The sequence below is a fragment of the Phoenix dactylifera genome, chromosome 4, assembly GCF_009389715.1.
Source record: "Phoenix dactylifera cultivar Barhee BC4 chromosome 4, palm_55x_up_171113_PBpolish2nd_filt_p, whole genome shotgun sequence".
NCBI lineage: Eukaryota > Viridiplantae > Streptophyta > Magnoliopsida > Arecales > Arecaceae > Phoenix > Phoenix dactylifera.
In genome coordinates this window covers 2142789-2286967 of record NC_052395.1, presented here as the reverse complement: position 1 = coordinate 2286967, position 144179 = coordinate 2142789, and the positions used below count along the sequence as shown (strand labels likewise).

At 39.9% G+C, this 144179-nt stretch overlaps 8 protein-coding genes across 29 annotated transcripts; 2 read left to right on the top strand and 6 right to left on the bottom strand.

Annotated features, from left to right (window-relative positions):
• The first annotated feature begins 2109 nt into the window (after positions 1–2109).
• On the top strand, positions 2110–10343 carry LOC108511770. 14 transcript variants are annotated; one of them, XR_005511351.1, is made up of 6 exons: positions 2110–2387; positions 3355–3427; positions 5310–5443; positions 5784–5892; positions 6308–9801; positions 9970–10343. XR_005511351.1 is itself a non-coding variant. In XM_039125288.1 (4 exons), exons 2-4 carry the CDS (start codon positions 5432–5434, stop codon positions 10092–10094), a joined length of 246 nt encoding a protein of 81 aa, XP_038981216.1. In that variant the 5' UTR covers positions 2110–2387; positions 5310–5431; the 3' UTR covers positions 10095–10343. The 14 variants fall into 14 exon arrangements, 2 of the variants coding, with proteins under 2 accessions (XP_038981216.1, XP_026665605.2); XR_005511352.1 differs by having other exon boundaries at positions 5784–6543; positions 7640–9801; XR_005511350.1 differs by having other exon boundaries at positions 5784–8768; positions 8871–9801.
• A 6344-nt stretch (positions 10344–16687) lies between these two features.
• On the bottom strand, positions 16688–18011 carry LOC103720575. Its single transcript, XM_008810340.4, has 2 exons — positions 17587–18011; positions 16688–17194 (listed from the first exon to the last, which is right to left on the bottom strand). The coding sequence occupies exons 1-2, from the start codon at positions 17923–17925 to the stop codon at positions 16976–16978; spliced, it is 558 nt and encodes a 185-aa protein (XP_008808562.1). The 5' UTR covers positions 17926–18011; the 3' UTR covers positions 16688–16975.
• Positions 18012–21581: 3570 nt separating this feature from the next.
• LOC103696456 (ABC transporter A family member 7-like) lies at positions 21582–44098 on the bottom strand. Its single transcript, XM_039125287.1, is given in 19 exon segments — positions 21582–22124; positions 22289–22377; positions 22708–22726; positions 22728–22814; positions 22916–23044; positions 23904–23988; positions 24153–24262; positions 24633–24833; positions 38902–39266; positions 39402–39485; positions 39597–39722; positions 39801–39963; positions 40311–40469; positions 41458–41582; positions 41708–41827; positions 42603–42747; positions 42855–42937; positions 43037–43418; positions 43713–44098. Coding segments are annotated over 19 exon segments (2850 nt in total). The 5' UTR covers positions 43791–44098; the 3' UTR covers positions 21582–21824.
• Positions 44099–51396: 7298 nt separating this feature from the next.
• LOC103696451 (pentatricopeptide repeat-containing protein At1g08070, chloroplastic-like) lies at positions 51397–54009 on the bottom strand. The gene has a single exon (XM_008778084.3). The coding sequence runs from the start codon at positions 53719–53721 to the stop codon at positions 51853–51855; it is 1869 nt and encodes a 622-aa protein (XP_008776306.1). The 5' UTR covers positions 53722–54009; the 3' UTR covers positions 51397–51852.
• Positions 54010–57889: 3880 nt separating this feature from the next.
• On the top strand, positions 57890–66392 carry LOC103696452 (ABC transporter A family member 2-like). The gene is made up of 16 exons (XM_008778085.4): positions 57890–58258; positions 59148–59379; positions 59578–59747; positions 59851–60036; positions 60203–60298; positions 60433–60633; positions 60725–60884; positions 60978–61204; positions 61292–61409; positions 61508–61584; positions 61700–61789; positions 62032–62175; positions 64438–64743; positions 64828–64908; positions 64999–65175; positions 65949–66392. Exons 1-16 carry the CDS (start codon positions 57890–57892, stop codon positions 66204–66206), a joined length of 2892 nt encoding a protein of 963 aa, XP_008776307.1. The 3' UTR covers positions 66207–66392.
• A 6469-nt stretch (positions 66393–72861) lies between these two features.
• On the bottom strand, positions 72862–82333 carry LOC103696453 (protein IQ-DOMAIN 31-like). Of its 7 annotated transcripts, none has more exons than XR_003383339.2 (8): positions 81783–82333; positions 80951–81088; positions 79416–79712; positions 78735–78959; positions 77239–77298; positions 75961–76966; positions 74877–74950; positions 72862–73215 (listed from the first exon to the last, which is right to left on the bottom strand). XR_003383339.2 is itself a non-coding variant. In XM_026800901.2 (8 exons), the coding sequence occupies exons 2-8, from the start codon at positions 81038–81040 to the stop codon at positions 73184–73186; spliced, it is 1641 nt and encodes a 546-aa protein (XP_026656702.1). In that variant the 5' UTR covers positions 81041–81088; positions 81783–82328; the 3' UTR covers positions 72862–73183. The 7 variants fall into 7 exon arrangements, 6 of the variants coding, with proteins under 6 accessions (XP_026656702.1, XP_026656703.1, XP_008776308.1 ...); XM_026800901.2 differs by lacking the exon at positions 74877–74950 and having other exon boundaries at positions 79416–79582; positions 79652–79712; positions 81783–82328; XM_026800902.2 differs by lacking the exon at positions 74877–74950 and having other exon boundaries at positions 79416–79582; positions 79652–79706; positions 81783–82328.
• Positions 82334–90886: 8553 nt separating this feature from the next.
• Positions 90887–98424, bottom strand: LOC103696455 (ubiquitin-conjugating enzyme E2 2-like). 3 transcript variants are annotated; one of them, XM_008778093.4, is made up of 7 exons: positions 98194–98424; positions 97216–97349; positions 97092–97117; positions 96129–96218; positions 94452–94540; positions 91421–91571; positions 90887–91217 (listed from the first exon to the last, which is right to left on the bottom strand). In XM_008778093.4, the coding sequence occupies exons 2-6, from the start codon at positions 97338–97340 to the stop codon at positions 91443–91445; spliced, it is 459 nt and encodes a 152-aa protein (XP_008776315.1). In that variant the 5' UTR covers positions 97341–97349; positions 98194–98424; the 3' UTR covers positions 90887–91217; positions 91421–91442. The 3 variants fall into 3 exon arrangements, with proteins under 3 accessions (XP_008776315.1, XP_008776316.1, XP_008776314.1); XM_008778094.4 differs by lacking the exon at positions 90887–91217 and having other exon boundaries at positions 91221–91571; positions 97216–97345; XM_008778092.4 differs by lacking the exon at positions 90887–91217 and having other exon boundaries at positions 91221–91571; positions 98194–98423.
• A 1437-nt stretch (positions 98425–99861) lies between these two features.
• LOC120110420 (MRN complex-interacting protein) lies at positions 99862–103136 on the bottom strand. The gene is made up of 4 exons (XM_039125285.1): positions 103063–103136; positions 102701–102995; positions 102289–102432; positions 99862–101193 (listed from the first exon to the last, which is right to left on the bottom strand). Exons 1-4 carry the CDS (start codon positions 103111–103113, stop codon positions 100991–100993), a joined length of 693 nt encoding a protein of 230 aa, XP_038981213.1. The 5' UTR covers positions 103114–103136; the 3' UTR covers positions 99862–100990.
• Between the last annotated feature and the right edge of the window lie 41043 nt (positions 103137–144179).

Below are 144179 nucleotides of genomic sequence, written 5' to 3'. Positions count from 1 at the left end.
AAATATAGAAGACTATGTAGAAGACTTTGAAGACGAACCTACAGAATTAGACTTTGTCCAAAATGATTTCCAAAGGGAGACTATTGATCTAAGTACAACCAAGCCACTTCACATCACTACTGTCGAAGAGGTAGTGAAAGATATTGAGAGCCAGTCACCTGAGTTGGCACTTGTAGCTAAAGATACCCATGCAGAGTCTAACCTTGAACATTCCTCGGTAGTAGTTTTCCTTCTAGAGGAGTTTCATGATGTAGTCCTTAATGATCTTCCGGATGCACTTTCTCCAATGCATGATATCCAATGCGCAATTGATCTAGTTCCCGGAGCATCTCTATCCAACCTTCCACATCATAGGCTCAAACCGAATGCATATGCTAGGACCTGGAATTTAATGTTACCGACAGTTGAGTTTGCATGTAATAGTTCGGTTAACAAGTCCATAGGTATGAGTCCATTCGAAGTGGTGCATAATTACAAACCTAGGCAACCCATAGACCTGTTTTTCATGTCTCATCAGTATAGAGTCTTTGAGTCTGTACAATCATTTGCATCACATCCACATTCATTGCATCAAGAAATCAACAATTGTAGTCATTTTAATAACTTAAAATATAAATGTCTTGCTGATTACACAGACGTTATAAAGAGTTAAGTGAAAGAGATTATGTCATGATAAGAATTAGACTTAAACGACTTTCTTCGGAAATGTTTCCGAAATTGCAAACTTGTAGTGCGGAACCGTTCAAAATTTTAAAGAAAATCAGATCGAATGCATTTGTTGTGGATCTTCCTGATGACTATGGGATTAGTGCGACATTTAATATTGAAGATTTAGTCCCATACAAAAAGACAATATTCGTGCCTTCTGACCCCTTTATTGATATACCTACCCATGTTGGACACCCTGACCTATTACCTACTGTTGAGCCACCACCTTCCAAATTTCATGCACGCAGAGAATAAATAGAACATATATTGGATGAGCAAGTTATATCAACCAGGAATGGTGGTTGCCAACATTATCTTATTTGGTGGAAAGGTCGACCAAAGTCTGACGTGACGTGGATTTCCAGAGTCTAGTTGCAGCGCCTTGACCCCGATCTTCTGGAGCAGTACGATAGCCGGCCAGACTTGTACTCGACGGGTCGAGTTTTTTTAACCCGGAAGAAGTTGATGGGGATATCAGAGCCCCTCGTCCAGATGATCCTAAGCCTCCGGATTGAGTCAGACTCGGATTGGGTCCATTTGAGTCCGAGTTATTTTCTTTTATTGCATTATTTGTTTTTGTTTTAGTCAAGTCAATTTGGTCCGTTATTTTGTTATTAGACTGGTCAATTGGTTTTATGTAATTGGGTCAATATGTAAGGTCCATATAAACACCACCCCTCTCATGTATGAGGCAATTGATAATTGAATGGAAAAATCCGAGCCTCTTTCTTGTTCTTCTTCTTCCTCCTTCTCCTCTTCTCTTCTTCCTCCGTCTCTATAACCTCTTCTTCTTTTTCCTTCCCTTGTTTTTGTTTTTCCTCCGTCTTCTCTTTCCCTGCAGTTGTGCTACATCACAAACATTTTCAATTTTAAAACAAAATAACATTATTATGAAATTTAGATTTTACTTTAGGCAGAAATAGTTCATATTTAGTGGAAAACACTTATTACTAAATTCATAGCTCCATCACCATAAATTTGCCGTAGATCAAAAATATAATTTTGTAGAATGATAATAATGAAAATAATAAAAATATAATTTTATTTTTCCTTGCTTTATTTATTTTAAATGAAAGTGACACTGTTATAACGTTATTCAACATGGTAAGTGGTATTGTAATGATATATAATCAATATATTAAAGGTCTAGGCGAACTATGCAGGAAAACCCTATACAGTCAATATTACATTCTAAGGTTCTAGGTTACTGAGCCCTCATTCGTAAATACTTCATTTCTTAGGGACTTATGTTTAATATGTTCATCGGCAGAGGACATTAGTTCACCTTTGGCCTAAGCAATTATGCAGTTAAGTCCTTAGCGTAAATATTACGGTCAAGATCCTAAGATTTTTGTTATATAAAAAGCCAGGCCGAGGGCACTTTGGGGATCCTCTATTCCTCTCTCTCCCTCCCGCCCGGCCCGGCCCGGCCCGGCCCTCCCTTCAATGCTTCCAAGATCGCTCTCCTGAGCGTCCTCTCTCCTGTCCAATGGCCTCCTACAAACCCTTCCTCTCCTCTCTACTCCCTCGACTCGATCGCTTAATGTTCTCTTCTTCTCTGACCTCTCCCGGAAACCCCAACCCTTCTTCTCAAGAAGAGGAATCCCATGAGTATCTCCAAGATTCCCGTCCCACGGCGTCTACCTCGATCGATCGCTCTGGCTTGTACAATCAACCGGGTATCACTCGTAGACCTACTTGTCGTTTTTATTTTTCCTTGATTTTTCCGCTGGAATTATGTGAGGAATTTCTTACTTTGTTCTCTCTCCGTGTTTCTTGTGACCTGTGACTTTGAAGGGCACTTCTACCATCCTTCTTCGGATTCGAGCACGTTAGGCATCTCAAGAGTTGTTTTCTCATGCTTTCTTGACTGTTCGATTATAAATATCCGTTTTTTCCTGTCTTTGTGTTTCCTCGTTTGCTAGAATTTTGTTATCTTGGTGTTGGTCGCGTTGCTTGATGTTTCAATATGGATTTTTTGTTTTGCAAGTGTATAAATTTTTGGGACGTAAGATATGAGATATTTGCAATATATAGAGCACGGCATTTCATGTAATGAATAGATTGTGTTCGATAATCGGTAGGGATCTGCAAGAATTAGCGCACAAGCATGGCCATGTGGTGCTTAGGCAGTCTATAAGGCGGACGGAGAGGGAAAATAGCAAAAGAAAGAAAGAAAAGCTAGGTTATGAGGGACCTCGAGGGTGACGTAAGTAATTATTTGCTCTTGGTAGATCGTTATACAGAAGATGACACCAAAGAAGTTCTCTAAGTTTAAAGTGTTTGGCTTTTTCCCCCATTCTATTTCCCTCCTTGATTTTTCATTCATCATTTTTAGCCCTAGATATTTCTGCTGTTTAGCCACTTTTTTAAAGTTAATATTGATATTAAAAAAATTGTGTTTGATAACTTTTTATAAGTTCAATAAATTGTCGGGTGTGAATTATTTTAAACTATCGCATATACATGTTGCATATACCTTGTTACAGTTGCAGTAAAATTACATGACAGCAAAGACTAAACTATTAGAGATGTCTCTTCAGAGCAATCAACTTCTAAGTACTGGATCTGATTAATGCTTGCTGAGTTACATATCTGAATAGGATATTTCTTTTTGTTGTTTCTTGTTACCTGCTCGTGTGGCAGCATTTAGGTTGTCAGATGCTCACTTGGTGTAGTCCTGCCTAGATGGCTGTTACTGGGAGCCCAACGTTAAAAGGTGTGTGGTAAATGATTTTGATGGCCTTTATTAATTTTTTTTGGATTTTTTTTTTGCATGTTTAGTTATGGTATAGGGGTAGATTGTATGGAATATAATGAATGAATGGCGGCTACTAGTCAGCTCTTGAGTTGGTATGGTGATTCCAACTTTCCATCATGTTGGGAGAAGATTTATAAGAAAATATTCTTTTGATTTACCAGACATTCAAAGGGTTCTGTAATTGTTATATGAATAAGCCACATTAATAGAGACTTGCTTTTATTGCTTTCAAAATCAAGGTCGAGTGTCTTGTCAGATTGATACTTTGTTTGAATCTAGAGTCATAATGATGCACCTTATAGTAATAATGGCTAGAGATGCTTTCTTTTTAATTTCTAGGACTGTTACAAAGATATCATGCAATGGACATATGCTGTCCCAAAATGAGATCACTACATGTAATATTTGTTCTTTCAAGGAATTCACCTATGATATAAATCTTTCCTGTCACTTTTCGTACTTCAGCTATAATGGACCATGGGTTAATTATGCAGTTTAGGATTTAAGCTTGTATGGATGAGGAATTTTCCTAGAAATGTGAGCTTGATCTAGCACACTCTATTCCTTGCCTTTTCTTTCTTTCTGGGCAAGCATGGCAACCTTTTAGGACAGGGACGACATTCTTGGCTGAAAACTATGTGGGAGAGAGGCTAAAGATTGTATCTTATGGAGGACAGGAGTGTCGTAATTCACTTGTAAACAGTAATAGCAACTTTTGTATTTTTTTTAAAAATAGTTTCTTTTAGCTTCATTTTCTTTATTTGTTCACATTAAAAAATTTATATAACTCTGTATGTGACACATGTATGGTGTGCCATCATGACTAGATTTTAATATGTCCTATGTTAACTTATTTTGCCACTTGTTCTTGCCCACTACCAAAGGGTTAAGAAAATACTCAAGATATTATATTTTGCCCAAGCTGCTGCAGCTGCTGCTGCTGCATTTTGTTTCTTTGCTTTTGTTTTTGTTTTTGTCCTTTTTTTGTTGTTTCAGGTTCCCCTTCCTGTCTCTTCTTGTCAACATGCCAAGTCACTTCAAGTTAGAGGATTGAGAAAATACTCAAGAGATCATACGGTTTGAAGGTTATGAAGCACTGGGTGCACTCACTAAAACTGTCAATGATCCAAGAACCTCTATTGATTGTGATTGTCAATACCGATGCAGCAGATTATCTGAAGCTTTTTATTAAAGCATTATAATAACTAATTGGAAATTGTTTATTTAGTTTGTATGTGAGTTAGTTATCCTGGCCGAGACATTTTGGGCACCTTTGTTATTAAAGAAACTAAAAATCAGAGCAAATTTTGTGCAAGGTTCCATCATTTGGTTCCAGTTCCCTAAGAGATTGTTTGAGTGATGCTAATTTTTTTCTACTGTACGTTCATTAAGGAATGTGCATAGTAATTTTTGCAGTATATATAAACCAAAGATGTACTGACGAGATTTTTAGACAGCATAAATTTCATCAAACATAAATATTCCCCAACTATGGTCTATGGTTGCACCAAGGAGCTTACACAGATTGATTTTTGTGGATTGAAGTATTGCTTACCCCCCCCCCCCCCCCCTCTCTATGTGTGTGTGTGTGTGTGTCTTGTGCTCAGCCCCCAACCTCTGCTCCCTGGCTGCAAAAAAGATCTTTTATAATTTTCCACATAATACTCTGTAGAATTCTTCTTATCAAGCATAAGAACAATTTGTTAGCAGTCTGTTACAATTTTACATTTCGCAATGGTTCCATCTTCCAATTATGCTGAGATTCTTTTTCTATTATGACTTTATTTTCCAGTTTAGCTTTACTAATGATTTTTCTTTTAATTGCTTGATTGTTCAATAGTTCTGTGTTCCGTTGCTGAATACATGGAAGAAGTTTTGACAAATCCTCATTCAGTTTTCTACGTCAATCAACATGTATTCAGTGCTGGGGGTGATTTTATTACCTCCCCAAAAGTGAACTAGATGTTTGGAGAGGTAATTCAGCATTTGGTTATTTGTTCCTTTACTGCTCATTTCTAAATTATGAATGTGCAAAAATACCATAGAACTCTGCGTAGTAGTGGATGCTAATCTTACAAAGGCCTAATTTTGCAGCAATGAAATGTAATGAGTGGATTTTTTTCTCCTTAGAAGGAAGTTTTGCTAGATCTACGTTTCTGGCTTAATTTAGTCTTGGTGTTGGAAATGTATGGATCCATGCCATCAGCCATCAACTTTTAAAAACTTTGTTGAAGTTAAAGAAAAGAATATTTTCTTTTCTTTTTTTTATGCATGCTAGAAACTAGTATAATTTAATCCAATGCTGTTATTTCAGATGATTGGTGTTTCGACTGTGCCTCTAGGAGTAGATTGGACAGCTAGGAAACATGAATTTAATTGAACTTGGTCCAGGACGTGGGAACCTTATGGCTGATCTTATTCGTGTAAGGCATCTTGTTCCCTCGTTGAAATTCTGGTTTAGTTTTAGTAAGGCTGCAAATGGGTCGGGTTGACCCGTGACCTAACCCGGTTAGATCCGATCCGACCCGTTTTAGAAGACCCGTGGGTCCAGGTCGGGTTCTAAAATTGGACCCATTCCATTATTAGGGTCGGGTCTAGGTTTACTGAATCTCAACCCGACTCGGATCCAACCGTTGTTTTTTGGGTCAATTTTGGATCATTTACCCAATGACCTGACCCGATTCCAGAATACCTATTTGGGTCTGCAGGCCCACAGGTCATAGCCGCAGCAGGGGAATCCGGGTTACTGGGCCACTGGGCCACTCGTCGCTCACTCGCTCGCTCACTGGGCCACTAGCTACTTTAAGCCTTTAACACTTTAAGGTTTCACCGTTTCAGGTTTTCACTCTTTCAACCGGGGCTCGAGGCTCATTTGACTTTTCCTTTTCAGACTTTCGGTTTCCATTGCTGCCTCTCTCTCGATCTCCCGATTCTCCCCTAAGGCTAAGGCTAAGGCCAAGGAACGTTTGGAGCTCTTCCTTTCTGGATTGATCTCTCCCTTCGTGCTCGTGCATCGAATCAACGAGTCTCTTCGGCGTTCGGCGACTTTGGCGTGCTTTGTCCCAACTCCCAAGGTATCTTCCTCCATCCTCCCTTCTTCGATTCTTCCTCAGTTCCTCCTCTAGATATTCCTCCCTCCTTCGGTTCTTCAAAACCCTAGGTCTTCCTCCTCGAGATATTGCTCCGGGTGGTAGCATATCCTCCCTTCTTCGGTCTAGTGCTGATTCAATGTTTAACCCAGCAGCACTTAACATTATCGTAAGCTAAAGCAAGCATATGCTACCAGCCTACCACAAAAGTCCTTCAAAATTTTATTTTTGGGGTATACGTGGCGGTATACATACTTAAGTGTGTTTTACTTTTTTTTTTTAGCTTTATTTTCAGTTTTCTTAGTCACACTTCGATGATTTGGTGATTTTTGAGTCATTCTGGTGCTGGTAGAAGGACTCTTTTTGATTTTATAAGTAACTTTTAAGTTCTAAAATACTTGGGCCTGCTGGTTAAACTCTCATATTAATCCTGTTTCAAATCTTATGGTGAATGGATATGAGATCCCCATTTCAGTAGAATGCATGTGTGTGCTTGTGCATGCATGCAACTGGGATTTGAAGTGATTCAAGTATTACCCGTTGAAAATAGAGAGACTCAACATCTTAAGTATTACCTGGGATGCGAAGTGGTATTTGAAACTTCCATCTCTGTATTTTTTTCTTATTTGCAGGAAAATTACCTTGGATCTGCCCATGTGAGGCAATTTATCTGTTTTGTGTTAACAGTTCATGTTCTTGGTGTGATAGGTTCTTCTTCATCTCCTAACTTGTGCCATTCTTCTGTTCATTCTGTCTTGCCCCGGTCTCGAGGTTATACCTGTCATTTTTCTGATAATAGCCAAGCCAGTTTGTACCTGTAATGAAATCCTAGCAATAGGTTTTAGAAGAAGGTATTGACACCTCAAAGAGAACCTAGACAGAAAGCATCTTTGGCCAATGTCTGATAGGTTGATGGACCATCCTTTTAGGCCATTAGCTGGCACTGGAATTTAGGTGGTTAAGTTAAATCCAATATCTGACTTATACATTGTTATGAAACTGTTTTTTTTTTGTTTTTTGTTTTCATCATATTAGTTGCATGTCATGCTTATACATCTTTATGGAATTCTATGCAAAATAGGTTAATGTCTATGATGGAAAGCAATGAAAACACAGCTGAAGTTTCAAGTGCACGTCGTGGCAGTACTTCTCAAGCTACAGAGCCCTAAAATACAGATAGCTCCAAAGCGACAAAAAAGGGAGGTCGGAGATACAGAATCATTATAGTGAGGTAGAAAACGAAAAAGATAAGGCTAAATGCAATTATTGCCATTTTATTTTTTCAGCCGATCCTAAAAATGGGACAAGTCATCTTCACAACATACAAAGAATTGTAAGACAAAAAAATATCTTGATAGGAGACAAAAACAATTAATAGGCACAGTGACTTAAAAAGATGGTGTTGCATTGAATGATTTTCTCTATTCATTTGATCAAGAAAGAAGCCGTGAGGACCTTGCAAGAATGATAATTCTACAAGAGTTGCCATTTACAACAGTTGAACATCCAGCTCTTCAGATGTTTATTAATATGCTTTTTAAGTTTTCAATCATTAGTGATGTAATGTGCAGTGAGACACATGTATCCCAATGTCTGATTTGATGTCCACATGTCAGATGTTAAGCTGATTCTTCCATAGTTTGTCATGAACAAATCTTCAAGTCTTCATTTTTTTCTTTTCATATATTTTAAAGCAATTAGAACCAATGTTGTCGTTGAAACAATATGAAATTCTGGTCTAAGATTCCTAACAAACATCTGAAAAGCTGGATGTTCAACTGTTGTAAATGGCAACTCTTGTAGAATTACCATTCTTGTGAAGTCCTTACGGCTTATTTCTTGATCAAATGAATAGGGAGTTAACTCATTCAATGCAACACCATCTTTTGAAGTCACAATGCCTATTAATTATTTCTATCTCCTATCTAGATTTTTTTTGTCTAACAGTTCTTTGTATGTTTGTGAAGATGACTTGTCCCATTTTTAGAATCGGCTGAAAAAATAAAATGGCAATAATTGCATTTAGCCTTGTCTTTTTGGTTTTCTACCTCACTATAATAATTTCATATCTCCGACCTCCTTTTTTTTTTTGTTTGCTTTAGAGCTATCCGTATTATAGGGCTCATCAATTTTTTTATACTTTCATCGCAGAAATCTTCGCATGGTTGTTGTGAGAACATGATATATATGTATATGTCAGAAGATTCTTTGTAAGTGTTCAACAATCTATTTTACCAGTCGAATGATTTTCATGTTATCCATTATAACTTGGATATCAGATGGTAATATAATCTTATTTTTTATTTTTTTAGTAATTTTTGCTTTGTTTTATCTCCAATGCCTTCTCCTGCAACTCTGCTATATTTGAGGAAGCATTGTCAGTGGGCTTCTGCTGAGGAGGTACCGAAGCTTGACCATATTGAGGTATGTCCCAAAGCAATGGAGCTGACTCACCAAATTGCAAAGAGAAGTTCAGATGTTCGTCAGGTTATAATAATTGTTTATGGGGAAAATGGGATTTTTTCAGGCAGTCTACAGATTAGTATTTTCTTTGATGAGGTTTATAATGTCCAAACACTCCTGGTCCTTCCTACTAATACTTGGTCCTCAGCTGAGGTAGATGAGTTTAGTTTTTGTAGAGGAATGCGGCCTGTCTTTAATTAGTCTTTGGTAATTGTGCATCAACCCACCCGCCCTGAATATTACTCGGCACCATAAATTTTTAGTTTCTACCTAATATTGAGGTTGCTTTAAGCTTATCTTAAATAGATTGAAGAAATTTGTTCACCATCTTTATGTTTTCTTGGATGGTTTTTCACTATTATCATCACTCCTGCTTCTTACGGACCTGGTCACCTTCGGCCTAGCAGCAGCTCTTCTTTACACTTAGCAATACTATATGAGGTATGCCACTAGCATAGGGTGTCATTTTAAAAGCTCAACTTGTTCTTGGATGAAATTTTGGCAATTCAACAGTTTTTGCATCTTTTGGAATTATTGGATTCATATTTCTTGTTTTATGACTTTTGTTTTTCTTTTCGCCCCCTCACTTCTTTCTTATCTTTTGCTTATGAGATTTATCTTTCATGTCTGGAGAGAATCATCTGTTTCACATCTTGATTTCACATCTGTAGGCTTTTCGGAAGCATGAATTTCTGAACATACCATACAGTCCTGGTTTAGCTGATCCAAGTGCGTATGTTGATTTTGCTTCTATCAGGCATTCTGCTGAAGAAGTTTCAGGTACTTGTTTGACAATATCTAGTTGCCTTTACTGATTTGTCAAAAGCTTTATTAATTACTTAACAAAGTAAAAATGTTTTATTTACTTGCATCTGCATATCTGTAGTTCTGTATGAGAAACGTACGTATCTTCATATATTCCAGCTCTAATAATATGACCTTTTACAGAACATATATCAGTTTACGATCCAATTACTCAATCCTGGTTCTTGGGTTTTCGTCGTATAAACTTCGGTGTAGAAGCCCTATTACAGGAAGAGAAAGTGGAGGCCCAAAAGACAGGCTATTGCTGACTGGTCAGGGATGGCGAGGCTCCATTTTGGGAGGGATCTGATGAGCAGAAACCTATATTGGTGCGGGTGATTGAAAGGATTTTTTGCATAGATATCCTTCTAAATATCAGATTTTGCGTGAATACCCTTTGAAAATTGGTATTTGCATGTATACCCTTATAAAATTTTGTTATTGTACAAATATTTTTTGTTCTAATGGTGTTAAAAATTATATTTTATTAATTAAAAATAAAATGAAAATATATTTTTATTAATACCCTCCGGGAAGAAAGTGAGGGAACACTGAATGAAATATGGGTCGTGTCAGAAAAATTGGATTTTGGAAGAAGGTCTGGGATTTTTTTGGTCCTCGTGAGAGGGGAGCTGGGAGACGCCAGGTTCCGTCCAATCAGTCATATGGATAAAAAATAGTGTGATATGAAATTTGGGACTGAAGGTCAATTGCAAGTCTTTCAAGTCATGGGTCACCCAGCACCTCATATTAGTGCTCCCCCTCGTCCACCTGCACCCGGCTCCCCCTCCTCCCCCCGCGCGCCCGTCTTCCCCACCCCTCGCGCCCGGCCTCCCCCACCACCAAGACGGGCGCGGGGGGTGGGGGAGAGGAGCAAGGATAATAACGTCATTTCATATTTTTATTTTATTTTTAATTAATAAAAATATGATTTTTTTTTAACACCATTAGAACAACCGTTATATGAGAGATATTTGTACAATAACAAAGTTTTACGAGGGTATCCATGCAAATACCAATTTTCAAAGGGTATTCACACAAAATCTGACATTTAGAAGGATATCTATGCAAAAAAATCCGTAATTGAAATTTGGCAATGGCAAGTATGAACAAGAAGCAAGTTGTTCTAATTCCAATTGAATGGAAGGTGAGAATGTCTTCATTTGTAGCACAACTCGTTAATTACATAAAAGAATATCTTTCCTTATCAGAAATAATTCAACAGTACATGCAAATTAGCTTCCGAGGTCGAGCGGTCTTAGTTTTACTACTGGCTTTGCGAATGAATGCTACAGGTGTGTAAAATCAAAGAAGCTGTCCATGTTATTATTTCTAGTCTCTGTAACTCATTTTTTTTTAAAAAAATATTTTTACTTTTCTAATTATTTTTCTAATTATTTTTTAGAGTTCTTTATAAATGGGTCCAAAAAAATAAGGTCGTTTTCGGAAAGGACCAAAAAGAACTTTTGTTTCCATTCTCCAAATTATTAAAAAACAATTTTTTTTTTCCTTTTTTTTTTCCTTTCACTCATCTCTCCGGGCCTTACAATAGATTACGGCTATCTTTAGTCTGATCGATCACCTTGCCAAAAGTCAAAAATAGAAACGGCCCCAAATCTTATTTTTCCTTTCCCTGCTGAAGATTACATTATCATCATATGAGCTTGGATAAAGGTAGGCTTGTACTGGCATCCGTGTCCTCCACCATGAAGCGCATCCTGTGAACTCAGTGTTGTATGCGGCTACTGGCACCAACTCCGACATGTTCCTTGCCTCGTGGTCGAGTTGTCGAAGTCCTTTATTTGACGAATTTGGTCCCATTTTCTCAAACCTTGAATCTTTGGAGGAAATTTTTTTATTGGATGGATTCTGGAAGGTTTCTTTGGGGAGGGAAATATAGAGGACGGCATCATTGTAGAGCTTGACGAGGTTGGGGGAAGCGGAAGAGGGCATCGTGGGTAACAATGGTGTGGAAGGCAATGAGAATGCCATTGATCTTGGTAGTGATTGCATGGACGGTGAGGTTGCAGGTGGCGGTGAAGTGATGGGCAAAGTTAAGAGGTTCAAAGAGGAGAAATACCGAGAGGGATGAGGCTTAGATCTCTTAAGCTCTCCAACCTCACTTGCCACTTCACCACCGCCCACAACCTTATCGTCCATGCCATCTCTGTCCATATTGTTGACATCGTCATCACCTTTCATACCCGCATCGCTTATGGCACCAGCCTCGCTTACCCCATAACCTTGGCATTTATTTCACCCCTCTCCAATGTGAAGCCGTTCTCCATATCTCCCTCCCAAAAGTGACCTCTCAAAACCTATCCAAGAAAACATCTTTCCTCCCAGGACATGGGGTCAAATTTGTTGAATAATAGGCTCAAGTGGGCTGATCACTAGGGGTGGCAAAATACGATCCGCTCCGCCAATTCGATCCGTGTTCGACCCGCCATAAATATGTTCGGGTTTGGCCTAAACAGATTCGGATCGTAAACAGGTTGACCTGTTTAACCTGTTTATTAATTGGGTCGGATACAGGTTTTAGTTGTTGGACCTATTTAACCTATAAATATTAAATAATTTTCTAATCCGTATCCGGTATTCCTTACAAATCACGGCCACAGGATTCGGAAAACTATTTTCCCCTTTCGAGTTTCGGCCTTTCCTCTGTTCATCATCACCTGCAAACCGGTCTCCCCCCGCACGAGAATTATTTTTTTATCATCGAATAGTCGATCGAAAGTCGGAACCCCTCACGGCGCCCGATCGTCGCTCTCGTCGTCGTCGCTCGAATCTCTTCGGATTTCTTCTCTTCCTCGTCGACGAGATAGGATTTGGAGAATCCGGAAAATATAGAATTTTTCCGGCATGAGGTTGGATGGATGAAGGATGCTGGAGCTTCGTAGCGGAGTGCGGAAGGGGCGAGCACAGGCAAACCCAATAGCCTAGGCCAAGAGGCCGACCGCCGCCAGGAGGAGGAGGGCTCAGCGGTGGCGGCTTGGTGCGGCGCTGCAACGGCGGCACAGCAGCGGTCGTGGCAGATCTCGAGGCGGTGGTTCGACTGGTGAAGCTCCGGCGGCGACGCGGCAAGACGGAGGCCGCGGGCGGTGCGGGGTGGCGGCTCGGGCGCAGCCGTGGCGAGGGAGGCCGATCGGAGAAGAAGATGAGCAGGATTTTTTTTCTCCTTTATGGCTTCACCCTCTCTCTCTCTCTCTCTCTCTCTCTCTCTCTCGTCTTTTTCCCTCCCATCTCTCCGGCCCTGCCTTTTTCTTTCCTTAAACAGGTCGAGTCAGGTGACCTATTTATTAAATAGGTCGGGTTTAGATTTATAATTTTCTGACCCGATTTGTATCTGATCCGACCCAATTGCCACCCCTCGATAAGGCGAGGACCATGCCGGAGTTAGTGCCGATGGCAGCATACATTGCTGGTTCATGGGGTGTTCGCGGAGTCCATGGTAGAGGCCTGTGAGGATGGCGGTCCAGATTTGCCTCTACTCAGGCTTGTACAATAAAATATGCGCAGATCTGGCCATCTCTTATACATGGGGGCAAAAGTGTCCAGTGATATTAAGGGTGGATTGCCATGTAAAAAAGGAAATCCTACCTTTTTCTTGCAAAATCGATGTTTTGAGTGAATTTTGCAAAATTATCTTTCATTATTATAATTATATCAATATTATGATTGAAGAGAGAGGGTGGTGATGGTAGCACTTTAAGGCTGCAACTAGCGCTTGCATCTTGGGATGCAGCCATTTTTGGGTGCATTGCATCTCCAGATGCAGCAATAGAACCTAAGGTGCATCCGGGTACTAGTTGCAATAACCAAACACCTGCCTTTCTCTGCCTACAACTGGAATGCGGCATCGGAAGCCCAAATGCAGGTAACCAAACAGTCCCAAAGTGTTCCTTTGATGAAAAACTACACCACGACTAATGAAATGTGGCAACTGTCTTGTCTGTTGCTTCCATCTGGACTATTGGCAATGAGATGGACCATAAAGTTGCTATACCTAATGGCAGAGTAGCTGAAGCCATTCCCGGGGGGTTCAGTGGAATGTAAATGAAACTAATGCAGTGCAGCTACTCCAATCATCTGTAACCGTATGTTAGAACAGAATGATATACTGTGTTTTCTAGTTTCCTTGGCTCCGATCAAATTTGCTAGCGATACATAGATAACATGATTTCTTCATGTAACGGGCAGGCAACTGCTGAAGCATTTTATGCAACCTAGTTATCTTTTGCGTTTTCTGTAGGAACAAAAGTTGACCGACCAAGGCATTGCTTGATCTTAGCTGCAGTGGCCTGCTATCAGCTTCCTGGATGCTGTGAGCGAACAGGAAGGCAATCTGAGGCTGGAGGGCGTTTATATGCCTGTTGGTCCTTAAATCCATGCTGGGGTGTATCCGTGTATATAAATTTCAGGAAGGATAAGAAGGTTGCATGCAGTGTTTGTGTGATATTTTCTGTATTGTATGTTGCATTGGCTGAAGAGAATTGAAGAGAATAACCAGAAGCTTTCCATGACTGATGGAGAAAAAGAGAAGATTCTGGAGGGTTATTTACCTTGCAATCCTAAAATTTCGCAGGATATTGCAAATCATCTTTCATATGTTTCATTTCTCATTGTGGCTGGATAGTTCAACTCCAATTCAGATGCATGGTTGACTATGATCAAATAGGTCACCGTGATGGGATTCAGCCTGATTGTTTGTTGAAATATTCTCTCTTTCATGTGTCATTTATCCGTGGGCTAGTTTAAAATCTCAGTTCTCAACCAATGAATTCATATTTCTAAATTTTTATGTAGATGTAAACCAACTTTCTCGTGGAATCTATTAACCTAAAACCTCCACGCCAGAGCCTTATCGTATAACTTCTTGTTCTTGGCAGCCCATTACTCCACCCATATGCTCTGACTGGAATTGTCGCTGCCAAAGATTCTGAACAAATGAGAAAATTAAAAAATTTAAAGGTTTTTTCTTTTTTGTAAATTAATCTCTAAAATCTTATTAATTTGTCCTTCCTTATTTATATTTTATTTCTTACATTGGTCCTCTAGCAATCAAGTCTTGTGTAAGAAATTAATAGCGAGCAAGAAGAGGCAAGTCTTGATCCTCATTTGCTGTTAAAAAAAATTGTTTTTTTTTTCTTTTGCAATTCTGGTTAACTTTAACTGGGTTCAGTCAAATGAAGAGCTCTGTAAGAATTTTTACAGAAATATGAAAAAAGAAAGGGATTAACATGCAAATATGAAAGATGCCAAGGATTAATCATAAAATACTCAAAATTAAATTATGAGATGACGCGTGAATTTATGCAAGGTGATCAAATATTATGCATGCTAAGGCCAAGCTCATCAATTAGTTGGCCAAGAACTCAGCTGTGGGAAAATAGGGGAGTACATACAACTAGCCTTCTGTAATGCATGTGAGAGGAGGTACAAAATAGCCATGTCTGACTGCCCAATCCTCATTTAGTAAATGCAACGCAACTATCAATGCACTTTTCTTGTTGCTCTGTCCTCAAGTAGGAGTAAGATAGTTAATAGAAAATGCCCGTTATCAACACGTAATGTGATTTACCATCAGTCTTCTATTGTCTGTAACCCATCAGTGAATAGGATTTGGGACATCTTATGATGGGAGTTCTTTCCATGTTTGATTTAAAATTTATGTTTAATACATGCATCGCACAGAAAGAATACGTGCAAACCTAATCTAGTAATTTCATTGTAGAAATAACGGAAGATGAAGAAGTTTTACCGTATATGGAAAACAGATGATACCACAGTTTAACTGAAGCTTAAAAATATGTAACTCTAATTTATTATGTTGAAGACTTCAAAAAGAAAAGACCACCTGAAATTCTAGGGACAATTGTCATTATCCAAATTTGACTTTTTCTTTGAAAATAACTATATAAGAAAAAACCAATATGATATACAAGAATTGGCTCTTCATATGGAGATGCTTAATGAACCCTGAAACTGCAAGAACAATCAAATTATAGTTCATCGCCTATAGTTTACAGTTTCTAGGCAGTGAGAAATTCATGTGCTAGCTTTGAAACTCTACAGGTTTCAGTACTGAACTTGTATTAGAGCTTTTGAATAGATCATCTCCTCTGTTCGTAAGCACAAGCATTGCACGAGACACCATTTTGACATTTCCAGAAACAAATAGGTCATGCCAATTGTCTATTTAATTTTCTCCAACTAGATCCATATGTCATAGTTAACAGAAAATACAAACCAATCATCCAGTACTCATGTCAAAGCTTAATGATTCAGCCAACATGATAAGAGGATGCATAGGTTGAATATGATCAGGCAGAAATCTTTATGGATGACAAAAAGGGTCATGAGTAGATATCCAATGGGATCATCAAGACTGAGACACACCGTGCTTTATTGGTTAAGACAAATGTGTATCTATGTTTCAACTAAGAAGATAAGTTGTCAATTGTTGTACCATGCACTGGCAGGTATAATCTAGAAATAAAGGGTATTCTGTGATTAGATGACAATGCCTTCGCAATCATACCAAGAAGCTTGGTACTCTGAATCAGTTCACAAGTAAATAAGTTCAACCATTTTTCGGTGTAAGTCAGAATTTTATTGAACTACAATGCCATTAGAGATGCTGAAAATGAAATGTGCAAGCTACAAGCATGAGTTTTGGCCGAGTCAACCTTAAAAGTTGGCTTCATTGAGATTGTAAGAGGGGTATAATTCAGTAATCATCCCATAAACTGTAGAAATTTGTTGTTGCATGACCATTGGAGCAACCATGTGCTTTCCATGTTGTCTCAAGTGATTTGATCAAGAGACATGAAGAAGAAAAATAGCAATGGACTTAAACTGTTAAATAACAAAAAATATTGCTGAGATATACTGGCATAGGTTCATCAAACATGAATGCAAAATCATCCTAAAGCACCAGCAAATTTTTCCAAACACTTTTTGTAGCGATTGGTTACATTGAATTCTTTTACACCATACAAATCAAATCCAAGGTAAACTCCGACGAGTGGTATCCTAAGGCTCTTCAAACCAAGTAAACTCGAGAACACAATCTAATCAACCAAGAATTAAACAATGCAAGAGAGTTCTGTAAGCTTCTGCAAAACAATTACCTTGGATCATATAATCACCATCCGAACTTCTTCAATACATCCTTAGTTCTCTTCCTCAGCCGAGTGAAAACTATAACCACGCACGCAAGGATCCATGGTGGGAAGGATCCACCAGAGAATCTCGATGTCAATGTCTGAAACCATTCTGGAGTTTCTTTCAAGAACACGGCTATAAGAAGAGTCAACACTGCCGTCCCGATCAGAATCTTTGTAACAGGTTTTACCAATGAATCCTGCGAACGAGAACCAGTCAATTAAAGAAGAAAAATCTTTAAGAAGACCGGATTAATTGTGCTGAATTAATCTTTATGTAAGGCCAGATTAATTGTGCTGAATTAAAGAAATTGGAGGATTGGAGGAATGGAACTCCAGAAAGAAAGAATATGGGCCCCGTTATGCTGTAAATTAAAAACCTTTTACGTGTTAATAAGAACTCTCAAAGGCCAACGACTCTGATTTCGAAATCAAAGTCTGGCGCAATACATCTGGCGGAAAAGAAAACGATAATTGAATAGAAAAAGGCGATCAATTGGAAAAATTGAAGCAAAATATTCCACCAGGAAATGAAACCGTAGATTAAAAACAAAAAAAGAAACGAAGCCATGGACTGGGGAAAACAAAAGACCTTGGGCTCTCCGTCGATGCAGACGACGGATCCGTCGGAGTAGGAGAGAAGGGAGCGGCCGTTCCGAGGGCTGAAGCGGATGGGAACGCCCCGCCCGGAGGAGGGATTGAAGGCGAATAGGGATTTGAGTCCATACTTGTCGAGTATGTCCTGGACCTCGAGGCGGTCCTGATCCCACCCGCCCAGCTTCGATCGGAAGACGTCGATCGGCCCTCGCCCTTGCCGGAAGAGGTGGACCTCCACCTCCGGGACCTTGGTCTCGACTGATCTAGGGTTAGGGTTTGGCGAAGATTCTTCGCAGGGCACGATCGATTCTCCCCTCTCGCCTTCGTCGGCCATCTCGTTTTCTTCGTCGTCGTTTCTAGGTATCAGTACAGTCCATCCGATCTCCCTCTTTAAGAGTCGCAAATCCAAATATAGAATTTGCCGACTTCTGTTCGAAGTTAGTTAGTTAGTTAAACTCGGCCACGTGGTTGCAGAAACTATTGAAAGGGCTAAGCGTCTCCGCTAAACGGCTTCTTTGATGCCATCGGATGGATAATTCGTTTCTTGATGAATGTTTTTTTGCTCGTCTCATAAAATAAAGCACAAAATGATGCGAACCACAAGCTGGGTATTTAGCAGATCCAGCCTACAAGAACACTTGGAGTTTGCAATACTTTAAAAAAGATGAGATCTAACAAAAAGTAACATGTGCCCTGGGTTGTATCTTTCGAGCGATGGAAGGATTGGATTCGTCTTCTTCGTGCAAATCCACCATCGGATCGTGCAAGAAAAGTTCAAAGCGCTTTGAGATTTATGCAAGATGCGATCTAGTAGTCAACATCATGAAAGAAGATTAATCATTCTTCTGCATAAAAGATACAACCTGAACCCCACGTGCCTGTCGGAGAACACTATCATGAACCACAAGTAAATCCCTCTTAATTTAGGCCCTGCATTAAGTTCATGCAATTGTTTTAGAGGGCCATGCTACAAATGTTGAAACTTTGATGTGCATGATTTTTTGTAGAATGTAAACTAATTATGTATGTGGGACAGGAGGTGATGGATGCTATATTGCAGTTTTTTTAGTACAGCTACGATGTCGAGGGACTGGCAGAGGACATTTATCACATTGATATCGAAACGGCAGGATGCTATTGAGCCGGGACATTTCGGCCAATTAGCCTGTGCTCGACTTTGTACAAGGCTACGACGAAGATACTTCCTGTCAGATTGAGGGATATCCTCCTCAGATTGATTAGTCCGGAGCAGGGAGCTTTCTTGGGAGGGCGGAGTATTACAGGCAGTGTGTTTATTGCCCAGGAGTTTATGTTTATTCTTCGTAGGGCTCTGATGAGGAGGAGCCTGATGGGGACCAAGCTTGACATGGAGCGGGCTTATGATAGGATGAGATGGGACTTTATGCAGCAGTCTTTGTAGGAGTTTGGATTTCTCGAGATATGGATTATTTGGGTGATGGTTTGTGTGTGGTGTCCCTCTTTCGCCATCTTGGTGAATGGTACTCCATCTCGTTTCTTTGAGTCTACTGTCTACTGGAGGTTTGCGCCAGGGTTGCCCTTTCTCTCCTTTGCTCTTCATTATTTGTGCAGATGCGCTTTCTAGATCTCTTAGACATGCCATGTCCACACAGGAGTTAGACGCTTATAGGCCGGCGGAGGGGGTTGTGCCGATCTCTCATATGCTTTTCGCTGATGATTGTTTATTGTTGCCCCGGTCGACTCGACAGGCCGCATAGATCATCTGTAGGATTCTACGGGATTACTGTGCAGTATCGGGGCAGTGTGTCAATTTGTCCAAATCAGCGATATGTTTAAGTCCGAAGACGAGGTTGCCAGCGAAGAATTCTATTTTGGAGATTCTGGGGGTGAAGAAGCAGGTGGGCACATTGACATACTTAGAGATTCCGCTCTCGGGTCAGCGGCTTCGCAGTAGGGACTGTACCTTTCTGGAGCATAGTATTAGACATAGACTGGAGGGTTGGCAGAGGCACACACTATTGATGATGAGGAAGATCACTTTGGTCCGGTCAGTACCCTCGGCGATTCCGACTTACTTCCTCTCCAACTCTCTTATCCCAGTGGAGGTTCAAAGAACTATTGAGCAGCTCTTCAGAAACTTCATCTGGGGGGAGTAGTGGCAGAGGCGGTATCCACTTGGTGGCATGGAAGGTGGTGTACCAGCTGACCAGGGTTGGAGGATTGGGAGTGCAGTCCTTGGTGGTGAGGCGGAAGGTTCTAGCAGCACGTCATGTAGCTAGATTTATACTAGAGCTTGACAACTTGTGGTCCTCATTGATGAGGGCCAAGTATGGGGCCTTGGCTCCAGGGATACGGGCATGATGGCATCACTCGCCGGTCTAGAGGGAGATGTGTGCCAGGGCTTTGTAGGTGCTTCCGGAGATTACATGGTCTATTGGGGATGGACGGTCGATCGATGTTTTGGCGGACAGTTGGGTGACTGAACAGCCGATCAGCAGTTTGCCGACCCTGGTGGATTCGGCGAGACTGGACGAATACAGAGTCTGTAATTTATTTGACCCTGCTGGGGATCAGTGGAGGGAGGGACTGATTCAGGAGGCATTCGGAGAGCAGTTGGCAGAGTTGATTCTGGCACTACCGGTTCCTTTTCGGGAGGAGTCGGACAGGCTAGTGTGGAGGCTGTCGGGACGGACATGGGTATGAGCTAGGGATCTTCTTCCCATGTTCAGTAGGGAGTCAGGATGACAGATAGAGGGAGGATGAATTTGGAGGATGCGGATTCACCCACATGTGGCGCTCTTCATCTGGAAGGTGGCATGGGGATGCCTACCTACCAAAAGTTTGCTAGTCCGGCGAGGAGTGCGAGTCACGCAGTGCTGCATAGTATGCACGAAGGTAGAGGAGACTATTGATCATGTTCTTGTGCAGTGCCTGAGGGCGAGAGAGATTTGGAGTAGATCACCGGTTCCCTTGCCCTAGTCGGTGGAGTCGGCTCAGGCCCTGATTCTTTTATTGAGAGTATCCATGCAGAGCCCCAGATCTTGGGAGGAGGGCATCTTCAGAGCATATCTAGATTACCATATTTGTTAGACAAGAATGTTGGCATTTTTGAGGGTAGGAGGATGTCACCGAGAATGGTGGTTGATAGAGTTATATTACAGTCCAGAGAGGTTATTGCAGCCTCTACGTTATTCACTAGTGAGATGGCCAGGGACATCCTGGGCACTTTATCCGCTGTCACAGTGCCCAGGTCCGCCCTCATTTTTTGGGTGCCCCCACCCATTGGTCATCTCAAAGTGAATTTCGACGGGAGCATGTCGGTGGATGGTGTATCTGGAGGGGTTGAATTTGTGATAAGAGACTCCTGGGGCAGATTGGTGGTAGCAGGGGGTCAGCGCACGATGGGATTTACAGTTGTTGGGGCAGAGCTTCGAGCTGCATGGAAGGGGTTGTCATTTGCGAGGAGAGTCCTCGGTGCCGAGTGGGTGCTTCTTGAGGGGAATTCCTCTGTGGTGATTGACTGGATTTGAGGTATGGATAGATATGGGGATGGCCATCCCTTCATTAGAGAGACTCGGAGATTGACTCAGGAGTTGAGTGGCTTCCAGGCAGCCCACGTATTTCGGGAGGCGAACAGGGCAGCAGACTGGGTCGCCTCTTTCGTCGCCGGCACTCCGGAGAGTTCCTTTGGACATCTATAAGAGATATGCCTTCCACTTTATACTCTTTACTTTCTCGTGATCTGACAGGATGTACTCATTTTAGAGCTATATAATATGCCGTTTTGATAAAAAAAATAAATAAAATAAACTAATTATGTTCAATTATATCACAAAACACAACTCAGCAATTGCTCCCCTATATAATCAACTCTAAGAATGATCATTTTCCTAGGTAGCCAATCCCCAAATGCATAAAATTTCTAACCTGAGGATAAAGATACTGAAGGAATTTTAAGGTTCTGATGACAATCCTTGAGGAAAAATTACAAAAAACGAAAATGGATAACAGTTTCACTAGAAAAGAGATTTTACTAAAACAAAATTAAAGATCAAAGTTGCAAACAACCACAAAATTATTTCAGCATCCAGGAATTTAGTTACTATAATACATTATGCATTCAATAAACCATATCTGAAGTTGCAAGAGCAACAGCAGCAGGACGGACAAGTTTCTATGGGAACTATTTGAGACATCCGCAAACAAAAACATCAAAAGAGAGTAATATACACAGCAGCATGATTTTATTAACAATCATGAGAGCAGATTAAATGATTGTGCTCCTCTGGCAACTTTGATGAAGACATCCTCCAAAGTGGTATCAGCCAACCCCCATGCATGTATGGTGAATTTCTTCTTTGCATTTTCTACTGCTTGAAAAACATCGGCAATTCTAACCTCGTGCTTTGGCAATTCAAACTTTTGGGTTCCAGATATATAATATATCTTATTTGCATTTGGAGAGAGTTGTCGAACCAAGCTTTCTACCTCTTCCTCTTCATTTGAAGATGTTGTCATGGTAAAGACGTAAGATCCTCCATAACGAGCCTTTAGCTGTCATCAGACACCATTAAAGAATATTTATTCCCACTAAAGAATCTAGGTTTAATTCAAATTTTCAAGCCGCATATGGTAATGATTGTGAGATGAAAATTCAATACTTTTGGTTCTAAGCCATCATCCAGAAAGCAAGGTTATATAATATATAATATACTTACCTCCTTAGGATTTCCTATGCACTGCCAACTTCCATCCACAAAGATACCTAGTCTATCACATAGGTACTCTGCCTCCTCCATTGAATGTGCTGAAATAATCAAGAAAGCTTCATTTATGATGCAATTCAAAAAAAGACCTGTGTTAACATTAAATCCCTTAATAGCAATGACTGCTGGACGAGGAATAAATAAAGGGGAAAAGGCATGAGGGTTACATTCACAGTAATATTTAAACAAATTCTACTGTGCACCAAGCTAAAATACAATTATATGTGCCCTTGCCCACCAAAAAAAAAAAAAAAAAAGAGGAACTTAAACTTCCGTAGACAAGTTTAGGTAACATTACAGGCCCTGCTCTTTCTGAATTTGAATGATTAGATGTACTAGTTCTAACATAGAAATGAGAAAATGAAACATACTAGTGAGAATAATTGCCCCGATTTCTTTTTGCATGCTTCACAACATTCCATAAGTTCTTTCTTGATGCTGGATCCAACCCAGTACTTGGTTCATCCATATAGACAACCTAACAAAGCATTTCATCAAGTGACATGTTATCCAATTAAACTTCCATAAACCGATAATAGTCACTTTCAAGGACTTAAATGAGATATCAAAGATTTATACTTTTGGATCACCAATCAGTGCAATGGCGACGCTAAGTCTCCTCTTCATACCACCACTGTATTTCCCAGCTTGTTTGTCACCAACGCCACTGTAGAAAAGATTCACACTCTTCAAGGATTCCTCAACTGCCTGGAAATAAAAGGACAAGAGAAGATAGTAATCCAAAAAAAAAATGACTTTTATATGTGCTTTGGCAGTAAAACAAAATTTTAGACCTCATCATTTAGCTACTCTGTTAACAGCTCTCTTATAGGCACAATAGATTCACAACATAAGCCCTTAAATGTTAATATAAAAGGGAATCATTCTGCTAATGCGAGGTCTGGGGAGGTCAACCGTACACAGCCTTACCCCTGCATGCAGAGAGATTGTTTCTGTGTTTCGGACCTATGACACCAATAGAGCAGCCTTATCATTGTGCCAAGACACCATCTCTTAAATCTAATATCCCTTTGACGTATATAAAGGACTATAAGTTCAGCTTTGGCAGTGAAACAACATGGCATGCAAGCATGTACATTTTGCATTATTACTAATATGTTCTCACAAAAAAAAATCCTCTATATAATTTTTAACATAGCAAGGAATAAGATACTGTCTGCAACCAAAAAATGCAGTTTACTAGTTTTGATGTTTAATGTAGTTTAAAAACATATTTAGAAATGATATTAGCATTCAGAAATTCTCAATTCCATTTATAAGCATTGTAAAAAGTACATATATCCAGTTACATTGCTATTTGATTATTTCAGGAATAATAAATCAACTTGATTTTCCCAAAGGTGCACTAGAAAATAGCATCCTTGGTTGCATAAACTAGGTTACACATGCTCTTACTTAAATATCTATTTACTACCAATTCTGCTTATTATACACTAAATAAAATATCTTGACTTAATAAATTTTGAATTTCTCATATAAAACAAAAGCCAAATCAAATCTCATGTCAGATTTAAAAAGGGCATGTATGCTAATAACTATGCAATACCTGCATTAATGCAGCACCCTTGAGATTCTTCAATCGACCATAAAACAATAAATGCTCTCTGCCCGTTAATGTTTCCCAAAGCAAGCTGTATTTAAGAATGACAAACAACAGGCACAAGAATAATACTGATTGAAAATAATAACATAAATCTCCTAGTGTCTAATATAAATGAATCAATTTGTTTTGATATATGCCATATTCATCACAAACATTCTTTTTAGTCACAAGGATAAAATTCAAGGTTCATACTCATGCTGTGGGCATACACCCATGCTTGTGTATATTTCATCCATATCAATCCTTATGTCCAATCCATGAACATATGCAGTGCCGGAGGTTGGTGTAGTAAGCCCAGTCATCTGTCAACAGATGAAGATCTTCATATTATGTAAAAACTGGAATTTGCATGTAAAATGATTATGTTAGGACCACATGAATCAAAAAAGGAAGAGGTTTGCTGATTCAAATAATGTTTCATATACGTTGAGATGAACTGAAATTTATTTTTTTTTAGATTTTCTTTGAAATAAATGAAGGGATAGAAAATAGGACATAACATGAGCTTCTTAATTAAAAAATGTCATAAGAAAAATCAGAAAAAATAATTAATCATTGAAATGATATTACACTTGAACTTAGTCAATGCAATTAGAAACTAGACCAAGTTTTCTAGATATCCCCATATTGACTCATAATTCAAGGGTTAACAGTGACAGCGTTATCACTAACCATATTGATAAATGAAGTTTTTCCAGCACCATTAGGACCAAGCATGCCAAAACATTCCCCATGAGGCACAGCTAGAGATAAACCCCGAACTGCAAACTTCTCTGGATTTCCATCTCTTCTTGGGTAAACCTTCTTAATGTTATCAGAGATGATTGCATAACTAGTGCTCTGTTCTAATAGTAGCTGCTCAACTACCTCTCTCTGAAAAGAAGTAAAAAACAAACAATTATCGAAATAGACTAATTATAGTTCCTGGACAGTATAAACCAACTAAAACTATCAGATAAATATCAGTATTTTGCAAGCTAACGAAAGAACCAGTTAAGATAAATTATAATACATATTTCTATAACTAGTTGGCACAACTCGAAATCAATTTATCAAAATTAATTCTAAGCACTTTTGCATATCTACAATGCTAATTTATGTGATCGCACCTATATTTTACAACATTTTCATCCACACGACGTTGTATTTTTTGAGATATATCCACACAGCTATGTAGGTTTAACTATTGCTCTTGTAAAATTTTCCAAAAGATCTCAGGGGCTGTTGGGTACACAAGTTTTACTAAAATGAGTGCAAAATCCATCATACCAAATGTTTGTCTGGCTGGTTTCATAGAACTGTTTTGTGAAAACTTACAAGTCATAAAACCTGAAAAATGAGTTTAATGAAAAACAGGTCTTCCACTGTTATTTGTAAAGCCTGAGTTTACTGAGTTTTATGTTCATTTGTTTTGAAAAAAATCATAAGCAACCAAAAAGCCCAAAGGCATGTAAATTCTCACAACAATTCAGAAGATTCCTCCTTTATTAGTGTGGAAAAAGCATTTGTGATGTATAAAGGTGTGGAGTGATTGATTATAACCCTATTTGATTTTGATGAGCTCAAAGCATTTGAGTATATCTTATGTTATACTAATAAATTCAATCTAGTGTTTCAGTCAAATATTTGTAAATTTATGGTTAAGTGTCTCTAGCTTTGGTTCAATACACTTTAGATAAGTAAGGAATTCAATTTGAACCAAAGTCTGAGTCTCGAGTCGACTCCGGAAGATTACGAGTCGACTCCAAGCGTATCAGAAGCACTGGCACAAGCTCGAGTCGACTCCTACACATTACGAGTCGACTCCGACTGAGAACAGACAGCCGGACAGAAAGATTCATCTCAGAACCTGTCAACGAGTCGACTCCTGAAGAATTCGAGTCGACTCCGATGCTTGCCGAGTCGACTCCAGCGTAGTACGAGTCGACTCCAGGGAGTAACAGACAGAAAGACAGAGAAGCATTTTTGGACTCTGAGAGCCGAGTCGACTCCCGAAGAACTCGAGTCGACTCCGATGGTTGGCAGGTCGACTCCTAAGGAAGCAAGAGTCGACTCTCAGAGAAATGCAAGGCTAGAAGTCAGAGAGCCAATTTCGGACACTGAGAGCCGAGTCGACTCCCGCAAAGTCCGAGTCGACTCCAAGGCAGCGCAACCCCAAAGACAGAAGACTGTATTTTTCGTCTCTGAGAGCCGAGTCGACTCCGAGACAGTTCGAGTCGACTCCAAGGCAGCGCAACCCCAAAGACAGAAGACTGTATTTTTCGTCTCTGAGAGCCGAGTCGACTCCGAGACAGTTCGAGTCGACTCCAAGGCAGCGCAACCCCAAAACAGAAGACTGTATTTTCGTCTCTGAGAGTCGAGTCGACTCCGAGACAGCACATGTCAACAGACAGAAGATCGGAATTTCGGGCTCTGAGTGCCGAGTCGACTCCCAGAATATCCGAGTCGACTCGAGTGAGCAAACTTGAAAGAAAGATCTCTGGATTCCTTAGAACGGGTCGTCTCCAAAAGTGCCGGGTCAGCTCCAGACATTGGGGAGTCGACTCCAGGTTCAGTCGAGTCGACTCCAAGTCAAGACAGCACTTTAATTCAAATCCAGAACAGTTGCCGAGCCGTCTCCAGAAAAGCATGAGTCAACTCCTGCAACAGTCGAGTCGACTCCAGATCGCGCGAGTCGACTCCGATCCCAACGGAAACATTGTCAGGAGTTGCAGAATGTGCAGAACGGCTAGAAATATGTGTCTAACGGCTATTTTTCTTTGGGAATAGCTTAAATAGCCTGAGAGAACAGTAATAGAGTAAGAAAGAGAGACTCCATTGAAAGCTTAAGGGATTTTCCACCAACCAAAAGCTCTCTAGAGTGATTATACGAAAAAGAAGAAAGAAGTGCATTGAAGTCGACTCTCCAACTCTCTTCCTCACATTCAAGGCTCTCCTCCTGACAGCAAGTCTACATCAAATTCAAGAGGAGTCAAAGAGTTTGAAAAGCCCCTTCCTCCATCTCCAAAATCAGTTTGAGGGCTTCTTACTCTTCCTTGCTTAAATTGTTTAAAATATGCTTTTGAGAAGCTTTCTTTTTCTGTTTGTTTCAAACTATTTGTTTCTTACTTGATTCAATCAGGGGATTGAATCAAGGGTGTTAAGGTTTGTTGGTAAGCCAAGGTTAAAACCAACGGTGTAAGGGTTTGATTGTGATCCCGGAAAAACAATCGGATGGTTCTAGTCGGTGAGCCTGTGAAAACCGACCGAGTTCGTTGTGATCTCGTAAAACAACAAGTTGGGTTGTGAACTTGTAAAACAACCGGCTGTAATCCGAGGGATTATAGTGAATTCCAAAGTGAGGCTTGGGGAGTGGACGTAGGACCAAAGGTTAGCTCCGAACCACTATAAAATTGCTTGTGTTTGTGATTGCTCCATTGTCTCTTACTTTCCCTTCATCCACTGCATATAACAACTAATTAATCCACTAGCAAAAAGTTTTAATTAGTTACTCACAAAGCTTTTAATTGCAATAATTATTTTAAAACCCAATTCACCACCCCTCTTGGGTTGTCTATCTGGGCAACAAGTGGTATCAGAGCCGGAACTCCTTTACCAAAAGAGTAAAAGATCAAAATGACAACCCCATTTGGATCTTCTCATATTGAGGGCCAGTCCACCCATAGACCTCCATTCTTCAATGGATCCGACTACTCATATTGGAAGGCTAGGATGCGAATATTTATCCAAGCACAAGACTATGAGATGTGGACCACCATACTGAATGGACCATACATCCCATCAATTTTTGTAGAGGGTGTTACTATACCCAAACTTGAAAAGGATTGGGATGACAATGACATAAGGAAGGCACAACTAAATGCCAAAGCAATGAATGTGCTTTATTGTGCTTTAGACCGAAATGAATTCAATAGAGTCTCTACTTGCAATTCTGCAAAAGAGATTTGGGATAGACTTGAAGTGACCCACGAGGGCACAAATCAAGTAAAAGAATCTAAAATAAATATATTAGTTCATAAGTATGAATTATTTAAGATGGATTCCAATGAAACTATCACTTGCATGTTTACTAGATTTACTGACATTGTCAATGGCCTAAAAAGCCTTGGCAAAAATTATACTAACAGTGACCTTGTCAGGAAGATTCTTCGTTGTTTGCCAAGGTCATGGGAGGCCAAGGTGACGGCAATCCAAGAAGCCAAGGACTTAAACAAGCTGCCACTCGAGGAGCTTCTTGGATCCCTCATGACGCATGAGCTAACAATAAAACAACACAGTGAAGAAGAGTCTTCTCACAAGAAAAAGGTAATAGCCCTCAAATCTGTTTCTACTAATAAAGATTTATCTTGCAGCAGCAGCAGTGAAGAGGAAGACAATGAGGGAGAGGATGAAGAGGCTCTTCTTGTAAGAAAATTCCGAAGATTCATCAACCGGAAGAAGTCCATACATCAGAAGAGAGGTTCAACAAATTTTCACAATAAAGATAAAGGTAAGGAAAGGGAGAGTGAAGGAATCGGATGTTATGAGTGTAAGAAGCCGGGGCATTTCAGAGTTGATTGTCCTCTGCTGAAGAAGGGCAGCAGATACAAGAAAAAGAAAGTACTTGTTTCTACTCTGACGGACTCCGATGCATCATCATCATCATTAGATAAAGAACAAGAGGACAAGGCCAACTTCTGTTTTATGGCAAACGACAATGAGGTAACATCTGAAACACATTTAGACTTTACCTTCGATGAATTATATGATGCTTTCAATGAATTAATGGACGAATATAAGACAATAAACCTTAAAAACAAAGAATTGAAACTAACTAACTAATCTCACTTCCGTAAGTACGATACATTAGTTAAGGATAAAGATGTTATCATTAAAGAAAATTCAGAACTTAAGACATGCAACCAAATGTTAATTCAAAAAACTAATACCTTAATTAAAGATAACGAAAAACTGACCAAAGAAATATCAGAACTTAAAAACGATAAACAAATCATAAAAGAGAGTCTCACAAAAGACTTAAATGCACTAAAAACAGAAAAACAAAAGTTGGCACCAGAACTTGAAAAGTACAAACCTTTTGTAGAAAAGTTTACATATAGCTCTGAAAAATTGGAAATGATACTTAATAGTCAACGAGCTGTGTTCAATAGAGCTGGTTTAGGGTATAAACTAAAAATAAGCAAAAGCTCCTTAGTAATTTCTTTGTAAAAGCAGGAAAAAGCAAAACTAAGAAAATAACCTGTTTTTGCTGTGGAACAATAGGACATAAAGCTAATGTGTGTGATCATAGAAAAGAAAAAGCTAAAGAAAAAATTAAAAGGGTTTGGGTTCCAAAAGGAACCAACATTACTAACCATGAAGGACCCAAGAAAACTTGGGTACCTAAAGTTGTATGATTTCCTTGTGTAGGAGTGTCTTGCAGCCAAGGTCGACAAAAACTGTTGGTACTTGGATAGTGGCTGCTCAAGACACATGACGGATGACAAAGACCAATTCTTCACCCTTGAGCCTAAGAAGGGAGGTGCTGTGACATTTGGAGACAATAACCAAGGTCACATCATTGGTATAGGTAAAGTACAAATCACCCCTTCAACCTTTATTGATAATGTTCGATATGTTGATGGTCTTAAGCATAACCTACTTAGCATTAGTCAATTGTGTGATAGAGGTTTTGATGTTCTGTTCAAACGATCTTTATGCATCATAACCAACTCAATTGACAACAGTTTAGCATTTAAAGGAATAAGACGTGGCAATGTGTACGTAGTAGATCTTGAGGATCTTGCCAAACATAACCCCTGTTTAGTTGTTAATGATACTAAGGATAATAATGCAAGCTGGTTATTGCACCGTAAGTTAGGTCATGCAAGTATGGATACAATATCAAAACTAGTTAAAAGAGATTCCGTGATAGGTTTGCCAAAACTAAAATTTGAGAAAAATAAAATCTGTGAAGTTTGTCAATATGGCAAACAATCAAAAAACTCCTTTAAATCCATAAATTGTGTCTCTACCTCCAGACCCCTTGAACTACTACACATGGATCTATTTGGACCAACTAGAACCACAAGTCTAGGTGGAAACAAATATGGTCTTCTTATTGTAGATGATTTTTCTAGATATACTTGGGTCATATTTTTAGCTCATAAAGATCAAGCATTTTCAGTATTTAAGAAATTTCATAAGGAAGTAACTAATGCTAGAGATGCTTCAGTCATAGCTATTAGAAGTGACCATGGAACGAAATTTGAAAATCATCTATTTGATGAATTTTGTTGTAAAAAGGGGATAACTCATAATTTTTCTGCACCTAGGACACCACAACAAAATGGAGTTGTAGAAAGAAAGAATAGAACCCTAGAGGAAATGGCTAGAACCATGCTATGTGAAAGTAACCTCCCTAAGTATTTTTGGGGAGAAGCCATTAATACATCATGTCATATATTAAATAGAGTTTTATTGAGACCCATTATAAAGAAAACACCTTATGAACTTTGAAAAAATAGAAAGCCCAAAGTAAACTATTTTCATGTTTTTGGATGTAGGTGTTTCATTCATAATAATGGGAAGGATAACTTAGGTAAATTTGATTCTAAGTCTGATGAGGGTATATTTTTGGGGTATTCTACAACAAGTAAAGCCTATAGAGTTTTTAATAAAAGAACCCTTGTTATTGAAGAGTCTATACATGTTGTGTTTGATGATACTAATGATATCTCTTCTAGCAAGAGAGTTGTTCTTGATGATGATGCTGAAATTCTTGAAGAAAAGATTGATGAGATGACATTACAAGAAGATGAACAAAAACTAATTGGAAATGCATCATCAAGCCAAGAGGCAATTGTGGATCATGGGCTGACTAAGACTTGGAGGTATGCTCATGGGCATCCTAAGGAATTAATTTTAGATGATCCATCTCAACCTGTTAGGACTAGAGCATCTCTTAGGAACTTAAATAATCATCTAGCATTTATCTCACATTTTGAACCTAAACACATAGAAGAAGCTGAAAAGGATGTAAATTGGATAAATGCAATGCAAGAAGAACTAAACCAATTTACTAGAAACAAGGTATAGAACCTAGTTGAACGACCCTCTGAATATTCAATAATAGGTACCAAATGGATATATAAAAATAAACTTGATGAAAATGGAATTGTAATTAGGAACAAGGCTAGACTAGTAGCAAAGGGCTATAATCAAGAAGAAGGTATAGACTTTGATGAAACCTTTGCTCCTGTAGCTAGACTTGAGGCAATTAGATTGTTACTAGCATATGCATGCTCTAAAGATTTTAAATTATTTCAAATGGATGTAAAAAGTGCCTTTTTGAATGGGTATATTAATGAGGAGGTGTATGTAGAACAACCTCCTGGTTTTGAAAATCATTAATACCCCAATCATGTGTATAAATTAAACAAAGCACTTTATAGTTTGAAACAAGCACCTAGAGCATGGTATGAAAGACTTAGCAAATTTCTACTAGATCATGAGTTCTCTAGAGGAAATGTAGATACGACACTGTTTTTAAAGAAGAAAAACAAAGAAATGTTAGTAGTGTAGATTTATGTTGATGATATTATTTTCGGTGCTACTAACAATCGCCTCTGCGAAGAATTTGCTGACTTGATGTAGAGTGAATTTGAAATGAGCATGATGGGAGAGCTGAACTATTTCCTCGGTCTCCAAATTAAATAATCTGAAGAAGGGATCTTCATCAATCAAGCTAAATACATCAAGGAGATGCTTAAGAAGTTTGATATGGAAGGAAACAAGTCAATCAGCACACCCATGAGTTCATCATGCAAACTAGACCAAGATGAATCAGGTAAATCAGTAGATCAAAAGATGTATAGAGGTATGATAGGATCCTTATGATATCTCATTGCAAGTAGACCTGATATCATGTTTAGTGTATGCATGTGTGCTAGATATCAATCTAATCTTAAGGAAACACATTTAATTGCAGTTAAGAGAATCTTTAAATACCTAATAGGAACAAAAAATATAGGTTTATGGTATTCTAAAGAATCTAGCCTAAACTTAATAGGGTATACAGATTCAGATTTTGCTGGTTGTAAACTTGATAGAAAAAGCACCAGCGGGTCATGTCAATTCTTAGGAGAAAATTTAATCTCATGGTTTAGCAAGAAACAAAACTCGGTTGCATTATCTACAGTTAAAGCCGAATATGTTGCTGCCGGGAGTTGTTGTGCTCAAATCATGTGGACCAAACAACAACTTGAAGATTATGAAATTAAACAAGATAAAATTCCCATTAACTGTGACAATACAAGTGCTATTAACCTAACTAAGAATCCAATTCAGCACTCAAGAACCAAACACATTGAGATAAGACATTACTTCATAAGAGATCATGTATTGAATGGTGATGTGACACTTCAATTTATTTGCACTGATGATCAACTAGCTGACATCTTCACAAAACCCTTGAGTGAAGAGCGATTCTGTGTACTTAGGAGAGGATTAGGAGTGATTGATCCATCCTAGTGATATTCTCTTCTAATTCATTGATTTTGATGATTAGCTTGTGTTAAATATAGAGTTTCTCATCTATGATCATCAAATCAGCTTATAAACTTTTTGATTATCCCTTCTTTGGCACGAAAACAACATGATTTTTGGGTGCGTGCCAGAGTTCGAGTCGACTCGGATACATTTTAGAGTCGGCTCATGGGGGAGTCGACTCGCACATATTTAGGAGTCGACTCGAGGTCGATGGCATCATAAGGGGAGTCGACTCGCGCATATTTTGGAGTCGACTCGAGGTCGAGTCGACTCGCGACTTACTAGAGTCGACTCGAGGTCGGGAATCCGATGTTTTAACCCTAATCGAAACGTTCAATCGACACTTCTATTCACCGTCGTCACTATTCAAAAACCCTAGAGTCGTCTCCGACCTCGTCTCCGACCTTTGTTAGGGCATTTCCGTCGAGTTTTCCTCCGTTCCTCGTGTCCTTTCCCCCTCTTTAGGTCTAGGATGCCTCGGAAATATGTTGTCCCGAGCCGGAAAAGGCCCCATTCTGCGAGTGGCACCGAGCGACGGTCAAAGGCTCGGAATGAACCCGTGAGGCCACAACCTCCGGTTCCTTCCCCGCCGAGGCCGGTTCCCTCGCGTCCGTGCGCCGGGAAGGCGGTCTCCACCGGGAGATACGTCAACTTTGACTTCCTCTCTCGGGAAGGCTTTACCCTAGGGCATAGGTTAAGGGCTCAAGGGTTAGAAAGGTTTTGTTCCCTAGATCTCCCTACTTATCCGGGGTTAGTTAGGGAATTCTACGGTATTGTAGCTAGGGGTAATGGTGGTATTCAGAGAACTGTAGCGGGAGTCCCTATATTTATTTCGGAGGACTTCATTGCTCAAGTCCTCCATCTTCCCCAAGTAGGAGTGTCTCCCTCTCACCCCACGGATAGGACTGAGGCCCTTACGGCCATACTAGAGAGTCCACCTCAGTCCCCCCTAGAAGAGGTGTCTGCAAATCAACTATCAGCTGAAATGCGGCTCCTCTTGAGTATCATATCTAGGACCCTCTTCCCCAAGATAGGCCGTTTTGATTTTGTATCTGAGAGGGACCTAGCCCTGATGTTCTACATTCTTCAAGATACTCCAATCAACTTTCCAAAACTCATCTACAAATACTTATGTGAGCCTCTAGACAAACCAAGGCTTACTCTTCCCTATGGCATGCTGTATATCTTGATCTTCAGGAAGTTAGAGGTCCCCATTCCTGAGGGGGAACCCTCTCGCTCACTGCGATACACAGATCGCATGGGTGAGGGGACTCTTCACAGGATGGGATTCCATAAGGTTGAGGGAGTCTGGGTCCGGAAACCATCCACTTCCACACCTTCTGACCCTACTACTCGACACTCCCCCAGCCCTGATCATGACTCAGATTTTTCCACCTATCCCTCCACTTCAGCACCATCTACTTCAGCCGGACCCTCCACTGCACCACCTTCTCAGCCACTGGAGGTCCGGATATCTCCTGAGTAGCTCCGGGAGTTGCGGCAGGAGATCGTGAGGGAGCTACGGGACGACCTACTGAGGGAGCTCCGAGGTCCAGCGACTACTCCCTCCACTGCGATGGTTCCATCATTGGCAGCCGTGACCGAGATGACGGCTCATCTGAGGGAAGAAATTTACAATGTAAGAAGCCTAATTCAAGCCCAATTTTCGAATATGAGCGATGTCACGAGTAATACAAGAAAGATGCGAGAAGACATCCGACAGGAGCTAGGCAGCCAGAGTCAGGGTGCCGAACGGCTAGCCAATGTACTGATCTTCAAGTTGGATACCCTCCAGGAGAATCTGACTGAGCTTACCTCGATCCAGAATAGGGCCACCTCGGAGATCATAAAGCAGCTAGGAAACATTTCAGAAGGGATCAGTTTAGTTATGCAACACACTAGACTGAGCAAGGGAGCCACATCCTCCACCACAAAGAAATCCTAGTGTAGCTTGCTTTTTCTCTTATTGATATGTACTTACTTCTATACTTTTGATGTATCTACAATTGTACTTAAATTTACATCAATACAATGAGTAGACATTTCTCTTCCAAATTGTGCAAATTTGAACTCTAACTGCTTTTATGATGTGCTATTCCTTTTTGCTATGATGACAAAAAGGGGGAGAAAATATATTGAATAGACATGTAAAGGGAATCAATAAAAAGAGAACTTTTAAAGCACAAAATAGAACTTTTAATTTGTTCTAAGTAGATTCGATACCTCGAGGCTCATTATCTCTCTGTTGGGGCTCCTAAAGGAGTAATCTCCAGAATCTATTCAAGGGATATCGGAGATTAGTTGAATAATACTCAAGAACAAATTGGCAGATTTTTCCTCTAAAACAAAAAATTTAAGTTCAAAAGCTTCAATACACTAAAAGAAAATTCAGAGAATCTAAACATAGTTGAATGCATGTGTTGAGGGGGAAAATCTGAAATCTTAAGAAAGCAAATTCATTAAATATATATAAGCCAAACAATTGATTGCATGACATGAAGGCTTATATAATTCCAAATGAAAGGGGGAGCTTTAACTTCAAAATTTACTGTTTTACACCTTTCAGTTTTGGATAAATTAAATGACTAGACACTTGAATTCATTTTAAAACTTTACTATAAATCTCCTTTTTGGTTGAGCAATTCACTTTACAAATACTCAATGTTTTGTCATCATCAAAAAGGGGGAGATTGTGGAGTGATTGATTATAACCCTATTTGATTTTGATGAGCTCAAAGCATTTGAGTATATCTTATGTTATACTAATGAATTCAATCTAGTGTTTCAGTCAAATATTTGTAAATTTATGGTTAAGTGTCTCTAGCTTTGGTTCAATACACTTTGGATAAGTAAAGAATTCAATTTGAACCAAAGTCTGAGTCTCGAGTCGACTCCGGAAGATTACGAGTCGACTCCAAGCGTATCAGAAGCACTGGCACAAGCTCGAGTCGACTCCTGCACATTACGAGTCGACTCCGACTGAGAACAGACAGCCGGACAGAAAGATTCATCTCAGAACCTGTCAACGAGTCGACTCCTGAAGAATTCGAGTCGACTCCGATGCTTGCCGAGTCGACTCCAGCGTAGTACGAGTCGACTCCAGGGAGTAACAGACAGAAAGACAGAGAAGCATTTTTGGACTCTGAGAGCCGAGTCGACTCCCGAAGAACTCGAGTCGACTCCGATGGTTGGCAGGTCGACTCCTAAGGAAGCAAGAGTCGACTCCCAGAGAAATGCAAGGCTAAAAGTCAGAGAGCCAATTTCGGACACTGAGAACCGAGTCGACTCCCGCAAAGTCCGAGTCGACTCCAAGGCAGCGCAACCCCAAAGACAGAAGACTGTATTTTTCGTCTCTGAGAGCCGAGTCGACTCCGAGACAGTTCGAGTCGACTCCAAGGCAGCGCAACCCCAAAGACAGAAGACTGTATTTTTCGTCTCTGAGAGCCGAGTCGACTCCGAGACAGTTCGAGTCGACTCCAAGGCAGCGCAACCCCAAGACAGAAGACTGTATTTTCGTCTCTGAAAGCCGAGTCGACTCCGAGACAGTTCGAGTCGACTCCGAGACAGCACATGTCAACAGACAGAAGATCGAGATTTCGGGCTCTGAGTGCCGAGTCGACTCCCAGAATATCCGAGTCGACTCGAGTGAGCAAACTTGAAAGAAAGATCTCTGGATTCCTTAGAACGAGTCGTCTCCAAAAGTGCCGGGTCAGCTCCAGACATTGGGGAGTCGACTCCAGGTTCAGTCGAGTCGACTCCAAGTCAAGACAGCACTTTAATTCAAATCCAGAACAGTTGCCGAGCCGTCTCCAGAAAAGCATGAGTCGACTCCTGCAACAGTCGAGTCGACTCCAGATCGCGCGAGTCGACTCCGATCCTAACGGAAACATTGTCAGGAGTTGCAGAATGTGCAGAACGGCTAGAAATATGTGTCTAACGGCTATTTTTCTTTGGGAATGGCTTAAATAGCCTGAGGAAACAGTAATAGAGTAAGAAAGAGAGACTCCATTGAAAGCTTAAGGGATTTTCCACCAACCAAAAGCTCTCTAGAGTGATTACACGAAAAAGAAGGAAGAAGTGCATTGAAGTCGACTCTCCAACTCTCTTCCTCACATTCAAGGCTCTCCTCCTGACAGCAAGTCTACATCAAATTCAAGAGGAGTCAAAGAGTTTGAAAAGCCCCTTCCTCCATCTCCAAAATCAGTTTGAGGGCTTCTTACTCTTCCTTGCTTAAATTATTTAAAATACGCTTTTGAAAAGCTTTCTTTTTCTGTTTGTTTCAAACTATTTGTTTCTTACTTGATTCAATCAGGGGATTGAATCAAGGGTGTTAAGGTTTGTTGGTGAGCCAAGGTTAAAACCAACGGTGTAAGGGTTTGATTGTGATCCCGGAAAAACAATCGGGTGGTTCTAGTCGGTGAGCCTGTGAAAACCGACCGAGTTCGTTGTGATCTCGTAAAACAACAAGTTGGGTTGTGAACTTGTAAAACAACTGGCTGTAATCCGAGGGATTATAGTGAATTCCCAAGTGAGGCTTGGGGAGTGGACGTAGGAGCAAGGGTTAGCTCCGAACCACTATAAAATTGCTTGTGTTTGTGATTGCTCCATTGTCTCTTACTTTCCCTTCATCCACTGCATATAGCAACTAATTAATCCACTAGCAAAAAGTTTTAATTAGTTACTCACAAAGCTTTTAATTGCAATAATTATTTTAAAACCCAATTCACCCCCCCTCTTGGGTTGTCTATCTGGGCAACAAAAGGTATACATATAACCATTATTTGTATCAATAGATAAATTCTTAGAAGCAATGATATAGAAACTGAATAATTAGCTGAATCTTTGTAAAGATTTTGACAAGGCTCTGGGCCCTAGATGTATCGGTAGGAAATTAGTGTTTCTCCACCCAAAAAACTGAAAAATCACCTTGATATCTCCCAGAAGGCACATGGTATACTACAGACAGAAGCTTAATTTCAAGCCAATTGGAACGAGAATTTTGTTAGTGCCCAGGAGTATTAAAAATATTCTGCTCCTCACAAAGATGTGTCACAAATTTAATATGCTTTAAATTTACCAAAGTTTGCCCTATCCTTATTCTTTTATTTGTCACTTGTCAAGTCATGCATATTCAGAATGCAAATGAAAGGCATGGTATTCCTTGTTATCAATAGGCCTCTAAGAAAAAGAAATTGCATTTAATATGTAAAGATGCTTAGACATGCTTTTATATAGTGATACGTTGATTAGGTTGAGACGTGCTGATCATCAGGCAACCATACTTACAATATCTAAAGCCTCTTCTCCAAAAGGAATTTTATGGGCTGAACGGGGATATGGATTAATTCTGTTCTGCCTGTTTATATTTTCACTATTGTAGAAGTCCTGATCATAGGCATTGCACATGTGGCTACTGTACTTCTGTTAGGGGAGTATACCAGTAGGAATAGCTTAATATTGCACTAGGTCTCATAGGATATTTGAGTCATTGTGGCTAGAACAATTGACAACTAGTTAAACCTAGGTTTTCCCAGACAAAGATTTATATTGTGTCGTGATGACCACTTTGGTACACATTGATTGATCTTGTATTTCACATAGAAAATAAGAAAGTAAAATCGAATTGCCACTTTTTTATACTGATGGTTGTATCCAAGAAAGGGAATTTATTGAAGATTAATTGGAGAAAATGCTTATCAACTACATTAGAAGTGTCCATTTAGAGGCCATTGCTAACAGGTTGGGGGTGCTTAGTATTGGCTACATCTGCTTGAGGAAGAATGTTATGAGATACTAGCTTTCCATAAAAGCATAATGAATCTTGGCAACTGCAGGGTCTATCTAGTCATTTGCTTGTTTACTTGTTCCAGTTTCTGGCAACTGCATGTTGAGTATTATTATCTTGTCAATAATGTTGTTTCTAACAGAGCCAAAAGGACTTTGGCCATTTTGTTGGCACCCCTCTTCTCAACACATGCAACAGGGAGAGTTCCAGGTTCGAACCTGGATGGTGGCATTTTTACTGTTTTTTTAAATAAATGTTGCTCTAAATATATTGCAAACTCTAGATGTCATGTTAATCTGAAGTTAGAAGTCACCAAACTAAGTAAGTCTAACAATTAGAAAAACATCATATTTCAAGAGTATACATTAGGTACATTTTGATTTTAAATCTGCAATGGAACAATTTGCCATTCTATTCTATCATTCATCAAGATTTAAATGTCAATCTACCCAAATAAGTGCTAGAACAGTCTCAAATTTAATTAACAAATATCAACAGAAGTCAAGTAGAAGATCTTAAACTTAGCAATATTATATAGCTGATAATCTTTTAAAGCAGATACTAATAAATAAATGCAATAAATCTATACAATTAACTCTGGCACTGCTATGTAGGAACTGATCTTACTTCTTGAGAAACATCAGGTTTCTCCATTTCTACAAAAACTTTGGAATCTTGTCGCTTCAAACTTGGTTTTCGAAAAGATGGTGAAGGCTTCTTCCGAAAATACTGCAGAAAAAATAGAGGACCTCTTTTGATGCCTCCTGACGAGGCAACCTGATCTAAATAGTATGCAGCTGGAAGCAATACTAGCCATTCCACGATCATGATAATCAAGACATTCCTCATTCCATTCTGACTGTCACTTAGATCTTTCCATCGCATACCAGAAGTCCCCTTATTATCTCCCATGAAAGCATATTGGGCAAACTCATATAATCCACGATACAAGGAAAACCCAGGAACAATCTCCATGACTATAATCCAACCTCCTAAAGTTATAAAAAGAATTTCTAGTTTATAATGCTTATGACTTGAGGAAAGGCATCAAAGTAGACAATTTATAGAAACACTATGTTGACATACATTTGAAAGGAACTAATGCAAAAATGATATTATTTACTTACTTGAGAAGGAGCTGTCTTCAATAAAAAACCGCAAAAGAAAAGATCCTAGTAAGCCCGAGGCAAATACATATATATATGCAATTACTGCAACATCAGATATCACATCATCAAAATGTGTCACTATCTAGTCCTGTGCAGGGTGTTTAAGCAAGATACTCTGTTTCTTTTGAATTCAAAATCATACAAGAATCTAACCTGTAGCAGTCTTTACACTAGAAAAAAAGATTGCCATTAGAAAGGCTATCGCAATCTGCAAGTTTAGGTAAATGACATAGAAGACAAACTGTATGCTGTAATCATTCAATCTGAAGAATTTCAGCCCTGAATAGAATTTTCAAAAAAAAGTTACGTAATGCTTAATCTGAGACAAATATAGACTGATGAAGTTTTTACCCTCACCTATAACAGAGCCAAATATCACGAAACATATCAGATAGACTGCTGACAGAGCAAAAAAGTAAGCATAAGATATGACCCAGTAAGGTCCATCCTTTAGCCCATGCATTTTCATAATAATTTTTAACTTTTGTTGCTTCTCGTACACCAGGTAATTCAATATAACCTACATCAGAAGAAAAAGCAATACTCAATACAACCTACCTCTCCATTGCAGAAATTTTAAGCCTAAAATTATGCTGATACACAACTACTATAGCAGAGTTTCGAGTGAAAGCAAAGAAATAGAACATATATATTTTTAAAATTTCAAGTTGTGACTATAAAACGATCTCCCTCTAAATATATCTATTTGTGCAAGCATGTGTGTACACAGCACACATAAATGCAAAATTGCACTCGTAGACACCGGAAAAAAAACATACATACAAAATAGGTTGCAGTACAAGTAAAATGGAGCACTGGGAAAATAGCAAATATAGATCACTTCAGACTTTGGCTCATAATACTCACCGGCAAAAGCAGGTTAACAATCCATGTGAAGAATAATGCACCAAGGAGAGAAGAAATATCAAACTTATTATCTGTTCCTGATTTTGGCATGTCTTTCACATATTCCAGTTGCATCATTATGCCCATACCTCTTAGAAACCGGAGGTATGCATTGGAGGCCTGTAATTTTTTTTTGAAAAAGAAAACATCAGCATCTTGTCCACTGTATTCACTAAAATACGTAAACATCAACTAGACAAAAATGAAAATGGACTAAGAAATGAGAAGCTTTAGAATATGGATGAGACTTCCTTCTCTTTAAGGCTCAATGTCATGTATAGATGCTTAGAAAGGACCCATACCAAAGGAAACCATGCTAAGCAGTACATAAATACAACCTATCAACAAAACTTATACAATATTGTCCATGAACTGCCCAGTACAATGACTTTACATAAGAAAGAAGCATTCTGAACATGCACGGGTAGCATATATAGAATACCATAAGCTACCATACTAACTGTCTCTACTCAGAGACAGATCATTCCTTAGTTTGCAAGAAGATCATGAATAAGATTGGACATTAAGAGGCCATGATTCGAGTTTTCAAAATAAGCCCTCCTTGATGCCAAGGATGTATACCCATCCATAAGCATGGGAGGCATCAAATAGGCATACTTCATCTAAATGGAAAACAAATTAATGGAGAAAAAAATGAGAGAGAGAATAGTCATATGCATCTAAAGACAAACTGAATTAGAAGGAAAACACAGGTGACCATTTTCACTAGGACATGACCGCTTAAAGAAATAATCAAGATACATGATTAAATTTCAAGGCACAAATTCTTTTTGGGGATGACCCTGGGCTTCTGACACTAGTTCTGATTTGTTGATTCAGTTTGGCTGAGCAAGAATGGGGGCGAAAAGGAAAAAGAAGAATATGCTGGATAGTCAAGTTCAAGTTACAAGGTTTTATCATTCTTAATAAGATTAAATCAGTCCAGCAAGGAAAGAATTGAATGTCAGCGTCCTTTTACAAAATTGAAGATACTAGTGCAACTTTAGTAGTCAAGTCTGCAATCTAATTATGGTCAATAAACTAATAAGAAGACATATATTATAATAAAGATACTCAAAAAAAAAAAAAAAAATCTGAGAGTACATACCGCATTCATTGAGCGAGGAACACGCAACAATGCAATTTCGACATACCCAGTTTCATTATTATAGGTTGAGTTGTACCAAATGTTCAAATTGAAACCATTCTCATCAGAGTTCAAGAAGTCATAAGCTGCAGCAAAGAAAGCGTATTTTACGTTTAGAAGGACATGCCATTCATGAAGATGAAAACAATAAATTGAAAAAAAAAGAAACCATTTTTCCTCAGAAAGAAAACAAAAGTTTGTATAATATCACCTGCAATGTATTCATTCGCCTTCCTCTCTGTATTCCCTTGTCGGTAGCCCTTAAACAACTCATCATTTACTGCCGATGAACTATCACGCCATAAAGATAGTCCTTGAACACATTCTACCTCTGATCCAATTCCAAAGACATTATTCAGAATGCAGCCATTTTAGAATCAAATCTTCATGTGGCAGCATACAAGTATATGGAAGGGACCACTACGATACTAGGTACTAATGCATCTTACTACAAATAGGAGCATAAGTATGATCTCCTAACAGATGGCCATAGCAACCTTCAGGAAACTCCTGTTGATAATGTTTTCTTGCCAAGTCCATGAGAAAGTGCTTCGCAGAGAAATGAGAGGAAAACACATTATGTCGCTTTCCTAAGTTTCATTAATAAGTATCAACACATAATGTCAAACACAGAAGGCATTACATGCTTGCTATAAGCAAGTACACATAGGCCCATAAATTTTATAGTCTAGCATCTAACCAGGGCCTGACTGAAGGAAAAACGGGAAGCATTTTGTTCCTAAAGAAATAAGCAGATGCTTATCAATATCAGATAAGAAAAATAAGTGTCTGAACCAGTGAATTCCACAAATTAAATACATCAATGAGTTGATACGACATCTATTTATGAATAGAAATATGACATATGATAGAATTATCTTGTGTTGGACATAGGCAAACTTGCAAAACGAGATGCAATCATATATACAGCTACCGAGGGGTAAAATCTCATACATGATTAATAGTGGCCTGGAACACTTTATCAACAAAGTTTGACATTCAAAACTAAACCTGTTAAGACCACTACTCCTGATTTCTGATGCATACCGAGCAAAACAATTTAGCAAAACCTGACTGGCCTTTTACATAGGCAAGAAGCTGTTTACCTAGCTCAAGTGTTCTGTTAGAAATCTCAAAGGAAACTGAACGTGTGAAATTTGGTGTGCATTGAGGTTGGATCATATATAATGGTCTACCGGAGATGAATGCAGGTTCGATGAATTGTGTATATCTGGTCGGTGTGTCTGACCCCTGAAAGATTACCAAGCAACCAGAAAATTCAAAAGCATACCTTTTGAGGCATGATAAGGAGAAATTTAGCAAAAATCCAAACACACAGGCATATTTAGCAAACTCACCGGAACAACACTCGATAGAACATTTAGATAATCTGAGAAATCCATTGAGGAAGAAGTGCTCCTTAACAAATTCCCCGCCAGACCTATCAATAGATAAAATCAATTAAGACAAATGAAACAAAAATATTTAATGCTTAAGAACATCATCTCCAGTAACATCTTTTAGGCAACAAGCTGCATACTTTCTGCAAGCGATTGGTTACGACCAGTGAAAAGTACAGTAGCCGGACAGGATTTTGAATCTTTGCAGGACGCATCCGGCAGGTCCGCGGACGAAACAAAACCAGATCGGACGGCACGAGATTCAAGGCGAGGAACTTGCATCAGAGCTGGCCATTTCGGAGGGCTGGGTATCGGGCAGGTGTTCACTTGATCCAGCGTCGAGTATTGAAGCCCACAGACGGTCTCGCACCTGCCGTCTCCATTCGTATCGATGCAGACACAGCCACATCGGTACTTGGCCTTGTCGAGCTGATTGTTGACTAAATTCTGGAGGATGACAAGCAGCACACAGATGAAGACTGGGAAGCCAATGATCCCAATGTTCGTCTTCAGATTCCGTTTCTGTGAATCAGGAATTACGGCGGCAAATCGACAAATAATTAGATAAACAACAGAATTCCTGATCATATTACCATTCTACGGCCCCTAAAGTTCGAAAACCAGTAATCAAAATCCAAATTTCAATCCTCAGCACTCCAAAGTCATTCCTTTCGCTACAGAAGATGAACTTTTAGCGATCAAAATTGATAGAACAACTTTGATTTGATGACCTCAGTAGCAGTCGAAATTATCAAAGCTTTTGAATTGATTCGTGAGAAGAAAGTAAAGAATCGCAGAATTAAGAGAGAAGAGGACCTGGAAGGTGAGGTTCTTCCTGAGGAGAGCGTTGGCCTGGGTGAGGAAGCTGGCCGGGCCGCGGGAAGAGGGCTCCATTTGGATCAAAGAGACGTAAACCGAGTTATAGTAAGATAAAATGAAATAACCGTTGGAGCCTCGCCTCTCTCTTCCGACCTCACGCAAAATGAAACAGAGGCCAAAACAGGGCTCTCGTTATTTCCGGTCTCTTTCTCCCGGGCGGCAACTTATATAGACGGCGCTTGGCTACTCCCGATCCAACGGATGGAGAACGCGTATTCCCAATCTGTTTTATGACAACCAACTGCTCGACAAATTGCATCACTCCATGGAAAAGGAGTGAATCGGAGACGAGTTTCAGCGCTCGCCGCGTTTTGGGGGGTCCCACCACGGGCATGTGATGCTCCCGTTCAGGATGAGTTACAACTTTAGTTGTCAAAGCTTTTCCTAGAGGAAAAGAAATTATAGCTGATTCTGCTGAGAATTTGAGAAGGTTACTGTTTTATGAAAATAGTAACATGATAAAAAAGGTATTTAATTCATCGCCATCTTTTTTGTTTTTATTTTTTATTTTTTATTTTTGGCATCTAAATTATTTGAGTTTGTTAATAAAGTATTATTTTGTTTGTTTGGCACCTCTTTTATTCGACTTTTTGTCTTTCTTTCTTTCTTTTTTGTGCTTTGATTGGGAAGAGATTTTATTTTTACAAAAATAAAAATATTTAATTCATCTCCATCTTTCTTATTTTTATTTTTTATTTTTGGCCTCTAAATTATTTGAGTTTGCTAATAAGATATTATTTTGCTTGTTGGCACCTCTTTTATCTGACCTTTTGCCTTTTTGTTTTTTTTTGAACTTGGAGTGGGAAAAGGTCTTATTTTTATGAAAATAAAGACATTTAATTCATCTACATCTTCCATTTTTTTATTTTTTATTTTTGGCATTTAGATTATTTAAGCTTACTAATAGGTATTATTCTATTGCTGGCTCTCTTTTTTCCCGACCTTTTGCCTTTCTGTTGTTTTTTGTTATTGTTAGATTTTATTTTTGGCCTAAAGAGTTGGCACTCCCATTGTTATTCTTAGGAAGGAATAAAAAAATATCTTTATGAGTTTATTTTATATGTTTGATGTTCCATTCCATGCTAAGAAAGTTGTTAGAATGGATGAACATCTATGTGCCAAATTAATAAATCATTAGCACGAGACAACAAATACATGCAGACAAACAAAGTTGTAGTAGACCGGATAACTAATCCTTGGATTTCCAAATCAAAGGACGCAATCATAGAGCAAGAATCCAGAACAGACAAAAATATGGCCCATATATTTTGATCCTACAAGGTGAGCCAAGTAAGTACTTTTGTAGATAAGCATATTTAAACGGTTCAAAGGTTTTTTCCACACAATTTGATATGTTAAGAGTTGTTTCGTGGTAATTATACAATCCACTAGTGATTGGTGCATAAAGTATTACCCCACTTTATTTAGTGGCTCAACGGGCATAGATTTGGTAAACTGGTTGATTTCTAATAGTTCCATGGAACATTAGTACGAGTCAAATAAAATAAAATCAACATCATAGGTGCCGTACTTCTTAAGTACGCAAAGGGAAGGACAGAAACCTCTAAGATCAATCCCTCAGATTTTCTTCCCAAAATAACCTTCCCCATGACCAAAATGCCCTCGATGCGTTGGTCGCATCCTTAGGCTTTTTTTTTTTTTTTTTTCGCGCTAAAACGAACATTTCATACTATATGGGTATGAATACACCCAGCGGAATCTGTAAACAAAAGGTTCCGAAATGCACCGGGCAAATTATCCTCACCAACCCATAGGATGCCTCCTGAGTAGCTTGCAACATATGCTGCCACCCCGTCCGCCGCTCCGTTAGCCTCACGATACATGTATAGTCTGAAAAGTAATTCCTTCCCTCACCATCAACCATATATCATGGAGCAAACTACCCCTTCTTCCATGGATCCAAACTACCCCTGCCGCTCCTCTCTGGTTTAAAAGATAAAAGGAAGAGCCAAAACTTATATGGAGGATCAGATTCACCGTGGATTTAGGAGAAAATAAATCTACCTAATAATTTCATCTTTAGATAGATTTGTTTCATCCTGAATATACAGTGGATCTGATCCACCTAATAATTTCTTCTTCTTTTTTAATTCTTAAAGAACCATGCATCATTAGAAATCTAGCATGGAATGGCTTGACAAGTCTCCTTTGAACATTGGGTTATTATAAATTTATAGCCGATAACTTGATCTCTAAGCGTCAACGGTTCAACAATGGCTTCGTTTATCACTGAAATTTTTTTAAAGGAGGCAAGTCATATAATATTCTGGAGCACAACGATGGGCTTATCTCAAGATCCCGTCCACTTGTAAGCGATCAAGACTTTCTTTTAGTAGGGATCTCAGTGAGGCAATCCACAAGTCTCGAAATGTTCTTTCATTCAATGAATTTATAAACAACTGAATGCCGTCAAAACACTCTCACTCTCAAAAATTATATACTTGCGAGAAATAAAATTTCTGACTAGGATAACAGACAAAGGACGGTCTCAATCGATTTAGAACTCCCACGGGAATATCAGTCGCCGAGGAATAAGCGACTTTCTGGAGGAATAAGAGTTGTTGGAATTGAATCAATATAGGCTGTTGGAAAAGGGCTTGTTTGCTATTAAATAGAATCGGATACTGTACGATGTTTTCAGCACATTTCTCCACATTGCCAAAAACCACTGATGGGAGGCATCTTGGAATGAAATATACTAGATGTATATTCCAGTATTTATTTCAACATGGAGATCCATTCCTAGCAAACCCAACTTGTAGATAAGATTTTTTTCTCATGATAAAACCTGAATGAACATATTGATTTTGCACTAGAAAGTCTTCCTAAGTTTCCATATCAAATCGATCACCGGGATTAAGATACTTACTTAGTTAATAGATGCCATTAGGAGCTGCTTTATTACTTTATTCTTTTTTTTTATTAACCAATCTTTACTAAGCCTTCTTAAGGGAGAGCACTCTATTGATTTTGAACCCAGAAAATGCACATTCTGATCTTGAGTTCAAGCTGAGCCAAAACACCTCTTTCCCCAAAATATCTCCAATATCGTACTAAAATATTACTTCTAAGATTTGTTTGGTTGGGGGTAATATAGTTTGGAAAAATAAATCCAATGCCAAATTACCATTTTTGGTTAAAAAAGAGGACGAAAGAGAGGGTTCTATGCCTATTTTACCGAAAGAAAAGGTAAAACACATACCACCAGGGTGTGGTATTTTCTTTTACCCACATCAGATTACCAAGTAAAGATAATCTAAAAATACTATATAATCAATATATTAAATATATTAATATTATATTAATATATTATATTAAGATAGTATAAATATAAATTTGACATGGGATTTATTAATAATTAATATATTTATTTATTAATAAATATATTTATAAAATTTATAATTAAGATAGTTATTAATTTATCAAAAATACAGTAAAATTAATTTATCCTAAGAAATAAATTTTATAATATATGTATAATTAATTAAAAAAATTATTAACTTATGGAGATATATTTCAACATTCGCAATGATCCATATTGACATCTTTCATGTAAATGGGCAATAAATAGTCAACTAATAGATTGAATGAAAAAAAATAACATTACTTGAATTGCTTATTCAAGAGCATTGTTAGAATTTGATAATATTCTCATGTAAAATTATTTCCAACAAAAAATAGCAATATTTTTCTTGTATTATTTTTCGAAGTAATTTTTCTACCAAGCAAACATGGTAATTTTTTTTTTTTTTTTTTGCAATTATCTTTCAGATAAATGATTCCTAGAAATTGTCAGATTATCTTGTAATTTGACGTACCCCAACCAAACGAACCCCTAAAGTAACGATTTCAAGAGCAGAAACTTGTAGGTGGAATTTTAGCAGTTCACATCAAGGCGTCCTTTTCACACAAACTATGTGAAGCAAACCAAGCAACTACTCCAATTCATTGTTCCAACCTTTAGGTTGTGCGTCAAATACAAGGACTGCTATAATTTTCCCTTCAAACTTACTAGTATTCCTATCACAAAGACACTATGACCATGCATCATTACACTTCCTGGAATGGTAGTCATAATGGATTTGAGACAAAATTTGCTTATGAAATTCCATGAAGCAAGTAACTATGATCTGATGGGAAATTAGTTCAAGAGTTTTCTTTAGGCTTTTGACATAAGACCAACCTTTGTTTTATCTTTGGAGTAGTTAAGCTGACCATAGAGGAAGACATTTCTTATGCACTTCCTAGTAAAATGCCTAAGGCTATAATTAACTTTGCATTATGTGGTGTATGATGGCATGCACATGGCATATAACTAGGGTCAAACTCCTAACTTGTAACGGTAACAATATAATATTAAGCATAGGCATGATGCATGATACAACCAAGTTAAATAGACTGTGACTCATCAATTAACACGCAACTGTTTTTGACCAAGTTATCAAAACCATTTGTTTGGAATATTATTATACAGAACCTCAAATTTGACGGTATGAAACTACAAGTATCTCATGATCATGGCAGCATATATCTATCAAGATTAGCTCATACAGATGTGAGTTGACAAAATGAAATGACGAGGAAAGTAAAAGATCAAAAAACAAGATTTATAATCAATTTGCTATGAAACATGGGAAAGTTCACCTGAATTTTTTTGCTTCCTCTCATAAAATTTAAACTTTATTCTGGTCTTTCTTGACACCTCTAAGAAGATACATTAACAGAATCATGAGCCCCCCCCCCCCCCCCCCCCCCCCCACACACACACACACACACACACAAAAACATAACTCCCTACAAAGATAAAAGACATTGATAAAGCAATTGCCATTGTAATTGTCCAAAATGGCTCTTTTTTGTTCCAAGTAGATATTGTGTTTTGTTTAATTATTGGGATAAAATATATGTGCAAAAGGAGCCGAGAGGTCGCCTTGTGCAAATGTGATGACCCAAAGATTGATTTAAAGATTGATTTTGATGATCACAAAATCTTGAAGTATAAATACTAATGTTTGTGTTGCAAGAAGAAAGATAATTTGTTTTGCAAGGAACATAGCAAGTTGGAAAAATACAAGAAGTCCTCAAAAGCTCTCAAGAAAAGTTGGAAGAAAGCTACACTTTATTGGCCCAAGTTTCAAGTTCAAAGGATTCAAGTTGGAGGAGCAAATTCAAAGAAAGATTCAAAAGAATAGTCCTCGAGTCGACTCCTGGAAGTTCAGAGTCGACTCTGGCACTCTGGAGTTTCAAGAAACAGTGCTCGAGTCGACTCCGTAACTTTACGAGTCGACTCCGACTGAGAACAGACAAAAAACAGAGAGTTGATTTTCAGTGCTACAGTGCTCGAGTCGACTCCGAGATCGACTCCGAGACTGCAGGTCGACTCCAGGACTGCAAATAGACAAAAAACAGAGAGTTGATTTTCAGTGCTACAGTACTCGAGTCGACTCCGAGATCGACTCCGAGACTGCAGGTCGACTCCAGGACCGCAAACAGACAAATAACAGAGAGTTGATTTTCAGTGCTACAGTGCTCGAGTCGACTCCTACTTTAGCCGAGTCGACTCTAACATGCTGGGAGGCATAACGGCTAGTTTTTTCTCAACTCCAACGGCTCTATTTTTGTCTCTAATGGCTAGATCTTTGTTCCTACGCCATCCAAAGCTATAAAATCAAGAGGAGAGCTAGGAAAGAAGTTAAGGAAGTGGGAGAGAACACATAGGAAAGAGATTTCAAAGAGATTTCAAGAGAAACCTTCCAAAAGTACAAAAGGGCCATTCAAAGCAAAAGAGAGAGAAGAAGAGCATCCGAGTGAATCTCAAAGCTTCCTCTCCAACTGTGTGCTGCCTCAGTGATCCTCTACCTCGTGCGAAATCAGAAGAGGGTCAAGTAAAGAAGAAGCCGAGTTCCTTCATCTACAAAACTTGTTTGAGGGCTTCTTCTCTTTACTCTATTTGTTTATATTGTTATATCTGCTTGTTTAAGAAGCTTGTATTTGTTTCAAATTTTTAGTCTAATATCTTGTAACTTAATTCAATCAAGGGATTGAATCAAGAGGTTAAGGTTTGTTGGTGAGCCAAGTATAAAACCAACGTTGTAAGGTTGTGGTTGGTGAGCCTTTGGAAAAACCAACTGGGTTGATTGTGAACCCGGAAAACAATCGTTGTAAGGTTGTGGTTGGTGAGCCTTTGGGAAAACCAACTGGGTTGGATTGTGAGCCCGTGAAAACAATCGGTTGGTTCTAGTCGGTGAGCCTGTGAAAACCGACCGAGTTCGTTGTGATCTCGCAAAACAACAAGTTGGGTTGTGAGCTTGTAAAACAACCGGCTGTAATCTAAGGGATTATAGTGAAATTCCCAAGAGGTCTTAAGAAGTGGATGTAGGTGCTGGGGTGCACCGAACCACTATACATCTTTGTGTTTGTGATGCCTTATCTCTTGTATTTCATGCCTTACACTCATACTTGATTGTGTAATATCTCTAGCTTTGTTTCCTATAGAGTTATAAGTGATTGTTTAGAATTTATTTAGCTTCCACTCCATTCTTACCATACACATAGATTAAAATTGATCATACAACTATAAGTTAATTTTAGATCAATTGCACCCTAAAGCCTTAGTATAATTGCTCTATCTTAATTTTCCACTGCTTTACTTGTAATTGCCTAGAGCTTAAGTAAATAACATCTTATCATTCCGCTGCATTCAATTCAAAGTAAAAATTAGGGAACATAATTTTTAGAAAACCCAATTCACCCCTCCTCTTGGGTTGTCACCTTGGGCAACAAAATGCATAATGTACTCTGCTCATTGTCCAATCTAACACTGATAAAAACTTATCTCATTGCAGTAGTAGGTCGAGAAAGGGTACATAATCTTCCACACAATATTATCTCAATGTATTAAATTAAAGGATACTTCGCTAGTTGTTTTTCCCCTGAAAACCACATTTGTAAAATATAAAAAAAGGCCTTGTATCTTCTAGCATTATTAGCATTCTTCTTCAACTAAATGGCCATAGTAGAACAATGCATCATGTGCAGTCTTGTCAGTAAATGGGCCAATTTGTTGATCGTTAGAAGACTCCACTTAATGATGGGGCTAAGATTTACCTACAAGGTTCATGAAGAAAGGTTGGAAGGGCCTCAGACAATGGGGATGGAAGTTGTAAGAGAGAATTATAATTAAGTTTGCATTAACAGAGAAGGTAACCCTTAATATAATTGGATTAGTGGGAAGACTCCTCCTACACCATCGAGTCCTCTTCTTCTTGATATCCTTCATCTATCTGCATCTTTGGATTTCTTCACTGCGAATCATGTGTTTAGAGAGGCTAATTTCCCTGCCTCGCAAATAGAAATTTCAGTCGTGATATTTCCTCAAATGATGTTGTACATCCAGAGTTATCTTTGTTATTTCAAACTGATTGTACAGAACTTTCTTATTTATGGTCTCATTGAGGCCATTTAAGGGTATTCTTCTCTTTCTACCAAAAAAAAAAAAAAGGATTTGTAAAGTTGGGTCAGAATGTGAAAGGCCAGATCTTTATTTATATGATGTGTACGCATAAAAAGCTTCAAACAAAAATCTTCACTAAGAACTTGGTTAAGTAACAAAATGAACCAATTGTTATTTTCTAAAATCAACACATGGAGCCAGTTGTTCTTGCATATAATTAGCATAATGTAACGGAACAATGTGAACAGAATCCAAGCTATCTCTCACCTTTTATGTGATGTTTGGAATTGTTACAAAAGATCGATCATATAATTTGAACTGGTTATTCTCAAAAGATATAAGTTGAACTTGTGCTTCATATTTCGGTATGGAAGTCCCTCTTTGAACGACAGAAGCTAAAGGTCACAGTTGAAAATCTTGAAGCTAGGAAGATCAGTGCAAAGGCTGAAGCTCTGTTTTCATATTGATGTCGAACCAAATTATCGTTGCAGAAAAGCAAAGCTGCACTTCATGAACAATTAATTGCTTATCTTGAATAAGCTAAGCATAACAATCATCATTTCCTTGCCACAGCTTTTCCATTTGACATCTGTGGGCCATCCACTATGAAAGATCAGGAATCTCTAAATCAAAGTTTGAAGCATTACCAACCCACTTCAGTTGTAAGCCTAATCCATCTACAATGCTGTATATCTCATCAGATTTTGGATGAGTGGTGTCTTCCACCAGAAATTTATGAACCATACCTTCCAATTCTATCCAGCTATATGCAGCCAGCTTCTGGACATTTTTATTCTTCATTAAATCCCTCACCTTTCTTGCTTCTTCCCATCTACCTGCATTAGCATATATATTGGAAAGAAGAACATAATTAGCAGAATTATGTGGTTCCAACACTAGAAGCTTTTCGACTGAGAGCTCCGCAAGCCAAACATTTGAGTGAGCTCTACAAGCACTCAGCAGTGTACCCCAGATGATAACATTAGGCTCCACTTCCATCTCACAGATAAATTTATAAGCATCTTCCAACCTTCCAGATCGGCACAGGAGGTCAACTATACAAGCACAATGTTCGACTTTCGGCACAATATTATGGTTCGGTTTCATACCGTGAAAAAACATGAGTCCCTGATCAACCAGACCAGCATGAGTACAAGCAGTCAGCAGTGCAACAAAAGTTATATCATTTGGCTTCAAATTCTCTCCAATCATCGTTTGATATAGCTCAATCGCATCCTTTGCAAACCCATTGAATGCTAGTCCTCCAATCATTGAATTCCAAGTAACGACATCCTTTTGATGCATCCTATTAAAAATCCAACGAGCTCTTTTTATATTCCCACACTTACTATACATGTCAACCAGTGCTGAACCCGCATAAACATCCAATGCAAAACCTTGTCTCTCAACATAGTTTCCAATACGCTCTCCAACTTCTACAGAGCCCAATTGGGCACATGCAGACAAAACACTTACAAGAGTGACTTCATTTGGCTTACAATTCTCTGCCTTCATCCTCTCAAAAAGCTCCAGAGCCTCATTCGGTCTCCCATTTTGAGCATAACCAGCAATCATGGAGCTCCATCCAACAACATCTCTGCGTTCCATCCGATCAAACTCATGACGTGCCTCATCAACAGCTCCACACTTGACATACATTTCCAACACTGCAGTCTGTACAATCAAGTTTCTCCGCAAATCATTATTTTCAATCAAGTTCTTGACCTTCAGTCCTGTTTTCAAGTCGCCCAGTTTCGCGCATATGGACAAAACCGTCACAAGAGTGATCTCATTTGGCCGAGCATTCTCAGTTTGCATGCGTTCAAACAATCTCAAAGCTTCAGCGAAATCACCATGGTGTGCATAGCAAGTAATCATCGAATTCCACGATGATGACGTCCTCTGGATCATCCCATCAAAAAGTTGCCTTGCTGCCAGAACATTGCCAGACTTTGAATACCCAGATATCAAGCAGTTGATAGGAACCGGATCCTTAACCGGGATCTCATTGAAGACCCTCCTAGCAGAATTCAAGTCGCCATTTTTCGAGTAGAAATCTATCAAAGAAGTTTGAATAAACACACTGGAACTGAATCCGTGAATCAAAATGTAAGTGTGAACTTGTTTTCCTTCATTGCTTGCAGCTAACGCAGCACATGACTTGAGAACGGATGGAATAGAGTGAAATAAGATCTGGGTCTTCTTACGGTGAACCGAGAAGAAGATTTTGAGGACTTCTTTATGCATCGAGAGCTTAGAGTAGCTGAATATGATGGAGTTAGAGAGGCCGGGATCTGGTTGAGGAATTGCGTCGAACGCTCGTTGGGCATATCCCATATTGGAACGATTCAACAGAACGCCAAGGAAGAGAGGGGTGAGATCGGGATTTGATTTGACGATGACAGCATGGATTTGTTTGAGTGGTGACAAGTGTAGAGGGGATTGGAGCAGTAAGATGAGACGCTGCTCCATGGAGCAACTAAATAAAGTTCTTCACGTTCGTCACCTCTTCGGGCTCTGGAGATGGTGACGGAGAATGAAGGTGTGCCGCCTCTTGGAGCTCCGAACTTGCAAAGAGCAACGGTCGCCATGGATTCGAGGAGGAAGAGCCATGGAGAAGCTTTACCGGCCATGGCATCGAGGAGGGGGAGCCATGGCGAAGCTTTACCGTTACTCGTCCAAACCCCGGAAAAGAAGAATGAAGCGTAGGAGAGCAAATTATTTAGAGGTCCCACTAATGGCCTCAAAATTACTTGAGATACGTGGAGGAAAAATTACATGTAGATGCCCAACTTAGTTTCGAATCATTTATAGGTTTCGAATCCTGGCTCCTCGTTATTGCACTGAGACTGCAAATGTTTTCTACAGGTCGGGTCTTTGGATCATTCAAGAAAATTACAACCAGATCCAAGTTAAATTCAAAATTGTAGATCCCTAAGTTCAAGAATAGCAAATAATTCAGCCTAATTTGGAACAAGTGAAAAGAATAGCCCTTGTAATTAATTTGACACTGCAAAGCTCTACCTTCCAACGGAGTCAGCAAACTGCAGTCTCTGTCTCCATGTCTAGTGAAAATTAGATCGAAGCCCCTACCTAGATTCTTAATTATGTATAGATTCTTGAATTCAAGTTATGTTACAAACTGTAAATAAACTGCAATCATGTTAAAGTTGCTCAAAGATAACCATAGGTTCATGATTGGGAAGGTAATTAATTGGTTAATGTGCTTTTATTATTGTCTGTACCCAAGTCTCAACATGCCAAGGCAGCCGACACAATATCCTCAAGAATAGATTGCAAGTAATTTATTCGGAGTAACGCTTGCACAAAGCTAGGTTGAACTTTGATAAACAAAAATTGAAAATTTATCTAGAGCCCAAGGATGGCCATTACATGGCGATTTTGGTATTGTGCTTGGTCCAACTCATTTATTGATAAGCTACGTCGCTCCATAGGGATGCTTAAGAAGAATCCTAAGTACGTGGGGTGAGTAGAAGCATAGGAAAGGAGCTGCAATCAAAATACTTGAGGTTTGTCTCTCACCCGAAGAGAGCATTATCCAATTATCCATTTATCATTTCTTAACTCTGATTGGGACCTATCATTTATTAATGGCTATAACCAAAAAGGAGAAAACAAATACACAAAATGCATAAGTACGAGATGTTCAACTCAAATTGAAAAGCAACAATAACCTCCGCTACCTCTCCTATTGTGAATAATGGAAAAGCGCCGGCAATTAGGCCTTTGCTCTTGTTGTTCGCTTTATAGAGTAAAAAGTAAGAACTCGAGGTAATTTTATAAAGCTTTCCTAGCTGCCTAAGAAATCCTGAATGCTAAGAAATAATTAATGCACACTAAGATCAAGCTAGGCCCAAAAATAAATCAACAGGGTCCAAGAATTTATTAATGGTGAATACTGCACCTTTAGAATTCAATTACCATGCACTGACTGCCATTAGGAAGCTTTTGATGGTAGCTGCCTACGTTTGGAGGTTTCAAGCTTTACTCTAAGATGGACGCGGAGTGTTAAGAAACCGGCAGTAGCTCTATTCACCATTAGGTCATCTGATGACACCATAACTAGTATCGAAAGACAACCATCAATAGATAGGTCACCATGGACACCAATTTCTACTAATTACCGCTTTTCTTTAATTTAGTTATACAGCTAGATTCCTTTGCCTCTTAGTTTTCAAGTTGATATATAATTGCTTTGAAAATTCTAGGCTTAGATTTACTTTGTTGCATCGTTTGCTTTAGTCTTCCATCAGGTTATTCTAAAACATGCTCTAGGCCATCCAACCTGCATTAATAATGTTTTGAGAGCAGTTTCTATGCAACTTCGTAGGAAGAATTCTTTCACACCTCTTGTGAAAGATGATATAGAAAACATGGTAGAAAAATATAATATTGATATATGTTGCACATGAATTCCTTAACTCCTAAGGATAACTCTGTGCATCAAACTGACTACAATCAAGTTTGACTTCATTTGAATACTAATATACAAGCATGTAGCAGGTAAAGATTAGTTAGCCATGCAGATCAGTTTTTAAACAGCCTAATTGATAAGGAATGGTGGAACTGTCCCTATGTAGACCTTAACATGAAAGCAAATATGCTACAACAGCTAAATAATCCAACAACATACACTTGAAATGGTAAAAGATTTATAAGATGAATTATCAAGGGAGCAGGTGTATTAATAGTTATGATTCTCTTCAGAACTTTTTCTTGTAACTCAACTTTTTGTCAAAAAAAAAGGAAGAAAAAAAGCAAATGAACAAGACGTGCAAGTCACAACTCCTGTACAATTAATCTTATTCGAAGAAAATCTTTATATAGCTCGGCAACAATACAGATGGTGATCATATTGATAGAAAAATATTACAGTACATAAATACAATTCTTAAACCAGACTCATCTCTACTTCAGCAAATTGAGAACATGAATAATACTGTCAAAAAAACAAACTTAGACCAACTTAATATAGAGCAATGCTTGATGCACCTACTTCTGTTGTTAAGAAGGTGATAGAAGCACAAGTATTGAAAAGTTTTTAATAATATCCAAGTTTGATTCAAATCAGTGCAACTTTAGATGTGAATTTTTGACTGGGACATTGCTGTCAACATCCTATATTCAACGGAATAAAACTTCCATGAAGCATCCTATTTGCTTGCCTAGATGGGAATCCTTATTCCAAATGAATGGATGTCAATCGTTATTGAAAGAGGCACAGATTTGAAGCTCACTTGCCCAACAACAACAAACAAAAAGTCCACTTGGAAACACAAACGCATGGATTAGTGCTATTCAACATGCTTTCCGGGTCAGCATGAGGCCAAGCACGCGTTTACAGCATACAGGAATAGTCAGGGAAATTGTGGTTTTTCTTCTGAATCTTATGTCCAGAAATGCCCTTGCATGCTTCTATTAGCATGACCATGATGCCCTTACCACAAATAATCTGGCCTCAAATTTCGGCTTGTTCACCGATTCTCAAAATATAATTATAGAGAAGTAACATATGCTTGCAGAGAAACTAACAATAATATAGATTGGATGACAGCATATGTAATTAGGTAATCACGCTAGATCCACGCTATGGATGACTATGATATTCCTACTAAATTTTTAAATATTTTATTTTCTAGTTCAGGTAGATGCATGTAGTTATCCTATATTAGTTTAACAAATCCAATTTACTATATATATAATATTTTTTGACCTTGGTTTTAGATAATTGATGCTATAACGGTTCTAACATACCTTAATAATGATATTAGTCATCTCTTGCTATCATTATCATGGTTGATAACAAATGTTATAATAAAAAAATAAGTTACAAATTTTATTTAGCTAGATAGCAGTTTCTTGAACCTACATACATAACAATCACAGCCAAACAGTAGTTTCTTGTATGATAATAAATAACAATCCACAACCATGGCCGGGCAGCATTGACCAAGAAGATCAAACCAGCCAAGCTATGCACAGGCACGGCAAGTTCAACTAGGTAACACGTTTGCTTGTCGGAAAAAAAAAAAAAAAAAAAAGGTACCTGGCCTCCCCAACAAACATTAAGAGCACAAATTAGTGGGCAACCCTATATGCTGGATGGACACTTCCTGTGACGTCCGACGGATGGTAGAGAACTGCAGATTCTTTAAAATCATGCATGTGTATCGGAAAGCCAACTCAGCTGCTGACTGGGTTGCATCATACGCGGCACAGCATGCTGGAGATTTTGTCCGAAGGACCCGGGCAGATGTTCTCCAACCGCTTGGCCGGCTTTTTTTTTTTTTTTTTGATTTTTTTTGGCTATACTCATTTAGGTCCGGCGTACTATTAAAATAAAAAAAAAACGAACAAACTAGTAGAGGCTGGAGTTCTGGTTCAAAATTTGGCAAGTTCGAACGTTTCTAGTGACGCCCAGCACCCGGATCCGTCCATCCAAATAATCGAACGTTCTCCCGCCCCTTTTCTCTGCCCAATCTAGTTAATCCGTGGCGTCCGACTGACGAAAACCGGTGGCGGAAATGTCTATATGTAGCTCCTACCAGAGTCTCAATCCTAGTTCCAGTTCTCTCAAGTTCTCATCGAAACAACAACGAGAAGTCCAAGAAAGCCATTGATGGAGTTGCGGAGCGGGGCTGGTCTCATGGCGCAGCAGTACAGGGCGCTGCTGAAGAAGAACGCGATCCTTACGTGGAGGCACAAGCGATCGACGTTCCTCCAGCTCTTCTCCTCGCTCTTCTTCATCTTCCTTATCTTCTGCATCGATCGCGCGGTCCGGTCCCGGTTCTCGTCCAGCACCGCCTACAAGAATGTCTACGATCCCGAGCCGATCGTCTCCCCTCCCATCCCGCCCTGCGAGGACAAGTTCTTCATCAAGGATCCCTGCTTTGACTTCGTCTGGAGCGGGAATTCCAGCGCCCGAATCGCCCGGATCGTCTCCGCTATCATGAGGAACAACCCCCGGCGGCCGATCCCTTCCGACAAGGTTAGGTTTCCCCTGATCTTTTCTTTTTTTCTTATGACGAGAATTTCTTTTGGTTTTAGTGGGTAAAAAATGCGGGGATTAATTGGGTCAACGATGATTTGGCATTCTTGATCTTTTTGATTGTTCATTTGATCGGTGGTCACTGGACCATTAGCAACATTCGAAGGGTTTCTTTTAACCCTACGAAATAAAATGGACGGCCAAACAACAAGGAAACCTGCTATTTTCTTGTAAAGAAAATATCTTTTTATTTGCTCTAATCTTTGGAAAGAACCCTCTCCGTGATCCATGCTTTTTTTTTTTCTGTCATTCTGTGTGTAGTGTGTCTGTTTGTTGAATCTAACATAAGAGATTAAAACAGAACTCAAAGAGTACATACAAGTTCTCTTAAACAAAAATTTCTGTCCGTAACATATTTTCTTAGTGAAATCTTTATAAGTCAATAAATTCTTAAGAATCAGTTGGTAGCTACTGCCTCAGTTTCAGTTCCTTGTTATCTTGATTTTTGATAGCATGTATTATTGTGTATTTCTAATTCATGCTTGTTGCATGAAAGAATTAAAACAGAGGATAAAGTTGATTTATTCAAAAGCCATCGACTGTTTAACCATAGAAGTAGTATGGATTGTTGAACCGAAAATTTTGCTGGCAATGGCTATCATATGTGTTCTTTAACACTGAGCTAGTGTTTTCTTAAATTTATAGAGTACAAATGCATGTATTTTGATTAAGAAAATCGGTTAGTTCATCCCTTAGCTTCAAATTAGTTTAAACTATTCTGAAGTATATTTTTACGATATTCTGATTTCATATCATGAAGCATATTCTTGACCATGAGGAACAACTTTGACTAAATTTATTTGAGGCAATTTGCTTGTGTGTATTGCAGGTTAAATCTTTCAGGACTCCTGAGGAAGTTGATGCGTGGCTCTTCAGTGACCCTATGCATTGCCCTGGTGCTTTGCATTTTGTGGAAAAAAATTCAACTATGATAAGCTATGGTATTCAGACTAACTCGACTTCCGTAGCTAAGAGAGGAAACTATGAGGACCCCACTTTCAAATTCCAAATTCCACTTCAAATTGCTGCCGAGCGTGAAATTGCAAGGTCTCTAATTGGAGGTACTGCAAGCTTGCCTCTTCATTGTTTATCTTCAGATAACATATATTTCGGTAGCAGGCATCTTATGTTTGTCAATGTTAGACTTCAGATGTGAATTTTTTATGATCACAAGAAGGTTTTTTGGTTATCATATTTTATTTTTGGGAATTAATTTTTTTATGTATATTATTACTCATTTAGGTTTTCTGCATGCACAGATCCAAACTTTAGCTGGGACGTGGGATTTAAAGAATTTGCACACCCTGCTACAGAAACTTTCTCCGCAGTTGGGACGGCAGGACCAACCTTTTTCCTTGCCATTGCAATGTTTGGTTTCGTGTTTCAGATTAGTTCCTTGGTTGCAGAAAAAGAACTTAAACTTTGTCAGGTTATAATTTTCAGCATCTTTAACTCTAAATTTCATTTTCTCTTACATGCTCCTCTTCAAAGCTCAATATGCTGATGATCAGCAATGTGGTGGACATATGCAGGCGATGTCTATAATGGGGCTTTATGAATCTGCTTATTGGCTATCTTGGCTTACATGGGAGGCTTTTCTAACACTCCTTGCAGCACTTTTCACAGTACTTTTTGGGATGATGTTTCAGTTTAATTTTTTCTTGAATAACAGTTTTGCTGTTCTATTCGTCATGTTCTTCCTTTTCCAACTTAATATGGTAATTTACTTGTACAGTAACATTTTATCCATACTCTTTTTTTTATGGGAGTGAATTTTGATTTCAAGTAGGCTCGTACTGACTCTGTGTTTTCTCTTCCTGACTTCTTTTTGATATAGTTAATGGATAGAACTTTTCTATATCTTACATAGACAATCTTTTGCAGGTCACTTTTGCTTTCATGATATCGACCTTCATCAGAAAGTCATCATCAGCCACTACTGTTGGATTTTCGATATTCATAGTTGGCTTCTTGACTCAGGTAACATTCTCTTAAGTAATGACCTTGAACTTAGAAATGAAAGTACATCTGCTCTGTAAGGTGGCTTTGCCTTATTTTCCTTCAAAAAAAGAAAGTACTTCTGCACTGATAAAAGAAACTTTTTGTCATGTCAGCTTGTTACAACATTTGGGTTTCCATATGAAGACTCCATCTCAAAAACATATCGAGTGATATGGTCTTTGTTTCCTCCCAACCTTCTTGCCAAAGCTCTTGATTTGCTTGGCAATGCAACAGCCACTTCTCAAGACAAAGGAATTAGCTGGAAGAGACGTGGAGAATGTACTACGCAAGAACCTGACTGCGTGATAACTATCGTATGTTCAAATTTTGGCCCATGCAGATAATTTACATCTTTAAAAACCCTTTCTTTGTTCATATCTAACACCAATAGTGTCTCTTTAACAGCAAGATATTTATGAATGGCTCATATCCACATTCTTTTTGTGGTTCATTCTGGCAATTTATTTGAACAATATAATTCCGAATTCAAATGGTGTGAGAAAACCAATATTATATTTTTTGAATCCTTCATACTGGACAGGAAAAGGTGGAAACAAGGTGGAAGGTTAGTGAGCATCACTAGATTTTGAACTTCTAACATTCTTTCAGTGCTATGAATTTTGTGTGCTGCCACTAATACACATGCTATATATTTCAGAAGGTGGCCTCTGCAGCTGCACTGGTTCAATTCCACCATTGGATGATGCTGGTCCGAATGACGAGGATGTTCTTGCAGAGGAAACTACAGTGAAACAGCAAGCAGCTAGTGGTGAAGTTGATTCTAGTGTTGCAGTTCAAATACGTGGTCTTAGAAGAACATACCCTGGCACCACAAACATTGGTTGCTGCAGATGCCGAAAAAATCCACCTTATCATGCTGTTAAGGTACTTTATAGTTTTGCCACATGAACTCTTACATTTTTGGATTCAGTGCATCTATTTTTTTTTTTTTAAAGAATATGACATTTTCAGGGAATTTGGTTAAACCTTGCAAAAGATCAGCTATTTTGCCTTCTTGGTCCTAATGGAGCAGGAAAAACTACTGTGATTAGTTGTCTGACTGGCATTACACCAGTTACAGGAGGAGATGGTAAAAATCTTTTGTTTTGGATTCATAGTTTTGCACATCATTATTTGATGTTGAAACAGAAAAAGGCCATGATAATTAACCATTGCACATTCTTACAGCATTGGTTTATGGCTATTCTGTTCGAAGTTCTGTGGGTATGTCAAACATTCGAAGGTTGATAGGGGTTTGCCCCCAGGTATGTTTTAATACTCTTCCAGCAAATAACTTGATCTAATTCTTTGAGCCACAGTTCATGCGTCAGAGCACAGAAGAGTGGTCATTAATTAATTTGTGTTCTTTGCATGTTTTAGTTTGATATTTTGTGGGATGAATTATCAGCTCAAGAGCACCTGCATCTGTTTGCTAGCATTAAAGGTTTGCACCCTTCTACAATCAAATCGGTGCGTGCTTAATTCCTGCAAACATTTTCTTTTTAATTTTGTCTCAACCATTTCCATAGCTTGAAACATGTACTTGGACCATGGAGTAATTTCACCCCAAAGGGTTAGATCGATAAGTTGTTATTCCCATCAGTAAATCCTTCTAACCCTTATGTGATGGGCTGATTTTACCAATTTCATTCTTATTCGTGTCCATCTTCTTCCTTGTCATTTATCAAAATGGTGCTTTGTTGGCAATGCAGGTAACTGAAAAGTCATTAGCTGAAGTAAAACTCACCAATGCAGCTAAAGTTAGAGCCGGGAGTTATAGTGGAGGGATGAAGCGCCGCCTCAGTGTTGCAATAGCCCTTATTGGGGATCCAAAGTTGGTCTTCTTGGATGAACCAGTATGGAGATATTGAAGCTTCTGCTCTCTTTCAATAATTTCTTTGACAAACGCAAACTTTTCTTGACGGTCATGAATCTGTATCCTTCTGCTTGATTTAGTTTGGGCATTTACCAACACTCGCATGATTGATACCTGTAGGAATCATTTGAGTTACATGACCTTGAAGAGTCAAAATTATAAAAATGACTTCCTGGATCCTCTAAACTAAATTTCAAACTCTGATTTCTATGGATATTCTTTTGCTCTCTCTCCAAGTATATCAAGAAAAAAAAGTTGCTAGCAAGCATAAAGCTTATCTCAGAAACACTGGAAAAGTATTAAAGAATCCAGTACTATTGACTTAGCACCCATATGGTTTCATACAAGATTTGCCGTACTGGTCGGTACCGCAACATACCAAGCATACCGTACTATACCGGTACCGAACTGGTATGCTATCTCGTACTGTACCAAACCGCGTACCAATATTATAATAAGATGGTACTAGTACGGGGTCTGGTATCGAGACATTGAACCTTGGTTTCATGTTTTGATAGGTTAATATTCTATAAATCTTCTAAGATTTAAAGTAAGTATTTTCAAATCCTACTTTTGGAGTTTGAAGAAACAAAAACAATGTACTAGTGTAAGACAACTCTTATATGGATTTACTTGTTTCTAGATAATGTAGTCATGAATGATCTGATAGGAGAATACTAGGGCTAACATAAGTAATTGATCATGCTTTTTACCTTTTCTTATTGCCTAATAGTTTGTTAAGATCCTTCCACCAAATTTCTTTCTTTAAAGTTAGAAACTGCAAAGAGTATAAGTTAATGTAGTGTTAATTATATTCATATGATAAATAATCTAGGGTGAACATACATGCTGGCCCACATAGTTGAATATCAAAACATTCATTGTGTTGACTTGCATGCATGGTCATCTAGGTGGATATGTGGTGCGCTGGCACTATGCTACTAGTATACTCGTAAACTTGAAGTTCCAACTATTTTCTAGATATATATACTCAACTAACTAGGCCTTAATCCCAAACTAGTTGGGTTCGGCCATGTGAATCCTTTTCCTCCATTTCTTACGGTTTAGGACTGTACTTTCTGAAAGACGTTGAGATATCAAGTCCTTCCTTACAACGTCATTCCATATGATTTTTGATCCACCTCGACCTCTCTTTATTCTTTCTACATGTATTAAATCACTCATTCATACCGGCACATCTCTCGAGCTTATTGTACATATCCAAACCATCTAAGCCTTCCTTCTCTCAATTTGTCCTCAATTGGTACTACTTCCGTCTTTTTATGAATGACTTCATTTTCTATTCTTTTTTTCTTGTATTACCGCACATCGATCCCAACATTCTCTTTTCGGCCACACTCATGCATGCATTGTTTAACTGCCTAACATTCTGTACCATAAAACATAGATGATCGCATGGTTGTCATATAAATTTTTTCCTTTCAACTTGGTAGGTATCCCATGATTACACAATATCCTATTTGCACTTTTTCTCCATTTTATCCAACCTGCTTCTTTTGGATAACATCCTCTTCAATCTCCCCTTTGCTATGAATCATCGATCCTAAATATCTAAAGTGATTATTTTTAGAAACTTCATGATTCTTAATTTTCACTCCATCATCTTTGTTTCTAATTTTACTAAAACTGCATTCGATGTATTACATTTTGAGACCAAGACATAATACACGGAATGCAGTTTTAGTAAAATTAAAAACAGAGATGAAAGTGGAGTAAAGATTAAGGATCATGAAGTTTCTAAAAGTGATCATTTTCAGTATTTAGGATTCATATTCATAGGATGCGACTATAGCTTTGCGCTGACCCTCGGCCTATCATAACCCTCCTCCTTTTTCCAAGCTTGGGATCGGTTATGTATAAGGTATTGTAGATAGGTGGATCTATCTTTTAGATCTAAGGGGAAAAAATAAGGTCACCTATGTGTTAATTTCTAATGATAATAGTATTATTCTTTTACAGAGAAAAGTGATGCTTGCCCATTCTAGCACATTATTGGAGGGAAGATTGAATGTGTATAGTTTGTGAACTGTTTGTTAAGTGCCAACAAGACTTGAATTTTTTGGGACCTAGTCATTGCAAGTTACTTGTTAGTAGCTCCACAAGTTACTTGTTAGTAGCTCTTTTATTAACTATTACTGCATGAAATTCATAAGTCATATGAATGATGTGCTTATCTTTCTTGTCTCAAGTCCATCTTTTAAATATGTTATATATGAGACAGACTACTGGCATGGATCCTATCACTCGAAGACACGTATGGGACATAATAGAGGATGCTAAAAAGGGACGATCTATTGTTTTGACAACTCATTCTATGGAGGAAGCCGACATTTTAAGCGATCGCATAGCCATAATGGCCAAGGGAAAATTGCACTGTATAGGAACCTCAATACGGCTGAAGTCTAGATTTGGAACTGGTTACATCACTAATGTAAGCTTCCTAGGAACAGGGCAAACTCCAAATACTCACAGTAATGCAGCTACAAGTGAACCTCATCTCGAGCCCGTCAAGCAGTTTTTCAAAGAAGTAGGTCAACTAAACAGCAAACTAAGATTTTTGAAGCTTTTCTTTACTACAAACTTTGGTCTGACATAAAAATGAAATCAACAGCATCTGAATGTGAATCCGAAAGAGGAGAGTAAGACATTTTTGACTTTTGTAATCCCTCATGAAAAAGAGGAGCTTCTGATGGTAATTTCTTGCTCTTTTGATGTGAATATGTGTGCGTGCTTGAAAGCATGTTGTGTTTATAACCCTTTCGCTCCATGATTGTGATAACAGGATTTTTTCTCTGAGCTCCAAGATAGGGAAATAGAATTTGGGATTTCTGACATACAACTTGGTCTCACAACACTTGAAGAGGTGTTTTTAAATATCGCCAAACAAGCAGAACTGGAAAGTTCGGCTGCTGAAGGGAATCTGGTGACTCTGAACTTGTCATCTGGAACATCAATTCAGGTTAGACTGATCATCATTTTCGGTTTTATCGGATGATCCACAGGCTGGCAACTTTTTTAAAAACGAAGCACATTATATTAAGTTGCTTAGCTGCCATTTGCTTACCTGATATTTGATTTATATTTTTCCTTTGTTTCTGTGAATGTTTCGTTGAAATGAGGTTTTTTATTTTAATTGTTATTTGATTCTGTAGATAGATTAATTATTTATCATTGTGACTTTCATTGTTCACTGTTCAGTTGTTTTTTTGCGCAATTTTGGAACATATTTTTTTGAACCAAATTTCTTAACTTTTTTCATATGATATCATGATTAGGCTACGTGTCTCTATATTTTTCCTTCAATTGTTGTGAAATGACTGGAAAATGTTGAGCGATAAAGAGTACTAGTATGATAATATTATGAAGATGAACAAAAGCTTTATAGATGCTAATAAACTCCAAATATGGGATCAAAAATGTGTATATAAGAAAGTTTGAAGTTGCAAGTTGCGCTAATAGAGATTAAAGAACACAATTGATGTACTACCAATAAAGTTGATGGAGCTGTCATATATGAGGAAAAGGTATAAGATTTCATTGATGGCATTTTTGAGAAAAAAACGGATGGCCATGCAGTATCAAAGAAGGATTGTGTCCGGTCTGATCCAAAGTCCAAGAAGAGGCTTGTTGTGTATGGCCATAGATCTATATCACTCATCTGATTAATATCAAATTATCAATATTTTAAAATACATTTTTGCATTATAATCCTCATTGCTGGTTATTGTGCAGATACCAAAAGGAGCCAGGTTTGTTGGAATTCCAGGGACAGAATCATCAGAAAATCCAAGGGGTCTTATGGTTGAAGTATATTGGGAACAGGATGATTCCGGAACCCTCTGCATTTCTGGCCATTCATCTGAGGCTCCCATACCTCCAAACATTCAACTTACAGCAAATCCTGCCCTTTCACGCAGATCTTCCCATCGCGAGCCCGCACCTATAGTTGGATATATTATTGACCCCAATCAAGTTTTAAATAGCCAGTAAATATATTGTATCTGTGTGTGAGCATGTGCTGATGAGCTTGTACTACTGAACTTAGCAAAGCTGGTGAGTTGATTATCCTAATAAGCAGGTAATGCATGCTAGTGTTTTGTATATTCTCCATGAATTCTGATTTCTGCTTTATAAACTTATTCATTATAAAATGATAGGATGCTAGTGTTTTGTATATTCTCCATGAATTCTGATTTCTGCTTTATATACTTATTTATTATAAAATGATAGGATAGTTCAGGTCATTCTCACAGCCTTGATATTTATTTTGTAAGAAACATATTTAAGTAGAAATTGGAAGGAGTATAATCCTGAACTTGATGGCTATTTCAATTAGCAACAATCTCAATCTGTGACTAAAAACACTAGAGTCTAGCATGCGATTCAACAGGTGTGGAATTTTTATTTTGATTTTTCTTAAGCGAGAGGTGCACTTTCTTTTGGAAACACGGGTGGGTTAGGTTCCTTTTCTCTCAGAAAGGTGGAAGCTATACGTTCTGTTTACAAGGATACATGCTAACGTCTTGTGGTTTTTGGCTGTCTGCATAAGTCAGCCTCAAAACCTTTTCATTGTCATATATACGCAAATACCAGTCTGAGGTTATGCTTGTATTTTTTTTAGAAAAAAAAAAGGGTGACAGTGATTGGAGAAGAAGAAAGAAAATTACTGTGCACTGGACTTTTCTCCCTTACATAGGCCCATAAAATTTTTATATTAATATTTTATCTATAATAACTATATTATATCGAGCTTTCTGGAGTACGATTTCACATAGACGATGATCGAGCGGCTACTTCAGAGCTTCCTGTGGGGGGCGTATGGAGGGGGTCACGGGATGCATTTAGTGGCATGGGAGAGTATCTGCCTACCAGTTAGGGAGGGTGGCCTCGGTGTGTTGTCTCTTGTGGAGCTGCGCGAGGCGCTGATTGTATGATATGTAGCTCGATTCATGTTGGAGCCACAGGGTTTCTGGAGTCAGACCATGGCTACCGGATACGGCCAGACGGGCACTGCAGAGGCGATTCGCAGTGGGCATCGCTGCTCATTTATGTGGCGAGAGATCGCAAGATACCTTCCCACAGTTGGGGAGAATACTAGATGGTTGATAGGCGATAGGCAGAGTATTGATATAGTTGGCGAACCATGGGTGGGTGCCCTACCCTTGAGACTCTGGCCGACTATGGTTGACATTGAGGCAGTGGAGGGACTGCGGGTCTGCGACCTCCTTGTCCCGGGCAAGGCTGCTTGGAATGAGGCTAGGTTGGGTCACATGTTTGGGGCACACCTAACTGAGAGGGTTCGGTCCCTTCCGATTTCAAGGTATGCGGGTCCGGATACCCGGGTGTGGAGCACGTCGTATAGGACCAGAGTGATGGTGGGGGAGCTCTCTGAAAGTGAATCCTAGATTCTTTAGTGTTAAGCATGCTGAATTTTTTTTTTTTTGAAAACCATGGCTGAACCTGATCGGGTTGCCTACGTACCCCTTCATAAGGGGGATCAAGCCATACGTAGTTCTTTTAAGTTACAAAAACGTAGCGAAAAAATTGAATCAAATAATTTAATTCATGCATGCTTACAAGATCAAATCTAGAAGTCAGCACCTTAAGAACACATAGGATTATGTCGGAATCGTTTAAACAATTATGCTAAAACTTTCATGCGTGATTAACTATCAGATCTGAAACTTAAGAACTCTATTTCAATTAATCTCCGAATATCCATCGAATGGATTTTGGAGATATCTCCGTGAGGAGCCCCAAAAGAGGGTAAAACCTTGGGGAATCGGACCTATATCTTGACACCATAATAAATGATTAATGCTAGATTAATACCTTTTATGATGGATGAAAGTTGTGGATCTGATCCTTGACTTCGCAGCCACGCACACGAATGGCCTCTACGAGAAATACACGCGAAGTTTCTGGAGAGATCCAATCCTGCGGAAGTGCTAGCTTGCGCAGAATTTCTTGAGGCTAAAATTTGATTTTCCCAACGCTATCAACTTTTGATCCGCCTTCTTGGAAGAACTTGAAGGAAAGGTTTGGAGGGATTGAAGGAGACTTAGATCTGATTTAAAGACTCTTATCAGGGACCCCTAAACCTAATGGCGTGATGGACTTAGAGGAGGAAGAAATCGGCTAGATTGAATGAAGAATTTTTCCATGCATGAACTAAGGTTCCTCTCTTTTCTTTCTCCTTTTTTTTCCTTCTTTTTCTCTCTTTTTTCCTTGAATTCGACCACCAGCTGATGGAGGTCTTTTAATGTTGCTATCCCATCTAACTTCATGCCAACCATCCCATATTTGGGGAGGATTTTGTGGGGTTTTGAATTTTGAATTCAAAATTCAAGTTAATGCGCCATTACATGATGAAGCTTGATCTAATCTAAACCATTCATCATGTTACCACTTCCCTCTATCAATTTCGAAATTCCCATGCCCCCAATCAGATTAGAGGGTCACGTGGTGATTTTTTGGTGATTAAATTCGAAATTTAAACTTAATTGGAAGTGAGATAAAGATAAAGATGACATATGCCATGAAGAGAGAGAATTTGATCTTATCCAATTCTTTTCATGAATTTATCTATCCATGTCACCCCATCTAATGATAAAAGAGGTCCTTGATGTTGCCACGTGTCCCATGGCATCATTAAATAAATTAAATTAATTTTTAATCATATTAAAAATCAATTTATGGCGCCATGCATGGATATGTGATATGTGGATTTCGAGATCCGAACAGGTTCAGATCAAACCCATTTAATTTAATTTAATCCTAACAATTAGAATGATCCAATTACCATGGGTTGAACATAATCCAATTAAGTCAATCCCTAATTAAGCACAAATTTAATCTAATTTAATTTGATCAACTTAAGTCCTCTTGATTCAGACCTAATCCAATCAGGTCAAAAATCCTGATTGTGCCCATAATTGAATCTAATTCAATTTGGCTCATCCTTAGTCTAATTACTCAATCCAATTGAGTTCATTAGCAATCTAATTACTAATTAATCCTTCGATAATTACTTTAATTATTTTATAAGATAATTTGCCAATCGAATTGACCAAATTACCCCTGAATGATTTTTAATCATTCATCAGCCTTCTTGATCAATCAGGAATCTTTTATGCGTGTGACCTCATAGGTTCCAACCTAAGCCGGTAGTATAGGAACGACTTCCTACACTTATCGATGTGACCATCTAGCAATGGTACCCGACGTCCGGATAGGCCGAATATATGCGAAGCAAAATTCTGGAACCCTGAACTATGGTTACTGTATAATTCAATCCCTTTGACTCTTAATGCCAGGATGATTTAGAACTCACTGTCAACCCAATAATTAGTACATCCATGATGTGATTAACTTTAGATATCCCGTGACTTCTCACTTTGGATTACCCTGGCCAAGGTTTTGCTAAATTAATCACAAGACATTATCTCCTATTTTCAGGAGGGGTCAATTCCATCTCGACTCACAACTGACTACGCAAGTACTTGACTGCACCCAGTGACATTCCATCACTGAATTAGAAATCCAGGTAGTCCGGTACCAAAGTACAATAAGTTGCTTGCTAGTCACAGGTTGTGGTCTCAGGTCAGAGGGCCAAACTTATACCCATATCCACTCGGAACATCTCTCGACAGTAGAGCGTTTTGGAATTGGTCACGTTCAGTGAAATGTACTCCTACACTTCACTTGTGTGGCATACCAGTGTCTCCACACTCCTTGGTTAAGAGGACAACCAACGTATATGTCACACAATGACCTAATCTCGATAATGTTGTCGTCCCAGTAACAACATATCATTTGGTCGCGAACCAGTTTAAAGACTCAAAGATAAATCCTCCTTTATTATAACATAAGTCCTAAGGACTTCATCATATAAGAGTTCATTTGAAGATGAAATGATGAATAATACCAAATAACACTTTATTAATTTGTCAATTCATTTACAAAATTCAATCATCAACATGCTAACGATTGATATTTAGCATACAATTCCCAACACTCTCTTGAGTGCTCCGGCCGGAGCATGAGCCAGGTCCGGAGTGTGCCTGGGTCTGACGCCTAGGCCTCCATCCGAGGGTCACACTGTTCTTATGGAAGGTCGTATGGGATCGGCTTCCGACGAGAACAGTACTTAGCGGACAGGGTTTGAGGATGCCCCCTGAGTGCAGGGCATGCAGAGCCGATGAGTCGGTGGACCATGCACTGTTTCAGTGCACATGGGCAAGGGCAGCGTGGCGTGCGGCGAGGCTGCTATGGGAGGATTGGTCTCAGGGGGACCAGTTCTTACGGACCATCCGTTGGTGGTCGAGCAACCCATTGACACGCCAAGAGGCAGTTAGAGCGACCTGCATAGCATACCAGATATGGTTGGCAAGGAATGCTTAAACCTTTGGCGAGCAGAGCATGTCGCCAAGGCTCGTGGCGGAGAGCGGCGGCGCTTTTTCGCCTTCTCTTCGCTCTGGACTGCGCCCGGGCGCAGGCAGCAGAGATTAGTCGTATTTCCTCCTTGGAAGAACTTTTAATAGCTTGGGATATCTGGAGTTCCCATTCTGCCTCAGCAGCTTCTCGTACGGTGTTTTTCACCTGGAAGCCCCCACCCCCAAGCTTTCTCAAGGTCAATTTTGATGGGTCGATGCTAGATGGTGGCACAAAGGATGGAGCGGGTTTCGTCATTAGAGACCCGAACTCCAAGGTCGTAGCGTCGAGAGGCTATCAGTTATTTGACTGCACGGTTTCTAGAGCGGAGCTGAGAGCTGCATGGGCAGGTCTTCGACACGCTCAGCGTGTGCTCTCAGCTAGTTCGGTCATTTTGGAGGGTGACTCGGCTACGGTCATTAGTTGGATCCAGAGGGGTCAAAGGATCGGTGCTGCCGACCATCCCTTGATCCGCGATATCTGGATGATGATAAGGGACGGAGGGGTGGTCCAAATGAAGCATGTGTTTAAAGAAGCCAACGGGGCTGCGGATTGTGTGGCCATGTATGTGGCTAACTATGCTAGTAGTACCCTATGGGCAAGGGACGGGAAGTTGCCTCGGGAGCTCCGTAATATTTTGTTTTCCGACTTTATTGAGTGCATCCGTACACGAGTTGTATAGATCGCCCGGTTTAGCAAAAAAAAAAAACTTTAGAAGTTTCCATTACATATACTCGAGTTTGCACGTGTAGAGGTGAGAGTTATATATATATATATATATATATATATATATATATATCAGAAATCATTCATTGCCTGAAACAAAGGCACTAATGAGGGCTTGGTCACTTGGGCTAGATTTGGTAGGTGGAATGGAGTTGGACAAGGCTTTGCGAAAATATCCCTGCCAAGATTATTTAGTCATGATATTTAAAGTCTTCTCCCAATAGAAGTTTCATTACATTCCAAATTATCCTCGGAATATCCCTAGAGCTACTAATGTAGTAATGTGGATTTCTTCCCTGAAACTGGATTACCTTCTGAGCTCTGTTCACTTCTACAGGATTCCAGGATTCCGTTCCTTACAAGCTAGATTTTTTTTCTGTATTCTTGCTTGAGATACCAGACCTTCCACCGTACCCACAAAGGAAGAAAGATAATCAGGGCAGCCTGCAAGCTGCCAGTCAAAAGCATAATTTTTCTTAAAATTATCTAGTCAAAAAACTAGATAATTTTTTTGTGGGATTCGTATCATTACACTAACAGATCGCAAACTTAGCAGGATAATTTAATCTTTTTTTTTTCCCCACCATACTCTATCTCTTGTTAGTTAACAACATCCTTCAAGCATATTCGCTGATGTGCAAAGGATTGTTATCTCATGATCAAGCGAAGTCATAAATATATAAAGGTGAGAGTGCTACCTTATACTGGCAATAGCAGAAGCGCTCTCAAGCCCCGTACCTGTAGCTGAACCCCAGAACGATTTACTAGGGATCGCCGATCATATTGGTCTTCTCTCTGCTCACCCCATGCAGAGTATTATGAACAACAGTTCTATTTACTTCATGAGAGGGAAGGGCCTGAGCCCTCATATATAATTTTGGATTTCCTAAGCTATCAAGGCGCCCAATCAAACTAGGACTCATTTTTTTTGAATCTCCAAGTAACTAGAATATGCAGCTTAACTAATTAGGCCAACTTGATGTGGAGTCCAGATTTAATAAACAAAACGCAAAGATAACAACTTACTGAGATAAACTCTAAAACATCCGGCTGTTAGTAACAGGAATATAATTATATAACCAAATTCCATTTAAAGATGTATGCCACCACTCTATCAATGAAGAAGATACATGTGACACCTCTAAGAATATTCAAGAACCCAAATTTGAATATGCAGAACAACAGACGCCACACTCCCTGTAAAAGAATTATATATTCAAGAGCCCAAACTCGACTATAAGCAAGTTGCCAAGCAAAAATGAACGGGTAGCTGTGAGGTTTTCTGTGCGTTTTTATTGAGAAACGGCATAATGCAGGTTTAATTTAAAGGTGGAAACTAATCAGATACCGTGTCAGATAAGGATCAAAGTCATTGCCCGAACAATATCAGTGTTCAGGAAAGCTGTGCGACCAGCTACAACAGGGTAGACGTAAGCGGTCCAGATTCTCGAGTCTAAAACAATACTAAATATGAAGATATAGAATGTCCAGATATCCAAATAAGATGAGTGCATTCAAGTAACAAGTTCTCACTTGTGGTCCTACTACAGAAGAAATTTAACAGTAGATCTAGCAGGCTCGAACAAATACAAACCAAACCTGAAAGGCTTTTAGCTATACATACATAACACACATGAACCCAACAATAAGACACGGCATCAAACACACCATATTCCAGATATTCATCAAACCATTTGGGGATGACAACAGAACTTTACACCACAAAACAAACAATAATGACAAAAAGTGCACAGATATCTCAGCATTTACATCTTGTGCAAAGCTATATTTGAATTCCCATTCTTCCATCACCGTCTCCATTCTACTCTAAGCGCCCTTTCTGTAGTCATCAACAATGTAAAAATAAGGAAACTGCAGGAAATTATAAACAAATTTTACTACCATGAGAGCTAGCAATGCTGATGTCATTTTCAGAAAGAATCTAGAAAAAAGGAAATATAAATAGCTTTTCCAATGGAAAATATGATGTCACAAATTGTGAGGGATGTTAGCTTATAATGTGTCCCATAGATGAACAAAGTCCTCCATAATGGTCATCTTCTTCTACCCTTTTCATATACTCCTCTTCTAGGGAATCTTTCCTGTTTGCTTTCTAGTCTCTAGTTGCCCTTGCAAACCAGCAGCTCTTCTGGATGTTCTAGCCTCTGCTTTTATTGGAATATTTATTCTGACACTAGATAGAGCAAAAAGATTCCAAGAAAATCAAACAAATACGCTCCTGCACATCCTTAAAAACTAATGTGATATTGAGATTGATTTATCTGTGCAAGGGGAATTGATGCCATAGATTAGACGAGCAAAAAATCTGTCTATTGCAAACCATCCTCTGTCTAATATGCTCCTTTAGGCAAAGAACCAAGAAGAATATAATCTTAATATAATATACTATCGTGCAATGCAGATTGATCTTGTTAAAAATGCAACACATCACATCTGACAGCCTACAGAATCACGGTTAATCAAGCAGAGTTCACGTAAACCTTGAAATCATTATAAAAATTATAAGATGAGTCAATGGAGGTCCAGTAAAATCAAGAGCTAACAGATTGTATATATGGAGTTAATCAGAAGTCTGCAATCTTGAGAGTCACTAACCATCAAAAGAATTTCAATAAATAAGTTGGAGTGTCATTTATCACCAACCATAATAACATAATATACTATGTGACTTGCAATTCAAAAGTTATATTCCTACAAAGAACATGATACATCCAACTTCTTTTTGCCATCTGCAAATTCAAAATCCATCTAACTCATTAAAGTGTATAACAATATATTCTTCTAACAGTGATAAAATAAAGGACAAGAATTTCACGTTGCAGACAAACCTTTTTCCTTCTATTAGGCCCAGCTTTAAGTTCAGCTCTATGAGCTCTTCTTAATCATTCATTTCTATCAAGGGATGAAACATCTAATAAAACAACTCATTTCCAAATCTTTACTCAAAACTTTCCCGTATGTTTTAGGCATTCCTCTTCACTTTCCTGATCCATACATACATACATGCATCCATCTATCCATGCATGCATGCATGTATGTATATATATAACCTTCACAAATTAGGGGCTCCAATGATCTTTGATGCATATGATCATATTACAAATTATTCTTTCACCCTACTACAAAGATTTTTCTCGTGTAATCATTCTGCTCTATCATTACTGACTTCACACCTGTCTGATTAACCTTAATAATGCTCATCGTAGTTTGTCTCCATTTATTGTTCAATACTTCAAACCCTTTGGCATCAATATTTTGCCATTTGGCCACAATATTTTCTCATAGGTTAGCGGACATGCTGAATATCATATAGTCCTGCTAGAGTTATCTGCTTTATCAAGCATGCCTAAGTTTAAAAAAATATCCTCAAGAATCTAATACTACAACCTACATCATGAAAGCAGTTGAATTATTTCATGGATATTGTCAAAAGTTATTTAAAGCAAGAGTCATATCCTCAGGATTGAAATACATACTTACTCATTCATAGTACACAATCTCTGGCAAGAGCATACTGAACACATCCAAGCACAGTTAACACCCCAAAAGTACACCTATTAATTGAGAAAATTGACTTTCTCAGTACTGCAATCAAAACCATTTTTGCTGCTGTCAATCAAAACAAGAAGCATAATATTACTGATATCACAAATTTCCCAGGAATTGCAACTGAACTGGCTTCAACATGTCCCCAGTCCCTTTTCCATCAATGAACTCCCAATTTATATGTGGTTCGCTCTACAGAATCTTACCTCTATATATCTCCATCTGAGAAATATAACTGAAGATCAAATTAGTTGACATTACAGGTTCCTATAAACTAAAGACCCCTTGAAGTCAAAGACAACTGATACGTGTCCCATAGTTCACATCTTTGAAGGTGAATCGGATTTATGTTTTCCAAACAGAATCTTAATAAAAGAAATTCACAATAGAGAACCATGCAGTCATCCTATATCCTCACATGATCATACTAACCATGATATGGTAGCATAGTAGATACTTACTGTTATATTTGCTTTAATAAATCCATATAAATGTATGTTACTTGGACCCTTCAATTGAGCCTGGAGTACCCACACTCCGCACTTAAATATGAAGATTGGTCTTGCACTCAAGACATGGCTTACAAGAAACTCTATATATTAAAAGGATCCAATGCTTAGACACACACTTACACCCTGACATGCAATATAACATAGATTTAAATATGCATATAGTACCAATCAAATATAGCTAACATTATCATGCAACTCATTTCCTAAACATTTTTATAAGCCTCTTGGTTCACAACTATGTCTTAGACTTTCCTGCAGTGATTTTATTAAAAATAAAAACTCTACAAAAGTAGCATGCCGAAAAAGACCGAAAGTCATTTATAAAGATCAGATGCTTGATAAACAAGATAGAGGACTTTTAATTTCTAGAATAAGTACCAACAACAGATGAATCAGCAAAAAGAAACAAACAGAAGAACCGAAAAGCACGAATAATTCCAAGTAATAACAGGTTAACCGAAAAAGAAAAGAAAAGAAAAGAAAAAAAGGAATTTTCAAGTTCATACCATTTCCATCTCTAGATGAAAAGAAACTTCTATTGGCCCACTTGCCATTAGCTGGAAATAGTATCTGTGTTCGTGGTGAACTCAACTTGCCATTGGTAGAAGATGGCAGAGAATGACGACGAGAGATGCCATTTTTGTCAACATTTTTGTCAACTGAATCTGAGCCAAACCTTGGCGAAATCTGTCCCCGGAATTTCGCCTTTGAAGATTCAGTAGTCGCCATATAGCTTGGCAAGACTGGAGTGTTCTGTAAACCATTTTCCGCATATTCTGATCTTGCTGAGAAAGAAGACCTTCCCTTCTTGGTTTTCTGACTCTCGAGGCAAGGTAGTTCTTCCATGGAGCTTAACTCCCCATTCACCACCAAAGCTTTCTCTTCATTGTCAATTCTCTGCAATTGATGCAATTCAGTTGCAGAAGAGTCATCAGGCAATGCATCAGCAGGTCCCTCCATTACTGCAGATTTGGAGACAGTTTCCACCTCAGGCTTGGTCTCAGGAGTCGGAATAACTCCTTTCTCAAGGCCTTGGTCTGGAACATCAAAAGGGGAGCTTGACACCTTTCTCACATTCCGAATTGGTTTCTCAGTTTCAACCTCTAGATGATCAGAAGCCTCTGTGATGGAATTAGATACCCTTCTTAGATTACGCTTGACCTTTTCAATCTCAGTCTGTGGACGATCTTGTACTGAGTCAGCAGGAGAGCCAGAGACTTTTCTCAGGTTGCATTTCGTTTTCTCAGGTTCAGATGTGACATTGGTTTGAGCAGGGTCAACATTCACGGCAGAGTTCCTCCGAACACTGCGCTTTGATCTGGCTGATTCGGTTTCCATAGCATAACTGCACCTTCTTGTATGAGATTTTGCATCAGTAGCCTTTTTTGGCCGTTCAAGCAGCTTCCAAAAATGAGTGGATGTCCATCTCTCCAACCAGCTGAAGACTGGATTGGGGTCCCCTTGATCATACTGTATTTGTAGAGGCTTTGCAATATGCGATGAAGAAAGAAGCTAAGGGAGATGAAAGAAGAGTAAGAACAGGCAAAAGAAAAACTATCCAGAGAAATGAATAAAATGTCAGTTCAACAGAAAGGAGTATTAAAACATCCTGGAAGATCCTTCACAAATTTATTTCATATAGCATAATCACAAACCATCAAACTCAAGGAAAACAAAAGAACATTGAATTAAGAGAATTTGCATTGCCTAGATATACAGAGTTTTGTTCTGGTATACGATGGATTCCATTACTGAAATTGACTGAGTGACACAGCTGAACCTGCCTTGCGAAAAAATGCATTCGTCAAGAGTTTCTCCTTCCAAGAATCCAAGGGTTTAGCATCCTGAAAAGAAATGTAGAAAGTGTTATTAAGGAAAAATGAAATGAACTAGACTATATCAATCACTTGGTATAAGGCGAAAAGTCCTTAGATATAGTTTAAAAATTTATGTTCCAAGGAAGAGATACATAAACACATTCTGATTAAAGAAAAAGAAAAATCCAGAAGTTAATTATGGCTCGAAAGTTAAAAGTGAAGTTTTTAGAAATAGAATCTTGAATATTAAAACCAAGAGGGTAGAACAAAATTAGAATGGATCCAGTTACCAAAGAGAATGAATTTGAGAATAGTAAATAACAGACAAAATACCAACATGCCTACCCACAAAAAAGAAAAGGATAAAAGAAAACAAAGGAGTGCACTTTGGATGCGGTGTACTTTAAACAGAAGCAGATTAAAGAGAAGGAAAAGATTCAAAATCCAAAACTAATTTTCAGCAAAAAATGTTCTCCAGTAGCTTATTGTTCATAATATAATATATGGATCTTCACCGCACCCTATATTTGAATGAAACCTAAATCAGTCTATAACATGTAATTCTGATGGCTGTTGAACTCTGCCAAAAATCTGATCTGTAGCCAAAAAGGACAAGAAAACAGTAAAATACTAGTTCAACTCAAAAAAAGAGGAAGCATAAAAGCAGCTCCTCTGAAACCTTATTTTTAGTTCCAATATAAACCAATTAGACCTAAGATAACAGATAGCCACACATGCAGATAACCTTGGCAGCTAGCTGTCATGCATTACAAAATTACAGAAAGATCAATCATCATCTAATTTATGACCATTTCCATTAACTCCAATACTTAAAAATTGGAGGTCCAACACCGTAAACCCTTCTGAGTACGTTTTAGTGATCCTTCTTGTATTTACATTCCATCCAGATCTACACGTGCTCATATGTTCGCCTCCCGTCCAATTAAGCAAACACAAGAAATGATTTGCCTCCTTCCATTCTCAACATCAAAACAGTTTTTGGAAATAAAAATGCTGGTTTCTTTCTTCTACACTAAATGCTTTTAGTTCCTTCATATATGAGATCCAGCATCTCTTTCTTCACTTTTACCAAATTCAGATATGACCCAGTAGTTTGACTGATTCTAGAATTAAAGGAGGCATGCTGTTGTTGCTTTCTGCATACGACACCGTCAAAATTAACAAGCGAGGGAACAAATGGAAGAATGGATTATAAAGAAAAAGTCAGGTCATGGTTACTGATAGAACCAATTTTAACACTAACCCAATGATTCAAGGTCCTGTTAGTTTGACTTGTTGCTGTGAAAAAGCAACATGGGACTCTGAATATTTCCCTTTACTTTCTGTTACTTTTATGTAGCATGTGCTATCAAAATCAACAAGCAGGAAGTTTGGATGACAGAAAAGAAATGCAAGGGCAAAATCAGATTATGCCCACTGAAAGAATTTATACTATGACTAACCCCCCAGATTATGGTAGTTACCGCAGCATTTCCTTGAGCAAGCTTTGTATGTATTTTAAATCCGATACTAGAACACCTAACTCTTTGGCCACGAACCACAGCTTGCAACTTTACAATACCCTGCCAAGCACGTAGGGTTGCAACAGCTTGTCTCCTTACCAGATGCCCACGAATTAGGGCCTGGAGCCTAATAATACCTTTTAGCGCATGAAATGCCCGACGTGCCTGCAAAAAAGAGGTACCAACATCAGCACAGAATAACCAGCATACAGAATGCACAGTCAATGTAGAAATGGACCTAGTTAAAGAAAGCTCAAAGAAATACCTGCATCCACAGGCACAATTATCACACTATCGCTCAAGCCAATTCTACCAAGTTAACTATCGGTTCACTTATCCCACAAATCATATATAGAAGGATAGAAGAGTGATTGTCGCAGGAAATACTTGTCACCACAGAATTCAATATTGTTACATTTGATATACAAATGCATTTGAGTGAGAGAGATCAAGAATAGGGTAAGAAACCTAGTAACATATAGTACTGGAGACAAAGTTGCAGATAATAGAATTGCAGATATTATTATGCAATACAGATTTTCAAGCAGGGTGACAAAATGAAAACCTACAAAACTCCTACTATATTTTCAACAGAAAAAACAGTTCCAACAGGAAAAATACCAGATAAGCTCGAAAAGCTGCCTGTGCCTTTATAGCAGCTTGCTCTTCTCTGAGTTTTGCAGGATCATTCGATGCCTCGTATCTGGCAGATTCCTGTTTCTCTGCATCCTGACTTGTTGCAGAAAGAACTACTCCATCACCAACTAAAGTGGAAGGTGTTCCCTTTTCTAAATTTGGGATAATTTCATTATTGCCGGTGCTGACAAGTACTGGTTCAGAAATTACTGGAGAATTACCAGCCAATGCAGGAGGTCCTTTTCCTCCACTATAACCTTTATCAGTTCCAGATTTCTGCAACTGAAATATGAAAGATAAATAGGCCTCCCAGGCTTAAAATGTTAACTCGGGTAGGAAAGATATTATGATTTAATGTATAAGGTTGCCACGGAGTACCCTCACAAGAATGTAGCTTTTACACTATTCAAAGAGCAAAAGAAACTGTAACCGACATGCAAGACAGTGTACATTAAGCGAAATACAGACAGAATATAGCAGTTAATTTGTACATGTGTAACTTACATGCTTCTGACAGGCAATTGAGATTTGAAGAAACAAAAAGAGATAAGTTCTTTAGCATACCAGTCCCTTAGGTTACAAGGTCCTGGATTATAAGACTTGTTGCTAGCATAAAGTTTCAAACATGTTCGTGTATTAAAAAAATTTTAAAAAAGAAGCATATTATTCTTTCTGCCTAGTCATAAAATGTTCTACAAAACAGGACAGCTAATGCTGTATTTGTTTCTCTTCTTCATTTAACATATCTATTAGATGATCACAAGTTCACTAACTAATCCTTACTTCGCATGTAATGTTGTAAACAGAGAAAATCAGAGTAACTTCCATGGCACAATGTAGGTAATTATATTCGTTTCATTATTCTACATTTACTTTCTTTCATCTTCTTTTTTCTTTTTAAGTGAGAAGTTTTTTATCTTCCTGCACATCACTTCGACATATGGAAGTATGCAAGTTCTCAATATGTTGATATGCAAGTTGTGGGTGTGATTGGCTGAATGAATGTTTTCAATTTTGCTCTTCATCACATATGTTCCTAAACTTAAAATCAACTAAAAAGTTTTTTAAAAAAATTTTCCAAGCACAACTCATTCAAGAAATATGGCAAGGATAAATTGTTGATCTTGTAAATAAGCAGTTAAGATTAAAATTTGGAATTGTCGAACTTTTAACAAATACTGAAACAGTGTTAATTAAAACACTGTTAATTAAACATAAACTGCCAAGATGTTTTAGGCATGCAATCACTGTTAACTTTCTGGATCCACCTTTTTGTAATAGAAAAAGGTCAAAATAATGGCAATGTTCGTGTATGTCCCCCTTGTAAAGCTATCCCCTGAAAAGCAGTAATCAGGCATTGACAAAATAAAGAATGGAGCATGAATCAAGATGCAACAGCTACTCAATCCATGCGAATTTGTTTCAATCATCCGCAAATACAACACCAAACATCTTCTAATTGAAATAAATGAACAAAAGCAGTACGTATGAACAAAATGCAGAGAAAAACAAAGGCATACCGAAGCATCCGTTCCATTTGTTGCATGAGATCTAGCCGATTTCTTCCCAGAAAGAAGTGTCTTGATCCATTTCCCAGGTGATTTCCCCATTGGAAAAAAATCCAAGATCCCACACCCCTGAATCTTGGATCACAGAACCTGCAACAACCCAGATTAGTGCACTGGACTACAGCAGCCAGCATAATCAAACACCAATATCAACACCAATCTAAAGAATTCTAGATGTGTACCGTTAAATGCCAAAAGATAATCTAGACAATATGTATATAGCAGTTCAATTCAACATTCTGAGCGCGTCATTAGCTGTAACTATTCACTCGAGATTACAAAACGAAGGATCCGGTGACGATCTAGATATAAGCGAGATCCGAGCAGCAAATCCACGATACCTCGTAGTTCAGTATGAATTCAAGAAAAACTTCAAAATTAATGCATGTCGCATTCCATCCAAAATCCGCTAACAACATCTAAACTAAACCCTCCAAGAAGAATATGCAAACTAATAAAACATTAAAGCCTTCACGATACTCATCAAAACCCTAACCTAACCCTAACACCGATACGATGGTATTCAACCAAGAAGCCACTAAACACCAAAAGAGACCTTTTCAAAGACGAAAACCATGGCCCCGACAGACCTTTCCCCACAGAAAGAACAAAAAGATTCACAAAGACGACTTCGGTTCGGCGAAACCCATCCGAATCCACAGCTAAAATCCTCCGAAAACCCGTATCGAAGGGCAAAACTAGCTGCATCCCGAAGCCAATGCACCAGCCACAACGATAAAATCGAACAAGAAATCATCGAAAACTAAACAGATCTGGAGCTTACCGGCGGAACCAGTCGGACGTAGAAACCCTAGCTCCCACTACCTCTCCTCCATTCCCTTCCCAAAAAAATACATACAAAAAGAAAAGAAACGAGGAAAACTAAGAGGACAGACGGGAACGAGCGGGAGAGAGAGAGGAAACCGGTTGCTCCATCCCGGAGATCAGAAGCTCGGGTACAAAAAGCCTTTAAGAAAAGAAAAAGAAACAAGAGAAAGTGTGAAGAAAGAGAAAAGAAAAGAGAAGAGAAGAGAGAAGAGAGAGCGTGACTGTGGGAGAGTTTGGAGACGGAGGGCGAGAGAGAGGGGAAGAAACGGAAAGAACAACGACAACGCCGCCGCTGGGACCCTCCAAGAACGGGATTTTATCTCGGTTTTGAACCATATGGGGGTGTGTCCTCGCATCCCGGGAGCCCCCACCCCTCCGGCTTCAAATAGCGGTGGACATAGGGATGTTGCTTTTGTGATCAAAGATAAATGAGTCCAGGCTGATTACAGCGAAAGAACGCTTGCATCTTTGAGTTATCAATTTTTGGGATGAAACTCTGGAGAGAGTTCCTACATGGGATGAGAGTTTTGAAGGATTCAATGAAAATGATTAAATGAATTCTACAGAAGAAGCTGGAGGTGCTCGATCACCCACTTTTAAAAGACATTTGACGGCTACTGAGAAAGTGTGATATCTTCCAGATTGTGCATGTGTCCCAAGAGACGAATAGAACTGCTGATTAGCTCGTCATTTTTGTTGGTCATTATTATAGAGATATTCTATAGATCTACTTTGTAGTTATTCCTCCATTTTTGTGGAGTATTTTGTCCTTTAATTCAGATGGCATTGCTCACGCGAGACTAGTGTAAGCTGTTGATATACAAAAAAAAAAAAAATTATCTGAGGTGAGATGGGTTTTCTGTTGTTGCTCAAGTAAAAAACAATGTAGCGCAGTGTAGGCCTATTCTCCAACCCACTCATCCCGTATGAGCATTGCCATGAAAGTTTAGAGAGAAAATACATCTTAGGGATGGAGGAATAGTTACATGGCTTAGTCTAAAAAAAAATTACTAAAATGGTGAACATCAAAGAAAACGACCTAACCCGCAGCTCTATTTGCTTTTCGGTAGACATGCGCAATATAAAAGACATCATACTTTTTCAATAGCCTCCGGATGTCGACTAGAAGCAGATGGTCTGCCTTCCTCGGCTCCACTTGTAAAATTCGCTCAATGAACCCAACCAACTTTTGGAACCCAGTTATGCGCCCAATGGTATCCTTGATCCCACTCGGCACCACTCTTGGCCACGCACGTGGCCTGCCATTCGCTTCTCTTCCAGGGGTATCCGGTTGTCCCCACGTTGGGTCGGCGTAGGAGTTTAAAGTAAAATATTTGACCTGGCTTTGGACTCCTCCAGTTCGGCTGTTAACTGTAGGGGTGCAAATGGGTCGGGTCGGGTCGGATCCTAGGTGACCCCGATCCGACCCGGTTTTTTGTTCGGGTCCCAATTTTGGACCTGGACCCGACCCGGTTGAAGATCGGGTTGGGTCGGGTCGGGTTCGGGTCGGGTTCGGGTCGGGTTCGGATCGGGTTCGGGTCCGATCGGGTCTAATTTTTTTGTGCTTTTGGGAAAAAATTTGGGCAAATCTAATTTGGTCATATCATAATTATGAGGTGCTGGGTGACCCATGATTTGAAAGACTTGCAATTGAGCTCCAGTCAGAACAGATGACCCATGACTTACTAACTAAGTCGGTCTACAAGCCAAATTTCATATCACACTATTTTTTATCTGTATGACTGATTGGACGGAACTCGGTGTCTCCCAGCTCCCCTCTCACGAGGACAAAAAAAATCCCAGACCTTCTTCCAAAATCCAATTCCATTACAGAAAACTGGCACATGACCCATATTCAGTTGCAGTGTTCCCTCACTTTCTCCCTTCAAAAGTTAAAAGAAACAAAAACCAAAAAACAGAAGGAAAAAAAAAAAAAAAAGGCAGCTACCGAGACACCAGAGGTCTCAACAGTGTAATAGATCGAGAGAGAATCCTGACGGGCCGACGTTCTTTTGGATTCTGTGAACCTATGCTTGTTGCTAACTTGCTATCCTCCCACACTGACCAACAGTACCACAACCCACGCCAAAAAAAAAAGAAAAAGAAAAAGAAAAAGAAAAGACTTTCTTTTGCTTTTCCCCTCTCTCTCTCTCTCTCTTCGGGTCCATTCGGGTCGGGTCGGGTCCGTTTGGTAAACCCAGACCCGATCCAGAAAATGATTCGGGTCCAATTTTAGGACCCGACCCGGACCCACGGGTCCTAAAATTCGGGTCGGGTCGGGTCTACGCGGGTCGGGTCGGATCGGGTCGCGGGTCGACCCGACCCATTTGCAGCCTTAGTTAACTGTCGCCGTCGCCCGTCGGTTCCCTTCAATTTCAAGATGATTATTTATTGCCGGATTTACCCTTGGTACCGGCGGAGACCGCCCCGCTGGACCGGCGGAGGGCCGTGAAATAGGATGATGGGGGGAAGAAAGTCCAGCGATCTCGATCGTTCAACTGATGGGCCCAAACGATGAATGACCGTTCAACTACCGGATATCGCTACTGGAATTAGTAAAAAGCAAATTACAAGAATCCCCTCCAAAAGTTGCATTTATTACAGTTGCGACCAATTAAATAAACCTTTCGTCCAATTAAATTAATGGTGCTAGAAAAATTATTTATCTCATATAAAAATTAAAATTACTTTTAAATTGAAAAAAAAATATACACATTTTTTATATCATTAAATAGATATTATATCACTTAAGATTATTTTTGAAATTTTTTTGTGATGTAGCATTAAGGTTAACGATTTGATTAATATTCTACTAAATTATAAATTTAAGTCTTGAATAAATATAAACCTCCCCGAGATGAGCATGGGTTTTTTAAAATGTTAAGTGTAGATGCAATTTTATCCCTAATTTAAAAAAAAATAATTTACTTAATTAGTAAAGACTAAGCATTTGGGCTATTTAATAATAGTTGATGAATTATAATCGCGTGAATCTAAAATAGTAGATTTGTATTTTTGTGATTGAGAATGGAGAAATGGCACACCGGCATTATTTCGAGATAAATTTTAGTGCAAACCATGGTTAAATAATTGCTCAAAAATTCATTTAGCTATAGCTTCTGGATCCTAATGAACCCACGCTTGAAACTTTTTTCAACTAAAATAGTCTTATGTTGTTGAAATTGCACTCATCTCCTCCAATGTCATGAAAAATGAATATTTGAAATATCATTCTTTTTAATTAAGGATATGCCCGATCTCACTTAAAACATAATTTTTCTATAAAATATTTTAGATGATTAATATATTTTTTTTGATTTGATTGTTATATATATTCTATTTTTTATTGAATCGATTGAAAAAAATAAAAAAATAACCCGAGGAAAAAGTCCAAATAATTATAGTCACCAGAGTTTGACGCCAGTTATATTAACTATCACCGGTTTATTGTCCTCTTCGGAAAGCAGAGGGAAAGAAAGAAACGAGTATTAGAATATATTGATTGATTGATTATGCCAAATTTAGTCGGCCTTACCAAACTTCACCTTGATTGATTTGTGATTAATTGTGCCAAACTTAGTCGGCTTTACCAAACTTCACCAGCCCCCTAATACTATATAAAAGCCCCCTAATACTATATAAAAGCTGCTTCTGTACATTATAATTAACGGAGAATAATACAATTCTCTTTTTTTTTTCAACAAGCAAGACAGAAGTCCTCTCTTTTTTTGGGTATATTGGCTGCTCATACTGTTCTCACATAAACATAGCTAGCTACATTACTAGCAAAAAAAAAAAAAAAAAAAAAAAACTATATAAATCAAAGATACACCCCCAACCTAAGAGGAAAAGAGTTAGATCAGATGTCTAAAGGTCCATGTGAGACGTACTTGAGCACGAGCATTAAAGCCGCATCTCGTTGCCCGTCCAAGAATTAGACCGTTCCATGCGCATTTGGCCTGACCCGCCTGCTCTATGGCGACAATCCACGGATCCTTCGTTAACTTCTCTTAACGAGTCTCCTATTGCAAAACAATATAGACCGTCGGTACGTAGAAGATGTTCGTCCGTATGAAATATAAATAATTCATGGCAACATGCTACCAATTGATATATTTCTTTCATTGATTTCCACTGTTCAAAGGCATTTCTCGGCCATAGAAGGTCCACCATTTAAGCTTAATAAGGCCAATGTTTCCTAATGTGCATCATGTTGAATACATGGGGTCTAATCTAAGTTTTAATGTTAGGTTATGTTATCGAGATGGCTCAGAGTCTCCGATGCAAGATGGATGCACCAGCATATTTAAAAGCAACAAGTAGGTAAGATCATATGTTTCTGTGCAGACCTGTGCGAGCATGTGTTTAGTCTCATATCGAGATCTTGGGTACTTTATAAGACTAAGAAGTCCAAAAAAAAAAAACCTTCCGGCTAGTTTTCTGGATGAGATCCTGAGTTGTAGTAAATGGTATGAGAGTGAACTTGGCCCATACCCTATGTGGACTAGGGGACACTACAGCACGAGTTTATAAAGGCGGACCACGGGTTGATCGTGATGCATGTGATTAAATTTGAATTGATTTGAACTCTTAACTAGACGAAGATGTCAAGACTTGAATGGAGAAAGTATGTGAGGACTTAAGCTCGTTTTTGTTTTAATAGATGTATATTTCTGAGGTTCTCTTCTTTCTCGGTACAATTATCAATTCCAAAAGCACTTCCGCTTGTGGAATCACTGCCTAAAACAATAGAAAAGCAACTTTCTCTAGCTCAAAATATTTGTCATACTAGGTGATGGGGGGCAAAATGGATAGTCCTGCTCACAACATGGGACAACCCAATTTCAGTTAAATATACATCAGCACCGAGCAGGCCAGACCTCAGTCCCGCTGAGCACCAGTCCGACCCCGGATCTTACCAAAGGCCGAGCTGACCTCGGCCAGGCCTCTTCGTTCGAGGCACCCTGTAAAATCGACCAAGAGCCGAATAGGCCCTGTCGACTGTAGATATCCACAACGACGCCTCGACCCGAGCTCGGGGCGCCCTACCGAGCTGACTTCTGAGCCGAGGAAGCTACGTCAACCTCAGAGTCCGCCAAGCCAACCTCACAGAGTGTATGTCGCGGCCCCCCAAGTCCCCCCGACCTCAGTGCTCATCAAGCTGACTTCACCAAGTAAAGGTTGCGGCCTCCAAGTGAGCCCGATCTCGCCTACGGCTGCATACACGTGCGCGCCTATGCGTGCCCCCTATGCCCGCATACGTAGCCGTACATATCAACCTCACTGCGTCATGCTTTGCTTGCTGGCTACTCTACGATATGACGACCAGGGGCCATGCCTTTCTGCTAAGGGCCATACCCTGTTAACACCTACAACACCAAACTGTGCACAGGAACAGCTCGAAACCTGTGTCCCAAGCAAGCTGTGGCCATGCGCCACCTGACCTTCACCATTCCCTTCTATAATAAGGACGGGCCATACTTCCGCCACCTGAGTACCTTCGCGGGGACTATAAATAGCCCTATCAGGTAACGCTTAAGGACTGGGGGGCTGCCCCACCTAAGATCCACTCTAACTTAATCATCGAAGGGCTCTCATCGGAATCCCACTAATGAGGCTTTATGCAGGTCCGCCAGTATGCAGGAAGCGGCATCCCCACTCAATCCTGACTAGTAGCTCTCTCAAATCCTCCGGCATGGTCACCTTCGGGCCGAATTTGAACGCTTAGGCAATCCTTATAAGCAAGAAAGGCAGTTGCTGTAATAGGTGATTCATGTTTTTATTCGTTTGTATGCTTACATATGTGTATTTCTATTCTATTGCATGCTCTTTCTTTCGCCCAATTAATTTTGGCCCATGAGCAGATGGGATTTGGATCGCGGTCCTATGCAATCCCGACTTGGACTGGAGGAGGCCCATCTTCCGTCAAATTATTAGATGGATCTGGTCCGGTGGACCAACATATTACCTCTTTGTATTTAAACAATTCAAGATCAAATGAGGGTGCCTGATATCCACCATATATATGCTTTCAGATTTGGATTGGTCCATTGGACCTGGTCCATGTAATAATTTCTCTTATCTTCTAAGTGACGTCCATCCGCTATTAGTGCGGTAGATGTGATTACATGAGGCCACTTTGATTGGACGTGGGTTGTTGCTCCGAGATTGAATGATAGCTGTCAAATCCAACATGGATGACCATCACTGGAAAGGGAGCTCTCTCCGATTCAAGCAGGACTCTATTGAAAGAAGATGGAAGCAAACGGGTTTCTCTCCGGAACTACTTTTGCATCGTAGAGTATGATACCAATATGGATAGCTAGTATATTATCCATCTCAGAGACGAACAGCTTTTCTTCATCTCCGCCCTCACACACTATGTATCGCATGAAAAATGCCCGAACATGTTCATTTGATAAATGTGAGCTGTTCCTCTCTAAAAAGAAAGACATAGTGATGACAGAATGCTGTTGTACAAAAGTTGCACAGTAGAGGATCTAAACTCGGATGGAAAAATTATGTTTGTACGATCTCATCCCTTTAACAAATAAGATCTTCCTTCCGTGATATCTATTTTAGGTGGCGAGACAACATACAATGTTTCACAATTATTGAAATTAGTGGAACCAAGATGGAGCTCAATAGACCTAATTTCATTGACATGAAAAGAAAAGGAAACTTTAAAAGTTTTACTTCCCTCGACCATCTAACTCAATGGATGTAATAAAAAATGGTGGTTCGGCTTGCCCCTGCCTTTGTTTGCAAGAAACATGGATGCGGGTCATGGGGCCAAATATCTACCACTTTCTCAGACACATGGAAACTATCATGCAGATATGAGCGTAATTGCCATCCAGTTAAGCAAAAGTAGTTGCATGTTTAACAATACTCTGCACACGTTTTTTGACAAACGCTGCCAAGGCGTGCACCCTCTCATTGACAGATTGGTACCGAATGGGAATGGTACAAGTCATTTGCAACACAAGCATCATAGATATTCTACCACCAGCTCCATCAATAAGGTATGAAAGTTTCTTCTTTGGCCATCTGCCAAAAAATTGAGGTTAGTTCAGACCCTCTAAAAGAATGGTCACCGATTGTCGGCATGTCCCAATCTCAGGAGGGCAATGCTGCTTCACTGTTCGCATGATGTTAATTGCTTTCTTCTGAACTCAATTCGCTATTGAACATGATATCAAACATCAAATGGTGGAAGCCTAGGAAGCCAGAATAATAAATCCCTAGAATATATGCAAGTCTGATGTTGCCATTGGGAATCGATTTGACCGAGATGTTGAAAAGCTGAGTCGCTGGAGGGCTCACCGATCGACTGTTTAGATCGTAAAGGTCGGCAAAAGGTCGCGATGTGCCTCCAAGATAGCGAGGTGGTGGTCGATATGCTCATATGGCGGCGACTCCAACGCTGATCGTTCACGAGGTGGTAGTCGATATGCTCATATGGCTTGGACCTTCGCTCCGACGTCGTGTCCGATGCGAAACAGCAAAAATGAAGAAGTCTTCTTGTTAGAGAGTGTTCGACAAGAAACCTTCCGATATCTAAGTCACATAGACTCTTAAAAAACTGTGGAAGTGTTGTGAGAGCAGTAGAGCAATGGCACAAAGACATATGAGGACTCAAGAGCACTTATTCGAAGAGTCATCGGCATTGGTTTGTGTAGGCAAGGATTAGTGCTTGTTACTGAGGGATTCAGGTGAGAGAAATGGCTATATTTGGTAACTTATCACAAAGCTTGAAGGTCAAGTGTGGACATTTTGCTCGTGCATTATGCTCTGTGCATCTAGCCTGCGTGGCTAAGGAAACCACTTGCGATCATAGCTGAAATATCGCCTGTTGGGGAGAGATTTTGAAATTTAAAGGACTCTTCATGCGCCTCTAGACTGGCCATGTGACGGACTTTCTCATTTAAGCATTTTGACAAGAATTTAAGAACTTTGTGAACTTTTATTATATGATTTAAAATATAATCTTGATCATATCTCAATATCATTGTTCAAATACATTCTAATATATATATAGATCATATTAATTTATATTTAATAAATATAAAAATAACTTTTATATAAAAAAATAAAAATAATATAGAATATTTTTTTTTATATATGTATATCATGATCTTAATTGAGTTGAGCTTGAGCAAGCTAAACTTAGTTAGGTCAGATCATTTGCTAGATGGGTGTAAAGAGCCCGAGCTACATTTTGAGCAATCAAGCTTTCGCCCCTAGATACCCTAAATAGAAAAATTTTCTTAATATGTGTAAATCCTTTATTGGTCTTGAAGGAAACGAGGAAGATCAACAAAATAGAAGTGTTTTTTTTTACATCAATGATAGAATTATCGAGGCCAAACCTCCATCCACTCCACAGAGGTAAAAGGCATATTTTGTCAAAGAGAGTTGGGCTCTAAAATAGAAATGGAATGGATTACTCCTGATGGGTAAAAATCCCATTCGAGAATAGAATGAAAAATGTCCCAATCTCTAAAACCCAATCCAAACTCTATCCTAATATTCAAATTCTATTCTAATTCCGATTTCGATTCCAATAACGAACTAAACATATTAAAAAAATATGGCCATTCCGATTTCGATTCTAATCCATCTCGTTCCAATTCCAATTCCGGTTGCAAGCAAAACGTGCCAGAAACTAATTATGCATGCACACCGGCTGGACCGGCCGTTAGCCCAAAAAGTTGGTCGTGATTCTCTTGCCAGAGGATGCCATGGCTTTGAGTCAAGGTGACACAAGATTTTCGGATCACTGAAGTCGGAGCGTCGTTGGGTGTTCGAGATCCCAAATGCCGAACTTGCAGTCCTGCAAAGCAATGTATGTATGCTGGGTCCGGCGCTCAAAGTTTGCAGGTTTAAATTGCAAACCGCGTACAGAAAAAAGAGAGATTGCCGCTCGAGATAGCACAACACCACAGATTCAAGCAGGTTGAAGGGAGAAACATGAAAAATAGAAAAACAGCCGAATAAGAGTTTGGTCAGCCATAAGATTGCCAAAGGAAAAAGAAATCGTGATCGAACAGAAGCAAAGAAAAACTGAATGGATAAATTTTAATGTTGAGACTAAGCAACAGGCTATTGTAAAATTGATTCTCACAAGTTTATCTTTGCAAATAAACGCTGTTGGGAAGCAAAATCAACAAACCTAAAAAGCCCAACCGTGCCTCCTAACATAGCATTCGGTCCTATAGCTCATGCAAAATATCTGCACCATCTTTTCTTTTCATAAAATCATACATGGAGATAAATGGTTGCAACACCTACCCAGCTTATGTGGATGATGTAAGACATCGAGAGGGCTCCCCAGAGCATCATCCCAACCAGAAAAATACTAACAGTAGCTATTCGTTTCTTGAAGAGCCTGTAGGCATCAACATCATACTTTCATTCAAAAGGATAGAGGGCAGAATGATTTCAGCAAATATATTTGGATTCTGAAAATTTTGAAAAGCCAAGCATATACACTGCAATACGAAATGTCTAGTTGGAATAGAGTATTCAAAGTCCACCACTCAAACAGAGAAGTCAGAGACTTTTAGGCACCATTTTTGTTGAGGAGAGTACCATTTTTGTTGAGGAGAGTGTTTCAGTCAGCCGTCCAGCTCTGCTCCACAATCTCACGCACTCTCCTGTTGTATTCACGCTTGTTCTCGCTGAACATCCGTGCAGCTTCTGAATTGGCAGGTGAGTTTGGGTTTGGATCACAGAGTAACGACTGCAAATACAAGAGTGAAGATGCATTCTAATCAATATAAATGACCAAAAACTACAATAGTAGTATTCAAATTGGACAATCCACCTTGTGAGAATTCAAAGCTTAACACAAACATGGCAATAAACAGGCAATGTACATGGTTGATATAGCTTAACCAAAACAATAATCCCGTCTATGTGACTCTCTCTCAATGATCAAGAAAGGATCCATCATAGCTTAAAAATATCTAATGCACTATAAAATCAGTATCAAGCATCGGTACAAATTCCTGGCCAATCTTCAGAGAAGAAAGGGACCCACCATGAAACCTTGAAATAACAATTGGCAGGCCTACCTTAAGGCCGTGTTGACTAAAGAACAGTTCCAAGATTCCAGTGGACTTGAAAGAATCAAGATAGAAGGTACAAAGGCAGATTTCGAAATCAGAAACTGAAATGATATCTAAACACAGTTACAAGCCAAATAACAAACTAGATCACAAGCAACAGAAGTTTGCATTTTTTGGGCTTTATGGCTTGAACATGTTGGGGTTAAGGATCAGTTAGGTTTTATGCTTAATAATAGGTTAGAGCAAAAGCAGCTAAAGACCTGGTCACCCAGCAAGAAAACTTGGCCCATTAAAACCCTTTGTTCCCATCAAGCACTCCCCTACTCTTCTTAAAGCAGTATGAATCATTCAGTCCAGTTCATCTTAAGCACCTATGATCTATCTATACAAATTTCATCCACAACAAAGCACAAGTGCAGAAATCATCCGATAAGGGAGGATTTTTCAATTTAAATGGAATCTGTTCAGACAACATGGATAAGATCATAAAAATAATCTCCAGTCTTAGCTACTCAGCTGACAGCTTTTATGAATGATCTAATGAATTAAAGGCAAACCTATTTCCGATAACTTCTTTTGTGTTCATGAAATATTCCATTTCTGCAAGAAGAAAAATAAATGGAAGGATGGTTATGCAAGCTGAATTTTGAAAAGGCTTTTGATAAAATCAATCTAGATTTCATTCTGAGGGTCCTGGGAAGAAAGGATTCCTCTCTATCTGGATAGCTAGGATCAAAGCCATTAGACACCCAATAAAGTTGCTTGTTAGTCAATGGACAAGCAGGAAACTGGATAACTGTAGACAAGGAATTAGGCAAGGTGACCCCCTTGCCCCCTTTCCTCTTCACCTTAGCTCTGGATGTACTAAACTCACTTTTAAACAAAGCCAGGCAGCATGGTTTACTTAGTTGCATAGATCCACTGGGAACTAGCGAAAACATCAATAGTTTACATTATGCGGATATGATACATTATTATTCTGCGAGGCAAGGAAGGAGCAGGTATTGACTCTGAAATTATAACTTCGAGATCCTCTCTGGTTTGAGTATCAACTTCCAGAAAAGCTCCTTTAATATATCCTGGAGATGATGAGGCTGCAGCAGAACGATTTTCAATTATGCTTGATTGCATGCTGAAGAGTTTGCCTATCAAATATCTAGGTATGCCCCTCTTGGGGATTAAGAGGTCATCAATGTAACAAATGGACGCATATAATAGAAAGATTTGCCAAGAAACTTGCAAGCTGGAAAGAAAGCTCACTGTCCACTGCAGGTAGACTCGCCTTAATTAACTCTGTGCTCACAAATCTGCCAGTATGCTATATATCTATGTTCAAACTTCCATCTTGGGTAATCAAGCGCATCAACAAGATTAGAAGGGTTTTTTTATGGAAAGAAACTTCCTCTATTTCTGTCTTTTCATGTTTGATGAAGTGGATAACATTTGTAAATCCAAATATGAAGGAGGCTTGGGTATTAAAAACATGGAGGAATTCAACAATGCTCTCATTGCCAAATGGTTTGGAAATTTCACCTGCAAAAGATGCATATTGCAGAGGATAATATCCATGGCATACTACAACAAAAAAAGATTTGGAATGAGAAGGAAGACTACAAGGACTCTCCTCCTATTTGGAAGGAAATCTGCAAGGTAATGCAGCCATTTTGGTGGTCTAATTTCTATTCTAGAACATGGGAAGAAGATTCAATTTTGGGAGGACACTTGGCTCAATGATAACTCTCTATGCACACCATTCCCAAATCTCTACCAAGCTGTCTGCAAGAAGAACAAAGTAGTATCAGAGCTATGGAACAGAAGGAAAAATGAATTGGAAAACTGATTTGAGAGATCCTGTAACTGTGAAGGAAACCTCAGAATGGATGGAACTTAATCATATTCTAAACATCATCAGGCCTACAAATTGACCAGATGTCCCACTGTGAAGACCTAGTTAAAAAAAAAAAACGATCTTTCACAGTGAAATCCTTTTCCTCTTTTCTTAATATGGGAGCAATATGATATAAAAACAAAAAGGCTTCCCAACAGGGAAGAAGCTATATTTATTTCAAGGGGGAAGACGATCCTAATAGAATGTTGGACATATTGAGGTAAACTCTAGTATACCCGTCCACATTCAAAAGAAGCTCAACAGAAACAATAAAGAAAGTACCCTATAAAGGGCAGTGTTCCAATAATAGGCGAAACCAAACAAAATATGATTGCGTAATCTGTTATCTACATTACATCATGGACTCAATACTAATCATATGCTCCTAAAATTAACCAAATGCTTAATAATGCAAGGATTACCCTGAAATACAAGAACATAAAGAGGAATGGATGATGAGAAACCATTGAGGCTTCCATTTTTTATATTTCACATCTTTACCAAAATAAGCACATATGTAAAGATAGATTAATGTCGTTTAAAATATCCCGGAAGATGCATATAATGGAACAGAAATTTCTTGGTCTGTTAAATGTATAATTTCAAAAAAGTATAAACTTTTTAGAATAAAAAAAGGGTAGACTAATGGAGGCTTCTCGCGAACCTGGATTGATGTAAGTATTGCAGCAACATCATAAATTGGGCTCCATTGGTTCTGCAAGATATCCAAGCAAATGCTTCCATCTGTGTAAACTAAATATATACAGAACAACATTAGGTCACAGCAGCATAAAAAAGGTTTATACTAACTAATAAAATACTCTACTGTCAATTTGAGAATCAAATTTGAACTTGCCCTACATTTAAGATCAAAGTTTGCCGAACTAGTACCGAAGGTCGTACATATTATGTTGTTCTGAAGCGTATCATAAACAAGGAGAGGGAGAAAAAGAGAAAGGAGGAGGGAGAGGGAGAGGGAGAGGGAGGGAGGTTGAGGGAAACCTAGCCCTAACCCGAAAGAGAAGGAATGAGGCACACTCACCGGTGACGCTCGGGAAGGGGTGGGGGCGAGCATCATATCGAGTGGGGAAGGTACTCCGAACGATGGTGCGCTTTTTTTTTTTTGTGTGTGTGGGGGGGGTTGGGGGTTGGGGGGGGTGTTAATTGGAGCCAGATTTTTTTTTTTTTAATTGAAGGGGGTTGGTGGAGGGTTCGGCTCGGTACACTCCAAAACGGACAGTTTGGAGTGATACAGCGAGCCATGTTTAAGACTTTCGCAAGAACCCTACTTAGCCTTCCAACTCCTAAGTTTTAGATCATGACCTTGTGTTACAAATCGCAAATAAGGTGTATAACATTCTATTTAATCATCTCAACATTCACCTCAAGCAAGGGCACATCTCTAAATACACCTTAAGTAAAGGCATTGGAACACTTCATTTCTCTAACATAGATAGCTAAATAACATCACATCTCTCCGAAGTAATTAAATAAAACCAAAAAGTTGCACTTACAGAAGTATGAGTGTTCTCTTATAGACCTTGAAACTAGTGCAGTTCCACAAGTCCACACCTTCAACCCACCTCGCCCGCCCAATATAAAAAAAGAAAAGAAAATCATGCACAAGAGTGCCAAAGAGAGGGATGGAGAACAAAAAATTCTAACCACCTAAAACTTCTCAAGCTCAATTGGCAACCCAATCTAACCCCAAACATAATCATGTTAGCTGCTCTCTATTAAAATGAGCAAATGGAAAGCCCGACATTTACCATGATATAATAAATCCAAGTAGATGCATACAAGTTACTGTCATATCCTATTACATGTTTGATATTCACAGGAGGTTTTTCATTGATTGTATCTTTCATTCGGTAATCTAACACTACCTCTTGCCATGATGGTCCACAAAAATATGCAATTAAAATTCAGAAACAATATTGGAGTAATTCTTAATCTAAAATATACTATAGAAAGAAAACAAATTGTTGGAAGAGCTTGACCGACCATCCTACCTTGAACATGCAACAACTAAGTCTCATAATTCTATGTTTTGATTTTTAGAAATCAATAATCAACTAATCTAAGTTTCAAAAACAGAATGTGCACTGATGACCAGAAAGAGAAAACACTAGGGCACCCAATCTAGATTGCTAATAAAACCAACATCACTTTTGCATATGCAGCTTCCTAGGATCAAGGTAGATGATGGTTTTAGCATTCCCAACAATGATATTCTGATGATAGATAAAATGATGTGCTAACTTAAAACAACTTCAACTGAAATGCTAACTTAAAACCACTTCAACTACATAGATAACACTAATTGGTATTTAAAACTTACTATTTGGATGAAACATTCTTGAAACAAAGCGGACAGTTGGAGGTTTGTTTGGATAGTCCTCCGAAAACTGAAGAGTAAGTTTGAACGTTCCTGGAAAGCTCAAAGATTTTATATGCAAGGAAAACAGATTTAAGTAACAAATAGCTGTCAAATTTAAGCAAGAACCTAAAACTATGAAAAAATCAGCAAAATCAATACTCCAACAAGTGCATCACTAAACAAATCCCATTCTTATTTTCTGCACCTTGCTGCAACTATTTACAGAAGTTTGAATGAAAAAGAACCAAAATCAAAGAAAGTGATGCGAACAGATATCAATAATTATCAGATACAGGCTACTTATGCATTAATTTCTGGGCTTCAATAATCAAATCATTCTGTAGCATGTACCAGCCATATACAAAGTACTCTGTATAGCGATGTCCAACTTAAGGCCAGGAAACAAGGGCCCATCAGATGACCTAACTGTTATGCAGAGGCATATGGATTTCCAAGCAAAACTAATTCAGTTAGCAAGAACAAACAATCTAATGATAAGCAAAATAAGATCTATTATTCTGTTACTTGACTGCTTAGGTTGATACGCATAGAGAATAAGACGTACACATATGTAGCTGTTCCAACATGCCAAAATCACAGTAAAATGCAACAACTAAGGTTGAAGGGACTAAAAGCAGAATCAGTGGTGATCAAATTGCAAATAATGCCATTTTTCTTTGCATGCGGAGCTAGTTTCTCCTGAACTTAAATGCACAAAGAAAAGAGGAGCATGCTTCAGAATGAAATATGGCATGCCTTCACAGGGGAAACTACCTGACCGCTAAAACCTAAATTTAGCAAACAAACTATTGGAATCGATATAACAAAGATTTGTCATGATAGAAACAACATGTAATTGATCTAAAAATTCTCACGCCCCATATATTTCTTGGAAACAATACTTGAGGAGCTGAATTGCCTTACCTCCATCCCAAGGTGTGTCGTCAGGACTGCAATTCAAAACGCATGCACAAAGTTCAAACAAAATGTGACAATACAAACGACTCTAACGAATAAAAATAGATCAAGTTGTTCCTTCCAGACATACCCGAAAATAACTGCATTCCAGAGCATGATGTTGTTGTCCTGGGGAGCACCACTTATACCAGCAGGGGGGTCCTGCTGCAGCCGCTTGAAGTCCCTCATCAGCCTCTTCCTTGCAGGAGTCGACATCCTCACTTCCTAGCACATCAAAACATAACACAATGACCAGAAGAAAAAGAACAAGACAAAGGATTAATTCCTTCCCTCCAAAACAGACATGTCTTGAACTTCCTAACAGATTCTAATCTGCCCGAATCCTGAGAATTCAAAGGAATCTCAGTTCCAAATATTTTAAACAAAAGACAATGCAAAAAACAAAGATTGTTCTTATTCACCAAATTATGTAAAGCCAACCGAATCCAATGATTAGTAAGAACACAAAACGGAGGAAGAGATTAAACAATACTCTGAGTTGCATCTAACATGACATTAATATTCGGTCACCATTTAGTCCAAAAAAATTTAGGCACTTATTCTCACACTTGAACCCAAAGTTTCTCAGGAGCAAATTTTAACGACAGATGAGCAAATTTCAGAACGAAATTGGGTTTCTCAGGAGCTAAAATAGGATTTTAAGTCGTTCGCTCACAAGAATGCACCATGCATCAAAAAAGATTAAGACATCACCAACAAAACGGTAGCAAGAAGGGTCCCTTATCGTGCAAGCAGTACCAAACGAACAAGATCCGCAACAAAAACCCAGGGTTATCCGAGACTAAGTTAGGGTTTTAAGTCGTTTGAGTTGGGGAATAGAATATCGCCACCAGGAAGGCAACAAGCTTCAAAAAAGAATTAGAAATCGTCAAGAGAACAAGATCAGGAACAAAGCCACCCCCGGTTTCGAGAATCCACAACCAAAATCGAAGGATTTTTGCGCCGTCCACGGCTCAAGATCCATTTCGGCGTCAAATCAAAGGTAACGAACTCGGAAGAGAATCAGAAATCATCGACAAGAAAACAGTAGCGAGACGAGTCCTTTTACCTGCGAGGCAGGCGCGGCCGAGCACCAAGAATCCCTTTAGGGTTTCAGAGTCCACTCGGCGAGCAAGAATCACGGATTCTTCTATCAGGCGGGAGGATTCCTTCCCTCCCCTCTTACAAGAGCGCGTGAGGAAGGAGGGATCAGAAAGAGATGGGAGGGTTTGATCAGTGACCGTGAGAGGGTGAGGGAGAGGGGAAAGAGGTCTAAAAGACGGAAAGCGATGCCCGAAGAGGAACCGAACGGAAGGCAAGAAAATTTAAGCACGCCAGACCAAACTTGGCCGTCACGGTGCACGTGGGGGTCCCAACGCTGCTCTCACTCAGTTAAAGATTTTTATATACATATATATATAAAAAACTAAACTACGAAGACGACGAAAACCTGACAACTTGCATGGCAAGTCTAGTGCGTGTATGAAGTTCCCGACGCTAAACTCAATGGGAGCAATGAGTGCTGAAAAAACTCGAAGGGAGCGATGAGTGCTAAAAAAAAACGCAGTTTTCTCTGGTTTTGGGGGGTAAATTAGAATTAATCAATGATAATGGCAACTCAGAAAAATCACCACAAAAAAAAATAGGGGACACTCGACTATCCTCCTGTAACAAAAAAATTATATCCTACAGCAACTTCATTGCATCTTTCGCATGAAAAAAAAATGATTGGTCTTTTTTTTACAATGTCACCTGTCCAATCATATTTCGCATAGATCTCAAAGCATTTCAAAATTTTCTATACATCTATCTGCATAAATATCAAAGCAACCATTGCACAACCTAACAATTGATTCACGTAAAGAAAGATGAATTCTTTTCTCATGCAAATGATATAACTCTATTCCTCTACACCACATGCACCATATCAGCGCTACACCATAAGAACAAATTGAGAATTTTAGATGAAATATGTAGGGTAGCAATCCAAAACGAATGCATGATGCATGAAATCTATTAGAACTAAGGTGCTTGATCGGCATGGTGCACCGCTATATGGTGTATGTGGTGCAGATTCGTAGTGCATGGGTGAGTCCCAAACACCAATGATTTCTATTTGCACTTCTATGTCTTCCTACAAGTGGAGTTTCAAAATGCAGCTGCAATTCCAAATAGATTTTTAGAATGTTAGATACCCATGCAATTATTTATATGGGGATTTTTTTTTATTCCTAAGGGGGCGAAAGAGTAATATTATCCTAGTGTTTGTGAAGGCTTGGCATAAATTTGTTGCTGAGATTTTCAGAAGGCGACACAATGGCCACCTTATCCTAAAAAAAATCATTTCGTATGGGTAAGGCACCAGACTACTCAAGTGCAGTTTTAAATTCACATTTTTAGATCAACCTACCATACATGAGAGATTTTGGAATCCGACATGGTACATACAAACATTTTACACTTACAGTAAAAGCAGTGCTTAATATAAGACGTTGCTTCATGTCAATTATGTTTGGCAAGCAAGCTCGAAAACAAAAACTTAATTTCCATATTGTAGAGACCCAAACTTCATCCAATATTTTGTATACACAGCATTAATAATGCAGGACGAATACATTTCGATATATTAGCAAAGTCATAGACTAGGATTAGATACCTAACAAAATAACATATATCAGAGACCATAGCTTTATAGAAAGCTAGAAACCCCACAAATGAAACAGATTTGAAATTGCAAATATGATACATTCCTAATTGAATTAAAACTTTTTTTTATATGGATTAATGTAGATATAGATAAAATTATCGAGAAAAGAGTAATGGGGATTATATATTTCGAAATCATCACGAAAAATATATTCTCAGTTTAAATCAAAGAATAATTCTCAACAATCAATAATTATTAGTTATTATTTGTAGTTACTGACCAAACAAAATAAAAAGAGCTTGGGTCTTTTATATCAAAACAAAATCAAAGCATTGTGCACCCATACTTCCAAAACAAATGAACCAATTAGGCATACAGTCCAAGCTTCCAAGCATAATTACACAGTACTATTAACATGCAACAACAATAACAATACCATCATGATAGAAAAATGCTTCCTTTGGCCACTCCTTCAGGGGCATCCGAACCAAGTTATCTCCGCTTAATTGCTAGAAAGAAAAATCACCTTTTTAACACTAAAGTTACAGCACATGATTAGAAGAAAAACATATGGCATTAATTTCAAAAAGCACTAGCAATCACCTGCTTCCACTGTTGAAATCACCACTTTTTCCAAAAACTTAAGCTAATAGAATGAGATAGATTTATTTATATATTTTATATTTTCTTACACTTCCTCTCACATATGGGTCGGATTTCTTTTTAATGGTTGAGCCCAACATGTGAAATTTTTAATAATTGGGTTAAAGAGTGCAGAGACAGAGTTCGAACTCAGGACTTCAGCTCTGATACCATGTTGAAATCACCACTTTTTCTAAAAGCTTAAGCTGATAGAATGAGATAAATTTATTTATATATTTATATTTTCTTTACATCCACACCCAAGCGATTGGGCAAAACAAAAATACTTAAAAGTTTGCACATCAGCATGAGTATAGCATATTGTCAAATTTAACGAGAGGATGCAGGTATGCATGCTATTATTCAGAACGAGTACATGATGTGTTCATAGTTAAAGTGGGGTTGACAATTGAGTTTAGGGCACAGGATATATGATAAAGATTCTCAAATAGATTATGAAATGGGTGCCCAGTTCAGTATCCTAACAAACTATTGGAACATACTTTTACCTGTCTCCAACAAAGCAACGAGTCATGTAAGCCAAGAAAGAACACCATTTTGTAGAAGCTTTAAGCCATTACTGGAAGTCAGGGTGGACTTCGTCCTCCACTCTCATATCAGGTAACAGATTCTCTCGTCCACCCCAAGGCTCCTGACCACTAGTTGGACTGGTAAATTCCTCTCCTTGGGAGCAACCATCAAATTCCTCCAAGTATTCGCTCCATCTCGACTGTCCTTTTGCTGCAACCGATATGCAGCCTCCTCTGGATTCAATCCTACCTGCGGACCGTATAGCCATGGTGTGATTAGTTATTCGACCATACTTTTTATGATCAGAGGAGTTCGTGGAATGCGCATAAGCAATCTGTAGAATTAGAGGTAGAATGGGAATTGGGAGGAGAGTAGAGTTCATCATGGGCTGTCAGGCCCGTCCAACACGGCCCAGAAGTTGACGGGTTTGGACACTGAAAAATAGGCTCATGGAACAAGCCTGGACAAAAATACGGCCCGATCTGAAAATTGGTCCGGACTTAGAATAATTAAAAATTGACCAAGCCCAGCCCATTCCAACCCGAAATAATTATACATTATATATTATATAATAATTATATTCATTAATTAAATTTAAAATAATACAATTTATATTATATGTTAATTAATATGTCCATAATGAGTCTGTTGGGCGGTCTGGTATTGACCCTTTAGGATTGAGCCAAATCTAGATAAAATAAATAGAAGCCTGATGTTCGAATCAGGCCGAGCATAACCATAAGCATCAAGCCCAATTTTTACTGTAGGTCCAGCCCAATCTAGCCTGGTCCGACATTTGATCAGCTCTAGAAGAGATAGAGCTAGAAGCAGGCTGGGATATGCTCCAACCCGAACCCAGCCCAATTTTTTTTTAGACTTCAAGCCGAGCTGAGGCTCAAAATTTTTTTTGGATAATCTAGGCTCGAGCCTGACTTGTTACCTATTTGGGCCAAAAATAGGTTCGGCCTGAACCCGATCAAAATTTAATAATTCATAATATTGCTTGACAAGTTAATGAGCTAGTTAAAATTAGGCTCTCTCCTATAACACAAGTTTATTTTCAACTAAATCCTTCTTAATTTGTCCTTTACTTTTTATTATTCTCTCTAACTGACAACATATAAAAATAAATTGATTTAGGCCTGAATTTAGACTTCATTTCGGGCCTTGTTTGAGCTCGAGCTTGAGCTGAGCCAGGCTAGACCAATGATATAATTGAGCTTGGCCCGAAAACTAATAGGACTCTACATCTAAGCTCAAACTCAAACTAAACTTTTTTTGGGCCCAGCCCGAAGTTGGCCCGAGTCAAACCTAATTTCAGCCCTAAGAAGAGAGGAGCCTTGCCTTGAGAATGGGCTGCATCCTTCCTTTTCTTGGAGAAATTTGGCTTTTCTTTCCCAGCGGCAGTCAACTGCATCCATGGAGAGCATTTCGAGAAGTGACGTCTCAACATTTTGGGGGGCAATTCCGTCACCATCTCCGGCTCAGCTGTCAAGTTAATTAGCAACAAAACAAAGAAATAAATAAATTAAGAAAATGAAGAGATGTATACAAATTAAGAAGCTCATTCACCTATCGAATTAGTTAGAGAACAAAACTAAGGAATTGAATAGATTAAACAAAACGAAGACCTGGAAGAGTAATAGAAAAGACGGGGATATTTCGGGAACAGAGGAGGAAGGAGAGGGAGTAGAATGACAAAACGAGGAGGGCATTTCGCAGAAGAGGGACATTCTGGGAACGAAAAAAAACCCACCTCCACCGCCTCCGTCGTCTTTCTCCTTTTGGGGATCCAAGTACTCCGTCCAATCCATCCTCCTCTTCCCCCGATTCGCCCCACCGCCGTGCTCCGCCGCCGCCATCGGAGAGCGGGAGCCCTCCGATGGGGGCGGGATCGGATGGGAGCCGTCCGATCGGGACATGTTGAAGGCCTGGACGAAGTGGCGGAGGTCGCGGGCGAGGGGGCCCTGGGCGTGGATCCGCCGCACCGACTGCCTCTGGTTGCAGACCGCGCAGACCCACTTGTTGCTGCCCTTCTTCTGCTGCTTAACCTGGTCCAAAGGCACACCGTAAGCAGTAGCAAAGCGGAGGCTAGAGAGAGAGGGATTTGGGGTTTACCTGCATGGTCGAACAATGGAAGCACTGAACCGCGATGAAGAGGGTCGACATTTCCCCCAGTTGAGAGAGACAGAGAGAGAGGGAGATGGGGTGGAGATTTAACGGGGAAGACGCGAAGAGGCTGACGGACGCTGCATTTGGAAGTTGAGGGTCATCATAGACTACCGTGATCCTAGGAAAACGACAAAAGGGCACAGCAAAGAATTACTTCAAGTTTTGGCTTTTATTGCTGGGATAGTTTAGCTTGTGGGGATTGAATGGATTAGCTGGATTGCAGGTAAAAATTTCGCGCGCGTTGTGGAGGGAATGAGAAGAATTTTATTTTAGAAAGTTGATGTTGGGATAATTCGAGGGGTAAAATAAAAAAATCGCTCTGATTGATCCCTCATTCAGTGATATTCTCAAGATGGGTTTAAGGTTGCATTTGATATTATTGTAACTTTTTTTTAAAAAAAATAAGAATAATTTATTATTATTATTTTTGATAATAAAAAATATGTTTGATTTTTTTAAAAAAAAATTACAATTTGACTCGTCATTGACGATTCTTACACGCATCTCTTCATCTTTAAAAATTTTCAAAACAACCCTAATAGGTCTCCATTAGTAAAGAGGTAACTTAAATTTGAATCAGCATTTATTCTTTGACTCTTGACTTTTTTTTATATGGTAAATGATCCCAAATGAATAGGTATGGAAACATATTAGACGCGTCGACACTCGGGGTCTAACGAAACGAGCATTCAAACAACCCAAAATTGTCCTCTCGAGAGCCACAGTTGGAAATAAGTGATTGACATAACCTGGCACTACCGGTCGAATAAAAAAAACTTTCAGCCAGCAACCACTCACCACTCGAAGGATGACGCCTCCTGAGAGTGACTTTTGGACTAAAGTCAATGAAGAAGCAATTGTCTATTAAGCTTCTCCTTCTTTAATCATTAGGGCGAGTGATTTTAGGGTAGCAAGCCCGTAAAGCAGAAGTTAAGGAGATTAAGACTTGAGTGGATATTGAAAATAAAGGAAGAGGTCCAAAAATAACCAGATTAGCTTGCTAACCACATGTGACAATCATATGATAGCATGAAATTATTGTAGGATGAAAACATCTGTAGTCCAATTTGGATCTGCCAAAATCCAGACTTTATTTCAAACTTGCTACAGATCGGAGTGCCAAAAAGATGAATTAGAGACAGTCGACTGGGGACAGGATATCGGATCCATTTGAGGGAGTATCTTTGTTGGGGGAAAAATGGACCACCCCACCACTACAATTAAAGCACCCAAATCCGACAGCAAGCCTGACCTCATGCAGGCCGAGCCGAGCTCATGCAGCCAAGCTCATGCAAGCCGAGCTCAGAAGACCGAGCTCGTCTTCCACATGCTGCGGCCACGCCCTGCAGCAGTCTTACCGTACCATGCTTTGCTTGCCGGCCACGCCATGATACATCAACCAGGGATCATACCCTGTTACGACTGTCAACAATTAATGCGCGTGGTCTCCACGGATCTCCGGCTTACTCAAAATCTGTTGTGCGGTTCCTGTCCACCTAAAAATATGCTGGACAGATCGTTGTTAGAACCGACAAACAAAAGTTAAATTTAATTCTACTCTTACCTGTTCTACTCGAAGAATAGTGGTCGTAAGAGGTCGATCCACAGGGAGGCGATTGGAGTTGCATAAAAGTTAGAACATTCACTCGGATTCAAAATCGATTTTTGAATAAAAGAAAAACATTACGTCGGGGATGTTGAATGTTTCTAATTTAAAATAAACAAAGGGCAGAAGGAAAACTTTGCAATTGAAATTGGATGCAGAGTAGGGATCGATTTCTAAAGACAGATTATGAATTAAAATCGTCAGTGTGAACAGCAAAAATAAATTTCATAGTTATCTTAAAACTAAAAATTTCAGAATATAAAATAAATTGCGGAGACTAAACCAAACCTAGAGCACGGATTTCATAAAAGAAAATTGATTACAAGAACATAAACGAAAATCCTTGAAATAAAAGGAACCAACAACTCGGCTGAACACTAAAAAAAATATATATTAAAATAATACTTTCTTCTTCCTTCTTCTCGAAAAACAGGGCCCCTCCTCTGTTCTTTGGAACCGACACAGAGCACCTCCTCCCTTGGTTTCCACCCAAAACCGAGCACGTCTTCTCCTCCCTTCTCTCTGTTTCTTGGCCTCCACCCAGCTCTCTTTCTCCTTCGACTCCCCTCTTCCCTGGTTCTAGGCCTCCACCAGCAACCGAGCACACCCCTCTTCTCTTCCTCCTTCTCCTTTTATAGCCGCGGACGGACGCCTGATGCGGAAGGGAGATGGCAGACGCGGGGAGGAGTCGATCACGGACGCAATCCGGGCTGCTGGCACGCGATCTTCAAATGGAGAAGGAAGATGGCAGATGCCACGGGATGCCGTGGGCTGGGATCACGGGAAGGAGCTGGAATCGCCGGTGATTGCGGGGGATTTGGAGACGGGCGAGCTGGGAGGAGGGGCTGATCCGAGGGTGCACAGAAAAAGGAGGCACGGATGGAGGGATCGGCTGGGATTTTCCTTGCTGGGAGAGACGTGGATCCGGGCGATGGAAGGAGCTGGAGCCTGGCACGGTGGCTGGCATGATGCGGATGGAAGGTGGGGACGCATGCGGCTTGGATCACGGGAGAGGGGTTTCCTTCTTTGGGTGGGCGTTCATGGCATGGGAATCACTGGGGTGCTGCTGTGATCGCGGTTGAGGGGCTGGAGTTTCCTTCACGGACGCGGGATCGACGGGATCACGGACTGAATCATGGGAGGTATCGTGGTTGAGGGGCTGGAGCGCTGGATCTTGATCACGGGATGAGCTGGGAGCGTGGATTCGGGATGATGGCCGCTGACATGGATGCGGTGGAGACGCGGTGAAGACGCTAGCTTCCTTCCTCGGGCCAAGAGGGGGATGCGAACGGCTGGGATGGGGCTTCGGCTTGATTTGGGAAGGAGCTGGGACTCTTTGAAACGGACGGTTGCTGATCGTGGGATCTGGATTACCGGCTGCTGGAATGGATCGCGGAAGATGACGTGGCTAGGGGCGTTGGGATTGAAGGCTGAAGATGATGGTGATCTGATGGACGGCGCGGATGCTGGCACAATGCGGGGAACGAGCTGATTGGGCTACTTGCACAAATAAAACATTAATTAGTTAATTTTGTTATTAATGATTAGCTAAAATACTAATTAAGATGGTCTGACGATTGCACTTTTGTGCTCTCATCACACCCCTCAACCAGCTTATTGCTAGTCTCTAGCAATTTAGTGCGACAATGATAAAATGGGAGTGCAAAAGTTTTATTTATTATATATATATAAATATACATGAGCTAAGATAAATACTCACTTTCGTAGAGCATTACGATTGCACTTAGCACGTGCAACAAGCCGTTAAACCCCTAGGTTACCCTAGTGGACGAGTGTTGTCTCGTGAGGGTTTGCAGTGAAGTTACCCACAAACTTCAATCCCAAAATAAAATTTGTTTTATGAAATGAAAGTCTAATTTCAAGTACATAACTGATAAAAAGCACACAAGGTTTTAATTACTAAGTAGCCCAATTTCTAGGTTAGTATGCAATTTAAGTTGAAGTCATTAAGTTTTCCGTTAGGGAGTTGTAAAACTTATTTATACTTGAGTGCTCAGTGAAGTTTGGACCATGCACCAGCTAAGGTTTCGGATCTCCAAAATATCGCTAATATTAGTAGTTTCCAAGAATTGGTCGGAAAAGACCTATTTGCTGATTCAAAATCATCTTATCTGCAGGATTTCGAGAGCTGTGGATGTTTACTTTAATACCTCATGGGTTTTATCTGTAATATTCCAGTTTACTCGAATTTTTACAACGACGGCTTTCACACTATTGTCTTTCTTAAGGTCAATATACATTTTTTTTTCATCATTTTTTTTTTGTTTTTTGTTTTTGTTTTTGTTTTTTTTCATTAAAGAGAAATGATAGTGTATATATTGTGCACTTTTACTCCTGTGATGATTCCTCCATGTAGCGAGCAATTAGTCGACAATTCTCATACCAGTTGGCATGAGGTGTCGGGCATCAAGACTCCCCTACGGACCTATGCTCGGGTTCCTCATCACAAGCCCGCTGACCTTTGACAATAGGTAGCCCTTTTCGATGTACCTGACTAAATCCACCATTTTTTTTTTTTGGATCAGAAAAAGATGGTTCATCAGGATTCGAGGTTGCTACCATATTCTCAACACAATGTCGAACCTATACCTTAGAAAATGCAGGCCAGATGTGTTGTGAAATTCAAAGCACTAATTAGTTTACAACTCACTAAAAGGAACTTAATAAAAAGAACTCACTTTGCACTACTTCCAACTAGTCATTGGGCTCTTAGATTTTATATACCTTGTGTGTTGTATATTTTTTATTGATGATTTTTTTTTTTCAAAAATTTTAACTAAAAACTTTTTTTTTATAAAATGCGTAAAAATATGATGATTTTTTTTTTCAAAAATTTTAACTAAAAACTTTTTTTTTTTATAAAATGCGTAAAAATACCCCCAAACCTAAATCTAACATTGTCCTCAATGTTAAAGAAAATTTAAAGCAGTAATAGGATAGAGGAGAAGTTACCTGATATGGGTAGGTAAAGTGACAATAGGGGCAAAAATCACAAACCTGCAAATTTTTTTTTTTTTTGAAAATATTTACATGTTGGGTTGCCTCCCAAGAGCGCTAAGTTTTATGTCTTCAGCCAGACAAAATGTAAATCCCCATTTTTTCAACCATTATCTAAGAATGGTTTTGGAAGAGTCCAAGGAAGAACAGTTGGCTGGTGACGATCTATGCTTATAAGAGGAACAGAACTAGGGGGTGCATGCTCGACCACTTCCTGAGAATGGGCAAGGTAAGCTTCTAAAGGGTCCTTATTATAAGTTTGTAAGAAAGTCTCCTGAACCAGACTTTCAATCATGTCAACTTCATTGATTTCTTTGTCGTCTGGTGGTTGTTTACTTATATTAAAGACATTAAGTTCGACTTTCATATTGCCAAAAGATAACTTCAGCATCCCATTCCGACAATTGATCACAGCATTTGCTGTGGCTAAGAAGGGTCTACCTAAAATTATAGGTGTGTGATTGTCTGGATGTATTACAGGTTCGGTCTCAAGGATAACGAAGTCCACAGGATAGTAAAACTCATTTACTTTCACTATTACATTCTCTACAATCCCCTTGGGGTACTTCACTGTCCTATCTGCTAAGAAAAGGGTAATATTTGTAGGCTTTAATTCCTCCAAATCTAACTTTTGGTACATATAGTAGGGAAGTAGATTTACACTGGCTCCTAAATCTAATAGAGCTCTTTGGATGATCGTCTCTCCTATTTTTATTTCAATAGTTGGGCAACCAGGTGTTAGATGTATGCCCTAAAAGCCAATCTGGCGGACACATTATTAATTCTAGGACATAAATTTGTACTTGACTTTATTATTATCGAATAATAAATGGGCATCTTTTCATTCATATTGTTTATGTGTCTATGAATCGTCCAAGAAATTAATAAGATGATGGTACATATTCTCAAGAGTTGAGAATTTGAGCCATGTATCATTGGTGATTAATTTCTAAATGCTCATGATCAATGGATCATCACGAGGACGGTGATCGATCCGATTAGTGCACAGATCGCTTTCCTTATGGATGGACGAGACTCGAGTCCACAGTGTAGGGACACTGAAGTGATAGTGCAGGTGCTTGTTAGAGAACAAGGGTACTGAGCGTGACCAAGACAAGAAGTCACTTGGATGTCTATCCACTCGTCAGTGACTTGCTTGATGTTGCAGTAGTATGACTGGTCCTTTGACCTGCGGTGCTTCGGCTACTCACAGTGAGGTTATTGTAGTTTGACTACACGTATACATGGTCTCTAGCCATATGGGTCCTTGTAGTGTAGATTGGCTGCAGTAAGTTCACTGTAGGAATAGGGTATGCACTTACATGGAATCTATCGACCTTGATAGAAAAGGAGTGATCCTATGTGATTTATTAGACTGAGTTCTAAGACCTTGGCCAGGGCAGTAATATAAAGTGGAGAAAGAGTTTTTCACTATCGAACTCAAGTCAAATAAATCTAGACATATGACAGACGACGGGGTTTGACGAGTTATCCATGACCTCCGGTCTGTAGGGATCCACGATAGAAGGACTGTATCATACGATTGCTGCACCTAGAGGTTCATCATTCTATTCTGCTGGGTGGCCACTACATACTGCTAGGTGTCACTGGTGGATGGTGAGACTCACAGGGATCATCTCGATGGTCAATAATCCCTGGTGAGTTGAGTTGGAATTGTTTCAACCCATTGAAAGGAGTTTTCAATGATATTGTGATAGAGATCATAATATATCTCACTACCAGTCAGAATGGAACCTATGGGGTCACACACATTAGAGGTATTGACCGATCCAATGGTTGAATGTGATTAGGAATCACAAATAATCAATTAGATTGATAAATGAAAACCCGCTAAGAGTTAGTGGCTAGAAGAAGGAACAATTGCAATCGAATTGCAATTTAATTTAATTAATTGGATTTAATTAATTGGACTTGATCATGAGTCCTACTTGGAGTGGGAATCATGGAGTCCTAATTGGATTAGGATTTCAAATTAAATTAGAATCCTATTTGGAATAGGATTTCTAAAGTCCAAATTGTCTTAGGGCTGAAAATTGAACAAGTCCTGATTAGATTAGGATTTTCTTAAGTCCTAATTAATTTTAATTTTAATTTAATTAATTTTATGACTCCTAATTGGATTAGGATTGAAGAGTTCAATAGAGTCATGGCTCAATTAAATTCTAATTGGATTAGGAATTGGAGGAAATTGAAATGGGTTCACAAAAATCCTATTTTGACTAGGATTGGACTCAAACAATGGACCCAAATTAAAACCCCCTTTAATTTATTTAAATAGCAGATTTAAATGAACTTGAGGGAGGGGCCCACGCCCCTCCCCTTGGGGTGTGCGTGGGAGAAAGAGGAGGGGCGCACACCCCTCCTTGTTAGCCAAAAAGAAGAGATAAAGATGAGTTCCTAAAAAATAGGAACTCATCCTTATCTCTTAACTAATTAAAAGGGAGCATGGAATTTCGAAAAAAAGGGGTTTTTTCTCCTCATTCCAGCCGTGAGCAACCTCCTCCATCTTCCTCCTTTGAGCCACAATCAAGAGAAGAAAAAGAAAAGCTTAGGACGCCCTCTTCCTTCTTCATCTTGGTTCCAAAAGGAAGAAAAAGAGAAAGGCTGCGGGTCTTATTTTCTTCTTCCTAAATCCATCCTTCTTCTTCTTCCTATCAAGCCAATCAAAGGTTGATTCAAAGGAGAGGACTTCAGCCATCCATAGTCATCTCTGCAAGGGAGCTAGCACCCCGGTGAGATCCAAAGGCTTCGATCGAGTCAGTACTTCGTGTGGATACCTGTAGAGGCCGGACGCGTGTGCGGCTTCCACTGAGCCTTGATCAAATACCACGTAAATCAGATTTGCGGAGACCATCTACCCGCACAAGATGAAGATCTGATCTTCTTAATGATTTTAAAATGGTTTAAAATAATTTATTTCTAATCTATCTACAAACGAAAGGTTTTAAAACACGTTCATGCGATGAACGGATCCCGCATAGTTTTTCCGCTGCAACATGAAAATTATTTTGAATTTTCATGGCATATGTGGGATCCTAACAGTGGTATCAGAGCCATGGTTATGTAGATTAAGATTAGAATTAAATTTTTCAAGGCATTTTAGATCTGAAATTTAAGGAATTATGCTTGCTGAAAATTAAGTATGCAGAATTTTCAGCTTGCTGTTTTTTCTGCATACTAATTAATGGATGCTTAGATTAATGATTCTAATGCATTAATAATGTGATTACAAATGTTTAGAATCAAATCATGCATGATCAGCAAGTCATGAGATGATATAATCAGTTAAATTACAGATCTGAAAATAATTTTTTATGCATGTGATGCGTATGGTGATGATCATGGATGGACCCTTTGAATGTGCTGAAATGTTCTGCGATGTTCTGTGATGCATATAATTTTAATTTTCAGATGCCTGCGTGCATCTTAAATTCATGTATTAGAGACCTACGTGTCTCAATGAAAAGGGTTGTAATTTTATTTTTATTTTTATTTAATTTTTAAAGCAATCTGGGATGTAATCTGTGATGTGTGTTGCACGTCGATGGTTGATCGATATGTACATCAACAAGCTCAACATGCGTGGATCGAGATCAAGGGTTGATTGAAGATGGATCAAGGAGTTGATCACGATTGAACCTAGAGGATCAAGATCGAGTCAAGAGTTGAAGACGATCAAACCAATTGACGTGCATGTGCTTGTAAAATAACCCCATCCTGGATCCATGATCATCACCATTTAATTTTATTTTTGATAAATGCCTGGATGTTTAATGCTTATGATTATGCGGGTAGACTTATATTTGCATGAGATGTGAATACGCGATCGAGTGAGACCTAAATCGAAACCTCCCTAATCAGTCGAGGGTGAACCAACATGAGTTAGTCATATTAGATTAATTGATCTAATTGGTGTCTAGGCAAGCCTATAAGGTGGTTACTTAATTAGGACCTTACTCTCTGAGTAAGGGGAGCCTCCCACCTGCTTACCTGGCCAATTGTTCGATTACCTCTTATGAAGAACTCTAGTTGCAAACACTAAGACTTGATTATGCAATATTAAGTCCATAGGTCTTCCACCATAGTAGAGCTGCTAAGGTCTTTTCGGTGTTGATTTGTCTCGGCTGGACACAGTGGGCAAGTTGCATCGGGGGATTGGACCTCTCTATTAGACATGAGATGTTGTGGGGTAAAGGTGGGGTTGGGCACCAATAACTGTTAGGTGAGGACCCAATGACGACTTTATTTCCGCGGTTATACGGTGGGTCTGACTTAACTAAGTAATGGGACCAATAACTGTTAGGTGAGGTCTTCATCACTTAGAGACCAAGTAACACTGCAATATGCTTGAGAAGCATTGTACAAGAGTTGTACACTCATCCATTTATATGTCACCAATAACTGTTAGGTGAGGCGGCATGTAAATCGGTGAGACCGCAGTACCCACTAGAAATCCTAGTCGCGTAGGGTTTTCGTTTCTCCATCAGGGGAGTATGAGAGATTCGAGAAAATAGTGGGAGCATATTTATTTTAAAAGTCCCTAGAACAAATTAAGTTCAAGTACAAAGTCTAACTAGAATCTTTACTCTCTACAAATCACAATGTCAGCTTCAAACCCTTTGACCCGAATCCTTGAGACCAACAGACTGACCGGAACCAACTATAAAGACTGGCTTAGGAACCTGAAAATTATTCTGAATTGTGAGAAAATAGGGTATGTGCTCGAGAATGATATCCCTAGGCTACCAGCACGTCCTACTGATGATCAGCGTGAGACGCATCAGAAGTGGACTGATGACGACATTAGGGTCAAGTGCTACATCATGGCATCCATGACTAACGAACTTCAATGCCAGCATGAGAACATAAAGACTGCTAGGGAAATACTGGCTCATCTGCAAGAGTTGTATGGTGAGCAGAGCCGCACTGCACGCTTTGAAGTGTCCAAGAGGCTCTTCAAGGCAAAGATGCGTGAGGGGCAGTCTGTCCACGATCACTGTTTGACTATGATCAAGGACCTCGAGGAACTTGAGAAGCTCGGTATGTCCATGCATAAGGAACTGCAGATAGATCTGATCCTGCAATCCCTTCCTAATTCATTTGGTCAGTTTATAGTAAACTACCATATGAATAAAATTGAATGCACAAAGACCGAATTGTTGAATATGTTGGTAACTGCTGAAGGGGCCTTGAAAGGTTCAAGGGGCTCTGTTCTGACTGCTGAGCTGACTTCTGGTTCCAAGAGAAAGTCTACTTGGAAGAAAAAGAAGCCTGCTAAGAAGCAAAAGAAAGACAAGAAGCCTAAGAAGGAAGTTCACAAGAAAAGGGCTAATGACAAGGAAAAATGTTTCCACTGCAACGTCGACGGCCACTGGAAAAGGAACTGCCCTTCATACCTCGAGAGCCTGAAGAACAAAAAGGCAGACACACCTTCTGAAGGTATGTTAGATTTGCTCGTAATTGAAACTAATCTAACGATTTCTTCTACTTCTAGTTGGGTTATAGATTCTGGTTCTAGTGCTCATTTGTGCACTACTATGCAGGATCTAAAGGAAAGTAGGAGGCTGGCAGAAGGTGCAGTGACCCTTCGGGTTGGCAACGGGGCAAGAGTTGCTGCTGTGGCTGTAGGCACCTACCCTCTGCGATTACCGTCTGGATTTAGTTTATTGCTTAGAGACTGTTATTATGTCCCTGCTGCTAGCAGAAATTTGATTTCTGTTTCGTGTTTAGCACAGGATGGTCATGTTTTGACCTTTGACAAAGACTGCTGTTCTATTTATTTTAGAAATAAATTAGTTGCACGTGGTTTCATGATTGACAGTCTCTATCACTTGCATATTGATGTGTCTGTGAATGTGTCTGAGCAAGTAGTGAGTGCCATAGGATCTAAAAGATCCAGAGATGAGATAAACCAGAAGTATTTGTGGCACCTCAGGCTTGGCCATATTGGAGAGGACAGAATGAACAAAATGGAGAAAGATAGGCTTCTTGGCCCATTGACTTTCGAGTCATATCCAGTTTGTGAGTCCTGTCTTCAAGGAAAAATGGCTAGATTACCCTTTGTAGGACATGGGGAGAGGACCACTGTAATACTTACCCTGGTACACACTGATGTGTGTGGCCCATTCGATGTGCTAGCCAGGGGTCATTATTCATACTTCATAACCTTTACCGATGACTATTCACGATATGGGTATGTATATCTTATGAGATACAAATCTGAGTCTTTTGAAAAGTTCAAAGAATTCAGAAATGAAGTAGAAATACAGAATGGAAAAATCCTTAAGGTTCTTCGATCAGATGGAGGAGGAGAATACCTTAGTGGGGAATTCCGGGACTATCTCAAGGAAAATGGCATAGTCTCACAATGGACACCTCCGGGTACACCTCAACTCAATGGGGTGTCAGAAAGGAGGAATCGGACTCTATTGGATATGGTCCGATCCATGATGAGCTTCACTGATCTACCTATGTTTCTTTGGGGAGATGCCTTATTATCCGCAATTTATTTATTGAATAGAGTTCCCTCTAAATCCGTTCCTACCACACCGTATGAGATATGGCATGGTAAGAAGCCGAGTCTTGGTCATCTCAAGATTTGGAGATGTCCGGCCCACGTCAAGCGACTACAGGCGGACAAGTTAGAGCCTAGGACCATAAGTGCTCGTTTCATTGGATATCCTAAAGAGTCATTAGGATACAATTTTTACATCTCAGAGGATCACAATGTATTTGTGAGCCGACATGCCGTCTTTCTGGAAAAACAGTTTATCCTTGATAGAGGCAGTGGGAGAAAAATTGAGCTTGAAGAGAGAGTCTCTGAAAAGCAACGAGTCATGGATCCTATAGAACCTATTCATACAGAGCCAGTATACGTAGTACCTCCTCCACCTCGTAGATCTAGTAGGGTCTCCCATCCTCCCGATAGATACTTAGGTATACTAGTAGAGGACACCGAGAAAATGTTCCTCATGGGAGATAGGGAACATGTACAGGATCCCAAGACCTACAACGAGGCGATATCAGATATCGATTCCGAGAAATGGCTGGAAGCCATGAAGTCAGAGATAGACTCCATATATTCCAACTAAGTCTGGACCTTAGTAGATCCACCAGAAGGTATAGTACTTATTGGATGCAAATGGATCTATAAAAGGAAGATAGGTTCGGATGGAAAGGTAGAGACCTATAAGGCAAGGCTAGTAGCGAAAGGGTATAGTCAGCGCGAAGGCATTGACTATCAGGAGACCTTTTCACCTGTAGCCATGCTGAAATCCATTCGAACATTGCTTGCCATTGCAGCATTTCATGATTATGAAATATGGCAGATGGATGTGAAAACTGCTTTTCTGAATGGATATCTTGATGAAGATATCTATATGGAGCAGCCTTTGGGTTTCACTTCCAGTGATGGTGATCACAAGGTCTGCAAGCTGCAAAGGTCCATCTATGGACTAAAGCAAGCATCTCGGAGTTGGAACACTCGTTTTAATGATGCGATCAAATCGTTTGAGTTCATCAAGAACGAAGAGGAACCGTGTGTTTACAAGAAGGTTAGTGGGAGTGCTGTCGTGTTCCTCGTACTGTACGTGGATGACATCCTCCTGATAGGAAATGATATTCCTATGCTAACCTCGGTCAAGGTCTGGTTATCAAAAGAGTTCTCCATGAAAGACCTTGGAGAAGCATCCTACATTTTGGGGATAAAGGTCTATAGAGATAGATCTAAAAGGATGCTTGGCCTATCACAAAAGATGTACATAGAGGAGGTACTGAAGAGGTTCAGTATGGAAAACTCCAAGAGGGGTCTATTACCCCTTAGGCATGGGATTCATCTCTCCAAAAAGATGTGCCCCAACACATCTGAAGAGATTCAACGCATGAGCAGGATTCCTTATGCTTCTGCAATAGGAAGCCTCATGTATGCCATGCTGTGTACACGACCTGATATAGCCCTTGCTGTGAGTGTCACTAGCAGATATCAGTCAAATCCAGGTGAAGAGCACTGGACAGCTGTGAAGAACATTCTTAAGTACTTAAGAAGAACTAAAGATTTGTTCTTGGTCTTTGGAGGAGCATCGGAGTTAAAGGTAGAAGGATACACAGATTCAGACTTTATGACTGATATTGATGATAGAAAGTCTACATCTGGATATATATTCTTGTGCAATGGTGGTACGGTAAATTGGAAGAGTTCCAAACAACTGATCATTGCTGATTCTACCATGGAAGCTGAGTATATCGCCGCCTCTGAAGCTGCAAAGGAAGCCTTCTGGTTCAACAAATTCATTGCAGAGCTAGATGTAATGCCATCGGATGCCATCACACTCTACTGCGATAATAATGGCGCCATAGCTCTTGCTAAGGAGCCAAGGTCTCATCAGAAGTCCAAGCACATAGAGCGGCGCTTTTACCTCATACGCGAATACCTCGAGAAGAAATATGTCGAGGTGCAGAGAGTAGACTCCGCGGACAACGTGGCAGACCCGCTCACTAAGCAGTTAAATCAGCAGAAGACAGAAGCCCACCTTGAGAAGATGGGACTTAGATATATGTCTGATTGGCTTTAGTGCAAGTGGAAGATTGTTAGATGTATGCCCTAGAAGCCAATCTGGCGGACACATTATTAATTCTAGGACATAAATTTGTACTTGACTTTATTATTATCGAATAATAAATGGGCATCTTTTCATTCATATTGTTTATGTGTCTATGAATCGTCCAAGAAATTAATAAGATGATAGTACATATTCTCAAGAGTTGAGAATTTGAGCCATGTATCATTGGTGATTAATTTCTAAATGCTCATGATCAATGGATCATCACGAGGACGGTGATCGATCCGATCAGTGCACAGATCGCTTTCCTTATGGATGGACGAGACTCGAGTCCACAGTGTAGGGACACTGAAGTGATAGTGCAGGTGCTTGTTAGAGAACAAGGGTACTGAGCGTGACCAAGACAAAAAGTCACTTGGATGTCTATCCACTCGTCAGTGACTTGCTTGATGTTGCAGTAGTATGACTGGTCCTTTGACCTGCGGTGCTTCGGCTACTCACAGTGAGGTTATTGTAGTTTGACTACACGTATACATGGTCTCTAGCCATATGGGTCCTTGTAGTGTAGATTGGCTGCAGTAAGTTCACTGTAGGAGTAGGGTATGCACTTACATGGAATCTATCGACCTTGATAGAAGAGGAGTGATCCTATGTGATTTATTAGACTGAGTTCTAAGACCTTGGCCAGGGCAGTAATATAAAGTGGAGAAAGAGTTTTTCACTATCGAACTCAAGTCAAATAAATCTAGACATATGACAGACGACGGGGTTTGACGAGTTATCCATGACCTCCGGTCTGTAGGGATCCACGATAGAAGGACTGTATCATACGATTGCTGCACCTAGAGGTTCATCATTCTATTCTGCTGGGTGGCCACTACATACTGCTAGGTGTCACTGGTGGATGGTGAGACTCACAGGGATCATCTCGATGGTCGATAATCCCTGGTGAGTTGAGTTGGAATTGTTTCAACCCATTGAAAGGAGTTTTCAATGATATTGTGATAGAGATCATAATATATCTCACTACCAGTCAGAATGGAACCTATGGGGTCACACACATTAGAGGTATTGACCGATCCAATGGTTGAATGTGATTAGGAATCACAAATAATCAATTAGATTGATAAATGAAAACCCGCTAAGAGTTAGTGGCTAGAAGAAGGAACAATTGCAATCGAATTGCAATTTAATTTAATTAATTGGATTTAATTAATTGGACTTGATCATGAGTCCTACTTGGAGTGGAAATCATGGAGTCCTAATTGGATTAGGATTTCAAATTAAATTAGAATCCTATTTGGAATAGGATTTCTAAAGTCCAAATTGTCTTAGGGCTGAAAATTGAACAAGTCCTGATTAGATTAGGATTTTCTTAAGTCCTAATTAATTTTAATTTTAATCTAATTAATTTCATGACTCCTAGTTGGATTAGGATTGAAGAGTTCAATAGAGTCATGGCTCAATTAAATTCTAATTGGATTAGGAATTGGAGGAAATTGAAATGGGTTCACAAAAATCCTATTTTGACTAGGATTGGACTCAAACAATGGACCCAAATTAAAACCCCCTTTAATTTATTTAAATAGCAGATTTAAATGAACTTGAGGGAGGGGCCCACGCCCCTCCCCTTGGGGTGTGCGTGGGAGAAAGAGGAGGGGCGCACGCCCCTCCTTGTTAGCCAAAAAGAAGAGATAAAGATGAGTTCCTAAAAAATAGGAACTCATCCTTATCTCTTAACTAATTAAAAGGGAGCATGGAATTTCGAAAAAAAAGGGTTTTTTCTCCTCATTCCAGCCGTGAGCACCCTCCTCCATCTTCCTCCTTTGAGCCACAATCAAGAGAAGAAAAAGAAAAGCTTGGGACGCCCTCTTCCTTCTTCATCTTGGTTCCAAAAGGAAGAAAAAGAGAAAGGCTGCGGGTCTTGTTTTCTTCTTCCTAAATCCATCCTTCTTCTTCTTCCTCTCAAGCCAATCAAAGGTTGATTCAAAGGAGAGGACTTCAGCCATCCATAGTCATCTCTGCAAGGGAGCTAGCACCCCGGTGAGATCCAAAGGCTTCGATCGAGTCAGTACTTCGTGTGGATACCTGTAGAGGCCGGACGCGTGTGCGGCTTCCACTGAGCCTTGATCAAATACCACGTAAATCAGATTTACGGAGACCATCTACCCGCACAAGGTGAAGATCTGATCTTCTTAATGATTTTAAAATGGTTTAAAATAATTTATTTCTAATCTATCTACAAACAAAAGGTTTTAAAACACGTTCATGCGATGAACGGATCCCGCATAGTTTTTCCGCTGCAACATGAAAATTATTTCGAATTTTCATGGCATATGTGGGATCCTAACACCAGGGTCTTTGAATTTTGGGGCAATCTGTTGTTGAATGAGGGATGAGGCTTGTGCAGCCATAACAGCTTGTCTAGGAATACTTATTTTTCTTTTGACCGTGGTGAGGTCTTTCAAGAATTTTGTATAGGAGAAAATTTGTCTTATGGCATCGAGAAAAGGTATATTTATTTGAACAGTCTTAAAGACTTCCATGATTTCATCAAAGTTAGATTGTTTCTTGGAGTCCTGAAGTCTACTGAGAAAGGGAACCTTGGGTTTGTATGTTTCTATGGGTTCTTCCCTTTTTTCCGGTTTGTCCTGTTCTTGACCCCTCTTCTGAATAGGGTTTTTATCGGATTCAGTTTTATTTTCTTTTTCATTTTCAGGAAGTTGGACTTTATTGTCCACTTGCTTGCCAGACCTTAAAGTGGTAATTGCTTGGACTTCATAGGTCGGATTTCCATTAGAATTGATTTGATACTGACCTATCTGACCTTGATTTTGTTGTCTACTAGGGTTAGGCACTGGTTGACTAGGTAGTTCACCTTTCTTCCTATCCCCTAGAGAGTTAGCTATTTGGCTCAGACTAACCTCAAGTTTTGCAATTGCTTGCGCATGGAATTAGTTAGTCTGGGCTTGGGCTGTATTGGTCTGTTGTTGTTGCTTGATAAAATCTTGTTGTTGTTTCATCATATTAGCCATCATGGTTTCTAATTGTGAAGGTTGCTGTGGGATAGGGGCATTATAAGGCGGTACAGATGGAACCAAAGGTTGGTTCATTTGTGGTGGACCTATCCTGGGGAAGTTGTTCTGAAAACCTGGTGGACCACCTTGATGCTGAATAGGTTCATTTTGCTTGTATGAGAAATTTGGGTGGAACCTATTATCAGGGTGATAAACTGGGTTGAACGAGTTGGGAGTGGGCTTCTTAAAGGCACTATATGAATTTAGAGCATTTGCTTGCTCAACCTTAATGTTGGGTAAACTAGGACAACACTCCACTAGATGCTCAGAACTATTATACAAGATACATAAACTATGTGACTCGTGATCCACTTTCATGATGGGATTTAACTCTTTATATGAACTCGAGCTAGTGGAAACAGTGAAAGCATCAAACTTTTTGCTTAAGTTGTTCATTCCAGTCACCAGAGTGGACATGACATTTTTGAGTTCTGGGTCTGCTTTCATTTCATAATTACCTGGTTTTCTAGACCCGAACTCATCTCTATTTACTTCCTCACCATAGCTACTCCAATTTTGGGCGTTCTCGGCTAAGTCAACAAGAAATTCATAGGCTTGATCCGGGGTTTGGTCCATAAACCTACCTTTGTGCATGGACTCGATCATGTTTCTATGTGCCGGAGGTAGTCCTTTATAAAAGAAATGTACTAGATCAGCCTTGTTAAGCCCATGGTGCGGGCACTTGACCAAAAGATCATGGAATCTTTCCCAAAATTGGGAAAATTCCTCCTCTGATTTTCCTCTAAAAGTTCTGATGGCATCTTTAATTTTTTCAGTTTTTACCATGGGATAGAACTTAGCCATGAACTTCCTAGATAGCTGTTCCCATGATGTGATGGAATTTGAAGCAAGGGAATACAGTCATGCAGCAGCACGATCTTCTAAAGTCATGAAAAATAACCTTAATTTAATACCCTCTTCATCTAAGTTTTGATTTCTAAACGTTTGACATATTGTCAAAAATTTGTTTAGATGAATGTAGGGTTGTTCACTCTCGAACCCATGAAACTTGGGTAACATGTTTATTGTTGCAGCCCGAATCTCGAATTGGGCTGCATTATTGATTGGTAATACTATGCAAGTAAGGGGACTAGCAGATGCGGGTGCGAATAATTCATTCAGAGTTCTAATATGTTCACCCATTGTAGAGATCGACGGTTGGTTTACAGTTCGCAGGTTATGATGAAAAGTTCTGTCAATCTCAAGATCAAATGGGGTTAACTTATCCCTTAATGACCTTCTACCATGCATACATTTTCCACAACTTAATTAGACTCTTTTTTTTTTTTTTAACCGAAATCCTAAAAGATAAGAAGAAGGGCTAGACCAAGATGACCACAATCAACACCACACAATAATTTGACCCTATTAATTTTAGAGCTAAGTGAGGTTTAGTAGCTTCTTATATCTAGTTGCATAGAGACTTATCAGGTTAAAAAAAGTTCCTGAAATTCTCTCTAGATTAGACAGCTCCTAATCTCCCTTTCAGATTAAGCTTGAGCTTACCAGTTAAGTGATCCAGTAACCAGTGACCAGGAAAGTTCCGGGGTGTGCAGTGGTGCAAGAAGGGATACACCGATACCACAATACCCGTAACAGTTCTCACTGTTGTAAAACTTTTCTAGACATCACCAATTACTAAATCCTCACTGGAGTGGCTTTCAGCCGCTTCTTTCCAAGAGCCTAATTGAGCTCGAAAACCCTAAGGCCGACGTCTAATTTGATTTTAATTTAATTTGGCTTAGGATAAGTATGCAAGGTGGTGATTTTTGGGCTAAGGACAGGTAATGACTTCCCGACCTTATCTTTTTAATGGGTTTTGCCCTTAATTACTTTATGCAAATGCTTAATACTAAATGCAGCAAATAATCAATTTTTTTTTTTAAAGTTTATGCAATGTCATTAGGTTGTACTGATTAAATGAGCAAGCAATTTTTTTTATTTTTTAAATTAATTTTTAATTTTAATTTTATGTTGTTTTTTTTTTAATTTTTAATATAGGAATAACTTGAATGTAAACTAAAACTAATCCTTATGCGTCAGTCAATCTCCGAATGCCCGTTGAATAAGCTCTGGAGATTACTCCGTGAGGAGCCCCAATAGAGGTATGATCACCTCGGGGGATTGCACCCTATCAATTGCTAGCAAAAATAATATTTTTTTGATTTTTTTTTAATTTAATTAACTTTTTTTTTAACTTTTTTTTTTAAATTTCAAATTTCGAATCACAGAATTCAAATTTTGAATTTAAATTTTTGAATTTTTGAATTTTTTTTTAAAATTTTTTTCAAAATTTTTTTACTTTTTTTTAGAAAACTTTAATTTCGAATTTCAAATTTCAGAATTTAATAACTACGAAATTACTAACTAAAAATAATCAAAATAAGAAAAATTAATAAAAATAAAAACTTACTACCGGAGTGCGTTCACTCCGGGCATCCAAAATTCGATTTGATCTTCGTGATCGTTCTTGCTTCTCGATTTGCCTCCCCGGCAACGGCGCCAAAATTCTGTTGTGCGGTTCCTGTCCACCTAAAAATATGCTGGACAGATCGTTGTTAGAACCGACAAACAAAAGTTAAATTTAATTCTACTCTTACCTGTTCTACTCGAAGAATAGTGGTCGTAAGAGGTCGATCCACAGGGAGGCGATTAAAGTTGCATAAAAGTTAGAACATTCACTCGGATTCAAAATCGATTTTTGAATAAAAGAAAAACATTACGTCGGGGATGTTGAATGTTTTCTAATTTAAAATAAACAAAGGGCAGAAGGAAAACTTTGCAATTGAAATTGGATGCAGAGTAGGGATCGATTTCTAAAGACAGATTATGAATTAAAATCGTCAGTGTGAACAGCAAAAATAAATTTCATAGTTATCTTAAAACTAAAAATTTCAGAATATAAAATAAATTGCGGAGACTAAACCAAACCTAGAGCATGGATTTCATAAAAGAAAATTGATTACAAGAACATAAACGAAAATCCTTGAAATAAAAGGAACCAACAACTCGGTTGAACACTAAAAAAAATATATATTAAAATAATACTTTCTTCTTCCTTCTTCTCGAAAAACAGGGCCCCTCCTCTGTTCTTTGGAACCGACACAGAGCACCTCCTCCCTTGGTTTCCACCCAAAACCGAGCACGTCTTCTCCTCCCTTCTCTCTGTTTCTTGGCCTCCACCCAGCTCTCTTTCTCCTTCGACTCCCCTCTTCCCTGGTTCTAGGCCTCCACCAGCAACCGAGCACACCCCTCTTCTCTTCCTCCTTCTCCTTTTATAGCCGCGGACAGACGCGGGGAGGAGTCGATCACGGACGCAATCCGGGCTGCTGGCACGCGATCTTCAAATGGAGAAGGAAGATGGCAGATGCCACGGGATGCCGTGGGCTGGGATCACGGGAAGGAGCTGGAATCGCCGGTGATTGCGGGGGATTTGGAGACGGGCGAGCTGGGAGGAGGGGCTGATCCGAGGGTGCACAGAAGAAGGAGGCACGGATGGAGGGATCGGCTGGGATTTTCCTTGCTGGGAGAGACGTAGATCCGGGCGATGGAAGGAGCTGGAGCCTGGCACGGTGGCTGGCATGATGCGGATGGAAGGTGGGGACGCATGCGGCTTGGATCACGGGAGAGGGGTTTCCTTCTTTGGGTGGGCGTTCATGGCATGGGAATCACTGGGGTGCTGCTGTGATCGCGGTTGAGGGGCTGGAGTTTCCTTCACGGACGCGGGATCGACGAGATCACGGACTGAATCATGGGAGGTATCGTGGTTGAGGGGCTGGAGCGCTGGATCTTGATCACGGGATGAGCTGGGAGCGTGGATTCGGGATGATGGCCGCTGACATGGATGCGGTGGAGACGCGGTGAAGACGCTAGCTTCCTTCCTCGGGCCAAGAGGGGGATGCGAACGGCTGGGATGGGGCTTCGGCTTGATTTGGGAAGGAGCTGGGACTCTTTGAAACGGACGGTTGCTGATCGTGGGATCTGGATTACCGGCTGCTGGAATGGATCGCGGAAGATGACGTGGCTAGGGGCGTTGGGATTGAAGGCTGAAGATGATGGTGATCTGATGGACGGCGCGGATGCTGGCACAATGCGGGGAACGAGCTGATTGGGCTACTTGCACAAATAAAACATTAATTAGTTAATTCTGTTATTAATGATTAGCTAAAATACTAATTAAGATGGTCTGACGATTGCACTTTTGTGCTCTCATCATCTGGCCATCCACGGCAACTCATCGACTCACTCAACTATGTCTGGTCACCCACAATAACTCATTGGCTCCAGTCCCGTCCGCTACGGCAACGCATTAATTCAGATGACCACACTCAATCATGACGGTAACTTATTTAATTCGTCCGATCACATCACAGGTAACCCTATATTCCTCCTATAAAAGAAAAACTTCTTCCTCTTTAAAGGGGAATTCTTCTTGATTCTGACTCAGAGACCCCCGCATGCAATATCTCTCTTTATCCACTAAAGCCCCCCTCTGACTTAAGCATCGGAGGGCCGGCGCCGGAAGCCCCGGCCACCAGTTTTTTGCAAGTCCCCTGGAGAACACAGCCCGCCAACGTACCGCTCACCCCGAAGCTCCTCCTTCTCAGCTAAGTGGTCACCTCCGGGTCCAATTTCCAACAACAATTGGTGCTAGAGGAAGGGACCGAGTCGTGGCCATGAAACTAAGGAGTAAGGGAGCCTCTAACACCTTCCGGCATCGCGTACCAAGTCCTGGACACTCAATCCAGAACCCATCACCAAGGCTTCCGGCGGATCCAGTTCCCCAAGTTCAACCATAGCAGTTCAACTTACTTGTTCAACAAGTCCAAGCATTCACTGCGGCCGTTCAAGGTCTACAGCAAGTAGAGACCAACCTCTACTCCCTCCTCACGAGCATGAGTCCTCAGGATGCCGCTCGTGACGTCATTTCTCTGTAGAGCATCGCCACCACCAAAGCTCCCACTGAGCTCGACCCCCCAAGCCGGGAGGGCTTGTCACGCATCCATTATCCTGAGAGCTCACGCCGAAGCCTGACGCCTTGAGTATGGGAGCACCCATCTGAGGCGGGGTCTTCCCCATGCCAAGCTGCAACAGGAGCCCCACCCGAGCTCGGCAGAAAAGTCGAGGACTTGGAGCACCAGATACAGATGCTTCAAGACCGAGGCCCAAAGCGAGACGCCGACCTTAACTTTACAACAGAGTCTTCATTCTCTCAATGGATCATGGATGAGTTAATCCTCCAGAGGTTCAAGATGCCACAGATTGAGCCATATGATGGCTCATCCGATCCTCTGGATCATTTGGAGAGCTACAAGGCCCTTATGATACTCCAAGGAGCCACAGACGCTCTACTCTGCAAAGTCTTTCCAGCGACTCTCCGCAAGGCAGCTCGTCTTTGGTTCTCCGAACTAAAGCCAGCTCGATTCTCTCCTTTAAACAGCTGGGCAGGCAGCTCGCCACCCATTTTGCCGCTAGCCGGCGTCAGCGCCGGACCTCAGACTCCCTCCTTGCCATCAAGCAGAAGGAGGGAGAATCCTTAAAAGACTACATCAGTCGCTTTACCTCGGCCACATGGGAGGTTCACGATCTCGACCAGTCAATCACCATGTCGGCATTGAAGACTGGAGCTCGGTCCTACAAATTTCTCTTCTCCATAGAGAAGAGCTTCCCCACCGACTTTGTTAAAATGTTGGCCCAAGCTCGCAAGTACGCCAAGGCTGAGGAAGCCATGGCCTTTCGGCGGGAGGCAGCCGAACGACCTGCCAAGATGCAGAAGACGCGCCACGAGAAGCGCTCCCAACCAAGCAGCAGATCCCCCTGGCATGAGAAAGAACCTCCTTGGCCCAAGAGCCTAGCTTACTCGAGGTCTCTCCTCCAAAAGTTTCAAACATACACTCCCCTCACATCCACCCGAGTAGAGATCCTCATGGAGATTCAGGGTCAGGGCTACCTGATCGGTTCTTTCAATTTTGAAAATAAACGACGCAATAGCACGTATCCCGTAGGATAGTGATTACGGGTGTCGGTCCACAGGGATTGGAGACAAGTTATTTTTCTTTTAAAAATAAATCAAAAAGAAGGATTTGCTAACTTGATTTAACTAAATTAATCTATGAGTACGAATTGAAATTTTATCAAAGTAAATAGATCTAGGGTTTGGAATCCACCACATAGCATTGCATCAAGGATTGTGTTCTTAGTTTTTATCTTTTGGAGAGGCATGCAATTTTGGCTACAAGCCTTTTAAAATAAAAACATAAAGAGTTTTAGGAAGATCCATCTTCGGTATAGCATGAAGTGTCTACCTAAGTATGCTAATCTAGGGTATAGCACATCTCATCTTCCTAGGCATGGATCATCTTAGACTACTTTAGCAAACATGAATAGTAAATGGCATGCTCAAGGTTTAAAGATCATAAAATAATGTTTCATTGAGAATGAGAATTTAAACAAACTCCAAAAAGATTAAAAGAGTAAGAACTACAATGCCCTGTTACATTGCTAGGGCTTCATCCAGCCCTAGACTAGACGTTTAGCCGCGCATGGTGGCCGGATGTCCTTCCATCTTCAAATGAAAGCCTTCACCTCCCATTCTTCCCAATATATCACAAACTATTCTCTCTCCTCCCCTCTCTCTTCTTTTTTTATTTCTTTCTCTCGGCTTTCTCCTTCTTCTTCTTCACCGAAACAGGGGTTCCCCTGTTTTCTTTCGAACCGAGCTCTCCCCTCTTTCTTCCTGCCGATGGCTCCTTCATATAGACCCTCTCACCCGATGATGGATCCCTTGGGAGCGTGCCGGTGGGGATGCAAATCCGGGATACTCGATGGGAGGAGCCGCGAGATCAACGTGATGGCTGGCTCCGGATGCATCGCGGAAGAAGAAGCGGAGGACAGATCGCGGATGGATGGCTCAAATCCGGAAGAGGGGGACGGCTAGATGCTTGGGCTCATGCCTGATCTCATGGGATGCTGGAAGCGTTGATCATGGAGGAGATTTGGTTGTGGGATGGCTGGGACGATTGCTCCGGACGACTTCTTTCTTTGGACCGTGGAAGGAATGGATGCGGGATCGCCGGACGCCTGATGCGGAGGGATGGCTGACTCCGAGAGCGGCTGGGACGCGATGCTGGGAGGAGCGGAAGAAGGAGGTGGCCGGATCCATGGCGTGATACGCTGGGAGCATGCGGAGCTTGTCTCGGACGCCCGGAATGGCAGCTGTGCGGAGGCGGAGATGCAGGCGGATGAAGAGGCGGAGGATCTGGTCGCCGGCTGCACCGCGTGGAGGATTGGAGCGTCGGCTGGAACGGGCAGGGGGGTGCTCTGTGAGGCGGGATCACGGGAAGAATGGATAACGGGAGGAAGAAGATAAACAGTGAAAGAGTTATATATATTATTTTTTTTTATTATTATTACATTATTTCTCACTGTTCATGTGAACAGTGTTTTTACGGGACACTGTTCATATGAACAGTGAATAAGTGATTCTCCCCAGAATTATTTTTATTATATTCCTTATTTCCCCTTTTTTTTGTTTTAAATTTATAAATTTTATATGAAGGTAGGTAAGGAATTGGTTGAGAATTGACTTTGGGTTTGAGGTGGGTCATGATGGTTGACTTGTCCTTGAGCCCATTGTCATTTAAATTTAATTCTTGCTAAGCTGCTTCAGATCGAACTCGACTAGACAAGACTAAAAACAGGACCGTGACCTAATAAAAAGGGTTAATCAAACCTCTGCCCCATACAAAATAAATTATAACTTTCGATCGAATCAGGACCAAAACCCATTTAATTATAACCTTAGCTTGACTACAATTCTATCAGGTTACCAAACCGGGTCAACACAATCTCCTCCTTATATGTTTTCCTGTAATTTTCATGAAAGATTGCAAACAAGAGAGAGACAAGTTCAGAGTCTGATTTAAGAAAAGAATTATTTGCTTTTTACCATATTTTAAATTTATTTCAATGATCATTCAATTTTATGGTAAAATACGTATTTATCAGTTTAAGAACATTGATAAGTGCTATGGAAAGATAACTAAATTATAGATTATCAAGCACTTATCACACCCCCAAACTTATGTTTTGCTAGTCCTCGAGCAAAATAAAACTAGAAAAGAACAACTCTAACTCACTTTCGCAGGCATCGCGATTATATTTACCATATGTAACAAGGCTTTAAACCCCTAGGTTACCCTAGTGGACGAGTTGTAGTCTCGTGAGGATTTTCAGCGAAGATACCCACAAACTTCAGTAAATCATTTATTATTATTGTTATTCTTTTTTTTTTTTTTTAGATTGATTGATCTATGAAGTGAAAATCAAATTCCAAATGCATACTAGTAAAGAATTTCAAAAACTCTCTCTCTTTTTTTTATTAAAATCTAATTTAAGATACATAAATGATGAAAATTTCAAAGCACACACGGTTTTATTTACTAAATCAGCCCAAATCCTAGGTCAAGATGCAATTCAAGTTGAAGTCATTAAGTTTCCGTTAGGGAGTTGTAAGACTTATTTATACTGGAGTGCTCAGTGAAATCTGGACCGTACCCAAGCTAAGAGTTCGGATCTCCAAAATATTGCTAATACCAGTAGTTTCCAAGGATTGGTCGAAGGAACCTACTCACTGATTCAAAATCATCTTATCTGCAGGATTTCGAGAGTTGTGGATGTTTACTTTAGTACCTCACGGGCTTTATCTGTAATATTCCAGTTTACTCGAATTTTTACAATGACGGCTTTCACACTATTGTCTTTTCGGTCAATACAGCATTTTTTTTCTTTTTTTTTTCTTTTTTTTTTAAGAAAGATATATAAATGGTGCACTTTTACTCTTGTGGTGATTTCTCCGTGTAACGAGCAATCAGTCGACAACTCTCACACCAGTTGGCATAAGGTGTCGGGCATCAAGACTCCCCTACGGACTTATGCTCGGAGTCCTCATCACAAGCCCACTTGACCTTTGACAATAGGTAGCCCTTTTCGATGTTCCTGACTAAATCCATTTTTATTGATTTTTTTTTTTTATTGGATTAGATAAGTATGATTCATCAGGGTCCAAGGTTGCTACTATACTATCAACATAATGTCGAGCCTAGACCTTAGAAGGGTCGGCCAGTGTGTAGTGAAATTTCAAAGTATTAATTAGCTTACAACTCCCTAAGAGAGACTTAATAAAAAGAACTTAAATTTGTATTACTTCCCACTAGTCATTGGGCTGTTAGATTTTATATACCTTGTGTGTTTATCATTCTCGCATAAATGTATATAAATTAGGTTTTTTTTTTTCTTTTTTTTTCTTTTTTTAACAAAATTTTTTTTATTATTATTATTTTATGAAAATAAACACATTTTTTTTAAAAAAAGTATTTTTAATTTTTTTTTAAAGATGATTTTTTTTATTATTTTTTTAACTTTTTTTTTTTGATGAAAATCAAGATGAATACCCCCAAACCTAAACCTAACATTGTCCTCAATGTTAAGAAATAATCTAAGAGAATTGGGTTGCCTCCCAACAAGCGCTAAGTTTATTGTCTTCAGCCAGACATGGTGCATCCTTAATTATTTTGATAAATAGGGTTCGTCAAATTAAGGGATTCGATCGATTGCCCATCGGTAACACAGTCCACATAAGGTTTTAACCTTTGACCATTGACTTTTAAAATATGTTCACCATTGAGGTGTTGGATCTCTACTGCACCATAAGGAAAAACCTTTTTCACTACGAATGGTCCATACCACCTAGAGCAAAGTTTACCCGGGAAGAGTCGCAACTTTGAATTGAACAGCCAAACCTTTTGACCAGGTTCGAAGGACTTACGGTTAATATTTTTATCATGAAAAGCCTTAGTCCTTGCTTTATAAATTTTAGCATTTTCATAAGCCTCATTGCGCAATTCTTCAAGTTCACTTAGTTGGAGTTTTCGGTGAGGACCAGCTACTGTCATATCTAAGTTAAACTTTTTGATAGCCCAGAAAGCTCTGTGTTCAAGTTCTACCGGTAAGTGACAAGCTTTACCAAAAACTAATCGGTAGGGGGACATGCCAATAGGAGTTTTGTAGGCGGTACGGTAAGCCCAGAGTGCATCATTTATCCTTTGAGACCAATCTTTCCTATCGGGACGTACCGTTTTCTCTAAGATGTGTTTTAACTCTCTATTGGACACCTCGACTTGTCCACTCGTTTGGGGATGGTATGGGGTAGCAACTTTGTGAGTGATGTTATATTTGCGAACCAAAGCCTCGAAAGATCGGTTGCAAAAATGAGATCCCCCATCACTGATAATGGCTCGGGGTGTACCAAAACGACAAAAGATGTTTTCATCTAAAAATTTAATCACAACCTTGTGGTCATTAGTTTTAGTGGCGACAGCTTCTACCCATTTTGAAACATAATCAACCCCTACCAGAATATATTCGAAACCAAAGGATGGTGGGAAAGGGCCCATGAAGTCAATACCCCAGACATCAAAGATTTCTACAATTAAAATAGGATTGAGAGGCATCATATCTCTACGAGAGATTGTACCCATCCGTTGGCACCGTTCACAAGTTTGGCAAAAGTTATGGGCATCTTTGAAAAGTGTGGGCCAATAAAATCCACTTTGTAAAACTTTTGCTGCAGTTTTTCTACCCCCAAAATGTCCCCCACAAGCTTGTGAATGGCAGAATGAAAGAATACTTTGAAATTCGCATTCGGGGACACATCGACGGATTACTTGATCGGGACAATACTTGAATAGATCGGGATCATCCCAATAATAGAACTTTACTTGTGAAAAGAATCGGTTCTTGTCTTGAGTTGACCAATCATCAGGAATTCGTCCTATGGCAAGGTAATTTACTATGTTTGCAAACCATGGCGTTTTCATTCCTTGTACCCCAAATAATTGTTCATCTGGGAAAGCATCATGTAAGGGTGAGGTATTCTTAGAGGGCTCAAGAAGAATCCTAGATAAGTGGTCTGCTACGACATTTGCAGTTCCTTTCTTGTCACGAATTTCTAGGTCGAATTCTTGTAGTAAAAGAATCCATCGAATCAGACGGGGTTTGGTGTCCTTCTTTGCAAGAAGGTGTCGAAGGGCAGCATGATCAGTGAATACGGTAACCTTGGATCCTAATAGGTAAGATCGAAACTTGTCTAGTGCGACTACTACCGCTAGCAATTCTTTCTCAGTGGTGGTGTAGTTTAATTGTGCATCTGAGAGTGCTTTACTAGCATAGTAAATGACATGAGGTACTTTATCTAGCCGTTGCCCTAAGACTGCCCCAATAGCATAGTCGGATGCATCACACATTAGTTCAAATGGAAGGGTCCAATTAGGGGGCCGTATGATAGGTGCAGTGGTCAATTTCGAGCGAAGATTTTCAAATGCTTCCTCGCATGTTTTATCAAAGACAAAGGGAGTGTCCTTGGCAAGAAGATTGCACAAGGGTTTGGAAATCTTACTGAAATCCTGAATAAAGCGACGGTAGAAACCAGCATGGCCAAGGAATGATCGGATTTGTTTCACAGTTTTTGGTGGAGGAAGATTGGAAATAAGATCGACTTTGGCTTTATCTACTTCAATGCCCCTCTTGGACACGACGTGTCCTAAAACTATGCCTTCTTGAACCATAAAATGGCTCTTTTCCCAACTTAGTACTAGGTTGGTCTCCTTACATCTTTTCAAAACTAAGGTCAAATTGTCTAGACAATCATCAAAAGATAGGCCAAAAACTGAGAAATCATCAATGAACACTTCTAGAAAGTTTTCCACTATATCTGAAAAGATGGCCATCATGCATCGTTGAAAAGTTGCGGGTGCATTACATAGTCCAAAAGGCATCCTCCTATATGCAAATGTTCCAAATGGGCAAGTAAAGGTGGTCTTCTCTTGATCGTCCGGGTAGACAGGTACTTGGTTATATCCAGAATAACCATCTAAGAAGCAGTAGAAACCTTGACCAGCCAACCGTTCCAAAATTTGATCTATGAAAGGTAGAGGGAAATGGTCCTTCCTAGTCATTGAATTAAGTTTTCTGTAGTCAATGCACACGCGCCAACCCGTGGTTGTCCGTGTTTGTATCAATTCTCCTTCCGTATTTTCAACCACAGTGATACCTGATTTCTTGGGTACCACTTGTGTCGGACTCACCCACTTACTATCAGAAATTGGATAAATGATTCCGGCATCTAATAACTTCACCACTTCTTTCTTGACTACCTCCTTCATGTTAGGATTGAGTCTTCTTTGCATTTCTCGGGTGGGCTTTGCATCATCTTCGAGATGAATTCGATGCATGCAAACAGAGGGGTCAACCCCTTTCAAATCGGCTACAGACCATCCTATGGCATGTTTATTCTCTTCTAGCACCCTCAAAAGTTTACCCTCCTGTTCAGTAGATAAGTTGGCTGCGATAATTACAGGGAGGCTATCTTCTGGTCCTAGAAAGGCATACTTAAGATTTGTTGGAAGTGGCTTTAACTCAAGTTTAGGTGGTGAATCAATGGAAGGACAAAGTGAATGGAAGGACAAAGTGGCGCGCTAGCAATGGGAGGAAGAGGTTCAGGTCGGCTCTTCCAAGAAAGGGAACTCACAGGAGATTGATTGTCAAGTAAGATGTTAACTTCTTCCATGGCCTTGTCTATATCAAAGTTGTCAATGTCAAAATGGGCCAGACATGCCTCTAAGGGGTCATCTGCTAAGATATAGGGAAGGGCTTCCTCTACAAGATCATCCATTTCGTCAATTAGGCAACACTCGTCTTCCCTCACATGTTGGTCAGCGGCATGAAACACATTCAATTTAATTTTCATGTTCCCAAATGATATATCCATTGCCCCAGTTCTACAGTTAATGCATGCATTGGCTGTCGCTAAAAAGGGACGACCAAGAATCACAGGGATTTGTTTTTTTAGGTTGGGCACATGTTCCATGTCAAGGACGATAAAATCTACTGGAAAATAGAATTTGTCTACCTTGACAAGAACATCTTCAATCATCCCCCGTGGTATCTTCACAGATCGATCGGCCAATTGTAAGGACACCGAGGTAGGTTTTAATTCACCTAACCCAAATTTCTCATAGACTGAATAGGGTAGAAGATTCACACTTGCCCCTAGATCTAAGAGCGCTCGGTCAATGGAGTTATCTCCTATGACACAGGAAATAGTGGGAGCGCCAGGATCTTTGAATTTTGGAGGGGTGTTGTATTGGAGAATGGAACTTACCTGTTCAGTAAGTAAGACCTTTTTAGGCACATGTGTCCTAGATTTTCGCTTTTGGGTGCAAAGGTCTTTGAGAAATTTGGCATAGGAGGGAACTTGTTTGATGGCATCAAGAAGTGGAAGGTTGATTTTAACTTGTTTGAACACCTCCATCATCTCTTCTAGTGAAGTTCCCTTCTTGCCAAAGGGAGTGGGTGCATTAAGTGCTTCAGGAAATGGAGCCTTTGGAGTATGGGTTGTGACAGATGGTGGACTAGCTGAAGAAGGTTTTGGGTTTTCATGTGAAACATTCCTCTCCTCTTCTTCATCTTCCTTATTGTTACTCTCCCCAACCTTATTATCTATTATACGACCACTCCTTAGGGTAGTCAAAGCATTGGCTTGCTCATGATTTAGTCGGGTTTCTTGAGCCACGTATTGTCCCCTTGGATTACTCATTGGTTGACTTGGAAGCTTACCTTCCTCTCGTTTATTTAATGCATTGGCTAGTTGACCCATTTGGGATTCTAGCTTAGCAATTGATTGTGTGTGAGAGTGCAATAGTTGTGTATTTGCCTCCAAACCTTGAAGGGCAGTCAACACCTTCTCCTCAAAGGCTGTATTTCTTTGGGTTGGAGGGGGAGGGTATTGAAATTGAGTTGAGGGACGGTAGAGATGAAAATTCTGAGGATTTTGAAAATTTTGAGAGTGGGGTTGGGCAGAGTTCGAAGCTTGCTGTCTCCAAGAGAAATTTGGATGATTCCGCCATCCCGGATTATATGTATTGGAAAATGGATCATTACCCGGTCTGGGCTGTGTTTGGGCAGCATTGATGTGTTCTTGCACGAGTTCGGGAAATTGGGGTGCTGAGGGGCACTCATGAATAGAATGTGATGGGCTAGAACAGATAGCACACACTTGTGCTTGGGAAGAGCTAACGACATGTCCTCCTATCATTAGTTGGTCAATCTTATGGGACAATGCATCTACCTTGCTAGACAGGTCCATAGAATGACTTATTTCACAAATGGCCCCTTTTCTTTGAAAATTTGGGGGTGCTTGACGAGAACATGAAGCATGGTGGAGGGAGTTTTCATTAAGATTTTCAAATAATTGCCATGCTTCATGCTCATTTCGAAGCATGAAAGTCCCCCCGCATGCAGCATCAATCATATGACGGTTTCGTTCAGTCAATCCATCATAGAAGCATTGCACTAGCTGCCACTTAGGTATTTGATGATGTGGGCATTTACGGATTAGGTCACGAAATCTCTCCCAAGTTTCATGAAATTCTTCTCCCTCGGTTTGGGAGAAGCTTGTAATGGCACGTCTAAACTGGTTCGTTCTTCCTATGGGAAAGTATTTTTTAAGAAATTCCTGTTGCATTTGACCCCAGGAATGAATCGAATTGGTCTCTAAAGAATTCAGCCATTGCTTAGCTCTATCTTTAAGGGAGAAGGGGAATAATCTAAGTTTTAAAGCATCATCAGTGAAATTTTGAATCTTGACAGTGGTGCAAATCTCAAGGAATTCATCTAGGTGTTTATATGGGTCTTCATTGGTGAGCCCATAAAAAGATGGAAGCATTTGGATCACACTAGACTTTATTTCATATTGTACCGCTGCTACTTCAGGTAATCGAATGCAAGATGGGGAAGTGTAAATGATGGGAGTAAAGTACTCCCTCAGGAGTTTGGGTTGTTCTTCAGCCATCTTAAGAGGTGGGGATGATCCTAATGTTTTGATCTTAGCTCGAATGTTCCTAAGGGTTCGTTCTATTTCAGGGTCAAAAGGTAATAGGTTTTGTACTCTAGAACGACTACCGTGCATACACTAGTACTCGATCAATCAAGCATGCAATAAAAGAAAAACATATCAGTCCTTGATTTGTCCTAAAATCACTAGACAGCTCCTAACTGGTTTGAAGAGGGCATCTAAGCCTCCAATCCGGTCTAATGAACCGAGTTGACCAGGTAAGCTCCCAGGTAAGTGGAGGGGTCACGATGCGTTCGCAAAGGTCCCACTTAAAACCCACTTGCCTCGAACAGATGAACTGTCTCCCTTATAGGGACAAAGCTTGCCTAGACATCAACTAAGCCACAGAGCGAAATTGGTGCAACCTTCGGTGATCTTCGTCCTATTGAGCTCGAATGTCCCTAGGGGCCAACGTCTAATTGATTTTAATTAAAGATGACACTATGTGAGATTGAGTTCACCTAAGTTGGGCAAGAGTCCGGTGATGAAATCCGGCTCTTATCTTGTTGGGGTGATTGCCCTTACTATGTGCAAATTGATTTGTGTATGTGTATCAAGCATGCATTCACAATTTTGCTATAATTAAAATCAAACAATCACCACAAAATTTCAAACCAATAATTAATAAGAAAAGTTTAGAGGTTACCAAAGGGAATTTCCCCAGCAATTTAATTTTTTTTTTTTTGCAAACCTCTACAGCATTTCTTTTCCGGCAGTTCTCCTTTTGATCATCCCAGATTTTTTTTTCTCGATTCCTGATCAAATAATATATAAAAAAAATAAAAATAAAAATAAAAATTAGTAAGGGAGAAAAAGAAGATAAGAAAAGTAACAATAATAGAAAATTTTTTAAAGAAATTTTTTTTTAATTTTTAAATAATTTTTTTTAATAAGGAAAATAACTATGTTAGCAATCCCCGGCAACGGCGCCAAAAATTGATCGGTTCTTTCAATTTTGAAAATAAACCACGCAATAGCACGTATCCCGTAGGATAGTGATTACGGGTGTCGGTCCACAGGGATTGGAGACAAGTTATTTTTTTAAAAAAAATAAATCAAAAAGAAGGATTTGCTAACTTGATTTAACTAAATTAATCTATGAGTACGAATTGAAATTTTATCAAAGTAAATAGATCTAGGGTTTGGAATCCACCACATAGCATTGCATCAAGGATTGTGTTCTTAGTTTTTATCTTTTGGAGAGGCATGCAATTTTGGCTACAAGCCTTTTAAAATAAAAACATAAAGAGTTTTAGGAAGATCCATCTTCGGTATAGCATGAAGTGTCTACCTAAGTATGCTAATCTAGGGTATAGCACATCTCATCTTCCTAGGCATGGATCATCTTAGACTACTTTAGCAAACATGAATAGTAAATGGCATGCTCAAGGTTTAAAGATCATAAAATAATGTTTCATTGAGAATGAGAATTTAAACAAACTCCAAAAAGATTAAAAGAGTAAGAACTACAATGCCCTGTTACATTGCTAGGGCTTCATCCAGCCCTAGACTAGACGTTTAGCCGCGCATGGTGGCCGGATGTCCTTCCATCTTCAAATGAAAGCCTTCACCTCCCATTCTTCCCAATATATCACAAACTATTCTCTCTCCTCCCCTCTCTCTTCTTTTTTTTATTTCTTTCTCTCGGCTTTCTCCTTCTTCTTCTTCACCGAAACAGGGGTTCCCCTGTTTTCTTTCGAACCGAGCTCTCCCCTCTTTCTTCCTGCCGATGGCTCCTTCATATAGACCCTCTCACCCGATGATGGATCCCTTGGGAGCGTGCCGGTGGGGATGCAAATCCGGGATACTCGATGGGAGGAGCCGCGATATCAACGTGATGGCTGGCTCCGGATGCATCGCGGAAGAAGAAGCGGAGGACAGATCGCGGATGGATGGCTCAAATCCGGAAGAGGGGGACGGCTAGATGCTTGGGCTCATGCCTGATCTCATGGGATGCTGGAAGCGTTGATCATGGAGGAGATTTGGTTGTAGGATGGCTGGGACGATTGCTCCGGACGACTTCTTTCTTTGGACCGTGGAAGGAATGGATGCGGGATCGCCGGACGCCTGATGCGGAGGGATGGCTGACTCCGAGAGCGGCTGGGACGCGATGCTGGGAGGAGCGGAAGAAGGAGGTGGCCGGATCCATGGCGTGATACGCTGGGAGCATGCGGAGCTTGTCTCGGACGCCCGGAATGGCAGCTGTGCGGAGGCGGAGATGCAGGCGGATGAAGAGGCGGAGGATCTGGTCGCCGGCTGCACCGCGTGGAGGATTGGAGCGTCGGCTGGAACGGGCAGGGGGGCGCTCTGTGAGGCGGGATCACGGGAAGAATGGATAACGGGAGGAAGAAGATAAACAGTGAAAGAGTTATATATATTATTTTTTTTTATTATTATTACATTATTTCTCACTGTTCATGTGAACAGTGTTTTTACGGGACACTGTTCATATGAACAGTGAATAAGTGATTCTCCCCAGAATTATTTTTATTATATTCCTTATTTCCCCTTTTTTTTGTTTTAAATTTATAAATTTTATATGAAGGTAGGTAAGGAATTGGTTGAGAATTGACTTTGGGTTTGAGGTGGGTCATGATGGTTGACTTGTCCTTGAGCCCATTGTCATTTAAATTTAATTCTTGCTAAGCTGCTTCAGATCGAACTCGACTAGACAAGACTAAAAACAGGACCGTGACCTAATAAAAAGGGTTAATCAAACCTCTGCCCCATACAAAATAAATTATAACTTTCGATCGAATCAGGACCAAAATCCATTTAATTATAACCTTAGCTTGACTACAATTCTATCAGGTTACCAAACCGGGTCAACACAATCTCCTCCTTATATGTTTTCCTGTAATTTTCATGAAAGATTGCAAACAAGAGAGAGACAAGTTCAGAGTCTGATTTAAGAAAAGAATTATTTGCTTTTTACCATATTTTAAATTTATTTCAATGATCATTCAATTTTATGGTAAAATACGTATTTATCAATTTAAGAACATTGATAAGTGCTATGGAAAGATAACTAAATTATAGATTATCAAGCACTTATCACTACCTCCGATCTCCATTGAGGATGCGACCGACAGAGTCGCGGAAGCACTCAAAAAAGTACTGCCACTTCTACCGAGATCACGGCTATAATACGGAGGATTGCTACGAGCTCCATGATGAGATTGAGGCACTTGTCTGCCGTGGTCGGTTGAGTTGTTTTGTCCATGATCATGCCTACAGGAGAGAGCCTGAGGAACAAAATCCAGTGCCGCGTGAGGAGCGGGACGACAACTGACCTCTCGCGGGCATCAACAATATCATCAGAGGACGGGTGAGTAGAGGCGCCTGAAGCATCGAGCTCGAAAGAATGAGCTTCTTCAAAGCATCCGTACACTGTGAAAGTCATCTTCTTTTCCGATGAAGACCAAAAGGGTGTTGAGCCCTCTTTATGATGATGTTGTAGCTATTTTCTTCATCATTGCAAGGCTTTAAAAAGAATTTTACATAATGAAAGTTCAGCTGATGCCTTATTTTGCAATGCCTTCCAAAGGATGAGCGCTCCACTGGCTAGATTCACAGGAGATTCCATCCCAAGAAAGTACTATGAAGTTAAATCCTCTCATGATCCAAAAGGCCGAGCTCATGCAGCCGAGCTCAGAAGATCGAGCTCATGCAGGCCGAGCTCAGAAGATCGAGCTCATGCAGGCCGAGCTCACACAGGTCGAGCTCATGCAGACCGAGCTCAGAAGAACGAGCTCCAAAGGCCAACCTCAGAAGGCCAGTGCTGAGCCAAGTCCTGAGGAACTTTGAAGCTCGAGAGCCATCAAAATATCTCCAAAAGGTACGGAATGCCATTTTGGCTTCAAATAATTTCAATATTTTATCTATTTTCAGGTCGGAGAATCCAAAAAACGACCTACGGGTATCTCTATCTCCAACGTCGCCCCGCTCCGAATAAGGGCACACGATCGCCAACGGACGAAGTCCGTCTTTTGTATGTGTCTTCAATGATGCCCCGACCAAGCTCGGGATGCCATTTCGACGTTCTTCGACGATATTCAATGCCATTCGACGATATTTGACGCCATTCGACGACCTTCGACGCCCTTCGACGACCTTCGACGCCATTCGACGTCCATCGATGCCATTCGACGACATTCGACGCTATTTGACATCCATCGACGACCTTCAACGACATTCGATACCATTCGACGTCCTTCGACGACCTTCGATGGGATTCGACGCCATTCAACGACATTCGACGCCACTTCGACGACATCCAACGCCATTTTCACGCCATTCAACGCCATTCGATGCCTTTCAATGCCATTCGATGTCTCTTACAACAACACGTCTCGATCTGAGTGGGGGCACCCTGCTGAGTCGACCACAAGCCAAAGAAGGCTGCTGAAGTCGATCTCAGAGTAAAGTCGCTTAGCTCCGCTTGGACAGCTCGGCTTAAGGCCATTAGCTCCGACTACACGAGAGGTACACCCTACTTAGCACATACATCTCCATATACATTTGGCTATATTACAGGACAATCGACGACTGGACTACCTCCTTCGTCCGAGCCAAAAAGTAGCTCGAATTCGAAAGTCGGGGGTAGTGTTGGGGGAACAGTGGACCCCCCCACAAGTACAATTAAAGCACCCAAATCCGACAGCAAGCCTGACCACATGCCGGCTCAGAAGACGGAGCTCATGTAGGCCGAGCTTATGCAGCCGAGCTCAGAAGACCGAGCTCGTCGTCCACATGCTGCGGCCACGCCCTGCAGCAGTCTCACCGTACCATTCTTTGTTTGCCGGCCACGCCACGACACATCAACCAGGGACCATACCCTGCTACGACTGTCAACAATTAATGCGCATGGTCTCCACGGATCTCCGGCTTACTCAAAATTTCAGGCCATCCACGGCAACTCATCGACTCACTCAATTACGTTCGGTCACCCACAATAACTCATTAGCTCCAGTCCCGTCCTCCACGGCAACGCATTAATTCAGATGACCACACTCAATCTTGATGGTAACTCATTTAATTCGTCCGGTCACATCACAGGTAACCCTGTATCCCTCCTATAAAAGAAAAACTTCTTCCTCTTTAAAGGGGATTCTTCTTGATTCTGACTCAGAGACCCCCGCTTGCAATATCTCTCTTTCTCCACTAAAGCCCCCCTCTGACTTAAGCATTGGAGGGCCGGCGCCGGAAGCCCCGGCCACCAGCTTTTTGCAGGTCCCTCGGAGGACGCAGCCCGCCGACGTACCGCTCATCCCGGAGCTCCTCCTTCTCAGCCAAGTGGTCACCCTTGGGTCCAATTTCCAGCAACAATCTTCTTATTCAGGGTGAAGATCTTAATCTACTTCATGAATTCCTGTAAGGAGGCCATTCATGCGTGCCGCTCCACTACAATGCCACCTATTGGGGAAAAAATGAATCACCCTGAAACACGTGAGCGCATCGCCAGCACGTGATTGAGGGCGTCCGACCTGGAGGCGCCCGACCTGGAGACGCCCGACCTGGAGGCGCCCGACTTGAGGACGCCCGACCTCAGGGCTCTCGACCTGGCGCCCGACCAGGCGCTCGACTCCGAGACGCCCGACCCGGAAGCCCGACCTTATATCCACCCGCTGCGGTCACATCCTTCTGCAATTCGACCGGGGACCATGCCCCTGCAACAATTAAGGCACATAGCCTCCGCAGATCTCCAGCTCACTCAACAATTAATGCGCTTAGCCTCCGCTGATCTCCGGCTCACTCAACAATCAATGCGCATGCTATCTACGGATCTCAAGCCCTCCACGGCAAGCAGTTGGCCCTCTCAGCTACGTCCGATCAGCCATGACAACTCACTGGCCCCGGCTTGATCTTCCACGGCAATGCATTAATTCACACGATCATGCATTAATTCACACGATCATGCTCAATCATGACGGTAACCCGTTCGCCCCGTCACATCACAGGTAATTCTGTACCCCTCTATAAAAGGGAAACCCCTCCCTCTTAGAGCGGGTCCGAACTCTGAAACTTGAAAAAATACCTTCTCTCCCTCTACACATTAGTCCCCTCTGACTTAAGCATCGGAGGGCCGGCGCCGAAAACCCCGGCCACCAGCTTTTTGCAGGTCCCCTGGAGGATGCCGCCCGCCGACGGACCGCCGCCCTCCATCTCACGCCGGAGCTCCTCCCTCTCAGCCACTGGTCGCCCCCGGGTCCAAATTTCCAGCAACACCACCCATCATCCACGTTGGCTTTTCTTGCCGTTGGTCGGAAAATGCTTTACTAAGATCAATCTCCAAATGAAAAGATCCACTATCTGTTAAGAAAAAGCTATATGGCTGGGATGGCGGCAGTGGAGGGAAGAAGCCCACGGAACCATACCGTTATGAGAAGAAGATGATTTAGTTCTTCTTGATCTCTCCTTTTTTTAAAGTGAGATTTCTAGGATGGATAAAAGCAATGGGCACGAATATGCTATCATGCATGTACGAAGATAAAAATGGACTGGATGTTGGTTGGAGATATGTGATGGGAATGCTATAACCTCTAATCATGTTTTAAATCTTACTGAAGTATTCGTCTTTCATGATTTTATGGTGTTATAATAGTCTCGTCTTCATGTGCTGGGAGGATGTTAATTTATCTCCTCGTGTAAGAGAACGAGAATAAAATAAAAGGATGTGAAGCAAGAGGCTTGGGTTCGAAGCCATGACAACACTCCTACTTGTTATTAGATATTGAGGAGAGATGAACACATGCATGTCATGGAAATGTCAGCTTCTGTTTTGCTTGGGTTCTCCGAGTTCATGGAAGTTTATAAAATGGAAGGCTTAACGCTGGATTTCTTATGCAATTCATCTCATCACCAAAACCAAATCCACAAAAAAAAAAAAATGAAATTAAGAGAGGATGAGGAGGGGAAGATAAGAGAGGATAGGAAGAGGTTGCGGTCGAAGGGAGAGGAAGTAGGTGGGATGGCGGCGAGGAGATAAAGAGAGGATGGGAAGGAGCTTGTAGTGGAGTGGAGAGGAGGTGGGTAAGATCGCGGTGGGGTGATAAGAGAGGATGGGAGGAAGGCAGGGAGCGTCGATCTCTATCTCATTCTCCACCGACCACCGCCAAAAAAGTTGAGAGAGAAAATATTTGAAGAGGGTTAGGGTATTATGGTCATTTCAAATGGCGGGCAAATGGAGAGCCAACAACCTCTATGGAACAATTTAGAAGCACGTAGACCCATTTTGAAATATTTTAAAGATGAGGGATGCATGTGAGATGGCCCAAACTTAATAGGATCAAATTGTAGTTTTTCTTTTTTGCAGACAATAAGTGGAGTTGCTCGACGATATTGAGACTAAAATGAGCCAGCAGGGACCTCAAACATTGTTGACGACCTCATAGTTGGAGGATGGAGTAGGTTTGAGTGATGTCGGAGACAGCAGCAGGCATAGCCACCTGGATGGCCACAAGATCAATAGGCGATGTCATTGTCGGTGGTGGTGGCAAACTCGTTGAAGACATAGAGGGAATGATGGGGACATCAGCTAGGTCCCCATCTTATTTGCATATTTGTTTATTTTATTTCTAGGTTTATTTGCATTTAGGAGTTTATTTGTGGTTTATTTTATTTCGAGACTCATTTGCATTTTAGGGCTTATTTGTGGGTTCTATCTTGTGTAAGGGGTTTTATTTTAATTGTTCTTATTGGGCCCTATTTATAGGGAACTTTTATGTTGATTAGGGTCAATGAAGAATTAAGAATTTCTTTCCCCCACGTTTTCCTCTTCTTCTCTTCTCCTCCCTTCTCCTTCTTCTCTTCTTCTTCCTCCTTTTCTTCCCCTCTTATTCTGCTTCCATTTAAAATTTGGTCCGGCATCAGGGAAGCAAAACAGAGTAGAAGGTGAGGGAGAGGAGGTGTCTGATGGAGGAGGTTGATGGTGGACTCGATCCGACCATCGGTTAGGTTGGAGAGACCGATATACTTGATGGCGGTGACGTACACAACTATGTGCTTGAGACAAATAGATGAAGGTTGTGTCGAGGGGAGGAAAAAAAGAAAGGGGTATATACCCACTTAAAAGAAAAGATGGAAGTGAAAACTTTTGACTTCAATTATTTTTCAAAAAAATGAAAGTTGTTAAAAAAATAAAAATAAATAAAAAAATATGGTTAAAAGGAAAAAGGAAAAAAGAAAAACCTAAGTTACCTTTTTTATCCCTTTTTCATTGATGCTGGACAGGTGCAGTGCACGTGAGTAAATGGATAGCCGTTTAACGTTTTCGAAAATTTTGCAGTATATGGCCCTTGTCTTGTAAATGTGACTGCCATTTTCCATTTATTTAAGGGAGATCTAAATAAATTACAAGACATTTTCTACTTAAATATGAGGATATATGGCCTATAGAGAGAATAGTGACATTTTAGAAGTGAGGGAGATTCAAAAATGATGGACAAAAGCTCGTGGAATTTGAGTAAGGAATGTCCATGGGCCAACCTTCATCGAGGAATGTAGCACTTACAAAATAATGAACAAGCCCAGTCTAATAGATTGGGGCCCTTTTGAGTTTAAAAGAGCCTAATCATTCTTCCTATATACTATAGGAAAACTCATCTTTTCCGGCGCTTTTTATAACCTTTACCGATGCTTATAAGCGTCGGCTAAAGTTCTGGCGACGCAAATCAAAGCGTCGCAAAAGCGTCGGTGATACCGGAGTGGCAAAAGTTTTTGCAGACGCTACATGAAAGTGTCGGCAAAAATAGGAATTTGCCGACGCTTATAAAGCATCGGCAAATCCCTAATCCTACAAAAAAAAAATACTCTATTCCGATGCTTATAAGCGTCGTTATAAATATTTTTTTAAAAAAAATTATTTACAAATCTCTGGGGGCCTTGAGAACGACTTATAAGCCCTGATCGTTCGGAGGCGACAAAGAAGAAAAGGAAGAGGCAAGGGAGGGGGCTCCATTTCCATCACTATTCTGAAATCTATTGGAGAGCTCGTACTCGGTCATCTCTGGCATCTAGTAAACCCAAATCTTATATTCACATATTAATCCTAAGAAAAAATATATTCGATACATATAGCTTAAAAAGATTTAAATAAATGGCCATACCTAGCCCAGGAGCTCCATAGCTCTCTTCCCGCTATCCACAGCCGTCACTGTAAAAGAGAGAGAGATAAAAATTCAATCAAAGTTCGTTCTCTGAAACTATATTATTTATCTAAAAAAAAGAATGAATGAAGAAAGAAAAAAGAAAAGAAGATAAAGAGAGGCACCTACAGGACTTTGGACCGAGACTACCAAGGCAGGATCATGGTGCATCCCCAGCACCATGAAAAAATCTGAAAACCCCTCCGGTCGATGGAGCTATCGTCGACGGCGAGGACGTGCGGCTCTCCGCCGCTGCTCTTACACCCTCTCTCCATCGCCATCCCCTCTCCGCCGGATTGAAACCCCAAAACGAAGTAGAAATATAAATAGAGGGAGGGGAGAGAGAGAGAGAGGGGAGGAGGAGGAGAGAAGAAAAGGGCCGTCACTTTCCTTTGGGGCTAGAGCATCTCCTCCCCCTATTTGGAGCTGGACCATGGCCATGGCTCCGGATCAGGGGTTAGGGATAAGGAGGGCAGCAGGCGGCAGGCCGGTCGAGTTGGAGTGGGGTGGGGGCCGATCAAGTTGAAGTGGTTTATTTGGCCTCCGACGACGCTTTTAAGCATCGTCTAATCACCTTGGCTCCCATCTAGCGTTGTGACCGCCGACGCTTTTGCCTAGCGTCGGCGTATATGCGTCGGCATTTCTCCTTTTTTTTTGTAGTGATACCATATACTTGCCCTAATCCTC

Bases quoted from the DNA above. Each gene is read 5' to 3' on its own strand.
- LOC108511770 (XM_026809804.2), top strand. From the start codon at position 2,316: ATGAGTATCTCCAAGATTCCCGTCCCACGGCGTCTACCTCGATCGATC. The intron at 2,388-9,692 runs GTATCACTCGTA...TCACATCTGTAG, and splicing joins TGGCTTGTACAATCAACCGG to GCTTTTCGGAAGCATGAATT. The intron at 9,802-9,969 runs GTACTTGTTTGA...GACCTTTTACAG, and splicing joins TTCTGCTGAAGAAGTTTCAG to AACATATATCAGTTTACGAT.
- LOC103720575 (XM_008810340.4), bottom strand. From the start codon at position 17,925: ATGGCCGACGAAGGCGAGAGGGGAGAATCGATCGTGCCCTGCGAAGAA. The intron at 17,195-17,586 runs GTCTTTTGTTTT...TCTCGTTCGCAG, and splicing joins GCATCGACGGAGAGCCCAAG to GATTCATTGGTAAAACCTGT.
- LOC103696451 (XM_008778084.3), bottom strand. From the start codon at position 53,721: ATGGAGCAGCGTCTCATCTTACTGCTCCAATCCCCTCTACACTTGTCA.
- LOC103696452 (XM_008778085.4), top strand. From the start codon at position 57,890: ATGGAGTTGCGGAGCGGGGCTGGTCTCATGGCGCAGCAGTACAGGGCG. The intron at 64,909-64,998 runs GTAATTTCTTGC...TTGTGATAACAG, and splicing joins AAAAAGAGGAGCTTCTGATG to GATTTTTTCTCTGAGCTCCA. The intron at 65,176-65,948 runs GTTAGACTGATC...GTTATTGTGCAG, and splicing joins CATCTGGAACATCAATTCAG to ATACCAAAAGGAGCCAGGTT.
- LOC103696453 (XM_008778086.4), bottom strand. From the start codon at position 81,040: ATGGGGAAATCACCTGGGAAATGGATCAAGACACTTCTTTCTGGGAAG. The intron at 77,299-78,734 runs GTTAGTCATAGT...ATTTCTTTTCAG, and splicing joins TAACTACCATAATCTGGGGG to GATGCTAAACCCTTGGATTC. The intron at 73,216-75,960 runs GTATGAACTTGA...TGATGACTACAG, and splicing joins TTCATCTAGAGATGGAAATG to AAAGGGCGCTTAGAGTAGAA.
- LOC103696455 (XM_008778093.4), bottom strand. From the start codon at position 97,340: ATGTCGACTCCTGCAAGGAAGAGGCTGATGAGGGACTTCAAGCGGCTG. The intron at 97,118-97,215 runs GTATGTCTGGAA...TTTGAATTGCAG, and splicing joins TGGAATGCAGTTATTTTCGG to TCCTGACGACACACCTTGGG. The intron at 94,541-96,128 runs GTAAGTTTTAAA...GTATATATTTAG, and splicing joins AAGAATGTTTCATCCAAATA to TTTACACAGATGGAAGCATT.
- LOC120110420 (XM_039125285.1), bottom strand. From the start codon at position 103,113: ATGTCGACCCTCTTCATCGCGGTTCAGTGCTTCCATTGTTCGACCATG. The intron at 102,996-103,062 runs GTAAACCCCAAA...CCTTTGGACCAG, and splicing joins TCCATTGTTCGACCATGCAG to GTTAAGCAGCAGAAGAAGGG. The intron at 102,433-102,700 runs GTGGGTTTTTTT...TTAACTTGACAG, and splicing joins AGACGACGGAGGCGGTGGAG to CTGAGCCGGAGATGGTGACG.